Below are 144179 nucleotides of genomic sequence, written 5' to 3'. Positions count from 1 at the left end.
AGGGTGTTGATTTGATTCTTCTTTTCTGCTTCTTTGATGGTGGAGAAGAGGTTAGGAAGGTGGGCAATTTGATGGTGTCCCAATCAATTGGTTCCTCCTTGGGAATGATTGTTTCACCATGAATGTTTATGAAGGGGTCAGGAACAATGGGTTCAGGAATAGAGGGTAGTGGTTTGGATATTGATTGGGTTTCTTCAGTCTCATCTACCATCTTTCTCTTTGCATTGACCTTCTTTCTGTTCCCTTTCTGCCATTCTTCTCTTCCCTTACTTCTTTCCTCCATCTCAGTATCAACCATGTCCCCCATAGCTTCATCTTCAATTTTGTCTTCAATTTCTTTCTGTTCTTCAGCCTGACTTGACTTTAGCTGTTTTTCAAGCTTTGTTTGTGCTCTTTTGTCAGCCTTTAGCTGTTTGGCTTCTTCCTTCAACCTTCTGGTTTCTTCCCTCTTGGCTATTGAGAATTTGGGATGTCCTTGCATCACACATATGCTCTTTCCCTCTCTAAAGATAATAGCCATGTTCCTCCTTACAGCCACATCCATGGTCTCTTTGAGCTTTGAGATACTTCTACCCAAAAGTTTGTCCTTATCAGCCTTTGGAAGAGGAAAATCCACTTCTTTCAGAGGATTCTTTGTAGAGTCCTTATTGGATCTGTTATTGGGCTTGAGAACCATGGGTTTCAGATCCTTGGAAGAAATCTCTCCAACCTTATTCCTCCCTACTGGCTTGAGCTCCATAATAATTGATTCCACTTTTGTGCTATGCTTCACAGATTGTGATTGAGAAGTTGTAGAACCAAATATTTGTTGCATCTTTTCATCAATCTTCTTCCTTTGCTCTTTGACTTGCAATTCAGCTGCTGCTATCTGGATTAGATCAATTCCATCAAGCGTTCCTTTGATTTGAATAATTGGAGAAGTGGTGATGACAGGAACTAGCACTTGAGAAATTTGAACTGTTGTTGATGGCTCTCCTTCCCCTTTCCCTTTATTCTCCCCCTTTTTGTTATCATCAGGGGTAGGTGTAACACCCCCAAATCCGGGGTCGGGGATCCGGGTTGTCACGAGTTCCATTACCTTTAATAACACCCAATCTTAATAAACAATCAACTACTCTGTACTGTGACCCCACAATAAACACACACACCACAAGTTATAGTCTCAAAGATGAATATCCAACAATAATCCAAGTAATTTTATTCCACAATTATAAACCATTACACCTTAAAAGGGTTTCTGAATAAATTTACATTTCCTTTGCCATTATTACAATTCATAAATATACAATAGTTTGGTACATCAACAGTTGAAAGCCTAGCCTATTGGTAGATCCTACCTCAGCTATAGCGGCATCCACGCCTACAGGAAACTGCGGAATATTTCCTATCCGCCTGCGAATTGGGAGCTTAGTCCTGTTCATCTTTTCTATCTATTGTTGTGTGATGAAAGAAGAAAGCAAGGGTGAGCAGCAAGCCCACCAAAATAATATGTATAATGATTAATAATATATGAGCCTTCTCATAGTACTCATGAAAGTCTTGGTCAAAAGAAATGAACCAAGTTTGATATCTTAATGCGATGAAGTCGCAAAATATTCAGTATATATATATATATACTTTTCAAAATATGGGAAGTCCTCTTCCATGCATAATACACACAGAGTTCCAGTGTATAACTGTATAAAAATATCGTTGCAAGGTGATCTCATATATCTAACCTTGTCTCAACGTTTTTCTGAAAATCTTTGTCATGCATAAGATAATCATTTACTAGATATAAGTTTAAAAGATGAAGTTACAAGATACTCCAATATACTTATATCTTTTCCAAATACTACTTGAACTACCACCGTTCAAGTTATAATTAGTGTCAAAAGTTCATCACAATGATGAGACTACAAGATAAGACTTGAATAGATTCAATCTTTGAAATATTATTGAATGAAATAAAGTTACGAGATACTTTATTTAGTCCCGATATATATCCACATATATATCTCTTAAACATTTCCTGGAACCTCTGTTATGTAAAGTATGAACAGAGTTTGAAACATCCAATGAATTTTGGAAAGGAAAAGAATTTTGGCATAAACCAGATATCTTGCTGATGAGGCAAAGATACCAAATAAGTAAATTTTTCTACTAGTAGAGTGATGAATCCCCCACCGGTCATCACCCTGGCCACATAAGGACCTTGTGCTGGACCGCTACCCGGCCTCTTACGCGTTGATGGACTGCCACCCAGCCACTTACACTTTGATAGACCGTACCCCGGCCTGTCGCTTATGCCGACTCAATTAGATGGGCTTACTTCCCGAACATTGGGCAAGTAATCAATTCATTCATCAAAACAGCAACCTTGTTGCGAATATAAAATACACCACAGAGCCGGATCCCTTAGATTTTTGAGCGAGTATTCAAGTCCCCTTAAAATGGAAGATCTTGAATTAGAAAACAAGTTTTGGGATCCGCTCTACCTTTTAAATTCATTTTGAAGACTCGAAAACATTTTTAAGAATGTTTGGAGTAATACTGATTTATTAAAATAAATCAGTCCCGAAATGAAAGAAATATCTGAATATTATTATTTAAATAATATTCCCATAAGAATAATTGAGGTAGAAGTTGGAAAACTTATACTTGAATGAATAACAAATAATCAAAGATATACTTATACGAAAGTAATATCTTATTTGAATAATCAAAAATAAGTTTGATTATCGAAATATTATTCTTTAATAAAATAAAGAATATTATTAAATAATAAACGGAGTCATAAGCCCTCGAATGAATATTATAAATAATATTCATAAAATAAAACAAAGGAGTCATACATCCTCAAATGAATATTCAAATAATATTCATTAAATAATATAACTGAGTCATAAGCCCTCGAATAAATATTCGAAATAATCTTCAATTAATAAAATAAAAGGAGTCATAAGTCCTCGGATGAATATTCAAGTAATATTCATTAAATAATATAAAGTTATCGAATAAACTTTATTCGATTAATAGTTCTGAAAACTATAACCATATATATATAAATATATAAATATATAAAATTTACTCGGGATCCTCGACTCCCAGTTTTAGAAAACGTTTTCACCTTTGGGTCCCTATACTAAGGGTATATGCAAATTACCGCTATCCTCTAGCATAGGTATTATCAACTGAACCAACATATATATATGGCAAGAATACGAAACAGGCATGCATATATATACCATATCAGCATGCTTCAATATATTGCAACATTTGCTAATTAACCAACATGCATCTATCGCAAGATAATGCATATACAAATATACATCACAACAACAGTATAACGGGTAGAAAACTTGCCTGAGCGACTGAGGGTGATAAAAGGCTCGGGACGAGTCTGGTAACCTATAAACAACAAGTAAGTTGGAATTAAACCAAAGTCACTTGTAATTCTATACTCTAACCAAATTAGACTCTAACGCTCGCTTTGCGCTTACTGGTTCTCTTAAGTCACTCGAGTACCCTCGGCTCCACCATTTTTAATAAATTAACCATTATGAGTTTTAAGGCGATTCTTTCGCGAGTGTCTTACCAACTGCCTAACACACATACCATAATTGTTTCATACATTAATTAACCCTTTTTGGTCTTTAACCTATGTTTCAAAGTACGGCGAGGGGAAAAGTTTCGTTCGCGAAACGCCGTTACTTGAAATGGTCGTTTCTCCTAAACCGCGCATCGGAATCGAACGAACTACATATCAAAACGAAGCTCGTACATGAGCTATCTAAACATGGCAATGGTCAAAATCTAGCATCGGGTCCTAATGTTATGAACAAAAGCAGTCTAAAGTAAATCGGACATTACGACGACTATGTTTACGCGATTTCCCAAATTTAAACCATTCAAAAACCATCACAATTCAACCTCAACCCATTCATACAACCAAAGTCCATCCTTATCACATCATAACAGCCCCAATCAATTCAATATTAACATTTATACTTATGCCTAAGCTTGAATTTAACTATACTTAAGTTCTTTTAACCAAAACAACAAGATTCACCATTCCATTTCACTACCACTCCAACCCACACTCTAAACCACAAACATTAAGCTACTATATCACCATAATAATCAAAATCATCTTATTATACATAGGAATCTAGGGTTTGGAGATGATATACCTTCCTTGAAGTGGTGGGAGTATCTAGGAAGCCTTAAGAAGCTTTGAGAAGTCTTATGGATGCTTGGATCTTAAAGGAAAACAAGAAAAAATTCAAGTTAAAAACTTGAAAACACTATTCATTGTATTCTTCATTGATTTATTGAAGAAGATTGAGAAAGAATTGAAGGCTTAAACTCATGATATAGCCATAAGTATGCATAAGGATGATTAGGGAATTAACTCACCAATTTAGGAAGCTTGGATCTTGGATTTTGAAAATTCTTGCCTTTAAAAAGTGAAAAAGCCGAGAGCAAATGAAGAAATAATGCCTTGGTTCCTTTTTGTTTTGATGAAGAATGAATTATTTGGCTCGGTTGGTTGGTTTTGTTTTTGTTTTAGTTAATTACCTATTTAACCTTGGACTTTGTGTGGTTCTCATTCAACCACACCTCCTTCCTTCCCATGTCATGCTTGTGTCATGCTATGATGTCATCTTTCCCTCCTTGTCCTCTTCTCATTGGTTGGGTGACATCATCCCCACTAATCTCTTTGATTAACTTCCTAATTGTTTGCCTAATGACCGCTGATCTGTTATACGGTTCGCTTAACTTTCATTTTCGTTTATCATTTGAGGGATCATACCCGGTATCTTATTACTTAGGTTCCCTTAACCTTTCTCAATATATCATATTCCTTTTATGATCCTCTCTTATAATCCTTTAATTTAAATCCTTTTTATCCTATTACCTTATACTCAAATCTTTCCGTATCTAGTGGATTTTCGGGAAAAATCAAAGTGTTCGGAATTGGGTTCTGGCGATCTTTACATACACTTATATACCATATAGAGTACTAATAAAATCTCATAATATCCATAACAAAACCCCTACATAGTGTGACATGAAGAGTTTCTTATTCAGCATAGTCTGCAAAATCACTATTCATAAGGGTTTCAAAAATTCCAAAAATTGGGGTTATTACAGTGTCCCCTCCTTAAAAGGATTCCGTCCCGGAATCAGATAGAAATGAATAGGGATACTCTCTTAGCATTGCACTTTCTAACTCTCACATAATTTTCCCACATTGTGGTTCTACCATCAAACTCTAACTAGTTTGATAACCCTTCTCTTAAGCACTTGTTCTTTTTCGATCTATAACCTTTCCTGGTTATTCCATATAGGTTACGTCTGGTTGCATGTCTATGCGCTCATATGCCCCTATTTGTCTGGCATCCGAATTACACTTCCTTAATATTAATACGTGAATCACGTTATGACTTGCTACATGTTCGGGGGGTAGGGCTAGCTCATATGCTAACTTCCCAAAACGTCTTAATATATCCAAGGGTCCAACAAATTGTAGACTTAGCTTTCCTTTCCTTCCGAACCTCATCAATCCTTTCTAAGGGATACCTATAACATTACTAGGTCCCCTATTTCATACTCTTTATCCTTTCGAGTCAAATCAGCATACCTCTTATGTCCATCTTGGGTTACTACCAGCCGTCCTCTGATTAGATCTATTATATCCCTGGCCCTTTGGGCTACTGCGGGTCCGAGCATCTTGCGCTCTACAACTTCATCCTAACATAAGGGAGATCGACATTGTCTTCCCTCAAGGATCTCATAAGGCGATATCTCAATACTGACATATGATCTATTGTCATAAGAAAACTCAATCCGTGTTAAGTGATCATTCCAAATTCTTTCAAGTCTATTGCACAGACTCTTATTATAGCTTTTAGCATTAGAGCTTTTGCTTCTTAATACCCATTCTTTTCCAGTTCGTAATCGCTACTACCTTCCGTTCCTAATATTATACTGGTTATACTTTTGCTCGTTAGCATTCTATAACCTTTTAATAAATGTGTCAACCTTAGTATCACGAACGCGTTAGATTCAGAATACCACCGCACTGATACTACTCCTTCCTAGCTGTTTCTATCTTTGGAAGCTTGATCAATCATATAGAAGTAAAAGAATTCATTGAGAGATCACTATGATCATGAACACTTGTTTTATTGCATAGTTAGTACAGAAGGTGGCCAGCCTTTAGTACTTGACAAGCAATTAAACAACATGTGGTATCCTACTAGGCTTCTATCACACAGATAGATAGTCATTCGGCAATACCTCCCCTTCTGGAAGGGTTGTTCTTCTCAGCTTATACAAAATGAAAAGAAGAGAAAAGAACGAACTGAAGAGAATTGTATATATGTAAAAAATATTGCCATAAAATATCTGGCTTGGAATTTACCTCTGAACTATAGAGGTGTATCATAGGAGAACAAAACATATATGTATTTATATCAACATCAAGTATTATCGCATCGTATTTCACATGCCTAAATATTTTTGCTATTCCGTCCATCATTCTATGGACCCATGCTCTTCCTCAAGCTTATACACAATCACCTTTGAAACTCCCTCGATATCGAAAATTGAATCTGGGATCTCATTCTAGACATCATCGTTACTAGAATTCTATGCTTGCACCACAACCTTCCTCATATAGTAACACGGCTCCCTATTGATAAGAAGGAATAAATATTCAATAGGTAGATACTCTACTTAATTAGTCTATCAATGATAACTTATACACTACCACGACCCGATTAGTGGTACTTAATCTCAACATCCATTCCAATACAACTCTCATGGTTGTAATCAGTTCATTACTCGCAAAATCATTGCTGCCTTACTATGGTCCACCACTGACCTGCTGTCATCATTCACTTTCCATGAAATCTTAATATCTAACCATACGGAGTCCATATATGTCGTATAAAATTCTTCTAAGGAGGTAACCTAATCACCATTCATGATTCATGAAGAACACTCCTGATCCTGACATACATACATGACATGAAGTAGATAAAATTGTAGAAGAGTTTCAGTCAAAGCAATGATAGCAGGTGAATACCATTCTTAATCGTATGCGTTAAATAGAAGACTTAACTCAAGGTTCGTTTAGTCCCTTTTTTTTTTGAAATATGGTTCTGGATTATTCTCAAGATAGTATCTTCTGAGATAGATAGCCCGCTAATGGCGATTACACGAATTAAACCTTTACCAAACTACTATTACGGTTGGGTATTGCACAGTCATCAGAAGGAATGTCAATTCTCCAAACCGTAATACAACCTTTATAGCTTTAACCATCATCACTGTATTCCTTTGGCACAAGCGCCTATAATTATCCTCTTACCTTTAAAGTGTCGGCCACCTCTTTGGCCTTTCCTGATAGTAAAATTTCCTTACAGTCAATGTCATTTTAACCACCTCCAAATAAATTTTATACCTCATTTCAATCACAGCTTATGTGAAGATGTTTTCCTTAAAATCTGATGAGTAAAAAAAAATATCACCATTTTTCCATAAGTTATTGCCTCAGTCTTTAGAGGTTAATCACTGTCACGACTGACTCTCAATTATACTTAGAACATCTTTTATCTTAGGCTCTAATTGCCCTGAACAATTTCGACCTTTACTGGTTCGATCCATACTTTCTCGTGGTTTAACACGTGCCCCACTTGGCATCATTATAATTACGTCATATTCCCTTTATCAACATTTCTATTCATGAGAATTTTTGAATATTACCTTTCTCCTTGTAAAACCTCTAAGGTTATCCTTCAATCGTTCCTCCTGTATTCCCAAGATACAGGGCATATCAAAATACCATTTACTAATACTAAAACCATTGTCTATATACTTCTGAAAAATTTCTCCACTGATTCTTACTGGTTGTTATTACCTTAATCCTTTCCAATTCATACTGTCAAAACTCATACTATCCCTATTAAGGGTGAAATGCCAACCTTTATGCATTCCCCTAGGATTCATTTTAAGTTACCGATGTTCTATCCTTAATTCCACCTTTAAAAAAAGTACATGCATCCTTCCATGGATAAATCAAGTCATATATCCCTAATAAGGGTGTCTTATTCAATCATTCCCACCTCGATAGTATATGCCTAGTTTCATAATAACATCTGTATTCAAAATGAGGTCAATCGATATGGCCTCCAAAAGATAACAACGGTTATCCGCTTTTCTTGCCTAATTTGGTAATGATAACAAGGATGTTCTGGAAGATATTGGTCGTGTTCAACGTGAACCTCTTCTTAATAATTCCTTATTTACTTTTGTTGTTTATCTCAACAGTCACCTCAATGTTGGGATATCTTTCATACATGGTGTCTCCCTTTATGGGTATCAAGCCACCGGTCTTACACTTCACATTCTTGAAGGTCACTTCCTTCATCCATTTTTTCCTAATTTCTTACTTCCTTGTCTCCTCAGTCTATCTGCGTCTCATTATTTATCCTTCGAACTATCTCAAGGTTTCCTCGAATCCTCCCAACTTACAGGGGATAAAATATATGTATCTCTTATACCTTCAACCATCAATTTAACTCATGGTGAATCACCCTCATCCTGACGATTACATACTTTTCTATTTCTATTGCTTCGAGTCTTTAGGGTTTCCTCATACCCAACTCCTTTATCATTCCTCACACTCTACTGCCTTTATATTCCTTTCCACTTCAGTTTCTTTTTATTTTTCTTTCTCTTATCATTATTTCATGAACTAACATAACATAAGTATTGATTTCAAACATCCCGTCATTCTGGATTCGTGTCCTCAGAACGAATCTTGATAACTTTTACAACTTAGATTCATAATTTATCATACTCGTCTGCCTTTGTTCTGACTCTAAAGCTTTTACAGTATTTCCATAACCTTGGGAAGTACTTTCCCGAAAACAACTTACTGAACTTAAATCAGTTTATCATAACCTCTGGCTTTGTGCCTTCCTTGGCCTTTTACCAGCGGGTGGTCTCACTCTTAGGAGGGTAAGTGACAAAAACACTCTTTTGTGATTCGTCAATCATTTAGAATCTCAAATGATTCCTGTATTTCCTTTAGCCAGGCTCTTGCCTCGACTGGGTCAGCTTGTTCCTTGGAACTCTGAGAGCTTAGCAACTTAAAGGTCTTGAAAGAATTTCTCACCGCATTGTTTCCTCAGGGTGGTGGTTGGGGATAATAGTCTAAGTTCTGTCTAGAAAGGTCCATAAATTATCATATAGGAGTACCTCGGTTCTCCTTTCCTTACTCGACTTCTATTTCCTTAGTCTGAACGTTTCCTCCTCCTCCCCGTAATCGGGGTCATCCTTCATGTTTTAAATCCTCATTTTCCACTTCATTATGTTATGGGTTCTTTCTATCTTGATGGCGACCTCCCTGACTATCACGTTCAGGGTTTGCTCTAAATCTTATTCCTCAAACTAGCTTTCATCTAAGATCTCATCTTTAAGCTCTTGAACATTTGGAACCCAAATTCTGTAGGAATACCTCATTATTCCCTTATCATCTTTCTCGATATTAATCTTTTATCTAATTGTTGGCTCTCTGCCTTCGTTCATCACTTTTTCTCGCACAATATGTTCTTTTCCAATAATTTGAACTGTATTGCAATCTCAAACAGTTTTTCGGTACCGGCTCCGGTTACCTTCACTTCCATTTCCATTTTCTCAAAATCTCTTATAAACTCTCCCAAAGACATTATTATCTTGAGTCTCTCCTTTTTACTAAGGGCATCAGCCACCACATTGGCTTTCCCCGAATGATAAAGAATCTCCCAATCATAATTCTTAATTAGCTCTAACCGTCTCCTCTGGCGTATGTTGAGCTCTTTCTGCGTGAAAATGCACTAGAGCACTTATGGCTTGTGTAAATCTCGCACTTCTCTCCATACAAGTAGTGCCTCCAATCTTTAGGGCAAAACTATTGCCACGAGCCCAAGCTCATGGGTGAGGATATCGAATTTTATATTCCCTTAATTGTCTTGACGCGGACACGATTATCTTGCTGTGCTGTGTAAGAAGCACCCTAATTCCTTATGCGAAGCGTCACTACAAATCACAAAATCTCCTTTTCCATCCGGCAACGCCAACATAGGGGCCGCCACCAACCTTTGCTTTAGTTGTTAAAATCTTTTCTCATATTTCTCTGTCCATTCAAACTTCTTAGTCTTACGAGTAAGCCGCGTCAAAGGGGCTACTAGCTTTACAAACTTGAACGAACCTCCGGTAGTGACCGGCCAATCCTACCTCTGGTAGTCGCCCTAACCATGGTCATCAATTCCTCAGTGGTCCTTTATTCATTCTTGTTAGGATCCTCCACGAGATCCTCCTCAGCAACAATCCCATCTAGGACAACATCCTCAACCACTACATCCTCAATATGAACATCATCTGGTCCTGCGTTAGGACGCTCTATTGGATCCACAATCTGATCTCCAATAACTTAATAAAACATCATCGCGTTGTTGCTTCTCAACCTCAGGGTTCGGAGTCCCGCTACCATATATGATAACGAACTATGCTTCTATCACGATATTTATAAGGGTTCCCATAAGGGTTTTTAACTGTCAGTACTACGTTAGGTAGTCCGACTATGAACTTGGCAAGAGTTCTTATTATCTTAGTGAACTTATTATCTTAACGTCGCATCATCTCTGAGGTTTATAACGCTTAGCTCTGATACCATTTCTGTAATACCCCCAAATCCGGGGTCGGGGATCCGGGTTGTCACGAGTTCCATTACCTTTAATAACACCCAATCTTAATAAACAATCAACTACTCTGTACTGTGACCCCACAATAAACACACACACCACAAGTTATAGTCTCAGAGATGAATATCCAACAATAATCCAAGTAATTTTATTCCACAATTATAAACCATTACACCTTAAAAGGGTTTCTGAATAAATTTACATTTCCTTTGCCATTATTACAATTCATAAATGTACAATAGTTTGGTACATCAACAGTTGAAAGCCTAGCCTATTGGTAGATCCTACCTCAGCTATAGCGGCATCCACGCCTACAGGAAATTGCGGAATGTTTCCTATCCGCCTGCGAATTGGGAGCTTAGTCCTGTTCATCTTTTCTATCTGTTGTTGTGTGATGAAAGAAGAAAGCAAGGGTGAGCAGTAAGCCCACCAAAATAATATGTATAATGATTAATAATATATGAGCCTTCTCATAGTACTCATGAAAGTCTTGGTCAAAAGAATTGAACCAAGTTTGATATCTTAATGCGATGAAGTCGCAAAATATTCAGTATATATACATATATACTTTTCAAAATATGGGAAGTCCTCTTCCATGCATAATACACACAGAGTTCCAGTGTATAACTGTATAAAAATATCGTTGCAAGGTGATCTCATATATCTAACCTTGTCTCAACGTTTTTCTGAAAATCTTTGTCATGCATAAGATAATCATTTACTAGATATAAGTTTAAAAGATGAAGTTACAAGATACTCCAATATACTTATATCTTTTCCAAATACTACTTGAACTACCACCGTTCAAGTTATAATTAGTTTCAAAAGTTTATCACACTGATGAGACTACAAGATAAGACTTGAATAGATTCAATCTTTGAAATATTATTGAATGAAATAAAGTTACGAGATACTTTATTTAGTCCCGATATATATCCACATATATATCTCTTAAACATTTCCTGGAACCTCTGTTATGTAAAGTATGAACAGAGTTTGAAACATCCAATGAATTTTGGAAAGGAAAAGAATTTTGGCATAAACCAGATTTCTTGCTGATCAGGCAAAGATACCAATAAGTAACCTTTTCTACTAGTAGATGGATGAATCCCCCACCGGTCATCACCCTGGCCACATAAGGACCTTGTGCTGGACCGCCACCCGGCCCCTTACGCATTGATGGACTGCCACCCAGCCACTTACACTTTGATAGACCGTACCCCGGCCTGTCGCTTATGCCGACTCAATTATATGGGCTTACTTCCCGAACATTGGGCAAGTAATCAATTCATTTATCAAAACAGCAACCTTGTTGCGAATATAAAATACACCACAGAGCCGGATCCCTTAGATTTTTGAGCGAGTATTCAAGTCCCCTTAAAATGGAAGATCTTGAATTAGAAAACAAGTTTTGGGATCCGCTCTACCTTTTAAATTCATTTTGAAGACTCGAAAACATTTTTAAGAATGTTTGGAGTAATACTGATTTATTAAAATAAATCAGTCCCGATATGAAAGAAATATCTGAATATTATTATTTAAATAATATTCCCATAAAATAATTGAGGTAGAAGTTGGAAAACTTATACTTGAATGAATAGCAAATAATCAAAGATATACTTATACGAAAGTAATATCTTATTTGAATAATCAAAAATAAGTTTGATTATCGAAATATTATTCTTTAATAAAATAAAGAATATTATTAAATAATAAACGGAGTCATAAGTCCTCGAATGAATATTATAAATAATATTTATAAAATAAAACAAAGGAGTCATACATCCTCAAATGAAGATTCAAATAATATTCATTAAATAATATAACTGAGTCATAAGCCCTCGAATGAATATTCGAAATAATCTTCAATTAATAAAATAAAAGGAGTCATAAGTCCTCGGATGAATATTCAAGTAATATTCATTAAATAATATAAAGTTATCGAATAAACTTTATTCGATTAATAGTTGTGAAAACTATAACCATATATATATAAATATATAAATATATAAAATCTACTCGGGATCCTCGACTCCCGGTTTTAGAAAACGTTTTCACCTTTGGGTCCCTATACTAAGGGTATATGCAAATTACCGCTATCCTCTAGCATAGGTATTATCAACTGAACCAACAGATATATGGCAAGAATACGAAACAGGCATGCATATATATACCATATTAGCATGCTTCAATATATTGCAACATTTGCTAATTAACCAACATGCATCTATCGCAAGATAATGCATATACAAATATACATCACAACAACAGTATAACGGGTAGAAAACTTGCCTGAGCGACTGGGGGTGATAAAAGGCTCGGGACGAGTCTGGTAACCTATAAACAACAAGTAAGTTGGAATTAAACCAAAGTCACTTGTAATTCTATACTCTAACCAAATTAGACTCTAACGCTCGCTTTGCGCTTACTGGTTCTCTTAAGTCACTCGAGTACCCTCGGCTCCACCATTTTTAATAAATTAACCATTACGAGTTTTAAGGCGATTCTTTCGCGAGTGGCTTACCAACTGCCTAACACAATTACCATAATTGTTTCATACATTAATTAACCCTTTTTGGTCTTTAACCTATGTTTCAAAGTAAGGCGAGGGGAAAAGTTTCGTTCGCGAAACGCCGTTACTTGAAACGGTCGTTTCTCCTAAACCGTGCATCAGAATCGAACGAACTACATATCAAAATGAAGCTCGTACATGAGCTATCTAAACATGGCAATGGTCAAAATCTAGCATCGGGTCCTAATGTTATGAACAAAAGCAGTCTAAAGTAAATCGGACATTACGACGGCTATGTTTACGCGATTTCCCAAATTTAAACCATTCAAAAACCATCACAATTCAACCTCAACCCATTCATACAACCAAAGTCCATCCTTATCACATCATAACAGCCCCAATCAATTCAATATTAACATTTATACTTATGCCTAAGCTTGAATTTAACTATACTTAAGTTCTTTTAACCAAAACAACAAGATTCACCATTCCATTTCACTACCACTCCAACCCACACTCTAAACCACAAGCATTAAGCTACTATATCACCATAATAATCAAAATCATCTTATTATACATAGGAATCTAGGGTTTGGAGATGATATACCTTCCTTGAAGTGGTGGGAGTAGCTAGGAAGCCTTAAGAAGCTTTGAGAAGTCTTATGGATGCTTGGATCTTAAAGGAAAACAAGAAAAAATTCAAGTTAAAACCTTGAAAACACTATTCATTGTCTTCTTCATTGATTTATTGAAGAAGATTGAGAAAGAATTGAAGGCTTAAACTCGTGATATAGCCATAACTATGCATAAGGATGATTAGGGAATTAACTCACCAATTTAGGAAGCTTGGATCTTGGATTTTGAAAATTCTTGCCTTTAAAAAGTGAAAAAGCCGAGAGCAAATGAAGAAATAATGCCTTGGTTCCTTTTTGTTTTGATGAAGAATGAATTATTTGGCTTGGTTGGTTGGTTTTGTTTTTGTTTTAGTTAATTACCTATTTAACCTTGGACTTTGTGTGGTTCTCATTCAACCACACCTCCTTCATTCCCATGTCATGCTTGTGTCATGCTATGATATCATCTTTCCCTCCTTGTCCTCTTCTCATTGGTTGGGTGACATCATCCCCACTAATCTATTTGATTAACTTCCTAATTGTTTGCCTAATGACCGCTGATCTGTTATACGGTTCGCTTAACTTTCGTTTTCATTTATCGTTTGAGGGATCATACCCGGGATCTGATTACTTAGGTTCCCTTAACCTTTCTCAATATATCATATTCCTTTTATGATCATCTCTTATAATCCTTTAATTTAAATCCTTTTTATCCTGTTACCTTATACTCAAATCTTTCCGTATCTAGTGGATTTCCGGGAAAAATCAAAGTGTTCGGAATTGGGTTCTGGCGATCTTTACATACACTTATATACCATATAGAGTACTAATAAAATCTCAGAATATCCATAACAGAACCCCTACATAGTGTGACATGAAGAGTTTTTTATTGAGCATAGTCTGCAAAATCACTATTCATAAGGGTTTCAAAAATTCCAAAAATTGGGGTTATTACAGTAGGGGTCCAGCCTTGGGCATTTGCCAGCTGCATGAGTAGATTTGTTTGAGTTTGTTGATTCTGAAGAATAGTGACCATAGAGTCTTCAATGATCTGAACTCTGGTTTCCAATCTGGCCAGTCTCTTGTCAGCATCAGATTCTTTCCTCAGTCTCCCCAACAAATCTTGTATAGTACCATAAGGTATGACTGAATCCAACTTCTCAGCATTGTAGGATTTTAGATCAGCAATATCCTGCTTGAGCTCATCCACACTTAGATTCTGTTTCAAATGCTGCAACTGCAAGAGATGCAGAGATTCCAGATGAGCTTGAAGAATTGCCTTGGTACCAGCATCTGTAGTCTCCTGAAGGGCCTTCTGAATTGTCATGACTTGTCTGACCAAAGTGACACCAAACTCTCCTGGTGTTGATGCTTTTGCCCATGCCCATTCAGGAAGATCTGGAACAGAACTTGGGCCTGCTACTCCCCCTAAGTTCATGCTCTCATCCAAAGAATCAGAGTCATCATCATTAGAATTTACTCCAAATTCTTCATATGGCCCACCAGCTTGAGAAGGCAGCTTGTTAACAGCAGCTTTGTCTCTGAGAAGAGATTCTGAAGTGTGTACAATGTTTAATGTCTGTTCTGCCTCCACATTGCCCTGAGCAGCCAATAATTGATAGGCTGAAACAGGATGAGTAAAAGTGTCAGCATCCAAGGAAATGTTATCAATTACAGCTTTGTAATGTTGCTGAAATTGTCTTTCCTTTTCTGCATCATCCACTTTCATTGACTCACTAGCAATGGCTGAATCCACCCTTATAGCTTCTGTACCTGCCTTTCTCTCTTTTTCTCTATTTTCTTGTATCAGGGGCTCCCCTGGCTCACACACACCCTCACACCCTCACCCTCTAAGGTGGCACTCCCCTCTCTCACTTTTGCCATGCTGGAAGAAATAGCATGCATATGGTGACTCTCAACCTCTCCTTTTGCCTGGGAGCAACCCAGCCTCTCACTCAAAAGATCACTCCCTTCCCTCAAACCTAAAAGTGATTGTACAGTAGCCATGTCCTCTACAGTTGGAATTGTTTATGTTATGGGTGTAGAGACCATCAACGGATAGGGAGTATCCGTTGAAGTGGAAACTGATGGTATCAACGGATAACTGCTGTTAAGCTTATCCGTTGAAGAACAACCACTTGTCAACGGATGAGAGATATCCGTTGAAGAAGGAAAAGATGTAGATATAGAAAGTGACATAATTGTTGAGTCTGTATGAATTGATTTTAAGTGAGGTAACACAGATTCTTCAACTACATCTGAAAGAATTGGCTGATGATCCAACAAATCATCTAAAAGATGATGATCATCAGGTTTTGAGTGGGGCTCCTCCCTGAGTTTTAATGAGGGAGAATCAAGAATTGATGTGAATATCATATCCACATCCAGAGAGGGTGATGGAGAGTTTGATGATTGATGTGTTTCTATTATGAGAGAATGGGGCTGTGACTCCACATTTGCTGGAATCACATCAAGCTGAATTTGAGAAGGCTCAGATACAGGTGGATGTATATGTGCTGTGTGTGCCCCTTGTGTGGAAACTAGGGTCTTGGCCTTCTTCTTCCTTGAAAAGGCTTTAATTGGTGAATGTGTGGCTTCAGTGTCCCTCCCTCTTTTGGTCTGTGTCCCTGGTTGGGGACTATTTTCAATAGTTGCACCCTTTTGGGAGGATGCAACTAGGGATGTGTTAGACTCCTTTTGAACCACCACAGTCTTTTGAGAGACTGTGGCTTGGCTGGCTTGGGTACCACTCACCTCTCCCACCTTATCCTGGGGGGTTTCTTGATGTTCACCCCTCCCCTCACCACTCACACCCTGTTCACTCCCTTCAGGGTTTATGGTAGTTGTTACAACTGTTGTCTTTTGAGAAACAACAGAGGTAGTTTTCTTTGACTTGAGTTTTGAAACTTTAGTTTTGGTGGCTTTGGTAGAAACCTATTTGGGCAAAGACACAGATCCCATTGCCACACTGGAAGACAAAGAAACAATGGGGTTGGAGATAGTAGGAGTTATAGAAATGTTTACCTCACTTACCTGTGGTGCATTCATGATTGGCAAATATACCAATGGCACCTGGCTGTTGAGGTTCATTCTCAAAAGGTCTGCAAGGACCCTTTTCTCTTGTGCCCAGCATTTGAGTTTATTATTCTCATTTGATATAACCAATCCTTCAGCAACATGGTTAGCCAATAACATAAAGAATCTAGCATAGTAGATGTTATGTGGTCTATTAGCTTTGTTACCTAATCTGGAACCTAATTCTAGCATGACACAATTGCTAAAATTAAAGTACCTATCAGAAACTAGCATGTAGAGCATATTAACAAGAGATGAAGTTATGGCATCAAAATTGCTAATCTTCCCAGAGAAAACTTAATAAAGGCATCTCCAAGAAAACTCCATTCTTTCCTAAGGCCTTTCCTTCTAATGCTACCTAAACTAGCAGAATCAAAAGCATAGCCTATGGAATCTAACATAGCAGATACATCTTTATCAGTGTGTGGTGTTATGGCATTATTCTTAGGCAACTTAAAGCAAGACTGTATATCATCACAGTTAATGCAATAATCCTTACCTTTGAGAGAGAAGGCAATAGTCATATCTGTGGAGTCGAACTCTGCAGTTGTCCAAATCTCCTAAATCACCTCACAGTAGATGGTTGGGGCTTCCAGCATTGCATAGCTCAGTTTGTAGTGTTTGATAAAGTCCATCATCTTGTGATAATCAGAATGGGCTTCATTCTTTTCAACCAAGGCTACGAAATTATTCTTTTCATAAACAAATCATGTTTGAGACATAATTTTGAGTACTGGTGCCATTGTTGTGAGTAGAGGTTGCAGAGAAAAACTTGAGAATTTTGGGAGAGAAGGAGAATAAGAATTGCAAGAAAGCGTAAAGTGAAAATAAGAGTTCAATTGGGCTTTTATACTTTCTTGAATTAAAACGAAAATAAAATGATTAAATGATACTTTTAAATAAATTACAGCCGTTTAAGAGGAAAGAAAACTGTAGAAATTCTGAAAACTGCCTTTAACACAAATACATACAACAGTGTATATCTGTATCAACGGTTGAGTAAAAGAATCAACGGTTGTGACTCACTTATAGTAACTGATGTGACACTTCAACGGATAAGGTAAATAGTTGTCCGTTGATGATCAACACCATTTTATATCCGTTGATAATGTATTTGTCTTTCAACGGATAATGAACATCCGTTGATAGAACAATTTTGGCTTTCAACGGATAGGGAATATCCGTTGATATGATAAGTCTTACTTAAAGCCAACTTTGTTCTTGCAGCAAATTCATTTCAGGCTTCAAGGCAGATTACATAGATGACATAAATTATGAATAATTAAGCATACCTAGCTCACTTACTAATCTTGTGAATGTTGATTCATCAAGTGGCTTGGTAAATATGTCTGCAATCTGCTTTTCACTTGGAACAAAATGAAGTTCCACTATACCTTTCATCACATGTTCCCTAATGAAATGATACTTGATATCAATGTGCTTGGTTCTTGAGTGCTGCACTGGATTTTCAGTAATGGCAATGGCACTTGTGTTGTCACAGAATATTGGAATTTTGTCAACAGTCAAACAATAGTCAAATACTTGATTCCTCATCCATAGTATATGTGCACAGCAACTACCAGCAGCAATGTACTCAGCTTCAGCTGTTGATGTAGAAATAGAATTTTGCTTCTTGCTGAACCATGACACAAGCTTGTTCCCTAGAAATTGACAGGTGCCAGTTGTGCTTTCCTGTCTATTTTGCAGCCTGCATAATCTGCATCTGAGTAGCCAATTAGATCAAAACCAGATTCTCTAGGGTACCAAATTCCTAGATTTGGAGTCCCTTTGAGATATCTGAAAATTCTTTTAATAGCCACTAAGTGAGATTCATTAGGGTCAGCTTGAAATCTAGCACAGAGACATGTAGAAAACATTATATCAGGTCTACTAGTAGTTAAATATAAAAGTGAGCCAACCATGCCTCTATAACTTGAAATATCCACAGACTTTTCAGCCTTGTTTAATTCAAGCTTAGTGGCAGTGGCCATGGGAGTTTTTGCAGATGAGCAATCCATTAAGTCAAACTTCTTTAAAAGATCATAAATATATTTAGTTTGACTAATGAAAATTCCACCACTAACTTGTTTAACTTTTAAATCAAGAAAATAAGTTAGCTCTCCCATCATGCTCATTTCATATTTACTTTGCATTAACTTAGCAAACTTTTTACAAAGTTTATCATCTGTAGATCCAAATATAATATCATCTACATAAATTTGAACAAGTATCTTAGAGCCATTAACATTTCTAAAGAAGAGAGTTTTGACAACAGTACCTCTTGTGAAGTGATTATCTAGAAGGAATTTTGACAAAGTCTCATACCAGGCTCTAGGTGCTTGCTTTAGTCCATAGAGTGCTTTCAACAGATAATACACATAGTCTGGAAAGTTTGGATCTTCAAATCCTGGAGGTTGGCTTACATAAACTTCTTCCTCCAATTCCCCATTTATAAATGCACTCTTGACATCCATTTGATAGACTTTGAAATTGGCATGGGCTGCATAGGCTAAAAAGATTCTGATGGCCTCAAGTCTGGCAACTGGAGCAAATGTTTCATCAAAATCTATCCCTTCTTGTTGAGAATAGCCTTTAGCAACAAATCTGGCTTTATTCCTTATGACAATGCCATTTTCATCCATCTTGTTTCTGAATAACCATTTTGTGTCAATAGAACTCTTGTTCTTTGGCTTGGGTACCAGCTTCCATACTTTGTTCCTTTCAAATTGGTTTAGCTCCTCTTGCATTGCTAAAATCCAATCTGGATCCAATAGAGCTTCTTCCACTCTCTTAGGTTCCTCCTGTGATAGAAAGCTACTATACAGACATTCATCTTGAGTAGCCCTTCTAGTTTGCACTTTAGATGTAGCATCACCAATGATCAGTTCAAAAGGGTGATTCTTGGTCCATTTCCTTTGAGGTGGTAGATTAGCTCTAGATGAGGTTGCCTCAGTATTGTCATGATGTGAGATAGAATGTTGATTGGTTGAAACTCCCCCTGAGTTGCTGATCCTTTGAAAGGAATTGGGAGCTCTATCAACTGATGAAGTGAATTGATTATCCATTGACAGACTGTGATCAACGGATGCTTCATTATGAACTTCAACGGATGATGCACTTTGTCTTTCAACGGATGCTGTATTGCTTCTTTCAACGGAAGCTGAATTATGACTTTCAACGGATGCAGCATTCTGTGCATTATCCAAAGGCAGATTCTGAATTCTTCTTGAGATGCCTTCTTCATCATTCTCATCTTCACTATCATCACAATATATCTCAATGTTGTCAAATTTGAGTCCTTCATGATGTCCCTCTTCTGTTAGTCCATCAATCTTTTTATCATCAAACACAACATGCACAGATTCCATGATAATGTTTGTTCTTAGATTGTAGACCCTATAAGATTTTCCATCAGAATAACCAACAAATATTCCTTCATCAGCCTTTGCACCAAACTTCCCTTTGTGATCAGATTGATTCCTTAAGATGTAACATTTGTAGCCAAAGACATGCAGAAAGTTTAAAGTTGGTTTTCTTCTCTTGAATAGTTGATAGGGAGTCATGCCTTTTGCCTGATTGATTAGAGAAATATTCTGAGTGTAACATGCACAGTTAACAGCCTCAACCCAAAAGTAAGTTAGGAGTTTTGACTCTTCAAGCACTGTCCTTGCAGCTTCAATTAGTGATCTGTTCTTCCTTTCAACCACACCATTTTTTTGTGGAGTCCTTGGAGCTGAGTACTCGTGCATGATCCCATTTTCTTCACAGAACAACTTCATGGTTGAATTCTTGAACTCAGTTCCATTGTCACTCCTAATATTCCTTACATTGAAATCAGGATGATTGTTGACTTGCTTGATATGATTGATAATGATTTCACTAGCTTCATCCTTTGATCCAAGAAAATAGACCCATGAAAACTTTGAGAAATCATCTACAATCACTAGGCAATATCTTTTCCTTGAAATTGACAATACATTGACTGGTCCAAAAAGATCCATATGTAGCAGTTGTAATGGTTCATCAATTGCAGATTCAAGCTTCTTACTGAATGATACTTTCTTTTGCTTTCCTTTCTGACAAGCATCACACAGTCCATCCCTTATGAATTCCACTAGAGGCATTCCTCTAACTAAGTCCTTTTTGACTAGATCATTCATTGTCTTGAAATTCAAATGGGATAGCTTCTTGTGCCATAGCCAACTTTCAACTGCACTTGCTTCGCTGAAAAGACAAGTAATGGATTCTGCATCTGTAGAGTTGAAGTCAGCTAGGTACACATTTCCTTTTCTAACTCCAGTTAGAACCACTTTATTGTCCTTCTTACTTGTGACAATACAGGCTTCAGAATTAAAGGAAACAGTATTCCCTCTGTCACATAGTTGACTGATGCTCAATAAGTTGTGTTTCAGACCATCAACCAATGCAACTTCATCAATGATGACATTTTCTTTTGAAATCAAGCCATATCCCATAGTGAATCCTTTGCTGTCATCTCCAAAGGTTATGCTAGGGCCAGCTCTCTCCTTAAACTCTGTGAGCAAGGTGAAATCTCCTATAATGTGTCTTGAACAGCCACTGTCCAAGTACCATAGATTCCTTCTTTTTCCCTGCACACAATAAAATCAATCAAGTTGATTTTGGTACCCAAGTTTCCCTGGGTCCAGCCTTGTTAGTCTTTCTCCTAGACTTCATTCCTCCTGCATCTTTAGACTTAGGCAGCTTTGGGTCAACCTTGATCTCAGATGTGGTTGGTTGAAGTGTAGGGTTAGTCACAGAATCACTTAGCATATTTGATTGAATTTGATAAAGCATGGATTGTGCAAACATGTTATTCCACATAGACATATTGTATGGCATTTGAGGCATACTAAATGCAGTAAAATAAGGATTATTAATATATGGCATGTTTGTAAAATGTGCATGGAGATTCTGATGAGACATAACAGGCATGGTATGCAGAGGTGACATAGACATGTTAGACATGGAGGGATTTGAAGGCATGGGAGTATTTTTAACAGATTTGCAATTATCAGATAGGTGATTAACACTTTTACAATGCACACAGCTTTTTCTAGGAGCATACCTATCAGGTGTGTAATTGTTATGTTTATTAATCCCTACCTTCCCATTTTTTTTAGATTTTCTTTTAGTTTCCTTCTTATCCTCAACCAACTTAAGCCTATTTCTCAGCTGATCTAAAGTCATGTGTCCTATATTCACCTTACTGGCATCTTTGGATGTGCTAGCTCCTTCTTTGACAAAGTTCTTGAGAGTTGAATCATTCTTCTTATTAAGGTTTTTATTTCTAAATTTACTTGCCTGTTTTAATTGATGAGCCTTCAACGGATGCTCCTTTTCTTCCTTCAACGGATAACTTTCATCATCCGTTGATTCCACATTCGTTGACAATCCATCAATTAATTCTAACTCCTTTTTGTTTTTCTTCCAGGCATCCTCACAGAATGATTCAATTCCCTGAACCTTGGCAATTTGAACACTAACATCCCTAGATGTTTTCCAGGCCTTGATTACCTCTTGCTCACTTTCTAACTGTTTAGAAAGAATTTCTACTTTCTTAACAGCTTCTTCTAGTTCACTCTCTACAGTCAAGCATTTAAGTTTAATCTTTTCAAGCTCAATTACCTGATTCTCTAACACAGCATTCCTATCACTTAAAAACACATTATTCTCTTTGATCCTAGTGTTTTCTTTAGCTATTGATTTAAGGGAAACACACAAATGATATAATTCATTGGACATATCATTTATGGCTTCATTGCATTCATGTTTAGAATGCTGAGAGAGATCAGTAGTAATTACCTGGTTGCTTGATGAACTAGTTTCATTTTCATCAGAATTAGCCATCAGGGCTAGGTTGACATATTCCACATCATCATCTTCATTGACCCCATCTGCTGCCCAATCATCTTGAGTGAGAAAAGCTCTTTCCTTCTGTTTGAGCAAGTCAAAATACTTCTTTTTGTAATCAACTTGCTCAAATTTCTTTTTATCAGAGGTTGGCTTCCTACACTCACTTACAAAGTGTCCACTCATGCCACAGTTATAACATTTGAACTTGGATTTGTCCACCATGTTTTTGTTTGGCTTAGTGAATTTTGTATTTTTCTTGAACTTCATCTTTGCAAACCTCCTAGACAGAAAAGCCAGATGTTCATCAATATCATCAGAGTCATCCTGACTGGAATTGTCTTCATCCTCAGCTACTTGCTCTTTACCCTTGCTTGATTCTGATTTGCTTGTGCCAATTTTGAGACTTGGCATTGTCTTTTCTTCATTCCTGGCTTCAACCTTCTCAGTGTCAGCTACAAGTGCAACTGATCCTCCTTTTCTCTTTCCCTTTTCCAACAGCTCATCTTGCTCCATCTCAAGTTCATAAGTCTTCAAAATTCCATATAATCTTTCGAGTTTGAAGTCCTTATAATCTTGAGAATTTCTTAGAGAAACAGTCATGGGCTTCCATTCCTTAGGTAGAGACCTTAGAAATTTTAAATTGGAGTCCTTGACTTGGTACACTCTCCCATACAACTTCAATCCATTCAACAGTTTCTGAAATCTGTTGAAGGTATCATTCAATGATTCTCCTTCTTCAAAGTGAAAATATTCATACTGTTGAATGAGAAGCTGCATTTTGTTTTCTCTAACTTGCTCAATGCCTTCACAGATAAGCTGCACAGTATCCCAAATTTCCTTAGCAGTTTGGCTGTTGATGACATTGTCAAACATATCTTGATCCAGGCCGTTAAACAGAATGTTCATGGCTTTCTTGTCCTTGTGGACCTCTTCAATATCTTCAACAGTCCATTCTGCCTTTGGCTTGGGAATAGACTGTCCAACAGCAACTATTGCAGTAGCAGTTGTGGCCACCTTGTGTGGGATGTGAGGACCATTTTCAATGCAGTTGATGTAGCTTTCATCTTGAGAGAGAAGATGTAAATGCATCTTCACTTTCCAGTGATGATAGTTATCTCTTTCCAGGATTGGAATTTTTACACCAATATCCTTCTTACTCATGATGTTAGCAGAATAGATCTTTAAACTCTTTGAATGTTAAGAGCTTGCTCTGATACCAATTGTTATTCCCAGTGGACTAACAATGAGATTTACAGAAGGGGGGTTGAATGTAAATCTCAAAACTTTTTCAAGTTTTGAGTAGTTTCTAAGGCTAAGTGTTTAAGTGAACAAATGTGTGTGAATTGCTTGAAGCTGATACAGACAGATATATATTCAAACACAAATGTAAAGAACACAAAGAACTTAAAAACTTTTCTGGTGGATTTGTTGTTCCACCAGAGATGTGTTATTTCAGAAAATCTGTGATTCAAAGAATTAAATCACAGCTGCTTCCTAGTACAAACTAGATGATTTTCTCTCTGGATATTTCTAAACAGCTCAGAAAAATTCTTATCTAATTACTAGCTGCTACTTGGTTTATATATCACCAAGTTTACAAGTGAAGACAAAACTGTAAAATACAATTGAAAAGATTCTTCACATGTTTCTTCTTCATTTCTCTATCCAATGCAATCTAGGATAATCTGTGAATCTTTGAATTCTTCCTTGTTTGCATCAGAATTGAAATGCTGCATTTTCTTGATTCCTCCTAGAGGCTTCCACATTCCAGTTTGTCTCTGTCAACCCATGTGCCTCTGTCAGCTTGTGAATTGTCACTATCAACTGCTAATGAACTAAGCATCTGTTGAAGCTTTCATCCGTTGATGCCTTATCCGTTGAGGCTTTATCTGTTGAAGCTTTATCCGTTGATGCATTATCAGTTGAAGTCTTTATCTGTTGAAGCACTTATCCGTTGATGGATATTATCCGTTGAAGCTTTATTTCTTATCCGTTGAAGGTCTTCAATATCCGTTGATACTTCTTCACTTATACAAAATTACAAGGCATGAAATATTTACAATTAGCCCTCCTATTTGTATATCCATTAGTAGTCAACATGACTGATAATTTCCTACAACATCTAAGAATTACAACTTGAAACCAGAGAATGAAATGTGCTACAATACTAAACTTATTGCTAAGTAAAGCTACTCCTTCAACGGATAGCCAAGATGGTCTTATCCGTTGAGGCTACAAACACTAGATTTCTACTTAAGTGTTTTCTTTAACTTATCATCAAACTAATACACATATTCCTAACAGTTTACATATCAAGAATTCACTGAAATCAGAATATGATTGTAGCATGGTTAGTTGTGTGTAATTTCTTGACTTATATCAGTTAATGATATTTAGTTAAAAGTTTAACTATGAACTAATTGTGAAGTATTAGTATTTGTGACATTACTTAGAACTCCTCTAAGTAATCAATACTTATCTTCAGTCACTTATACTAATATAGAAAGTGTCGAAATTTTTCTTAAGTACAACTATGGTTAAAATGTTTGATTGCTTTATTAGAAGTAACCATTTGTTGTCAAGTTAGAATAATTTTATACTTATTTGCAAATTCCTAAAAACTTTGATAATAGATGCAATACTCAGTGGATCAAAGTATATGGAACTTAGAATATTTTTCTAAGATTGCAAACAAGTCAATGTTGGTTAATGTTGCTTTATTTATCGAACCAACACTGTTTGAGATATTACAGTTGTTAGGAGTTAACAATTGTATAGAATATGAAATTGAATGTTGATGTCTTTTTGATAGATAATTGGTATTTAATTCATTGATATCTTATTTTAATTTATTAAAATAGGATGCAACATAATTATTGGTATCTAAAGTACTTGACATGTAATATCCCATATTTTCAAATATTATTATTATAATTATTTGGAATTATTTATGTGAATTTTATGTGAATTTTGGTGAATTATCTGATAAGTGGAATTGATGTTTGGGTGTTTAGATGTGATATTATTTGAGTATTTTAATTTTTATATGTCCAGAATAAAATATAGGTAATTGTGATATTTTTCTGGTAATTTTTGGACTGTTAGATGATTTTATATTAATTTATAAATTATTAATTATTTTCTGAATAATTACCAAAATTATTTTATAAAGCCGGGAATCGTCCGACTTCAACCGTTTTTGCGTTTTTACAACCCGAAACTCTTCCGAAAACTCTTTTCTAACCTAATCTGGTAATTCCGGACATTTTCCGTGTTTTGACTTTTTCAATCCGGATTACGGTTTGACCCGTGCGCGGCCCGGCGCAAGATTTTCGATACGATAGTTATTTCGGTAATCAATAAAACCCGTATTCTCGAGAGACGGGATATTTTTACGTTATTTTCGTATATAGTGTTTTATAAAAAGCTCGGTTTTGATAATTATCCAATTCTGGTATTTAATTGTATCATTTTTATAGTTACTTAGCGGCTAAGTAATCTATTTTTGGATCATTTTGTAGTTACTTAGTGGCTAAGCAACTAATTTAACGATCCAAAACGATCCAGAATGATCCAATATTCCATAAATATAAATAGTCTAATTCTTATTTCGTTTATTCCATTTATTCATTTGCAACCAGTTAAATTACCGTAAATTCAGAGAAAACCCGAGAAAACCGATACGTTCCCGAGAATCAAACACACGAACGAAGGCGTTATTGAACTCCGATTCGGGCGTGCAGCATATCAAAACGAAGCTCTTGAAATCTTCTTTCTGAATCAATCATCAGTTTCTGCCCAGAAATCATGGTAATTTTCTTATTTATTTATTTATATTTGAATTATTTGATAATTAAATTATGAAAATTTGTTCTTGATGTTGTTGATGTGATTTGATGCTTCCATGTTGTAGAGCATGTTTTCTGGTCGATTTGGTATATTATACTTCAAAAATAGAGTTCAATATCATATAGAAATTAAGGTTTGATTTTCTGAAAATTTCTTGATTATGTGTTCTTGGTGTTCTTGAAGAGTTCTGAAAATCAAAGTCAATTTTAAAGGTGTTATTGAACACCAAATCACAAGTATGAATAATCAAAATGAATCACAGACCATTATCTATCATTTTATATCATCAAATCGTTCCAACAGTTGTTAAATTTTAAAATCGATTTTTAGGGTAATATTCGAATTTTTGGGGATTTATGATTTAGTGGGTTTTGATTGTGTGTGATGACCTGAGTTGATTGTAACCGTTCTTGGCATTATTTTGGCACTGGAATCATCGTATTTGGTTAAGGATTAAGTGAATTCGAGTTTTTGATCGGAAAACTCAAGGTCCCGCCGGTTTCCATGGTGAAATCGTCGGAGTCGACGATTCAATCGTCTACAGTGGTAGTAGTTTATTTATCTGAGATGCTGGGCTCGTTTTGAGTGGATTCGAATTAAAAGCGCAGTAAACGAGTGTTTAAAGGGGGGGTTGTGGTTGTCGCCGGAGATAGAGTCCGGTGGCCGGATTCTGGGAAGTTCCGGCCGACCCGGCTGTGTTCTTCCCCGACCCGTTCCTGACCCGTTTTCCAGAATTCCCAACCCGGTTTTGATTCAAAATGCCCCTTCTCTGTTTTCCCAAATCTGTTTGTGCATTTTCTGATTTATTAATAATTCAAAAATCCTATTTTAATTTCTAAAAATTCATTTTTGTTTTGAAAATTCATGAATTTAATTCTGAAAATTTATTTTTAATTCAAAATAAATCCAAATTATTTAGTTAATTAATTTTAGTTGATAATTAATTATTTAATTAGTCAATTAATTTAAATATTAATTGATTAATTAATTTAATTAGTTATTAATTATTTTTAATTGATTATTTAATTAGATTTAATTATTTATTATTAATTTAAAAATTCCGAAAAATAGTTTCGAGCTTTAAAATATTATTTTAAATTATTTTCCAAGCTCGATAAATCTTATAAAATTATTTTTAGGTGTTCGAGCCCTATTATTTAATTATTAAATGATTCGGAGACCCGTTTTAATTCCGAAAAATGTTCAAAAATTCATAATAAATCAACCGTTCGTCCGTTTAATACGAAACGAACGCGTACAGGCTCAGAAAAATATTCCGCTTTCAATAAAAATACTTTCGAGACCAAAATACTTTTTGTTTCGAAAGGTCGCTTGCTTTGTAAATCGATTCTGAGTCGCGTAGTGACTGAAAAATCATATTTTTGACCCGATTTCAGTTTTAAACATACCGAGTCGAACCTTTTGACGAATCGAGAAATGTATTATATGAATTATGTGATGCGTGAGTTATGTGTTTATGTGCTATGTGAATTATGTGCATATATGTGGATCAAGAGTCTTGTGTTTGTCTGTTAGATTTATTTGTGGGCTATCGTATGGGTAGACGATAGGATTTTGACGCGCAGTTCGTCGAGTGATTATCGTTTAGACAATTAAAGCTATATCTTTTAATTATAGATGCGGATCTCTCGAGTTAATCGGGACAAGACGTTGGATAAAGAATGAGATGGAATGGTATTGGATATTTGGCTTCTAGCAATCGCAGGAGCAGCATATCGATGATGTGTTGAAAAGAAAGACGGTGATATTTTAAGACAGAATGTCAGAATAGATGCGTCATTACGTGTGTGACTAACTGCTAAAACCCAAAGGCAAGTACTCCTGACTTCACTTATCGTTCAAGTGATGTTTATTTCGAATTAATTATGCAAGTACCCCTGACTTCACTTAACATTCAAGTGACGTTTATTTCGAATCATATTATGCAAGTATTTCTATCATCACTTATTGTTCAAGTGATATTTATTTTGAATCGTATCATGCAAGTATTGCTTTCCCTATTCTCAGTTTAGAATCGATAAATGTTTTACATATCGCTGAATTAAATAATTCTGTTTATGCAAGTACCCTCTGTTATTCTATGTTCAGAATAGATTTACAAATGTTTTGGGTTTTGAGAAAAATGATTTTGTTGCAAGTATTCCTGCCCAAGTGAATGGGGGAATAAAATTATTTCGGGTGTCGAGTATTATGACCCCTTTTCAATAAAAGGTTTTGAGATTTGATGGTTACTGATAGCATAAGAGGCCGAGGCACCGATCCAGCGTGAGCTATTATACAGAAGTGTAATACGGAAGTGTAATATCTTATAAGGCTTGTTATGCCTTTTCTGGCGCCCTATAGGTACCGTATGTCTTCGGGATACGGGTAGTACCTATATTAACGGTATGGCTGCGGGATACCGGTGTTGTTTCATGACTGATCATCAGGAACAGCATAGTGTATAATTTGGTTCCAATCGATATTATTATATTGTTTTTGATAATCTTATAAGGAATGATTTATCAACTGTTTCTGTTTTGGAATAATGGTAAAGTGCGGTTTTGATTCAGATTTTGATTTATGCTGATACTTACGTTGTTGTTAAATATCAAAGTGGTATTAATATAGATGAATGATGTTGTCTTCAGTATGGAATGTTGTGAGCATCAAAGTTCGTAGTGATATCTAATTTGATATGACAGTAAAATAAGTATTAATTTGAAGAGTTCGGTTTTGAATAAAGTTTATGATTCAATCCATAATCATTGTTTCATGTTATTGTGGTTTACGATATTTCCGTAAACACTGTTTTACGAGTTGATCCTCGTCAAGATTCAAAGTATTGCTGAAGCATTTCGCTCAAAAATATCAAAATGGTTTTGAATACAATTAGGGAATCAATTCTGGGATTCCTCAACTAAAATTTTATAATTCAGCAATTATGATTTTAAATGTTCTGCTCTAATGCAGATGTCGGTTTTATGTCAAAACAACCATATATATGTCATAATGAACTTGCTGAGCATTTCTTCCGCTCATACTTGCCTGTTTTCAAATTTAACCTCCAGTGAGGATTAGCTTGCTGTTTAGCTGCGTAATTCGAGGAAGCAAAGAAGAAGCTTTTGGAAGGTGGTTGATCCAGGGTTTGCGGGCTAGTGTAAGTTTTATTATGTAAAGTTGTTTATATTATATTATATTATAATTGTGTATTGTATTTGGGCCTAGTATACTTCTTTTCGAAGTTATACTAGCGGGTTAAGTTTTAAGGTTGAGAATTATTGAAAAGAGTTTTAAAAGAAAGAGAAAAAAATTATTTGTGGAATTTGGAATTCTTGTTTCTATAACTGTAACCTTAAAAGATCTTGGATTAGTTGGGGTCATTTATGCTAATTATCTTCCGCTGGCATTTATTTATTGATTAAACAGGTTATTTTGGATTGAGGTTTTATAGTGACGACCAAATCCTCTGACCCCGGATTTGGGGGCGTTACAGGTTGGTATCAGAGCTGAGGTTATAGTAAACTAGAAACGAGAGTGTGTAGGAGTGTGTATAGCTATGTGAGGACGTTTGAGCTCATATCGAGTTCCTGTTGGACTATTGGATATAATACCAACGAATAAGTTAAGATAGGCGCATTCGTTTGAGATGGTTGTGCTGAGCTGGATGGAACTCCAAGAAGCTGCAAATTCTATTGTGGAATCTTCCGAGACTATGAATCGACGATGATGAAGATTATCGATATCCCTGGAATATGAAGAAGTGTCAACAGAAGAATTCAAACAGAAGATAAGTATTAAGACTTTGGCAATACCTTCTCTTTCTATAATTTCTTTTGACCTCTCTCAATAGAGGTACCTATTAGAGGATATATTCTCTAACACTCATTTAATCATTTTGTTATAGAATCTTGTTTTCTGGATTTCATTTTTCTCCAGAAATATCAGCTTTGAATTCTTTTCAGTTTTATTCATTTAATTTTGAATTCCTCTGATATTCTTTAATTTTGACTGAGATGAACAACCCTAATTATAGGGGACACAAGGTATACCTGTCTGTGTGATAGGAGTTGGATGGGACGCCATCACTTGTGTGTGTTGTGAATACATGAAGGTTAACAACCTTTAGTAGTGTCTTAATTTGGGCACGCAATACCAAGTTCATTTGATCACATTGATCTCTCACTTATTCTTTTATTTCAACAATACTTTTTCTCAAATTCAGATTTTGGTCCTGTTATGACATGAAATTCTTTTCTCTTTGAAATTTTATGATTTTATCATCTCAAATATTCAAAGGTATGCCAATCAAGTTAAGCTGAGTTATCCTGGTCAAGTCAAAACAGGGTTATGTGATAGGATTACTAAGGGCAATAGTGGAATGCAATGTGATTAAAATATCAGTGGCATATACCGAAGTCGGTCTGTTTCTTTAATTTTCTCTCTCTATCTATCTCTCTCTTTCTTTTCTTTCTCTTTCTCTCTGTTCTTCTTTCTCGCGATCAATAAAAGTGATTCTATTGAGGAATTGGTCAAAGGGTGTGAATGGAACAAGGTGCACGGTGAATCTCCTGTAAAAGTTTTATTATACAAGGAATACAAGATTTGTTTGAGATTATGGAAAATTGAGATTATTTGGAAATGGAAAATTTGTGATAAGATCCTTAGTGCTCTCTTCTGCTGATTCCGAGAACGGAATCCTTATAAGGGGGGTAGATTGTAATATCCCGTATTTTCAAATATTATTATTATAATTATTTGGAATTATTTATGTGAATTTTATGTGAATTTTGGTGAATTATCTGATAAGTGGAATTGATGTTTGGGTGTTTAGATGTGATATTATTTAAGTATTTTAATTTTTATATGTCCAGAATAAAATATAGGTAATTGTGATATTTTTCTGGTAATTTTTGGACTGTTAGATGATTTTATATTAATTTATGAATTATTAATTATTTTCTGAATAATTACCAAAATTATTTTATAAAGCCGGAAATCGTCCGACTTCAACCGTTTTTGCGTTTTTACAACCCGAAACTCTTCCGAAAACTCCTTTCTGACCTAATCTGGTAATTCCGGACATTTTCCGTGTTTTGACTTTTTCAATCCGGATTACGGTTTGACCCGTGTGCGGCCCGGCGCAAGATTTTCGATACGATAGTTATTTCGGTAATCAATAAAACCCGTATTCTCGAGAGACGGGATATTTTTACGTTATTTTCGTATATAGTGTTTTATAAAAAGCTCGGTTTTGATAATTATCCAATTCTGGTATTTAATTGTATCGTTTTTATAGTTACTTAGCGGCTAAGTAATCTATTTTTGGATCATTTTGTAGTTACTTAGTGGCTAAGCAACTAATTTAACGATCCAAAACGATCCAGAACGATCCAATATTCCATAAATATAAATAGTGTAATTCTTATTTCGTTTATTCCGTTTATTCATTTTCAACCAGTTAAAATACCGTAAATTCAGAGAAAACCCGAGAAAACCGATACGTTCCCGAGAATCAAACACACGAACGAAGGCGTTATCGAACTCCGATTCGGGCGTGCAGCATATCAAAACGAAGCTCTCGAAATCTTCTTTCTGAATCAATCATCAGTTTCTGCCCAGAAATCATGGTAATTTTCTTATTTATTTATTTATATTCGAATTATTTGATAATTAAATTATGAAAATTTGTTCTTGATGTTGTTGATGTGATTTGATGCTTCCATGTTGTAGAGCATGTTTTTCTGGTCGATTTGGTATATTATACTTCAAAAATAGAGTTCAATATCATATAGAAATTAAGGTTTGATTTTCTGAAAATTTCTTGATTATGTGTTCTTGGTGTTCTTGAAGAGTTCTAAAAATCAAAGTCAATTTTAAAGGTGTTATTGAACACCAAATCACAAGTATGAATAACCAAAATGAATCACAGACCATTATCTATCATTTTATATCATCAAATCGTTCCAACAGTTGTTAAATTTTAAAATCGATTTTTAGGGTAATATTCGAATTTTTGGGGATTTATGATTTAGTGGGTTTTGATTGTGTGTGATGACCTGAGTTGATTGTAACCGTTCTTGGCATTATTTTGGCACTGGAATCATCGTATTTGGTTAAGGATTAAGTGAATTCGAGTTTTTGATCGGAAAACTCAAGGTCCCACCGGTTTCCATGGTGAAATCGTCGGAGTCGACGATTCAATCGTCTTCAGTGGTAGTAGTTTATTTATCTGAGATGCTGGGCTCGTTCTGAGTGGATTCGAATTAAAAGCGCAGTAAACGAGTGTTTAAAGGGGGGGCTGTGGTTATCGCCGGAGATAGAGTCTGGTGGCCGGATTCTGGGAAGTTCCGACCGACCCGGCTGTGTTCTTCCCCGACCCGTTCCTGACCCGTTTTCCAGAATTCCCAACCCGGTTTTGATTCAAAATGCCCCTTCTCTGTTTTCCCAAATCTGTTTGTGCATTTTCTGATTTATTAATAATTCAAAAATCCTATTTTAATTTCTAAAAATTCATTTTTATTTTGAAAATTCATGATTTTAATTCTGAAAATTTATTTTTAATTCAAAATAAATCCAAATTATTTAGTTAATTAATTTTAGTTGATAATTAATTATTTAATTAGTCAATTAATTTAAATATTAATTGATTAATTAATTTAATTAGTTATTAATTAATTTTAATTGATTATTTAATTAGATTTAATTATTTATTATTAATTTAAAAATTCCGAAAAATAGTTTCGAGCTTTAAAATATTATTTTAAATTATTTTCCAGGCTCGATAAATCTTATAAAATTATTTTTAGGTGTTCGAGCCCTATTATTTAATTATTAAATGATTCGGAGACCCGTTTTAATTCCGAAAAATGTTCAAAAATTCATAATAAATCAACCGTTCGTCCGTTTAATACGAAACGAACGCGTACAGGCTCAGAAAAATATTCCGCTTTCAATAAAAATACTTTCGAGACCAAAATCCTTTTTGTTTCGAAAGGTCGCTTGCTTTGTAAATCGATTCTGAGTCGCGTAGTGACTGAAAAATCATATTTTTGACCCGATTTCAGTTTTAAACATACCGAGTCGAACCTTTTGACGAACCGATAAATGTATTATATGAATTATGTGATGCGTGAGTTATGTGTTTATGTGCTATGTGAATTATGTGCATATATGTGGATCAAGAGTCTTGTGTTTGTCTGTTAGATTTATGTGTGGGCTATCGTATGGGTAGACGATATGATTTTGACGCGCAGTTCGTCGAGTGATTATTGTTTAGACAATTAAAGCTATATCTTTTAATTATAGACTCGGATCTCTCGAGTTGATCGGGACAAGACGTTGGATAAAGAATGAGATGGAATGGTATTGGATATTTGGCTTCTAGCAATCGCAGGAGCAGCATATCGGTGAAGTGTTAAAAAGAAAGACGGTGATATTTTAAGACAGAATATCAGAATAGATGCGTCATTGCGAGTGTGACTAACTGCTAAAACCCAAAGGCAAGTACTCCTGACTTCACTTATCGTTCAAGTGATGTTTATTTCGAATTAATTATGCAAGTACCCCTGACTTCACTTATCGTTCAAGTGACGTTTATTTCGAATCATATTATGCAAGTATTTCTATCATCACTTATTATTCAAGTGATATTTATTTTGAATCGTATCATGCAAGTATTGCTTTCCCTATTCTCAGTTTAGAATCGATAAATGTTTTACATATCGCTGAATTAAATAATTCTGTTTATGCAAGTACCCTCTGTTATTCTATGTTCAGAATAGATTTACAAATGTTTTGGGTTTTGAGAAAAATGATTTTGTTGCAAGTATTCTTGCCCAAGTGAATGGGGGAATAAAATTATTTCGGGTGTCGAGTATTATGACCCCTTTTCAATAAAAGGTTTTGAGATTTGATGGTTACTGGTAGCGTAAGAGGCCGAGGCACCGGTCCAGCGTGAGCTATTATACAGAAGTGTAATACAGAAGTGTAATATCTTATAAGGCTTGTTATGCCTTTTCTGGCGCCCTATAGGTACCGTATGTCTTCGGGATACGGGTAGTACCTATATTAACGGTATGGCTGCGGGATACCGGTGTTGTTTCATGACTGATCATCAGGAACAGCATAGTGCATAATTTGGTTCCAATCAATATTATTATATTGTTTTTGATAATCTTATAAGGAATGATTTATCAACTGTTTCTGTTTTGGAATAATGGTAAAGTGCGGTTTTGATTCAGATTTTGATTTATGCTGATACTTACGTTGTTGTTAAATATCAAAGGTGGTATTAATATAGATGAATGATGTTGACTTCAGTATGGAATGTTGTGAGCATCAAAGTTCGTAGTGATATCTAATTTGATATGACAGCAAAATAAGTATTAATTTGAAGAGTTCAGTTTTGAATAAAGTTTATGATTCAATCCATAATCATTGTTTCATGTTATTGTGGTTTACGATATTTCCGTAAACATTGTTTTACGAGTTGATCCTCGTCAAGATTCAAAGTATTGCTGAAGCATTTCGCTCAAAAATATCAAAATGGTTTTGAATACAATTAGGGAATCAATTCTGGGATTCCTCAACTAAAATTTTATAATTCAGCAATTATGATTTTAAATGTTCTGCTCTAATGCAGATGTCGGTTTTATGTCAAAACAACCATATATATGTCATAATGAACTTGCTGAGCATTTCTTCCGCTCATACTTGCCTGTTTTCAAATTTAACCTCCAGTGAGGATTAGCTTGTTGTTTAGCTGCGTAATTCGAGGAAGCAAAGAAGAAGCTTTTGGAAGGTGGTTGATCCAGGGTTTGCGGGCTAGTGTAAGTTTTATTATGTAAAGTTGTTTATATTATATTATATTATAATTGTGTATTGTATTTGGGCCTAGTATACTTCTTTTTGAAGTTATACTAGCGGGTTAAGTTTTAAGGTTGAGAATTATTGAAAAGAGTTTTAAAAGAAAGAGAAAAAAATTATTTATGGAATTTGGAATTCTTGTTTCTAGAACTGTAATCTTAAAAGATCTTGGATTAGTTGGGGTCATTTATGCTAATTATCTTCCGCTGGCATTTATTTATTGATTAAACGGGTTATTTTGGATTGAGGTTTTATAGTGACGACCAAATCCTCTGACCCCGGATTTGGGGGCGTTACATGACAAGTATCAGTCAATGATATATTGCTAATATTTTATTACAGATAATTATGAGATTTTAAGTCCTAGTGTATATGAGCTGCTATATCTGACAAATTCACTAAAATTTGAAATCAGCAGCATAGTCATTCTTATTAATATTATTTATCAATAAACAATGTTGTTGGTAATAGTTTTATAAAGATAGATTATGAAGCTTTTGATATGAATGAGAATTGCTTAGACTTTACCCTAAGTGATCAATGTTTTTCTAAAAACTCATTCATATTGAAGACAAAATCATTCTTTCTCTTTTTAATACTGCTAAATCATCAGTCTGTGTCTTACAGAATCATTTATCTTTTTAGGCATAAAAACAGACTTGTGCACTCGAACAGTTTTAGGAGAAAATCAAACTTCTTTTTATAGTGGTGATTTCTTATTTTATTAAAATCTTTTAAAATCACTATTGTACATCATTTCTCTCAAAAGATTAAATGCATAATTTTCATTCAATATAGGTCTTAAGTGCATTTCATCTCTATATTGCCATATGTTCTGTGATACAGGTTCAGCCTCCAATGGCCTTCTTTCATTTGATAGTCATGAGGTTGAAAACCCACAACTTCTATCCTAAACTATAAAGACAAACACAAAAATAGAATCAACCAACACTCTCTTACCACTAAAATGAAGTATGAATGAGCGTGAGGGAGAAAGTGCCTTAGTGCACCACATAAGGAAGGTTCTGAAGTCAACCCAGCAGCTCTGTCTCCTACAAAGTGGAGATATATTTAAACAGAGACAACTGCTAGCCCCCATACATCTTCTCAAAAAGATGTAATGGCTAAAAGGGCATAAAAACAGTTACTAGATTCATCCTCTCAACAGGGTGCGTATATTAAAATTCTCCTGTCGGTCGGGGTATCCGATGTAGTGTCACCACCTCAAACATAAGCAATTCTTGATGCACAAGGAAATGTTACACACACAAAGGATGAGTTGACGAAAATAAGAGTTTCGACCATTTTATGGTCAGATTCGATTGTTCAAGGTTCTTTAATGGACCAACTGCCTTTACAGGTGTTAGAAGAGAATAATGATCCAATAGCCATATATCAGTGGTCAGTGTCTACCTCCCCAGGACTAATAAACCTGGATGCATCTGCGGATAGTGGATCTGACATAGGTGCAGATCGGCAACTTGTTGACAATGATTCAGATATTACCTGATGAGTCATAAGGAAATGTCTTCACAGACATTAGAAGGAAACTTTGATCTTTTTGCTAAATTCTTGGGATCATTGTTTACCTTTACAGAGTTCAAATCTGGAACCCTAAAAGGGAAACTAACAACTTGTAGATTATGACTCAGATTCATCTGACGAGTCTAACAAGGATGGGGATTTGCGAACTCCCATTGCACCACCTGTGACCTCCTTAAGGATGGCTAAGGTGATTTTTCTTGCAGGTACAACTGAATTTTGGAGCTATGAGAGGAGTGATACACTTGTGAGAATAAGTGTAAACACGAGTGGAGAGAAAAGTGAAACACTTGTGAGGTACATGAAACAGAATCACACACTCACAGTAAGAAAGAAAGACAGAAACACCATATCCCATTCCCTATCCCTAAACATGGTTCTTGATACTTCGACTCTCAAATCTGTTTATGATTGGAACCTAACTCTTAGGGACCTAACATTTACAGCTTGGATTAGAATACTTCAGGATCTAACAAGTTGGGAGCTAACAATTGGTAACAATTGGTGATCTCACATTTGGGAGGTATAAGGAGTTGGGAAGATTGGTGAACATGATGATAAACAGTGAAGTCATTCTTGCAGCATTTAACGGGACATGGTTGATCAGACTCTGATTTGTTATTTCTTTTCCAACCAAGTAAAATATGATAACTCCTTCAGACAACATCATACATTCCTTCTCTAAGGGGGAGATAAAAGCTTATATTATAGTTTGGAGGATTCCTCAACTAAGGGGGAGAAATAGCAGGGAGGAAAAAAAAGGTAAAGCATATGTACACTACACCGCACCATTGTAGTTTGTAACTACGGATCCTATTGTACGGGAGAGGTGGTAAACACAAGTTGATTTCCTAGTAATTAGAAGAAGTAGTTTGGTTCATCACTATTCTTCATAAGGGGAGAAGTTGTTTTCCAAAAGGGGAGTACCATTAGTTTTTTTCTTCGGATCCTATTGTATGGGAGAGGTGGTAAACGAAAGTGATCTCCTTTAAGCAATTGATTCTCATAGAGGGATAAGCAAGAGAGATATGCGCTTCTCAACAGGAAATGTGGTTGTACAAAAAAAGCTGCTGATGATTAATTCAAGACCGAGAAGTGTTATCTGGCAGAGATTTGAAGAACCAAGGAAATGAAGATGAAACTACTTGAAGATCAGTTCAGTGCTAGAGGAACAAACATCTTTCATTTCAGTTACTCAAGAAATCTGGAAATGCAGTATTTGATCCAGAAAACTAGTAGCATTATTTACAAGTCCTGGTAAATTACTTATTCTAGTTGTTAGTTGAGTTATCCTCTCTATTTAATTTGTTTGTTTGGTATAACAATCAAATAGGGGGAGATTGTTGGTGAGACTGCATAGCTGTATGAACAGTTGCGTGATAACTCAACTCGATAACAACACTATAACATGACAGGTTAATAATACTACGTCTACACATGAAATCAGGAAGGATGAAGACAATGCAAATACAAAGAATCAGAAGATTAGGAGAAGGCCTGAAGTCTGTCTACATGTTACTGAAAGAAGTTCATTAATATGATCATGCCTCAACGAAGAACAAAGGTTAAAGACTTTCAGGGTTTCATAAATATTGAAGATTCAGTATACAATTGATACCAGAAGATTTCAGTGTATTGGCATTGATTGAAGATAGACAGTGTTCGAAGCATAGGAATCTGAAGAATTGAAGACAGGGTATAGACAGAGGATAATGAAGACGTTGTCCAATGTACCATAAAGGATTCCAGTCAAAGTACAGTTGTTTATTGACAGTCAGTGTCTGAAGCGATAAAGTTGTTGCAAGCTTAACAATTTAATCAAGGCCATAATACGAAGACCTGAATCGGGGTTAGTCGTCTGTGAACCAGACCAGTTGTACTAGGCGTTAACAGCTCGTGAAAGGAATCTGAGTATTATTTATAGAAGGATTGTTAAGTTGAGGAACGTACTTGGATTGAACATTTATATGTTAAAGTACGAGAAGAGGTGCGCGAGGTATACAACTAAACAGCTCAGGGGATTGGCGAAGCTCAAAGTTTAATTGGTAAATTAAATAAATTAATTTAGTGGACTTTAATATAATTTATTTAATAAACTTAAAATGATTTATTTTATAAACTTTAAATAAATTTATTTTATAAATCTAAATTAGTTTATTTATATAAGTTATATTTAAGTTTATTTTATAAATTAACTTAGTTACAATTTAAACTTAAAGAAAAGAAAAAAAAGAAAAGGAAAAAAAAGGAAAACCAGAAAAGGAAAAAATAAAAAAAGAAAAAGAAAAAGAAAACAAAAAAAGGAAGAAAAGAAAAACAAAACGAAAAAGCAAAAAGAAAAATAAAAAGGAATAAACAAAAGAAAGTAACATGTGTGTTTGTTTTTATTTTGGTGGTTAACAACTACTAATATACCAGTGTAGTTGTCGTCATTGGTTCCCTTCCCCCTTGTCGCCATAGCAATTATTACTCCCTGCATACATGCAGTGGTCGCCATAGGATTTGTGATCAAATAAGCTAAGGCAAATATACTACCTTGGTCGCCAAAGAGAAGCTAAAGGTTGTCGCCACTCAATTCTCAGCCACACAATTTTATTTGATAAAAAGACTACACTTTGCAGCAGAAGATTCAGCCATTCATTTTGGATTAATTTCTGTTCATCTTCTCTCCCAAGAGAGTAGTGAAAATGGCAGCAAAGATTTATAGAGAAGCTCAAGCTTTTTGTATATCCGTTTAACTTCTCACCGGAGTAACGTTATAATACCCGATTTAACTCTTGTATATTCATAGGGGCATTATAATCGTTACCCGGTAATTAAATTCTAGTACAAACAAAAGCTAGATCATTGTATAGGATTTGATTTGTAAATCTTTGTAGTAGCTAGGAACTTTGTTGTTCTTAGATTGGAGCCGGTTAATTTATTTACCGGAGTGTAGCAACACCCTCGAGGATTTATATACGAATATATATTTTCACAAATATCTTGTGTTCCTTGTTTTTATCGTTCCAAACACTATTCCTCTCAAGAATACGAAACCACTAACCGAGCACTAAATATTTAATCTGCTAAAGATTTGAAAGAATTTTTAATTTAGTGATTATCGTATTCCACCCCCCTTCTACGATAATTCGGGACCTAACATTCATTCTCATAGCTCATTCAAAACCGGAATCTTGACATTAATACTCATTTTGCTGTCATATCAAATTAGATATCAATACAAACTTTGATGCTCACAACATCCCATTTGGAAGTAAACATCAATTATCTATATTAATATCACTTTCGATATTTAACAATAACCTAAGTATCAACATGGATCAGAAACTGAATTAAAACTGTATCTCATCTTTTATCCAAAACAGAAATACTTGGTAAATCATTTATTGTATGATTATCAAAACAATTTAGAAACACGATGTCCTTCAATAAAACTTTATTGCAGATGATAAAAATCTCTTTGATTGTCTAATAAAATCCGTATTGGTGTAGTTGTTAATCTCTTCTTTATTCCACCTTCCTTCTTCCTTTCCTTCCTTCCTTCTCTTTGCTCTATCTTCAATCTTTAGTTCTTGAAAACAATTTTTCTCACTTGTCCATACAAATAACTTTTTATTTCTTTTATCTTGTACAAAGGCATATACATCCAAGTAAAGCCTCATGCACTTGCAGCAACTTCTAAATTCTACCGGTGTCCATACCTTCTCCAAATTCCTCATTGCTTTGATTTCGAATTTGGAGGTCACATCAAACTTTGACTTAATCTAATTGGAATCAATTTCCATCTAACTGACCATTAATTGGTAAAATTAACCAATTATCTTACTTAATTGATCAATTGCACCGAGTGATGACTAGCTAAATGAAATCAAAGACCAATTATATATAGTCAGATTGGCTGTAACAACCTCTTTTAAGAACCGAGATCACAATCATTTGGAGTATTGACATGAATATCAATAACACAAGGAAGTATATTCTCTATCTTTAAGAGTAGGGTATCTTCCAAAAATTTGGGCAACATCTCCTTTATATTATTGACTACCAGTCAGACTCAAGCCGATACCAACAATCAATCAAACAACCAACAATCAACCTAGAAGTAGACAAATCAACTTCCACCTTCTAAACTTACCATTTCACCACCATACATAATACTAATCAGTATAACTCATATCTTTAGTTCAATTTAAGATTATAGTGAACAATTCTTATTATACCATACTTTTTTTTTATCTTCTGATTATAACAGAATATTATTAATGAATACCATTACAACTTATTCTAGAATTCTTCTAGTTCATGTTTCAATTCAAGCTTTCTAAGTATCAGTTTAGCCATCTTTGAAAACATACAATTATTCTTATTAGTCAACTTGTTCAACTTCTGATAGCCAGCACGTGGTCTTAACCAACACTATTATAATCTTCTGAATGAATTCATTTGGCTTTAAAGCATCACATCTTAAAAATTGTTACAGTCAAACCACCATACCTTTATCTCCCCTTATGTCTTTCGATATTGAACCTTCTTTGTTGACCCAGCTATAAGCATCAATTTTACCACAACTCACTTACTTGAATGGGAAAGCCTAACCATCCCTTGATGAACACACTTAAAGTTTCTTCATAACTAGCATTTATTTGATCTTGAATCTTCATGACAAATATCTCCCACCCGATTGAGGTATGCTTCATCTTCACAACGTATTAATCGAGTATCTGGGTATTATTAAGTATTTCTTCATTCGCTTCCGTTGTCCAATCAATCATGTGCCTTATCCGATATACGCAGCTTTACTTTTTTATTCCTCTAGTTAATTTACTACATACGGTTCGCTTACTACTCCAATTCACGCTAAAATAACATTTTTGAAATGTATCATGTACACAGATTTCCGCCTCGGATTTGATGTCCTCATAACAACCACGTTTTTGGCATAATAGTTCTTCTCTGCACGTATATGTCCACCATTTATTGGCTTGCAATTATCCATACTCATCATATAACTCCATCTATTACACGAGTTCATTTTACTTCCTTTTAAGATATTCAAAAAATAGATCTTACACAAAAATGAATTTGTGTATATGATTCTGATTGGAAACTTTTTGTAAGGGATAAGAGTATAAGGAAACAATTGGAAGGATTCATGAATCAAGAAATCATTATTGAAGAGGAAAGAATGAATGATGATTTGGATATGAGTAAGACAACCATATTTGTACTCAAGATGGCCAGTCTTTCATACTATATGGCATACATCACATGATAAGGTGGCATCCCACCAGACTCTTTGTCATTTCGATAAAGCGTCACACCATAACACTGCTTGTCTCAATCATAAAACAATATTTTGAAGGAGAAATGATTTGAAAGAGATTCAACAATTTTCTTACCGCCTTATAAAGCTGATCATGAAAGAAGTTCATACTTTACTCAAGATTCATAAGAATATATAGGATTATAGGAAAGAATGATATCATTGGTTGCTATCTACATTTCATCTGTTTACAGCTTCAATGCTTATCCAATTAATAGATCACATTCTGATTCATATATTAACTTTTAAAAGTTCTCTGAAATGCTTTCTTAAATCGATCGTTAGAATGAATTCTCATTTATTAGGTCTTGTATCTTCAGCGTCGCGCTTCCATGTTCAATATATCCACAATTCGACCCTATTTACACTCTTACGAGATTTACAATCATAACTTCAAATTTCGCTTATGTTGCTGATCATTCAACATATCGCCTCTTTTGTTAAGACCGTACTTCCTTTAGAAAAGTTTAGAAAATTTCTCAATCTTCTTTGATCATAGTTGGCTTCTTGTAAATCGACGTACTCTTTGAACTCTAATAGTCTCAAAAATTGGATGAATAGTTTCTCCTTACATTGGTTATGTCGCTAAACTTATCAGACAATATTTGCATTCTTCTGCTAGGAACAATCAAATCTTCTCCGTAATAGCGAGTCCACCTAGCCTTCTAAATAAACCACACTGGCTTCTAGAACAAGCATTCTTCTGGATAATATGAATCTTATAACAAACGAGAAACTCAAGTATTAGTTTAACAACCACATTTTCAAAACTTTTTTTGTTCCAAGGAATTTTAGAAAAATTTTGTGAAAAAAAATCTCTTTTGAAAACTGTTTAAAATTTTGAAAATCATACACCTGGTCGTCATTACTATATGAGTTGGTTGTGGTTGTCCTTTATTAATAATTTCAAGGTATCAAATCAGGGAAGCAATCAGATAAGACCCCATTCATTTCCATATATCTTTTACCCCTTATTGGGTCCATTTTTCCTTCACTGGTCAACAAAACTCCAGTTACCGTTGAATATTATCTTATTCGTAACTTCACTTCTAGTCTTCCATACTGGTAACATTCCCATCATCATCTCTTACGATTACTAAATATAAAAAATTAATCCAGTAATCATCAGATTTATTTTATAACACAAGGTCAATTTATATCACATTACTTCTATACGTATCATGTTTGATCATAACATCATCATCTAATTTTCAAGAAACTCTCGATTTCCAATCCTCTCCAATTTCTTTAAAGATCCATCTAGCTCACTCCACAAGATAATCGTGGGTGGCATACTCATTAGTAGCTCCATATAACCTGGTAGCAGCTATCCTTTGGAATAACTAAATTATCTCTCTAGGTTCCTTCCCACCTTTCTTAATATCTCGTATAATCACCATATATTGTACCTCTTGAATCCATCCTCAAAGGTTTTGTTACTTCATAAGACGAGTTTTAAACGGATGTTATAGAATAGGGTGTAGAGTAGACAGAAAAGATGCACCCACAGTTGAGTATCTGGTAGAAACAGAATCAGCATGTGGGAGATTCTCGAATAGGTAGTCTCGTATCAGGAGATGAGATATTATCATGAAAAGGTGCAATCGCTGCAAAAGGATGTGATATGGCTAACACCGGTGGAAGAGCAGGGTGTGAATCAGATGATAGTCTTCCGACTAAAGGCTCCGAATTTGATCAGACGATCCAGGGATAAAAAAATCTTCCATCGCCGCCATCTGGAAATCGCGTCGCTAGATAAGGATCTCGAATCTCATCACTGATTGCACAAAAATCTACTATTTGGTCGCACTCAGCCTCTCGATGTTCTATTTTTTTCTATTTTCTAATTCTAATATTACCCTCTAACCATTTCCGACAATCTAGGCTTGTTTCAGTGACTTATAACCTGTAGCTCTGATACTAACCTGTGACGCCCTCCAAACCCGGGTCAGAAGTCTGGGGCTCACAACATACATACCACAATATATAAACCTGTATATAAAATATTATATGCATTGACCTTTCATTACACGACCACGGATCGCAACAGGTTAAAGTATGAAAATAAGCCACAACCTTAACTTTTATTACATCGTACCAAGTCCCAACTAGTTCAACTTACAATTGCTAATGATATCGTTCTTACAAACTTGCATAACTCATCTACAATAAAAAGCTCATGCTAACTCGATCCAACTTAACCTGGAATCCTAGCTCGCACATTGGACTGGGAATCCTCATTACCTATAATTCTCCTTTTCAACTGTTGAAAACATAAGAAGGTTTGCAAGAGTGAGCTAACTAGCTCAGGAAGTCATAATAGAAACAACTGAGGTTAAATAATAATCAATTGAAATGATTCAGAAGAATCAAGTTTCTGAATAAGAAATGATTAGAATTGGATATTCACTTTTCATTTTAAAAACTAAGGTTAGGCTGCTGATCAGTCACACACTAACCCCGAGCAAGGCTCCCATCTTTGCTCAATATACCGAATCCAAGGCACGCATTGGCCTATGATGACCACGAATCTGGTCCACATTTATAAAACCATCCAGTTTTAAAATAATTCAAAATGATAACCAAGTTAAATAAATAAGCTGAATCATAAACAACATTTATTTTGAAACATAGGGTGATTCACAATACCATGAAGGTATAACAAGGAATTCAAAAAGACTGTCTTTCAATCAAGGAAAAAATCAGAAAGTAGAAGACCAAGGGTTCAAGGGTTCCGAGGATTGGTATTCTGTTAAACAAGGAATAAGGGTTGGTATGTCAAGCATTTTAATATCAGGAATCAATATGTGGTAGATATGTATTTATGGAGTAGTATTGTATGTGTCTGGCTCGTATCTGAGAATTCAACAATCAATGGTTTATGAAGAATAAGGATTATGGCTCAAGTTTAATAAGAATCAGGGTTCAAGGTTGAACAGTTTAAAGCGCTTGTAAGATAAAACAGGATTTATTTTGACTACTAGCAACATGTTATGAGAAAGTTTGAAAATATTTGCAATATATCTTGAAGAAGGTTCAGAAGTACTTTCCTTGACACAGATGATTTCCAACTTTACTTGAATAAATCTATCAGTTTTACTTTTTAATCACTTTTCTTCTTATCCTATGCCTTGCTTCCATTCATCAATCACTTTCCTTCTCTTTCTACACTTCAATTATATTTACGGATCACTGACTTTCTTTTTCTATGCATCGCTTACTCTTCTAGGCATCACAAGTATTTATCAATACTCAATCTTATATCATTCTAATCGACACATAGATGTCATAAGCTTTTGTTTACCCTTCGTTTCACCCAAATCCGATTTACGGATTGAAAGTTATGACGAAAACAGTCAAACAATAACCACATAGCCATATAACATATCAATCAGATAACACATATCACATAGAATGCAAGATATTCGGTCAAAATGATTTTCCAAGTATTTAATACGAATTTTTTGAACATTTTTCAGAATTAAAATGGACATCCGAATCATTTTATAATTAAATAATAGGGTACGAACACCCGAATCTGACTTTAAAATATTTTTATAATAATTATCGAGCCTTGAAAGTAATTTAAAATATTATTTTAAAGCTCGAATCTATTTTTCGGAATTTTTAAACCCCAACAAATAATTAAATCCAATTAAATAATCAATTAAAATTAATTAATAACTAATTAAATTAATTAATCAATTAATATTTAAATTAATTGACTAATTAAATAATTAATTACCAATTAAAATTAATTAATTAAATAATTAAATAATTAGGATTTATTTTTAACTTCAAAATAATTTTAAGAAAATAAATAATGAATTTTTGAATTTTAAAATAAATAAAAATCAATTTTTAAAAATATTATAAAAAGAAAATATAATTTTTGAAAAGAAGTTAAACAGAAATCTGATATTTGAAACTTTTGTAAACAGAAATCCAGGTTTTGTAAATTTGGCAAAATACAAGGACTTATTTGCATTTTATCCCCGTCCCGCTCACTGGTTGCCGCCGATCGCCATTAACGGCAATCCCGAGCTTTTCCAGTGACACAAAACCAACCCAGAATCACACGAAAATCTCAGGGGATCATCTTCCAACTCCCAGAAGCACAAATATGCAATCAAATCATGCAACCAAACAGTGAAATGACCAGAATCGTGGCCTGAAAGTCCCGCCGCCGCCTGGTTCGATTTTTCGGCCAACATCAACCAGGAATCGTCTGTTAAAACAAGTGGTACCATTCGATTCGTCTTTCGACGATATACAACATGATGTAATTAATTTAACACAATAACCCCTATAATAAAAGCGCCCATTTTTCAATCAATAACACTCAAACACATAAACACTAATTTCAATTTCCAGAATCAAACATCATTTTCTCTATGTTATTGAACTCTATTTTTGACATATAATGTACCAAATTGACCAGAAAAATATTATCTACACGATGAAATCATCAAATCGTATCAACAACATCAAGAACAAAATTTCATAATTTAATCTTTAATAAATTCAAAATAAAATAATTAAATAAGAAAAATACCTTGATTTCTGCATCAAAATAGATGGTGGATTTAGAAAGTGGTTTTCGAGAGCTTCGTTTTGATATATTGCATGACCGAATCGGAGTTCGATAACGTCTCCTTTTGTACGATTGATTTTCAAGAACGCGGTATTAATTCGATGTTTTCTCTATATTTTTCGGGATTTTACTGACTGATTATGATTATACGAATAAAATGAAATAATAAAAGGGCTATATATATTTATGGAATACTGGATCGTGTTGGATCATTTTGGATCGATAAACTAGTTGCTTAGCCGCTAAGTAACTGCAAAAATGATCCGATTTGGTACCCGTATTGGATAATTATCCAAACCGGGCTTTTTATAAAACACTTTATATGAAAATAATGTAATAATATCCCGTCTTTCGAGAAAACGGGTTTTGATGATTCACTGAAATGATTAACGTATTGAAAATCTTGCGCCAGGCCGCGCACGGGTCAAACTGTAATCCAGTTTGAAAAAGTTAAAATACATAAAATGTCCGGAATTACCATATTAGGTTAGGAAAGAGTTTTCGGAAGAGTTTTGGGTTGTAAAAATTTAAAAACGGTTGTAGTCGGACGATTCCCGGCTTTATAAAATAGTCTTGTAATTATTCAGAAAATAATTAATAACTTCATAAATTAATATAAAATCGTATAACAGTCCAAAAATTACCAGAAAAATACCTTAATTATCTAAATTTTATTCTGGACATAATATAATTAACATACTTATACTTTACCACATATCACCATCCACATAACAACACCAATCGTCAAATAATTCACCAAAAATCACATAATAATCACATAAAAAACATTTATCGATAAAATAATTACCCGCAATATCCCGGATATTACAATGCTCTAGGTGCTTGCTTTAATCCATAAACATCCTTTAGAAGTTGGTAGACAAACTCTGGAAATTCAGGATCTTCAAAGCCAGGTGGTTATTGCAAATAAACTTCTTCTTCCAACTCACCATTTAGGAATGCACTCTTTATATCCATTTGATACACCTTAAAGTTTGAATGTGCAGAAAATGCAAGAAAGATTCTTATTGCTTCACGTCTTGCAATTGGAGCAAAAGTTTCATCATAATCAATTACTTCTTCTTGTGAGTAGCCTTTGCAACCAACCTTGCTTTGTTTCTTGTCACAATCCCATTTTCATCCATTTTGTTCTTGAACACCCATTTTGTTCCAATTACACTTTTATTCTTTGGTGCAAGAACCAACTTCCAAATTTTGTTCCTTTCAAACTGATTTAGCTCCTCTTGCATAGCAGATATCAAATCAGGATCAAGTAGGGCTTCCTCAATTTCATTAGGCTCAACTTGTGGTAGAAATCATGCATGTAGACATTCATTTGCAGTTGTACTTCTATTCCTCACTCAGCATTTAGATCACAAATAAATGCTTCTCTTATGTGACTCCTATTCCATTTGCTGGTGTGAGTTTGTTGACTTGAGTTATCTGCATCTTTTTCATCATTGGCATGACTTGCAGAACATTCTCCTCTTTCTCCCCCTGAGTTTGTGCTATCAAATTCAGGTGTTTGAGCTGAGCTTCCATTCTTATGATTCACTTGTTTAATTGACTCTTCATCCATTTTGTTGCTTGTGTTGACTTCAGCTTCATCTTTAGAATCACAATCAATATTGATATTTTCAAAATTAAGGGCCTTGGCTTTATTTTCATCAAGGCATTCCAAGCTTGGACCCTTGTCATCATCAAAAGTCACATCTATGCTTTCCATAATTTTCTTTTATTCAAGCACGTAGACTTTGTGGGCAGTTTTCTCCAATGAATATCCCAGAAAAATTGTTTTAAAAACTTAAAGTCAAATTTTCCCACATATTTAGAGTTGTCTTTTAAAATATAGCACCTGCTTCCAAACACATGAAGATGCTTCACAGTAGGCTTCCATTTAGATAAGATTGAATAAGTTGATTTGCCAAGATTTTTATTAATGAGATATCTGTTTTGAGTATAGCATGCAGTGTTGACAGCTTCTTTCCAAAAACTAGTTGGCAGTTTGGCATCCTGCAACATTGTTCTAGCAGCCTCTACTAGTGTTCAATTCTTTCTCTCAACTAGCCCATTTTCCGGAGGTGTTCTAGCAGCTGAGAATTCTTGAACAATGCCCTTGTCTTTGCAGAATTCAGTTAAAGTTACATTTCTGAATTTAGTGCCATTGTCACTCCTCAATCTTTTCACACAATTCTGATCTTCAGCCTGCTTCTCAATCTTCTTGATGTGTTCAGTTATGATGTGTGGAGTCTCATCCTTAGAATGCATAAATTATCCCCATTTGTAAATTTAGTAGTCATCCACCATCACAAGTGCATATTTCTTCCTTGAAATTGATAAGACATTAACTGGTCCAAATAAGTCCACATGAATAAGTTGCAAAGGTGCACTTGTGAAATTCATAGTTTTACTCTTATGACTTGACTTCTTCATTTTGCCTTTTTCACAAGCCTCACAAACTTCATTTTGAGCAAACTCTAGATTTGGCAGATCTCTCACTAACTCCTTTTTTCACTAGATTGTTGATTGCCTTGCAATTCAGGTGAGATAGCTTTTTATGCCACAGATTGCTTTGCTCTACAGATGTCTTGGTGTAGAACCGTGTGAATCTGCAACAAACAGGCTTCCCTTTCTTACGCCATTCAGAGCAACTTCACAAGTCTTTTTGCTGATGATTAAGCATTCTCCTTTGTCAGATGTAACATTGAATCCTCTATTTGTGAATTGACTAACACTTAGGAGATTCACTTCCAAACCAGCAACCAGTGCTAAATCTTCATTGATAATATTTCCAAAATTTAATTTTCCATATCCCATTGGGAAACCTTTGTTGTTGTCTTAAAAAGTCACTAATGGGCGAACCATCTCCTCAAACTGTGATAGTAGGGCCTTATCATATGTCTTATGTCTTGAGCATCCACTGTCTATGATCCATATGACTTCCTTCATTTTGCCTTGCACACAATGAGGATTAAGTGTGTTTAGCTACCCAAGCAGTGTTGGGTACTTTTTTCTTGTTAGCAGAATTTGCAGAATTAGAATGAGTTGATTCAGAAAGAATGGAGTTCATTGATTGATTTGCATGTTCCCTTTTAGCTACAGACCCAATATTGACTTCTTTGAGGTCTACTCTTAGCTTGTGGCAACTTGTCATCACTTTCATGTTGTAAGGGATGTAATCAAACTTATCACAAAAGGAATAGGGATCTTCAGTCTTTGCTTCATTATATTTGCATGCTCCCAATCTTGACTCACTAATAGCCTTTTTGCAAAGATGAGTTAGATAATTTGTAGAGCCACATTTCTGACATTGTTTCCTAGGAGCATTTACAACAAATTTAAAGTTATTGCTCTTGTTTATCCCAATCTTCCCATTTCTATTTTTCTTCTTCTTTCGTGCATTCTCAGTCTCAACCTCCTTGATTAGCTTCTTGGGGGTTTGATCCACCATGGGCTTCTTCTTAGTTTTAGAAGGTGGAGTTTTTTCTTTGTATTTCTTTTCATTGTCCTCATCAGTAAGTTCTTGATTTATGATCAACTTCTCTTTACAAAATATTACTTCACATGCTTTGAACAGAGGTGAATCAACCTTTCCCAGCATAGCTAGGACATCTTCATTTACAGTTGCTTTTCCCCTGTCACCTTCAACTTTCCTGTTGATGTTCAATGCATCATAATCCAATCCAATAGCTATGTTAGCACATGGCTTGTTCTTCTCATGGTACTGACCAACTAGTTGAGATGCAGTTTAGAATGATTTCAGTTTTACCTCATTCTTCTCTAGCTTCTCCCTCAATACAACTTTTATCTCATTAGCACACTTTAGCTTATTATTTAGATATTTATTTTCTTGCTTTACAGTTTCAATCTCAACAAGCTCCAGTTCCAAATTTTGTTTCTCAATCTAATGATTCTAATTTACTTTTGACAGCTTACTCACTTCCTCAGTAGTTGCCACCATACTTGTGTGTATGTGAATCATCTCTACACTCATCTTTTCAACAATCTCCTTATATTGACTAGCATTTAAATAAATAATGGTAAGAGTTGGTACTTCTGTTTTTGATGAGGATGACTCTCCTTGCTCCAAGGTCTTGAGTGCATAGTTTCCAAACTCCTCATTTTCATCATTATCAGAGTCATCCCAACTTTTTCCTTCTATAATGTAAGCTTTTCCAAGCTGTTTCTTCAAGAGGGCTTCATACTTAGCCTCCAACTCCAAATATGTCTTGTCCTTTTTCACTTTCATTAGCTTTCTACATTCTGTGGCAAAGTGGCCCAATTCATCACAACTAAAGAATCTTATTTTTGATCTATCAACAGATCCAGTTTTGTAGCCAATTTTGCCACCAGAGTTGTACTGAGCTTTTCCTTTCCAGATGTTGTTCTTGTTAAATGTCTGTCCTTTATTCTTGAAGAACTTTGGCTTATTCACTCTAATATTAGAAAATTTCCTTGCTAGATAAACCACCAATTGATCCAACTCATCCAGTTCATCTAAGGTAAAGAACTCATCTTCTTCAAGTTCCAGAATGACTTTCTCATGTGGCTCCTTGTTCTTTTGCTCAATACTTAAGACAGTTGGAGTTTGGATTTCTTGTTCATTATTAGATGAATTACAATCACTAATAACTAGGTCACTTGAACCATCAAAAATGTGCCCTTGACCAGCTCTTAAAGATTTTCTTTGAATCATTTCGAGTTTATAGGTTTTTAAAATACCATATAAAACCTCCAAAGTCATTATGATCAAGTCTCTCCCTTTTTTATATCTGAAATTTTCTATTGAATATGGTCTAGAAGGGTGAGCAAAAATTCAAGTTAACCTCCTCAGCTTCATAGTACCTGTCATGAAGCTGCAAGTCATTTATCAACTTATTGAATCTTTCAAAAACTTTAGTTATGCTCTCCTTTGGTTTAGCCATAAAACCCTCATATTGAGACACCAGTATTCTCCTTTGGTTGGATCTAACTTCCTCTGTACCTTCACACATAACTTATATTTTCTCTTAGATTTGTTTAGCTGTGTCACAGTTGACAATATTAATGTACATGACATTGTCAAGAGACTCTATTAGAATTAATTGCAGACCACTATCAAGGGAAACCTTTTCTTTCTCCGTTCTGTATATTTTGAAGGATCTTTAGGACCATAATGAGCTGGGATGACCATATCTCCATCTGTAGATTCTTCAATTCTTTCCATAGAACTGAAAGGTCCATTCTTCAGAATCTGGATGTACAAGGGATTTTCCATCCTTAGAAACAACATCATCTTCTCCTTCCATAATGTGTAGTTAGTCTTATCAAAGGCTGGTATCTTTACACTGCTTATCTTTTTGTATTCATTCTTCCAAGATTTTAATCTGTTTACTTTCAGATTTTGCTCTGATACCACTTGTTAGATTTTAAAAAACACAAAGGGGGGTGTGAATGTGTTTTGGATATTTTTAAGTGTTTTTACAACTCTTTGGAACGGTGAAAAAAGCTGTCTAATTTGTAGAGATATTGTGTTTAACAGAATAAACAAATCATTCACAATAAACACAGTATTTTCAAAACTCACTTAACTTTGTATTAAAAGAAGCTTCTTTCTTGAGAGAGTAACAAGAAAATCTAGAACTGTTTGTTATGACTAAAACAAAGGACCAGTGTTTACTTTATAGATTAGTAAACACAGGTTTACACAGCATGCAATAAGATGTACTAAACCCTACTTTAAGTTATCTCTAAAGCTTTCCATTTATGGCTTAGTGAACCTTTGCAAATCGTGTAGGTCTATGTCTTTCCTTTTTCAGTTAATCTTGGCCTTTGATCTTGCACTCTTCAAGATGCTTTTGTATACTTTTTAATCTAAGTGATTAGATCATTTGTTGATTGATAATCTTGAATATTTAACTTATCTGCATTCTGTACTTGAGGTTCATATTGAGATCTCCAGTTTGTTGAATAGAGAACTGACATCTCGATAAGTATAATGGCTTATCGAGATCTCTGGGTTCTCTATAACTATTTTGACTTGTCGAGGTCTCTGAGTTCTCTATAAGTGAATTTGGCTTGTCGAGGTCTCTGAGTTCTCTATAAGTATCTTTGAATTGTCGATATCTCTGAGATCTCTATAAGTGAACTTGTTTTGTCGAGGTCTCCAAATCTCTACATGTAGAAATGACCTGTCGATATCTCTGAGATCCTTAAATGCATTTTGACTTGTCGATATCTCTGAGATCTCTAATGAGAAATTGACTTGTCGATATCTCCAATATTCATATCTTCATTTTCCTTGTCGATATCTCTTAGTTCTCTATATGCAAAAATGACTTGTCGATATCTCCAATCTTCATATCTTTATTTGACTTGTTGATATCTCTGAGACTCCCCTATAAGCCATTTGGACTTCTCGATAAGTCATTCTGGAGTTCTCGAATGACTTCTCTATATGACTTGATCTCTGACTTGTAGATATCTTGACTTAAAACATTTTTCCTAAAACAAATTAATTAAACTCCAAGCTTCTTTACCTTTTCTCCGAGGAATGATCTTGTTGATCTTCTTCTAGAGTTTATTCTTAGGCTTGAGACTATTTATAGAAAAATACTCCAGTCTAATTTTTAACATTTTTACAACTCAAGTAATATAATACAAAATACAGATTTAGAATATCATACAATTAAATCTTAAGGTTGTCAATATGACTTAGTCTTGTTATAGTACATGCATGTCTTGCACAACAGAGAAAGATGCTGAGATTCTTGGTTTACAATCAGAAAATGTGCGTCTTGAATACCCAAGTCATATTCATGGAGAAAGCTGTTGACCAAGTCATTGCCTTTAACTTCACAATGCAAAAGGACTTAGATGTCCTCAATGATAACATGTTACTTTGCTGGAAAGTAAAGAAAAAACTGGTGAGGGATGCTGGATTCGCAGCTGGGTTTGAGGAATGGTGTTCTGGTTTCATTGCAAATGATCCAGAATAGAAATTCTCAAAGTTTGATGAGGAAACCCAGATAGGTAAGTGATTTTAGAGTGAGAGCTTCTGATTCAATTAAAAATAAGAGGAGTGCTCTAGGCTTGGAGGAAGCTGAAGAGGAAAAAGCCGCATCTCCACCTCCTTCACCACTTTAAACTCAACCTCATCGTTCTCCACCCAAAGATGGAAATCAGGATGGCAACTAGGGCAAAAGCCAGGACGCGCCCCCATCTTACGATACATCATCTTCTATGGCCTTTGAACTCTCATAAACGATTATGAGTGCAGGTCCCTTTAAGCCTTTTAATTCGTAAACTATGGTTTTATTTGATGTTCTGGATGATAACTCTTCAAGGCCTTTATGCCTTTAATTATTTTATGCATTGGTTTTATTTACCATTCATTTTTATTGTATTCTTGCATAAGTGCATATCGTAGAACAGGGCGCGCCTTTAAACTACGGCGTGTCATCCTTTTCTCACAAAAACCATCCACATGAAATAACTTATGTTATTTCCCTTACTTATATTCGTGTATTATTGATTTTATATCATAAAAGGACGTGTCTTCCCATAGAAAACTTCCTTATCTCCATATAGGAAAATTCTTACATGTTTTCTTGATGTTTCAACATGACTGTTTCAACACTCAAGTTGAGTAATGTACCATAAGGGCGCGTCTTGTAAATAAGGCGCGTCTTCCTCCTTGTAAAAGATAGGGCACTATAATGTAATTCCAAGTATTCATAAAACTTTTCCGTGCATATGGGGCGGGTCCTCTATGCAGGACATGTCATGACCTTATATGAATTTTGACCTATTACTTACATATTTCTCCAAACTTCTGCATATAACTATGTATTTCAAGTTAATGCATCACGAGAACGCTCCTTATATGCATGCACAGAAGTAAGCAGGTAAAAATTAACAACACATGAGAAATTTTTCCAAGTATTTACAAAAAAATGCGCTTCAGTGTTGAAATTACACCGGTCCCATTGCTACTAAGCTCTATGGGGAAATTATTCAAAAATACGATCATTTAACAAGTTCTAAGGAAAAGTAGCACATGCACTATCCTCCTAGGATAGGGGGAATTTTATTGCTTCTAATCTACTATTCAAGCATAGCCCCACTTAAAGCAACTGGAAATATAGATAATAATAGGTAAGGGGTCGTACCTGCTCCTTACTGATAATACTTTCAAAGGTATTCCACATTTCATACTCGCACAACAAGCTTTCCTTCCAAGTCTTCAAGATGATAAGTTCATTCCCACAGTATTGCTTTGATCTTGTATGGTCCTTCCTAATTGGCTCCAAACACACCATGATGAAAATTTTATGTATTTGGCATCGCTTTGATTCTATAATGGTAGTCGAATATATTGATGCATATGAAACAGCCAATAAGACTATTTGGGCATGTGCTTAGGTGGTATCATCTTATTAATGAGATTAATGATCAAGGAGATATATATATAAACTGCATACTAAAGATAATGTTGCAGACCAACTGACTAAAGCTTTGTCGCAGCAGAAGCACGATGGTTATACTAGTTCAATGAGTATTAGATACATGGGTGATTGGATCTAGTGCAAGTGGTAGATTGTTAGCATTTGTGCCCTATGAGAAAATACTATAATGTTTAGTTTAAGAGATTTGGATTATTAATGTATATGTTTTATCAATTATTCCCTTTATAATTTATTATGTCTTAATTTACTCTGATATAAATATTAGATTAATAAATTATTAAATGGATTATCCATAATAGATATAGCACTAGTATTGTCACACATAATTGGAATTTTGTGTAACACTACACCATAATCCATTAGCTGATTTCTAATCCAAAATACTTGAGCACAACAACTTCCAGCATCTATGTATCAATCTTAGCTATTGAAGTTGACACAAATTGTTGTTTCTTGCTATACCAGGATACAAGTCTTTGTCCAAGAAATTGACAGCTTCCACTAGTGCTCTTTCTGTCAATCCTGCATCCAGTAAAATCTGCATCTGTGTATCCAACAACTTCAAAACTTTTCCCCTTAGGATACCATAATCCCAAGTTTGGAGTCCCTTTTAAGTATCTGAAAATTCTCTTCATAGCCATCAAATGTGATTCTTTTGGATTAGCTTGAAATCTTGCACACAGATATGTTGCAAACATATTGTCTCGTCTACTAGCAGTCAAATATAGCAAATATCCAATCATTTCTTTGTAACCTGAAATGTCTATACTTTTTCCTTTCTTTTCTTCATCCAACTTAGTAGCTGTAGACATAGGTGTGGATGCTGGTGAATAATAAACCATACCAAATTTCTTTAATAAATCTTTAACATACTTGGTTTGGCTGATGAAGATTCCATCACTTTTTTGACTAACTTGAAGTCCAAGAAAGTAACTTAACTCTCCCATCGTACTCATTTTAGATTCACTATGCATGAGTTCTGAGAATCTTTGACATAGCTTTTCATTACTAGAGCCAAAAATGATATCATCCACATAGATCTGAACTTTGATCATAGCACCACCATGTTTCTTGTAGAAAAGAGTCTTATCAATAGTTCCTCTAGTGAATCCATGTTTATTCAGAAATTCTGATAGTGTGTCCTACCATGCTCTAGGTGCTTGCTATAATCCAAAAAGAACCTTTAGAAGTTGGTAGACAAACTCTGGAAATTCAGGATCTTCAAAGCCAGGTAATTGTTGCACATAAACTTCTTTTTCCAACTCACCATTTAGGAATGCACCCTCTACATCCATTTGATACACCTTAAAGTTTAAATGTGCAGAAAATACAAGAAAGATTCTTATGCAACTGGAGCAAAAGTTTCACATTAATCAATTCCTTCTTCTTGTGAGTAGCCCTTGCAACCAACCTTTCTTTTTTTGTCACAATCCCATTTTCATCCATTTTGTTCCTGAACACCCACTTTGTTCCAATTACACTTTTATTCTTTGGTGCATGAACCAACTTCCAAACTTTGTTCCTTTTAAACTGATTTAGCTCCTCTTGCACAACATATATCCAATCAGGATCAAGTAGAGCTTCCTCAGTTTTCTTAGGCTCAACTTGTGACAGAAGCATGCATGTAGACATTCATTTACAAATGTACTTCTATTCCTCACTCCAGCATTTAGATCACCAATAATTGCTTCTCTTATGTGACTCATGTCCCATTTGTTGGTGTGAGTTTGTTGACTTATGTTCTCTGCATCTTTTTTATCATTGGCATGACTTGCAGAACTTTCTCCTCTTTCTCCCCCTGAGTTTGTACTATAATACTCAGGTGTTTGAGATGAGCTTCCATTCTTATGATTCACTTGTTCAGTTGACTCTTCATTCATTCTGTTGCTTGTGTTGACTTCAGCTTCATCTTCAGAATCACAATCAATATTGATATTTTCAAAATTAAGGGCCTCGACTTTATTTTCATCAAGGCATTCCAAGCCTGGATGCTTGTCATCATCAAAACTCACATCTATGCTTTCCATAATTTTCTTTTATTCAAGCACACTTTATGGGCAATTTTCTATAATGAATATCCCAGAAAAATTGCTTCAAAAACTCAGAGTCATATTTTCCCACATATTTAGAGTTGTCTTTTAAAACATAGCACTTGCTTCCAAATACATGAAGATGCTTCACATTAGGTTTTCTTTTAGATAAAATTGAGTTGGGTGATTTTCCAAGATTCTTGTCAATGAGATATCTATTTTTAGTATAACATGCAGTTTTCCCAAATACTTATTGGCAGTTTGGCATCCTGCAACATTGTTCTAGCAGCCTATACTAGTGTTCTGTTCTTTCTCTCAACTACCCCAGTTTGCTGAGGTGTTGTAGTAGCTGATAATTCTTGAACAATGCCCTTATCTTTGCAGAATTCAGTTAAATTTGCATTTTTGAATTCTGTGTCATTGCCACTCATCAATCTTTTACACAATTCTGATCATCAGCCTGCTTCTCAATCTTCTTGATGTGTTCAGTTATAATGTGTGGAGTCTCATCCTTAGAATTCATAAATTCTACCCATTTGTAAATTGAGTAGTCATCCACCATCACAAGTGCTTATTTCTTCCTTGAAATTTATAAGACATTAACTGGTCCAAATAAGTCCACGTGAATAAGTTGCACAGGTGCACTTGTGGAATTCACAGTTTTACACTTATGACTTGACTTCTTCATTTTGCCTTTTTCACAAGCCTCAAAATCTTCATTTTGAGCAAACTCCAGATTTAGCATATCTTTCACTAACTCCCTTTTCACCAGGGTGTTGATTGCCTTGTAATTCAGGTGAGAGAGCTTTTTGTGCCACCGACTGCTTTGCTCTACAGATGCCTTGGTGTAGAAATAAAAAAAAATTTCCTTATTTGTTGAGTGTGAATCTGTAACAAACAGGCTTCCCTTTCTTACTCCTTTTAGAGCAACTTCACTAGTCTTTTGCTGATGGTTAATCATTCTCCTTTTTCAAATGTATCATTGAATCCTCTATTTATGAATTGACTAACACTTAGGAGATTTACTTATAAACCAGCAACAAGTGCTAAAACTTCATTGACAATATTTCCAAAAATTAATTTTCCATATCCTATTGTGAAACCTTTGTTGTTGTCTTCAAAAGTCACTAATGGGCCAGACATCTCCTCAAACTGTGATAGCAGGGCCTTATCACATGTCATATGTCTTGAGCATCCACTGTCTATGATCCATATGACTTTCTTCATTTTGCCCTGCACACAATGAGGATTAAGTGTGTTTAGCAACCCAAGCAGTGTTGGGTACTTTTTTCTTGTTAAGAGAATTTGCAGAATTTTAATGAGTTGATTCAGAAATAATGGAGTTCATTGATTGATTTGCATGTTCCCTTTTAGCTACAGACCCAATATTGACTTCTTTGAGGTCTACTCTCAGCTTGTGGAAACTTGTCATCAAATTCATGTTGTAAGGGATGCAATCAAACTTATCACAGAAGGAATAAGGATCTTCAGTCTTTGCTTCATTATATTTTCATTCTCCCAATCTTGACTCACTAGCAGCCTTTTTGCAAAGGTTAGTTAGATAATTTGTAGAGCCACATTTCTGACATTGTTTCCTAGGAGCATTTGCAACAAATTCAAAGTTATTGCTCTTGTTTATCCCAATCTTCGCATTTCTATTTTTCTTCTTCTTTCGTGCATTCTCAGTCTTAACCTCCTTGATTAGCTTCTTGGGGGTTTGAACCACCATGGGCTTCTTCTCAGTTTTAGCAGGTGGAGTTGTTTCTGTGTATTTCTTTTCATTATCCACATCAGTAAGTTCTTTCTTTATGATCAACTTCTCTTTACAGAAATTTTCTTCACATTCTTTGAATAGAAGTGAATCAACCTTTCTCAGCATAGTTATGACATATTTACTTACAGTTGCTTTTTCCTTGTCACCTTCAACTTTTATGTTGATGTTCAATGCATCATAACCCAAGACAATAGCTATGTTAGCACATGGCTTGTTCTTCTCATGGTACTAACCAACAAGCTGAGATGCCTTTTAGAATGATTTCAGTTTTACCAAATTCTTCTCTGACTTCTCCCTTAACACAGCTTCTATCTCAGTAGCACATTTTAGACTATTCTTTAGATATTTATTTTCTTGCTTTACAGTTTCAAGCTCAACAAGCTCCAGTTCCAGATTTTGTTTCTCAATCTCAAGATTCTCATTTACTTTTGACGGCCTACTCACTTCCTCGGTAGCTGTTACCATGCTTGTGTGTATGTGAAACATCTCTACACTCATATTTTCAATAGTCTCCTTATATTGACTAGCATTTAAATCAATAATGGTAAGAGTTGGTACCTCTGTTTTTGATGAGGATGACTCTCCTTGCTCCAAGGCCATGAGGGCATACTTTCTAAACTCCTCATCTTCATCATTATCAGAGTCATCCCAACTTTTTCCTTCTACAATGTAAGCTTTTCCAGATTGTTTCTTCAAGAGAGCTTCATACTTAGCCTCCAACTCGAAATATGCCTTGTCCTTTTTCACTTTCATTGGCTTTCTACATTATATGGCAAAGTGGCCCAATTCATCACAACTGTAGCATTTTATTTTTGATCTGTCAACAGATCCAGTTTTGTAGCCACTTTTGCCACCAGATTTGTACTCAGCTTTTCCTTTCCAGATGTTGTCCTTGTTGAATGTCTTTCCTTCATTCTTGAAGAACTTTGGCTTATTCACTCTAATATTAGAGAATTTCCTTGCTAGGTAAGCCATTAATTGATCCAACTCATCCAGTTCATCCAAGGTATAGAACTCATCTTCTTCAAGCTCCAGAATGACTTGTTTCTGTGGCTCCTTGTTCTTTTTCTCAACACTTAAGACAGTTGAAGTCTGGATTTCTTGTTCATAATCAGATGAATCATAATCATTAATAACAAGTTCACTTAAAATATCAACAATATGCTTTTGACCATCTCTTAAAGATTTTCTTTTAATTATTTCATGTTTATAGGTTTTTAAAATACCTTATAAAACCTCCAAAGTCATTCTGCTCAAGTCTCTCCCTTCTTTTATAGCTGAAATTTTCTGTTTAAGATGGTCTGGAAGGGTGAGCAAAAATTTCAAGTTAACCTCCTCAGCTTCATAGTACTTGTCATGAAGCTGCAAGTCATTTATCATCTTATTGAATCTTTCAAAAACATAAGTTATGCTCTCCTTTGGTTTAACCATGAAACCCTGATATTGAAACACCAGTATTCTCATTTGGTTGGATCTAACTTCCTCTGTACCTTCACACATAATTTCTATTTTCTCCTAGATTTGTTTAGCTGTGTCACAGTTGACAATATTGTTGTACATGACATTGTCAAGAGACTCTTTTAGTATTAATTATAGACCACTATCAAGGGAAACCTTTTCTTTCTCTGTTTTGTGTATTTTGAAGGATCTTTAGGACCATAATGAGTCGTGTTGACCAGATCTCCATCTGTATATTCTTCAATTCTTTCCATAGGAGTGAAATGTTCATTCTTCAGAATCTGGATGTACAAGGTATTGGCCATCCTTAGAAACATCATCATCTTCTTCTTCCATAATATGTAGTTAGTCCTATCAAAGGCTGGTATCTTTATAATGCTTAATTTTTGTGTATTCATTCTTCCAAGATCTTGATCTGTTTACTTTCAGATTTTTCTCTGATATCACTTGTTAGATATTGAATACAACACGGGGGGTGAATGTGTTTTGGATATTTTTAAGTCTTTTTAAAACTGTTTGGAATGGTGAACAAAGCTGTCTAATTTGTAGATATATTGTGTTTAACAGAATAAACAAAGCATGCACAATAAACACGGTACTTTCAGAACTCACTTAACTTTGTATTAAAATTAAGTATATCTTGCTACAATCTTGTGTTCCTTGTAAGTAAAGAATTCAGCTTCTTTCTTGAGAGAGTCATAAGGAAATCTAGATATGTTTGTTATAAATAAAACAAAAGACCAGTGTTTACTTTATAGATTAGTAAACACAGGTTTACACAGCATGCAATAAGATGTACTAAAGTTATCTCTAAAGCTTTCCATTTATGACTTAGTGAACCTTTGCAAATCGTGTAGGTCTGTGACTTTCCTTTTTCAGTTAATCTTGGCCTTTGATCTTGCACTTTTCAAGATTCTTTTGTAGACTTTTCAATCTAAGTGGTTAGATCATTTGTTGATTGATAATATTGAATATTTAACTTGTTTGCATTATGTATTGGAGCTTCGTATCGAGATCTCCAGTTTGTTGTATATAGAACTAACATCTCGATCAGTATAATGGCTATAAGTATTTTGACTTGTCGAGGTCTTTGAGTTCTCTATAAGTGAATTTGGCTTGTCGAGGTCTCTGAGTTCTCTATAAGTATCTTTGACTTATCGAGATCTCTGAGTTCTCTATAAGTGAACTTGGCTTATCGAGGTCTCCAAATCTCTGCATGTAGAAATGACTTGTCGATATCTCGGAGATCTCTAAATGTATTTTGACTTGTCGATATCTCTGAGATCTCTAATGAGAAATTGACTTGTCGATATCTCCAATATTCATATCTTCATTTGTCTTGTCGATATCTCTTAGTTCTCTATATGCGAAACTGACTTGTCGATATCTCCAATCTTCATATCTTTATTTGATTTTTCGATATCTCTGAGACTTCCCTATACGCCATTTGGACTTTTCGGTAAGTCATTCTGGAGTTCTCGAATGACTTCTCTATATGACTTGATCTGTGACTTGTAGATATCTCGACTTAGAACATTTTTCCTAAAACAGATTAAATAAACTCCAAGCTTCTTCACCTTTTCTCCGAGGCATGATCTTTTTGATCTTCTTCTAGAGTTTATTCTTAGGCTTGAGACTGTTTATAGAAATATATTCCAGTCTGATCTTTAACATTTTTACAAACTCAAGTAATACAATATAAAATACAGATTTAGACTATCATACAATTAAATCTTAGGGTTGTTAATGTGACTTAGTCTTGTTATAGTACATGCATGTCTTGCACAAGAGAGAAAGATGCTAAGATTTTTGGTTTACAATCCGAAAATGCGCATCTTGAATGCCCAAGTCACATTCATGGAGAAAGCTGTTGACGAAGTCATTTCCTTTAACTTCATAATTCAAATGGGCTTAGATGTCCTCAATGATGACAAGTTACTTTTCTGGAAAGTAAAGAAAACATTGGTGAGGGAAGCTTGATTCACAACTGGGTTTGAGGAATGGTGTTCTGGTTTTATTGCAAATAATCCAGAATAGACATTCTCAAAGTTTGATCAGGAAACCCAGATGGGTAAGTGATTTTAGAGTGAGAGCTTTTGATTCAATTAAAAATAAGAGTGCTCTAGGCTTGGAGGAAGCTGAAGAGGAGGAGGCCGTGTCTCCACCTCCTTCACCACTTTAAACTCAACCTCATCGTTCTCCACCCAAAGATGGAAATCAGGATGGCAACTAGGGCAAAATCCAGGACACTCCCTCATCTCATGACACATCATCTTCTATGGCCTTTGAACTCTCTTAAATGATTATGGGTGCAGGTCCCTTTAAGCCTTGCAATTCATAAACTATGGTTTTATTTGATGTTCTGGATAATAACTTTTCAAGGCCTTTGTGCCTTGAATTATTTTATGCATTGGTTCTATTTCCCATTCATTTTTATTTTGTTCTTGCATAAGTTCATATCGCAGAACAGGGCGCGCCTTTAAACTAGGGCGCGTCATCCTTTTGTCACAAAAACCATCCACATGAATCTGGAAGCGTCTTCCATTTCCTTCAATCATCCACTATCTTTTCGGATCACGAATCTTGTTAAAATTTTTAATAATTTCATGAATTGGGTAAATAATGTTTTAACATGTTGATTTAATTATTGATATTATTAAACAAATTTTACATTCATCTTTCACGGGAAAACTTTAAACTTTCCTCCTAATGGTGGGTCTACTTGGTCCTCCAAACTAACAACACTGAGTCTAGATCCATCATTCCTTTAGGTCATTTTTTACTTATAATAACAAGAACTTAAGTAGTTATTCGACAACCACATTGCGAAACTCATTTTACGCAAAGATCTTCTGAAAGTTGATTAAAAAAATTTTGAAATCTCATTTTAAAATTTTTAAAATCAAATATTTGGTCGTCATTACTATATAAGTTACTTGCTATTCTTATAATTCGCTAATGAAATATCTAATTAAAAGAATGCCCATATAAGGGTCTCTCCACTTTGGTATATTTTCTATTTCTCCTTGGATTCTTTTCGCATCTATTGATCGATGAAACTTCAATTTATCATTGTATACCATTTGATTCGTAACTCTAACCCAATATTGATGTCTACTACTACCTTTGATATTCTCTTCATTTTCCTTGATGTTATTCTTACAACCAACTAATACAATCCGATGTTCTGTCTATAAATAAGGTCGCACCTTCTTGCTGATCTTAAGTATACCTAATATGGTAAAGCTCATTCCTTGCGCAGCGCCCAATAAGTGATAAGAATCTGCTCGCAACAGTGGTGCCTTTGAATCTTGTACTTTGGCTCTTCATCAGCTTCCATCAACTCGTTGCCTCCAGTGTGGAGCTCGTCCTACTACCTTATTCTAAGTTAAATCATACTAAAACTCACCTAGCTTTCCTTACACGAAGTTCTCACAAGAATCAATTGCATTTTTCTTTAAAACTACCTGAAAAGTAGGGTAACATACCCAGTCTCCGTTGAGCTATCAATCCTTCACAACTAAAATATCTAGGAACTTAATATATCTATAGCGTTGCTATATTTGCCTTACACTTTTCTCAACAATATCATATCTTACTAATTCCATATCGGATTTGTTAACCCTAATTCACACTCAACTCAAATTTAAAATGAGTATGCCTAGGTCTTCCCTATCTTATATGGCCTATCACTCCTATCTTACTCTCACTATTTTTATTCCAGGGACCAATAACCTGTTGCTCTGATGCCAACTTGTAACAGCCCAAATCCGGGTCAAGATTTGGTGTCACCAAACCATCTTTACATAACTCAAAATAATATACAAATGATCCCTTAAATCCGGATCGTTTATAGGTTATGCTATGAAACAAGAATCTAACCTTCTACAATTCACATCAAGTAAAATACAAGTTTAAATACCTTTATACTAAGTCCCCTGTCTCATTTTTCTATCCTCTTCAACCTCGTGCAGCGGAGATTTTTCTAACTTTCGCTGTCTATTAAAAGCTACTCAGTATTATCCTCATTTGTTTCTGAAAGAAATAAGAATTTACAAAGTAATAGTGAGCCAAGAATGCCCAGCAAGTATATAGTTGAGTTCCAAGCATCAAATTCAAAGGAAAGTTTTCGAACAAAATCTTAAAATAATTTTAGACAATTCTATTTATTTGAGGGAGTTGTGCAAATAAACATTGGCAGTTACCAGCCCTTAATTATAAATCAAAAGTGACAACCAATCCCCAGATTCATCTCCTGAATCAGGGTTTTATCCGGTTTTAGAATCATAAAACCTTTCGAGAGAAAATGCTGTTAATGGCGATCAACAAAAAATTAGACTGGACACCAGTTCACACTCATTCTCTGCTGATCATTCAGGATATAGTGAAGATCTATACCCACTCGTATAGATCCATTCGGGTACCCAGGCACTATGGCCTAAGGGTCCGGTCCATCCCCGGCCCATAGGATCCAGCTCCTCACTAGCCCTCACAGTAACCATCCAGCCCGTAGAGTATTTTGATGTCATATCATTTTGATTTAAAAACATCCCAATTCAGGGTTCGCAAATAACCCGGAAGAATAGGTATTTGCTCGAGAGATCAATCAATAATATAGGAACAATAATGAAAAGAACTTGCATAATTATGAGTAATTGCAGCAAAATATAAAATAGTTAACTATTCTAAACTTAGAATAAGAATGAAGTATTTGCAGTATATTATGAGAAAAGTTAGGAATACTTGCATTGATAAGCTTTAACCACTATTACTGGTTGACTTTGATTCGACGTGAACGTTCGATTTTATCGTCAAACCACTAGCCTATTCTGGATACAATTCTATCCCTTATATCCTTCAATTGAAATCTTGTTGAGCTTGTGTTAGGAATATATTGTGAACTTGATGATAAGTTAAACTCAACACCTTAGTAGATTTAACTTAGTAAAATTTGTAGCTCTCGACGGATGATCTAATATAGTCTCGGTGGATGAACTTTATAGTCCCGACGGATGACAATTTGACATCCATCGAGTGTGTAGCTTATGTAACAAATAAGTATTGTAGCACATTTCTGCAAACAACATGTTTTAGTCTGATAGGTTGTGTAGGGTTCTCTAAGTCATATTGACTACTAGATTGATATGCAGAATAGGTTGACTAATTGTAAATATGAGATGTCTTGTAATTCTATATAAGTGAAATAGAGTCAAGTGACAGATAGACTCCCGACGGATGATCTACAAGACTCTCGACGGATGATCAACAAAGTTCCCGATGGATGATCAACATAGTCTCGACGGATGATCAAATTTAAAATAGCTGTTGACAGTGATAACACAGTCACATGCATTGGGTGTTTGCAAAAGGAATGTGGCAGCCTGTTAAGCAGGATTTTGAGAACAAAGAAGCATTACCATTTCCATGCAAATGTGAAGATATTCAAAGATAATGGAATAGAGTAGTGAAACAGCATAGAGTTAGGCTAGATATGTTTTGTTTTATTATCTTGTCTTACTATCGTGTAACTTGGTGATATATAAACCAAGTGTAGCAAGTAGAACAAAAGAACAACTAAGCAAGTTTAGTCTCAGAGAAACATATCAAGCTGTATTCTGCAAGAATTTCTCTGTAGTTTGTTTGTTCAACTTGTAAAGCAACTGTGAGTTATTCAAAATTAAGAGAAGAAGCTGGAATTATATTCAACCCTCCCTTCTGTAATTCTTGTTGTATTGTTAGGGAATAACAATTGGTATCAGAGGGAGCTCTTAAAGTACAAAGAGTTTAAAGATCACAACAAACAACAAGATGAACAAAAAGGATGTTGGAGTTAAAATTCCATTTTTGGATAAAGACAACTACCACCACTGAAAGGTGAAGATGCGCCTACATCTTCTTTCTCAAGATGAGGCATATATGGACTGCATAGAGAGAGGTCCTCATGTACCAATGAGAGCTACGACTGGCAATGAACCCTCTATTCCAAAACCTAGACATGAATGGTGAGATCCTGATATTGAGCAATTCAGGAAGGATAAGAAATCCATGAACATATTGTTCAATGGAGTTGATGGTGATATGTTTGATAACATCATTAACTGTAAAACAGCCAAAGAGGTTTGGGACACAATCCAGATTATTTGTGATGGTACTAAGCAAGTAAGGGAAAACAAGATGCAACTCCTGATTCAGCAATATGAGCATTTCCACTGGAAAGAAAGTGAGTCACTCACTGATATATTTAGTAGATTTTAAAAGCTTCTAAATGCTCTAAAGCTGCATGGAAGAGTCTATCAAACAAAAGACTCTAACCTCAAGTTCCTTAGATCTCTCCCAAAGGAGTGGAAGATAATGACAGTCTTATTGAGAAATTCACAAGATTACAAGGAGTTCACCTTGGAGAGACTGTATGACATCCTGAAAACTTATGAGCTTGAAATAGAGAAAGATGAAAGGATGGAGAAGGGAAGGAAGAAAGGAGGATCCATAGCACTGATTGCTGAGTTGGAAAAGGAGAAAGAGATGAAGGTGGAAGTTGTTGAGTCTACATCAAAAGTCTGTGAAAGCAAGGGTAAAGGGCTGGTAGCTGAGAATAAAGATCAATTGAGCCAAGATGACATGGATGATATTGATGAACATCTAGCATTTTTATCCAGGAGATTTGCCAAGCTCAAATTCAAGAAGAATTTTGGAGCAGCCAAGCCAAACAGAGACATGGTTGATAAGTCAAAATTCAAGTGTTTCAAATGTGGCTTGGTGGGTCATTTTGCCAATAAATGTAGAAAGTCTGATTCCAGCAAAAAAAAGTTTGAGCTTGTTGATTATAAACAGAAATACCTTGAGTTGCTCAAGCAAAAGGAAAGGGCATTCATTATACAGGAGAATGACTGGGTTGTAGATGGAATGGATGAAGATGAAGATACAAGTTATGTCAACCTAGCCTTGATGGCAAAATCAGATGAAACAGAGACCGGTTCTTCAAGCAATCAGGTAATCACCATTAACCTAGCACATTTATATAAAGCTGAGTGTAATGATGCAATAAATGACATGTATACAATATTATATCACCTGCATGTTACACTTAAGTTCATCACTAAGGAAAAATGCTAAAATTAAAGAAAACAATCCATTTTTAAGTGAGAGGAATAATGTGCTAGAGTCTCAGTTCATTGAATTTGAATAATTGAGAATTGAGTGTAAGATTGCTAAGGATGAATTAACTGAGTCCTTGAAGAAAGAAGAAATTTTAAAGAAGCGGCTTGAACGAGAACATGAAGTGATTAAGGCATGGAAATCATCTAGAGATGTTCATGCTCAAATCACTAAAGTTCAAGGTATTGAGTCCTTTTGTGATGCAGCCTGGAAGAAGAGTAAAGAGAAGCTTGAGTCCAATTTGGTTGAAGGATTGTTGACAGATGTGGACTCGACGGATGATGAAAATCATCTGTCAGATAATCAAAAGGATTATCCTTTGAGAGACAAGGAGCCACATCCGTCGGTTGTGAGTAAACCAGTTAGAAAAGCTAAGCTAGATAAGTTAAATGAGAAATAGGGATCAGTTTCTAAAAACTTTATTCCAGGAAAATCGAGTCAAGTTAGAAAAGAAAAAAGAGTTAATGTTGGGCATCTGTCTATCAAGCAATTGAATGACAGATTAGAAAAGATTGAGGTTAAAACAGAAGCTAAAAAGAAAAACAATAGAAATGGGAAAGTAAGAATTAACAAACATAACAACTACACACCTGATAAATATGCACCAAGAAAAATATGTGTTAAGTGTGGTAGTGTTAATCATCTGTCTGTTATTTGCAAGCTTGTCATGCCTACTCCCACGTCTGCATCCTCTTCTTTTTCCATCATTACTGCCATGCCTATGAATGCTATGTCTACTCAGAATATGAATGCACAATTTGCTAATATGCCATTTGCACCTAATCCTTATTATGCTGCATTTAGTATGCCTCAAATGCCATTTAGCATACCTTACTGGAATAACATATTTGTAAATAGCAAACTTTTCATGTAAACCAAAATATGCATGATAATTCTGTTTTAATGTCTCGTTTCAAAGGTTCAACTCAAATGACTAAGGATGAATCTGAAATTCTCAAGTCAAATGAGATCAAACCTAAGAAACTAAAGATGAAAGCTAACAAGGCAGGACCCAAGGACACTTGGTTACCAAAATCAACTTGATTTAATTATGATGTGTGTAGAGAAACATAAAGAATCTCTATCTGGATAGTGGTTGCTCAAGGCACATGACTGGAGATTCTACCCTGCTCACTGAGTTCAAGGAAAGGGCTGGCCCAAGTATTACTTTTGGAGATGACAACAAGGGTTATACTGTGGGATATGGCTTGATTTCAAAGGATAATGTCATCATTGAAGAGGTTGCTCTAGTGGATGGTCTCAAGCATAATTTGTTGAGTATCAGCCAGCTTTGTGAAAAGGGCAACTCAGTTACCTTCAATTCAGAAGCCTGTGTTGTGACAAATAAAAAGAGCAACAAAGTGGTTATCACTGGAGTGAGGAAAGGAAATGTGTACCTAGCTGACTTCAACTCATCAAATGCAGAATCAGTCACTTGTCTTCTCTGTAAAGCAAGTCATGATGAAAGTTGGCTATGGCACAAGAAGCTATCCCATCTAAACTTCAAGACCATGAATGAGCTTGTCAAGAAAGAATTGGTTAGAGGTATTCCTCAAGTAGATTTTGCTAAGGATGGATTGTGTGATGCATGCCAGAAAGGAAGGCAGATTAAAGCATCATTCAGAAAGAAGCTTGATTCAATAATTGAAGAACCTTTGCAACTATTGCACATGGATTTGTTTGGACCAGCCAACGTGTTGTCCATCTCAAGGAAAAGATATTGCCTAGTAATTGTAGATGATTTCTCAAAGTTCTATTGGACATATTTTCTAAAGTCTAAAGATGAAGCTAGTGAAATCATCATCAATCACATAAGGCAAGTCAACAATCATCCTAACTTCAAAGTGAGAAGAATTAGGAGTGACAATGGAACTGAGTTCAAAAACTATGTGATGAGATTATTTTGTGAATAGAATGGAATTATGCATGAGTTTTCTGCAGCTAGAACTCCTCAACAAAATAGAGTTGTGGAAAGGAAAAACAGATCTCTAATTGAAGCTGCAAGGACAATGCTTGTAGAATCAAAGTTACCAACATATTTTTGGGCTGAAGCTGTGAATACTGCATGCTACACTCAGAATATTTCAAGATTAGGAAGCCAACTCTAAATTTTCTTCATTTCTTTGGTTACAAATGTTATATCTTAAGGAATCAAACTGATCAACATGGGAAATTTGATGCCAAAGCAGATAAAGGAATTTTTGTTAGATATGCTGTTGGAAAGGCATATAGAGTCTAGAATCTAAGAACCAACATTGTTATGGAATCAGTACATGTTGTGTTTGATTAAAAAAAGATTTAAGGACTGCAAGATGGAGATTTCCATGAAAGCTTCAAGTTTGATAATGTTGAGATGGTTAGTGATGATAGTGATCAAGAAATAGTGGCTATGGATAATGCAGAAAAGTCTAGAACTAATGGATTACACATCTGCAAAAACTCCCATGCCCACTGCAAACTAAACTTGAGTTAAACACTACTGAAAAGTCTGTGGATATTTCAAGCTATAGGGGCATGGTTGGTTCACTTCTATACTTAACAGCTAGTAGGCCAGATATAATGTTTGCTACCTGTCTTTGTGCTAGATTTCAGGCTAATCCTAGAGAATCTCATTTACTAGTTATTAAGAGAATTTTTAGGTATCTCAAGGGAACACCAAAACTTGGCATTTGGTACCCTAGAGATTCTGGTTTTGATCTAACTGGTTATTCAGATGCAGATTATGCAGGTTATAAAATTGATAGAAAAAGTACAACATGAACCTGTCAATTCTTAGGAAACAAGCTTGTGTCCTAGTTAAGTAAAAAGCGAAATTCAGATCTACTTCTACAGCTGAATCTGAATATATTGCTGCTCGTAGTTGCTGTGCACAAATTTTATGGATGAAAAACCAATTATTGGACTATGGTCTATAAGTGGACATAATTCCTATATTCTGTGATAACACAAGTGTAATTGTCATCACTGAAAATCCAATACAACATTCAAGAACAAAGCACATAGACATCAAGTACCACTTTATTAGGGAACATGTGATGAATGTTACTGTGGAACTTTATTTTGTTCCAAGTGAAAAGCAGCTAGCAGATATCTTTACCAAGCCACTTGATGAATCCACCTTTTCCAGATTGGTAAGTGAGTTAGGTATGCTTAATAACTCTTAAATCATTACAGATATTTTTGCAAGTTGTAATGCAGCCATAAATTTAATTAATTTTTCTATTTTAGATGAAATTTTGGCTAAGTCAAAATTTACATCCGGGCGGATGCTCATTATCCATCGAGTTTGATAATCCATCGGAATAGAATAGCTTAATAAAAATCAATTACTTTTCTGGATCATTTTATACCCGACGGATAACTGTTTTATTCTCATCCGTCGAATTGCTTTCATCATGGCCGTCGGAACTCTGAACATTATCCATCGAATATACTTACAGTCTGTAAGTATATCACGACGGATAATTGACAGAATTTTGACTGTTTATTTATTTTAAACGGCTATTTTGGGCTATTTAGATTGGTTACTTTATTTCACTTTATTACTTGACAGTTTAATTCTAAGATAGTATAAAAGCAATATCCATCTTTATTCTTTTCTTTTACCATTCTCAAATCAATTGCTCTAACTATCTTCTTCTCCAAAGCAAATACTCTCTTTCTCTCTACAAATTCTCTTACTCTAACAATGTCACCAGTAGTCAAAATCATGTCTCAATCTGGATTTATCTATGAGAAGAACAACTTTGTAGCTCTTGTGAACAAGGAAATTCCGACGGCTGAAGATTTTCACAAAATGATGGATTTTGTGAAAAGTTGCAAACTCAGTTATGCGATGCTGGAATCACCCATAATCTACTGTGAAGTTGTGGACGAGATATGGACAACTGTTGTGTACCAGTCTACAAATAAAACCATAACTTTCACACTCAAAGGTAAGAAATGTTGCATTAATAGTGACACAATTCAAGCATGCTTTTAGATTCCTGAAAACACTACTACTGTTCCATATGCAAATGCTAATTTAGTTACCATGCTTAATTCTATTGGCTATGAACTTACTACCTCTAAGTTAAGTGAGATTAGAAGGCTAGGTCTTGAAAAGGAATGGAGTTATTTGTGTGATGTAGTTACCAAGGTATTTTCTGGAAAAATAAGTAATTTTGATTCTGTCAATACTGTGATGCTTAACATGCTTTATATGCTAGTTACTGATAATTATCATAATTTCAGTGACATGCTTATGTTTGAATTAGGCTATAAGTTAGGGGAAGTAAATAAGAGAGGTAAAAGTGTCTATTATGCTAGATTCTTTATAATTCTTGCTAACCATCTTATTGAGAATATTGATATTGAGAACGCAACCAAAAAACTGGATTGTTGGGTTCAAGAAAGGAAAATAATTGCAGATCTGAACAGAGCAAGTCACCAAAAAGAGGTGTCCCTCTTCTACTTTCCAATCATGGAGGGCTCTCACGTAAGTGAGGTAAGCACCACTGTCACTACTCTTCCAACCTCACAAATTTCTTTGCCTTTAAATGTAGCTATGGAATCTGTGTCAATGACCCAACAGATACCTACCCAAGCTACCAAAACTAAAACTTCAAAATCCAAATCAAAGAAAGCCCCCTCTGGTTTCTCTCAAAAGAAACCAGTTGCAAAATCTACCAAACCTAAAGAGGGGAGTGTGAAGGGTGGTAAGATAGGTGAGGGACAGGGTGAAAATCAAAGAAACCCTAAGGATAAGATTGGTGAGGTAAGTGTACCCAAGCCTAGCCACACCTCAGTTTCCCAACAAACTGTGGTAGTTAATAAGGAAATCAACACATCTCTAGTTTCATCCTCTCAAAAGGATGTTACTATTGAAACAAGCTCCCAACTAGGAGCACAAGCCAAAAGGATAAGAGACACTAGTTCACCTCAAACCTATGCCAAAAAGAAGAGATCTAAGACCTATGGGGATGCACAGGGAACACATACAGTGCAAACTGAAGCTAAAGTCTCAGTCACCGCACCATCTCAAAGTCAGTTTGATGTGGCTCCAATAAATGTGGAGTCACAACCAAAATCTTTAGTAATAGAAGCACCACAAACACCAAACTCTGTAATATCCGGGAAAATTATGTGAATATTATGTGTTAAATAAATAAATATTATGTGTTTTATAAATTTAAAGTGATCATTGCCATGATATTAGATGATACAGTTGTTATGTGTATTTCTGTGCGGGCCAGAAAATTTTTCGATTGATTAATATACATTTAAACTGTAATTATATGACTTTATCTGTAATTGGGACGCGTATTTATTAGCGTCGTTATTAAGATATCTCTTTTATTTCAAGTTATGTGCGTTTGAGTGTATTTTAGGTATTTTCGAGTTTATTTGGTAATTTAGGGATCATTTTTGTTTTTAAAAAATTAACGGATCGGGACCCCACCGGGACGTCAAACCCCACAAAATCAGTGTTTTCATTTTTATAAAATTATTCGTATTTCAAATACCCTTTATTTTCATATTTTTGAATTATTCGCAATTTTTGGGGAATTTTGACATTAATTTTGTATTTTATCGTTTTTAAAATTATTCCCCGTAATTATTATTTTGAGGCCCTAATTAATATAATTAGGGGATAAAAACACCCTTAATTTATTTTGGGATATTAATTTATGAACATATATAATAGCTGATCAGATTAACAGATTTATTTTATTTTTATAAAAATTCAGAAAATATATATATATATAATAAAAAGAAAATCAAGAACAAGTGGGGGTGTTTTTGAGGGCAGAGATTAAAACCAATAGTTGAAGGTGATTCCGGGATCCATTTGGGACGCTCAAATAGTCGATTTGAAGCTCTCTTCAAGCTCCATCTATTGATAAAAACATCATTAACTGAGGTTGATTCTTCTGTAACTTCGTTTTTTTTTTATTTTTTTGTTATTTAAATTCGGTTTTGATTTTAGAAGGATTGTTTGATGTTTTGGTTGCTTGATTGATGTTCCTGGGATCCTATGGATCGATTTGGTATATTGATTCATTAATTTTGATTAAAATTTCATTAAAATCGAGTTCTGGTTTTATAGTTTTTTTTTAATTTGATTTATTTATAAATCTTGGATTGGTGATGGAGTTTGATGATACAGATAGATTGTAAATGCTTAGAGGATTGATTTAAGCTATAAACCGCGTTGGTTGGTTCAAGAACGAGCGAATTCATTTTTTTTTCCGATTAGTTCATCGGAGAACTCAAGTTTTGATCGGAGATTACAACTCCGATGATGGTTGTTGATTCTGGGTTGGTGAAATGGTGTGGAGAATGGTTTGGGATCGATTCAGTAAGAGAACCGATTGAAACGGAGTCGAATGGGGGTTGTCCGGACGTCGCCGGAAAACGGGGAAGTCGCCGGTTTCTGGGGACGAACCCAGATTCCGGTCGACCTTTGACCGGTTTCCGGTCATCTTCCTCAACCTCACCGCCCTCAGATCTTTCCCAGACTTTTTCCGGTTTACAAACATGTTTCTGTTATTTTCTTTTTTGTTTATTTCAAAATTCATTTCTTTTTCTTTTAAAAATCATTTAATTTAATTTCAAAATTCATTTAATCATTATCTCAAATTCTAAAAATTATTTCCTTAATTATTTTAAATTCCTAAATTTATTTTTTTTTATTATTTCAGAAACCCATTTTGATTTAATTATTTATAATTTAGTTTTAGTTAATTATTTATGAATTTAATTAATTGATTAATTTATTTAATCAATTAATTTTATTTATAAATAGTTAAATAAATATAAATTATTTATAATTAATTCAAATAACTTCTAAAAATCATGTTTTAAAACTTTTAAAAATTATATTTTGATATTTAAAAGTCAATTAATATTATTATTAATTGCTTTAAATCTATTTATTTCTTGTTTTATTCATAATAATTAAACAGTTCGTCCGTTTAATACGAAACGAACGCGTATAGACTCAGAAAAAAGTTACGCTTCTAATAAAAATACTTTTGAGTCCTAATTTATTTTGTATTGCAATGTCCTTTGATTTGTGTATCAGTTTAAGTCGGTATTTGATCGGTAAATGCTAATATTGACCTGATTTTCATTCTGAACACACTAAGACATATCTTTCAATGATCTGACTTATGTGTTACATGAAATATGTGATTACGTGTTATATGAATACCATGCTTACATGCTAGGTGATATGCATGCTATATGTTTATAGATTTAAAATGCCATGCTTAGTTATAAGCGATCGAGTAGATATCAAGACGTATAGTTACGTCGATTGAGTTTGGTTCTGTCAATTAAGATAATCCTTTTGTTTATAGAATCAAGTAGCAAGGAGTATGGTCAAGTGTTATACGGAGATAGTAGCCGGCAGCTATAACCAGAGTTATAGTAAGAGATTGTCGAGCATACCAGGCAAGTACCCCTAACTTCACTTATTGTTCAAGTGACGTTTATTTCGAATCATGTTATGCAAGTACTTATATCTTTATTTATCATTCAATTGATATTGACTCTGGACTTTATTCTTTCAATATCCATACTATTCTAAGTTCAGAATAGTTAAACGTTTTATATTTCGCTATAAATTACTCTATACAGTGAAGCTTTAAATTGAGATTAGCGAATAACTAATTGTTCTGGTTATTTCGCCATTGGTTGTTGAGATAACTCCGAACCATGAGAAATGGGGAGTTATGTGGTTAAGGATGTCATTTGATTCGACTCCTTTGACGGAAAATTATTTTTATGGGTTGGATGGTTGCGTAAGAAGTCGTGGCGACGGTCCAGTGTGAGCTATGTGTTATACAGGATATAACACCTTTCTAGGCTGATATGTGCCTTGGGTACCTTTTGTTTAGTTGTATATGCTTCGGCATACCGGTGTTGCTCCGCGGCTGATCACCGGCGGCAACACACCGTCGTTCGAGGATTCCAATCCCAAAACAAAATATATTACAAATGTTGTTTGTTATCAAATATATATATATATATCAGTTTTTGATACTGTTCATGTATTGTGGTTTGGTTTTGTTCATCAGATATATTATCATTGTTGTTCTAAATCATAAGCTATTTACTGCTTGCTGAGCATTTCTTTCGCTCATACTTGTTTCATATCCTGATTTTTTTCAGCTAGGCCAGGGCAAGCTTAAGTTCCAGGTCTGACCAGAGGTTGTGTGCTAGTAGATAGTTTGGTGTGTTTTCCAGGTAGACAGTTTGGGACGCTGAACTAGTCTTGAGGTTTGTAATAAAATTTGAATAAATTGTAAAACTAATTAGACTTAAGGTTTATAATAACAGTTAATTTATATTAGTCCTGTTCCATACTATAACCTGTGATCAATCCAGTTGCATGCAAGGGGTCATATTTATTATATTATTCCGCTGTGATTATTTTATTTTGGTTTATTGGCTAGTGACCCCCAAATCTAGACCTCGGGTTTGGAGGGCGTCACAGGTTGGTATCAGAGCTACAGGTTATGGTCACTGAAACAGGGTTAGGATTGTCATAGGTGAGTCATAGGAAGATCACATAAGATAGGTGCGTGTAGTTTAGCTCTTATAGGGTTAAATTTAGGTTATTAGGCTGGGTTATAGTTAAGTTTTTTAGGTTCCCTATTTTGCGTTTAGCCTTAGGTCTTGTGTCATTGCCCTGCTATTTTGTTGGTTTAGTCGAGATTTCAAGCAAGGATTTAAAAGGTTTGGATAATTCTGAGTAAATTTTCTTTGTGTTATTATTCTCAAGATAATAAGTAGGTTTATGTAATAATCATGTCACTTGTGTTAATATGGTAGCAAGTTTATGATATTTTGAGAAGAGATAATGTTTGCGAATTTTGATATATTAAGGAATTGCTACATATTTGACACAATGCTTGATAGATTATTATATATGTTTCTTGTTTTCTTACCAGAATAATGGCACCAAAGAGAAGGAATAATTCAGGAGAGGATCGTACCGAGGGTCGGACAGATCCAGCGATTGTCCAGATGTTGGGACTGATGCAGCAGCAGATGTTGCATCTTACGCAGCAGCAACAGCAACAGCAGCAGCAAGCAGCAGCACCACCTGCAGTGACTTTTAAGTAGTTTCAAGCAGTGAAGCCACCTGAGTTCAAGGGAAGTGCTGATCCTATGGAAGCCAATTCATGGCTCAAGGAAATGGAAAAGGATTTTGAATTAGTTGGAGAAGGGACTGAGTAGAAAACCTAGTTTGCAAGCTACTTTCTGAAGGGCGAGGTGAACTATTGGTGGGAATCCACGCGAGCATTGGAAGGAGGTGAGTTTATAACTTGGGAAAGGTTTACCGAGCTTTTTCTGGAGAAGTATTTCCCGAGGTATATGAAGAACCAAATGGAGATCCAGTTCTTGAACGTGACCCAGGGTGATCTTACTATAGCTGAGTACGAGGCTAAGTTTACTGAGTTAGCGAGGTTCGTGCCAGATCAGGTTGATACAGATGAAAAGAAAGCAAGAAGGTTTGAACAGGGATTGAGAATTTGGATTCAGAATAGGGTGGCCATGTTTGAATTGACTTCATATGTGGAAGTAGTGCAGAAAGTGATGGTGATTGAAAGTAAGAGTGATATGTATCAGAAAGGAAAGGATGGGAAGAAAAGGAAAATAGAAACCTCAGGAGGAGGCCAGCAACAAGGTAACTTCCAAGGCCGTTTCAATAAAAGGACAGAGTTTCAGGATAATAAGAGTGTGGGATTTAAGAAACCACAACCAAAGAATGGGTACCGTTTCTAGAATTCAAATCAGCAGAGGCCCAATCGTCCACCAGTACCAGACTGTAAGTTTTGTGGTAGAAGGCATTTTGGGATTTGTAAGGCTAATGTGTTGTGTTACAAGTGCAATCATAAGGGACACTATGCTAATGAGTGTCGAAGTCAGACTACAACTCAGAAATTAGGGACAGTGTGCTTTAAATGTGGAAAGATGGGGCATATTGCCAGGGACTTCCAGACAACTGAACCAGCAGCTAATGTGCCAAGGATTGAAGCACCACTAGCAAAGGACCAGCCCAAGGCCAGGACATTCAATATGACTATGAAGGATGTTGTTCAGAGTTCAGACGTGGTTGCAGGTACGCTTCCAGTCAACTCCGTAGATGCTAAAGTTTTATTTGATTCTGGAGCTACAAGGTCATTTATTTCTCAAGATTTTGTCGATAAACTACATTACGAAGTTAAGTTGTTAGAACGAGCATTAGTGATAGAATTAGAGAATCAAGTTTTCGTCGACCGAGTGTGCCCGAAATATGATATTGAGATAGGAGGACATCACTTCTATGCCAACTTGATACCTTTTAATTTGGGAGAATTTGATGTTATTTTAGGAATAGATTGGTTGTCAGAAAATAACGCTCAGATTGATTGTGAAAATAGGAAAGTAAGACATCAGACATTGGGTAGTAAGAAGAAGGTGGTATTTCAAGGAAATAAGCAAGAGAAGAAGTTCTTAACGATAGCTCAAGTGAAGAAGTTATTGCATCAGAATTGCGAAGCGTATTTGGCCCATTTGATAGACACTAGCAAGGAAGTTCCAGCACTAGAAGCGATTCCAGTTGTCAACAAATTTCCAGATGTCTTTCCAGTTGATCTACCAGGATTACCTCCTGATAGAGAAATTGAATTTGCGATTGATCTAGCACCCGGAACAGAACCAGTTTCTAAAGCTCCGTACTGGATGACACCTGTGGAGATGAAAGAATTGGCAACACAGCTGCAAGATCTTTTGGAGAAAGGAGTTATAAGACCCAGTGTATCCTCATGGAGCGCACCAGTACTGTTTGTCAAGAAAAAGGATGAGAGTATGCGACTGTGTATTGACTATCGAGAACTGAATAAGCTGACTATTAAGAACAAGTACCCATTATCGAGGATCGATGATTTGTTTTACCAATTGAGAGGCGCTGTATGGTTTTCTAAAATAGATTTAAGATCTGGATATCATCAATTGAAGATCAAGCCTGAAGACATTCCGAAAACCGTATTCAGAACCAGATATGGGCATTATGAGTTTCTGATGATGGCATTTGGATTAACCAACACACCAGCAGCTTTTATGGATCTGATGAATCGAGTATTTAAGAAGTATTTGGATAAATTCATGATCGTGTTCATAGACGACATCTTGATCTATACTAAAATAGAAGAGGAGCACGTAGAGCATTTGAGGATAGTTTTGGAGATACTGCAACATGAGAAATTGTATGCAAAGTTTTCCAAGTGTTAATTTTGGTTAAAAGAAGTACGATTTCTTGGGCACGTGATTAGCAATAAAGGAGTGGAAGTGGATCCAGCAAAGATTGAAGCCATAATCAACTGGGAGAGGCCAAAAACACCAACAGAAGTATGAAGTTTCATGGGATTAGCAGGTTACTACAGAAGATTCGTGCAAGATTTTGCAAAGATAGCTACGCCATTGACAAAGCTCACCAGGAAGAACCAGAAATTTGAATGGGACGAGAAGTGCGAGGAGAGTTTCCAAGAAATAAAGAATAGATTAGTATCTTCTCCAGTGCTAGTCTTGCCAGATGATCAAGGAAATTTTGTGATCTACAGTGACGCGTCATACAAAGGATTGGGATGTGTTTTAATGCAGCATGACAAAGTGATAGCCTATGCTTCAAGACAGTTGAAACCACATGAAGAGGAGTATCCAACACATGATCTAGAATTGGCAGCTATAATATTTGCATTGAAGATTTGGAGGCATTATCTTTATGGAGAAAAGTGCGAGATCTACACGGACCACAAGAGTTTCAAGTATATCTTCACCCAGAAGGAATTGAACATGAGGCAGAGAAGATGGTTAGAACTAATCAAGGATTACGAATGTACTATCAACTATCATCCAGGAAAAGCAAATGTGGTGGCCGACGCTCTGAGCAGAAAAGAAAGGTTAAACATGATAATTTCATCCGAGGAATTGATCAAGGAATTTTAGAAGCTTGAAATAGAGGTCAGTACCCCAAGTATGTCTACAAAGGTATTTTGTGCAATGTCTTTTCAACCAGAGCTATTAGAGAAAATAAGAAGATGTCAGGAAGAAGTAATGAGCCATGAACGAGACAGTTTGATAGAAGAAGAGATAGGGAGTCAAAAGGATGATAAAGGAATATTAAGATTTTCTTTCAGAATATGGATACCCAACGTAGCCGAGCTGAAAGACAAAATTCTTCGAGATGCTCACAACTCTAGATATTCAATTCATCCCGGGAGTACAAAGATGTACAGAGACTTAAGAGAAAAATTTTGGTGGCCAAGCATGAAGAAGGAAATTGCAGAATGGCTAAATAAGTGCTACATTTTCCAGCGAGTCAAAGCGGAACATCAAAGGCCCAGTGGATTAATAGAACCATTGGATATTCCAGAATGGAAGTGGGAGCATATCGCGATGGATTTTGTAGTTGGATTACCGAGGACCAGGGCAAATCATGATGCTATTTGGGTTATTATTGACAGATTGACGAAGTCAGCGCATTTTCTTCCTATCAACGAGAGATTCTCAATGGATAAATTGGTGCGGTTATATCTTAAGGAAATTGTGACCCAACATGGAATTCTAGTATCCATAATTTCAGACAGAGATCCTCGATTTAATTCAAAATTTTGGAAAAGTTTTCAAGATTGTCTCGGAACGAAGCTGAACATGAGTACCGCGTATCATCCGCAGACAGACGGTCAAAGTGAAAGGACGATTCAGACTATTGAGGATATGTTAAGGGTATGTGCACTAGATTTTGAAGAGAGTTGGGATGAGCATTTTCCATTGGTTGAATTCTCCTACAACAACAACTATCATACCAGTATCGGGATGCCGCCTTACGAAGCTTTGTACGGGAGAAGATGCAGATCTCCAATATGTTGGGAAGAAGTCGGTGAGAGAAAGATTTTGGGTCCAGAATTGATCCAGCAGACGAAAGAGAAAATTGAAATCATTCGGAAAAGATTAATAGGACCTCAAGATCGTCAACGCAAATATGTTGATCCTGCCAGAAAGGATATGGAATTTGAAGTTGGTGAAGCAGTGCTATTAAAGGTTTCGCCTTGGAAAGGTTTATCAAGATTTGGAAAGAAAGGAAAGCTGAGTCCGCGTTATGTTGGCCCTTTTGAGATTTTGAAGCGTGTGGGAAAGGTTGCTTACGAGTTAGCATTACCACCTCACCTGCAGCATATCCACAACGTGTTCCACGTGTCAATATTGAAGCGTTATTTGCCTGATTCAAACCATATGATAGAATATAAGCCAATCGAGATTCAGCCAGATTTATCTTTTATAGAAAAACTAGTGCAGATTTTATATAGGAAAGAAAGAGTGTTGAGGAATAAGTCTGTGTCGTTAGTACGAGTTTTATGGAGGAATCCCAAGGTTGAAGAGTCGACTTGGGAGTTGGAAAGTGAAATACGATCCAAGTATCCTCATTTGTTTTCTTAGGCTGATTCTGAGGACAGAATCCTGTTAAGGGGGAAGGATGTAACATCCGGGAAAATTATGTGAATATTATGTGTTAAATAAATAAATAATTTGTGTTTTATAAATTTATAGTGATCATTGCCATGATATTAGATGATACAGTTGTTATGTGTGTTTATGTGCTGGCCAAAAAAAAATTTGATTGATTAATATACATTTAAACTGCAATTATATGACTTTATCTGTAATCGGGACGCGTATTTATTAGCGTCTTTATTAAGATATCTGTTTTATTTCAAGTTATGTGCGTTTGAGTGTATTTTAGGTATTTTTGGGTTTATTTGGTAATTTAGGGATCGTTTTTGTTTTTCAAAAATTAACGGACCGGGACCCCACCGGGACGTCAAACCCCACAAAATCCGTGTTTTTATTTTTATAAAATTATTCGTATTTCAAATACCCTTTATTTTCGTATTTTTGAATTATTCACAATTTTTGGAGAATTTTGACATTAATTTTGTATTTGATCGTTTTTAAAATTATTCCCCGCAATTATTATTTTTTTGAGGCCCTAATTAATATAATTAGGGGATAAAAACACCCTTAATTTATTTTGGGATATTAATTTATGTACATATATAATAGCTGATCAGATTACCAGAATTATTTTATTTTTATAAAAATTCAGAAAATATATATATATATATATATAATAAAAAGAAAATCAAGAACAAATGGGGGTGTTCTTGATGGCAGAGATTAAAATCAATAGTTGAAGGTGATTCCGGGATCCATTTGGGACGCTCAAATAGTCGATTTGAAGCTCTCTTCAAGCTCCATCTATTGATATAAACATCATTAACTGAGGTTGATTCTTCTGTAACTTCGTTTTTCTCATTTTTTTTGTTATTTAAATTAGGTTTTGATTTTAGAAGGATTGTTTGATGTTTTGGTTGCTTGATTGATGTTCCTGGGATCCTAAGGATCGATTTGTTATATTGATTCATTAATTTTGATTAAGATTTCAATAAAATCGAGTTCTTGGTTTTATAGTTTTTTTTTAATTTGATTTTTTGATTAATCTTGGATTGGTGATGGAGTTTGATGATACAGATAGATTGTCAATGCTTAGAGGATTGATTTAAGCTATAAACCGCGTTGGTTAGTTCAGGAACGAGCGAATTCGTTTTTTTTTCTGATTAGTTCATCGGAGAACTCAAGTTTTGATCGGAGATTACAACTCCGATGATGGTTGTTGATTCTGGGTTGGTGAAATGGTGTGGAGAATGGTTTGGGATCGATTCAGTAAGAGAATCGGTTGAAACGGAGTCGAATGGGGGCTGTCCGGACGTTGCCGGAAAACGGCAAAGTCGCCGGTTTTTGGGGACGAACCCAGATTTCGGTCGACCTTCGACCGGTTTCCGGTCATCTTCCTCAACCCCACCGCGCTCAGATCTTTCCCAGACTTTTTCCGGTTTACAAACATGTTTCTGTTATTTTCTTTTTTGTTTATTTCAAAATTCATTTCTTTTTCTTTTAAAAATCATTTAATTTAATTTCAAAATTCATTTTATCATTATCTCAAATTCTAAAAATTATTTCCTTAATTATTTAAATTCCTAAATTTATTTTCTTTTATTATTTCAGATTCCCAATTTGATTTAATTATTTATAATTTAGTTTTACTTAATTATTTATGAATTTAATTAATTGATTAATTTATTTAATCAATTAATTTTATTTATAAATAGTTAAATAAAAATAAATTATTTATAATTAATTTAAATAATTTCTAAAAATCATTTTTTTAAACTTTTAAAAATTATATTTTGATATTTAAAAGTCAATTAATATTATTATTAATTGATTTAAATCTATTTATTTCTTGTTTTATTCATAATAATTAAACCATTCGTCCATTTAATACGAAACGAACGTGTACAGACTCAGAAAAATGTTACTCTTATAATAAAAATACTTTTGAGTCCTAATTTATTTTGTATTGCAATGTCATTTGATTTGTGTATCAGTTTAGTCAGTATTTGATCGGTAAATGCTAATATTGACCTGATTTTCATTCTGAACGCACTAAGACATATCTTTCAATGATCTGACTTATGTGTTACATGAAATATCTGATTACGTGTTATATGAATACCATGATTACATGCTAGGTGATATGCATGCTATATGTTTAAGATTTAAAATGCCATGCTTAGTTATAAACGATCGAGTAGATGTCAAGACGTATAGTTACATCGATTGAGTTTGATTCTGTCAATTAAGATAATCCTTTTTATTTATAGAATCAATTAGCAAGGAGTGTGGTCAAGTGTTAGACGGAGATAGTAGCCGAAAGCTATAACCAGAGTTATAGTAAGAGATTATCGAGCATACCAGGCAAGTACCCCTAACTTCACTTATTGTTCAAGTGACATTTATTTTGAATCATGTTATGCAAGTACTTATATCTTTATTTATCATTCAATTGATATTGACTCTGGACTTTATTCTTTCAATATCCATACTATTTTAAGTTCAGAATAGTTAAACGTTTTATATTTCTCTATAAATTACTCTATACAGTGAAGCTTTGAATTGAGATTAGCGAATAACTAATTGTTCTGGTTATTTCACCATTGGTTGTTGAGATAACTCCGGACCATGAGAAATGGGGAGTTATGTGGTTAAGGATGTCATTTGATTTGACTCCTTTGACGAAAAATTGTTTTTATGGGTTGGATGGTTGCATAAGAGGCCGTGGCGGCGGTCCTGTGTGAGCTATATGTTATACAGGATATAACACCTTGCTAGGCCGATATGTGCCTTGGGTACCTTTTGTTTAGTTGGATATGCTTCGGCATACCGGTGTTGCTCCGCGGCTGATCACCGGTGGCAACACACCGTTGTTCGAGGATTCCAATCCCAAAACAAAATATATTGCAAATGTTGTTTGTTATCAAATATATATATATATATATATATATCAGTTTTTGATACTGTTCAGGTATTGTGGTTTGGTTTTGTTCATCAGATATATTGTCATTGTTGTTCTACATCATAAGCTATTTACTGCTTGCTGAGCATTTCTTTCGCTCATATTTGTTTCATATCCTATTTTTTTCAGCTAGGCTAGGGCAAGCTTAAGTTCCAGGTCTGACCAGAGGTTATGTGCTTGTAAATAGTTTGGTGTGTTTTCCAGGTAGACAGTTTGGGACGCTTAACTAGTCTAGAGGTTTGTAATAAAATTTGAATAAATTGTAAAACTAATTAGACTTATGGTTTGTAATAACAGTTATATATATTAGTGCATGTTCCATACTATAACCTGTGATCGATCCAGTTGCATGTAAGGGGTCATATTTATTATATTATTCCGCTGTGATTATTTTATTTTGGTTTATTGGCTAGTGACCCCCAAATCTAGACCCCGGGTTTGGAGGGCGTCATAAACTCTCCCACAAATTCTCTGGATGTGGACATGATCAGCACATCAATTCCTGATTCCACTTCTTTAACTCTGTTGGGGAAGCCAAAATCTAGTACAAGTGAGCATCATCTTTTGGATGATTTGTTGGCTCACTTTCCAATTCTTTCAGGAACTGTTGAAATATCTGTGCCAAAATTTTCATCAATCTACACAGAGTCCACAATAGTTTCCACTCCAAAATCATTGATTTCTTCTATTCCGATGGATAGTATTCATCCGTTGGTTCATGATTGTATCCCGACGGATGTGCCTAACAGCAGTCATCCGTCGGCTATCCTAACTACTATCCCGATGGATGTTTCTCATACATCGGTAGTCTCTACACACACTGAAATTTCAACAATTGTTACAAGTGTAGATGAGTTAGTAGTTGTACTATAACTCTTAGGACTGAGGGAAGGGAGTGAAATGAGTGAGAGGCTGGGTTGCTCCCAAGCAAAAGGAGAGGACAAGAGTGAACTTATGCAGGCTATTTCTTCCAACCTAGAAAAAGAGAGTGAGAGGAGTCCCACCTTAGAAGGTGAAGGTAAGGGTGTGAGGGTGGTGAGCCAAGGGGAGCTCTTGATGCAACAAAAGATAGAAAATGAGAGAAATGCATGTACAGGATTTATAAGGATGGAAACCATTGTTAGTGAGTCAATGATTGTCAGTGATGCAGAAAGGGATAGACTATTTCAGCAAGAATATCAAGCTATCATAGATTTTATCTCCCTGGATGCTGAGACATTTATTCATCCTGTTCCATCTTATCAAACTCTAGCTGGACAGGGCAATAAGGATGTTGAAAGGATGCTGAATCTAGTGCATACAACTGCTTCTCTATAAAGGGCAAAGGATGCAATCAATGATATGCCATCTACAACTGGCAGTGATCTTGAAATGGCTGAAGTCTCTTTTGGGGATGATGGTGAAGATGTGGAGGATGACAACATGAGCATAGGGGGAGATGCAAATATTCCTTCCTGGATGCTGACTAAAGAATGTTCATATTCACATTTCCAATCCACCTTATTCAAGCTAATTCATGACACCCAAACAACAATTCAGGCATCCATAATTTCCAACACTAAAAGCTTACTCACAACACATCTTGAAGCTCTACAACCGCACAAGATTCAAGCTCTCCAATACAGTCAAAGTGTGGATGAAATGAAGCAAGAAATTTTTAAAGTCAAACAAGATTTTATGGAAAGGTTGGATGCCAGACTTCCAGGAACCACCATGACTGAGATAGCTCAAAAGCTCAGGAAAGAAGCTGATCTAAACAGAAAAGTTGAGGCCATGGACTCTAGGCTGTCTAATATGGAGAAGTCAGTGGCCAACATACTTGCAAATCAGGAAGCTCAGACTGCTATGCTCCAACAGTTGGTGGATGCACAACTCCCTTCTTCTCAACAACTTGACGCTAACAAAAAGGAGGAGAAAGGTTCATCAAGTGAGGGGGAGAAATAACTCAACATTCAAGTCAGCAAAGTAATTGTGCCAACAATTGCTTTCACTAAGCCACCAGCTATGGATAACATTGATCTCATCAATCTAGCAGCAGCAAAACTGAAATCAAATGACAAACTGACAAAGATTGATGTAGCAGCAGCAGCTGAGAAGGAGCTAGATGATAAATGGAAGAAGATTGATGCGGGCATTCAAAAGAAATTTGGTCAGATACAGAACCAGACAAGACTTTTCATCATCACTCACAACTCACATAAATCCCAGTGAATGAAATGAGTCTTGATAGCTTGGAAAACGCCAAACTTCATGCATCAAATCTCCAAAAGCCAATCTAATTCTGAAGCCTAAAAGGAACTATTCAAGGTTCTCAGACAAAAACCCTGTGGATCTTATGTTTGAGACACCTAGGCCAGATGAGAAGAATTTGTTGGCTAGGTTAATTGCATTTTACAAAGATCCATCTGATTCAGTTCAAAAGAAGAGAATTGCCAAAATTTACGAGAATGGAAAAGAGATCTGTTTGGTGGTTGGACACCCTCTGTTTGTAGAAGCTAAGAAGGAAGAAAAAGAAAGGATCAAGCAAGAAAAGAAGCAGGCTACTTTAGATACTAAGAAGCTCAAACAAAAGAAGGAGCAAGCTGCTATCTTGGCCAAACTTCAAGCTGTCAAATCTACAACTGAGATTTCTGAAAAACCACCTGTGATTACTGAAGCTCAAGATCAACAAATGCAAAATGAACCTCCACAGAAAAGAAAATTCAAATACAAGCTTCACTCCAAAAGAAAATTGGACTTTAGTGATGAGGAAATGGAGGACTACATTCCTAAAAAGTCTACAACATCAACTTAAACATCCATGCCCTCAGTGGTACATAAGGAATTCAAGGTAGATCCAACAAAGAACTTTCATGGTGAACCTATAATTCCCAAGGATGAGCCAATAGACTGGGAAAGCTTGCCAATTCCTGAATTCAATTTACCTATCTTCAATAATCCAAAGAAGACAGATTAAAGCAACCAAGAAAGTGAATCCTGTGACTTTCAGGTCTAAAACCCTAACCAAATCTCAACCTACAGTCAACAAGAGAGATCTCTTATATATCTGTGACATCAAGGAGTTTTCTGAAATAAACCTCTACTTAGATGAATTGGAAGAAGTAAGAGGAATTGATGCTCATAGACATCTTCCTGAAAGACTGGTTTTCAAGTACAATGGAGGGAAAGAAATCATATGGCCACTTCACAGGATTCTTTAAGAAAGCCAATCTGTACTGATAAAGGTCTACTCATCCTTGCAGACGAACTTTGGATTCATTGTGACTGCAAGGAGATTAGTCTTAAAGAAAATAGAAGATTTAAGGAGCAATAGAGCCAAAGATGTACTCCCAAAAACTCTATCAATTCTGTTCACAAGAGAGAGAGAGTGTATTTGAGGCCTTATTGGCTGATGGATATCATGGACGATAAGGGTGTTAGAAGATTCTTCAGATTGGATGACCAATTGAGTATCTCTAGTAATGAGACTCTATTGGAAATGCAAGAAATGTTGAATCTATCTGAAGCTGATGAACTTGAATTCCACAGACAACTCCAGAATCAAATAGAAGAAAATAACAGAAAGCTTGGGAAGAAATCCAGACAATCAAGGAAATAGTATCATCTTCTCAGACTAGAGGAACACCTTAATTATGATGGTGAGAACTCTTTGTACACTTTGCTTAGCTCAATTTTCAATAAATTTGTAGCACTTATCAGTTTTAACTACAATTTTTTTTAATCTGTATTTTTAGGGTATTTGTTATCATCAAGTTTCCCTTAATTTATGGCTACAATTCTAGTAGACATAAATTGGGGAGATTGTTAGGAATATGTTATGAACTTGTTAATAAGTTAAACGAAACACCATAGTAGATTTAACTTAGTGAAATTTATAGCTCTCGATGGATGATCTAATATAGTCCTAATGGATGAACTTTATAGTCCCGACGGATGACAATTTGACATCCATCGAGAGTGTAGCTTATGTAAAAAATAAGTTTTGTAGCACATTTCTGCAAATAACATATTTTAGTCTGATAGGTTGTGTAGGGTTCTCTAAGTCATATGGACTACTAGATTGATATGCAGAATAGGTTGACTAATTGTAAATATGAGATGTCTTGTAATTTTGTATAAGTGAAATAGAGTCAAGTGACAGATAGACTCCCGACGGATGATCTACAAGTCTCCTGATGGATAATCAACTAAGTTCCCGACGGATGATCAACATAGTCCCGACGGATAATCAAATTCAAAATAGCTGTTGACAGTGACAACACAGTTTCATGCGTTGGGTGTTTGCAAAAGGACTCTCATTTATCACAGTCAAAGGTGCCTACTTTCTCTTCTTTTTACTCACTTCACCCTTTTGAGAGGATGAAGAGGTTGATTTCCTAGCTTCTATTGCTAAACAAAGAGGGGTCTCAGTTTGGGAAGGCCCCTGTTGGTGTTCTTATGTTTGTGCTTCCACAGGTACATGAGCCATAATTGTACTAATTGTTATTGTAGACCTCATGTCAGGCACTGGGTAAGGGTAATTCCTGAATCTCTCCAACATAAATGGAGTGATTCTAAGACTTACATGTACCTTGTTCTTTGTAATGAGTGAGCCAAATAGAACTTTGGACACTTGTTTACAGTTGCCTAGTTTAGTTCTATCTATAGTATTAAGCATATGAATATTATGCACTTTATGATTTAAAAGCAGACATTATAAATCTAGGAAGAAAAATTTCCTTACCTCTTGATGTTAAAGGCATAGTTATCCTGGTGCTGAGCTCTTCCATTATCAGGTGTCCTACATTGAGGTGTCTGTTGTGAGCCATAGAAAACACCAACTTCTGAACAACACTTGAGATGCTGTCATATATTGTCTTCCTACAGGTGAATGCCCTCACAATTGAATCAAACAGGAAAGACCATTTCCTCCTCGGGTACTTCTTGTTCAGGCTAGCCAAGTTGATTCTTTCACTGTAGTTGATGAAGTCCATGAACTCGGCTAGCTCCTCTTGTGTTGGAACCTCCACTAAATTATCAGTAGGGATGCCCAAAGCCACATTGACATCATCTTCAGAAAACTCCACTTATTGGCCTTGAATGCAGCAATTAACCACCATGGACATAGCTTGGTTATCATGCACCATTGTCCCTATCATAGTTGTGTTCCAGAAATCCTTAAGAACATCCAAGCATAGTATTGGATTTATAGTTAGAGCACCTACAAAGTATGTTTCAGAAAGAAACTTCACAAAGAGCTTGAAGATATCAAGAGCTTGATTTGTATTTGTAAACGCAAGATAGTTGGTTCCTTTTTTGGGGATAAAAGGTGTATGTGTGTTTGACACCATTTGAAGTGTTTAAATTTGAGTGGGTAAGAAAAATTAGAGAGAAAGAGCTTGAAATGAGAGTAAACGGTTTGGATTTGGAAAAATTAGGTCACTTAGAGATCTCGAAGGCGTAAAGAGGTATATATAGAGATGTCTAGGTATTTATAGTAAAAGGTAAATGACTTATCGAGAACTCAAAATTAACGTTTGGGATTTTCTTATCGAGAAGTCATATTGAGAGAATAAATACATATCGATATGTCATTTTCCTGACTCTTTTCGAGAACTAGAAAATGATTTATCGAGATGTCAAATAAATATTCAGTTTGTCCTGAATGAACTGAATTTTTCCAATTTTTATTTGAATAAATCAAAATAAAATCAGAATGATTTTATCAAAAGTATTTTACCAAAATAATTTATTAAATTAAATTATTTCAGTTCTAAGTTATAGATAAGTCTAAAATTCATACTTGTAGAGAATTGTGTGGATTTTCGCTTATCGAGATCTCTACAATGACTTATCGAGAAGTCATAATAAAAATTATCGAGAAGTACTTTGAGAAGTCAGAAAAATGACTTATCGAGATCTCACTCGAGAAGTCTCAAAATGACTTGTCAAGAAGTTAATTAGACTTATCGAGAACTATGTTCTCTATATACTTTTGTTCTTTTTGATTTTGTCTTGTGCTAATTTCATATATTAAAAGTGTGAATTAACATTTAGATAGTTTTCTTAGAATTGAAAATTTTCAAGATAAATTTTGAATTTCGAAAAAAAATATACAGAGAATTCTGAAATATTTATAACTCATCTTTTAGTTAATTTCCAATTAAATCAAATTAATTTTGATTTATTAGAAATCAGTCTACTGCAAAATATTAGCTGAGTTCTTGCCTTCAGGATGAAAAATTTAGCATTCCAATTTTACCTACAAGTCTAGTAAAAGTTGTTTCATCCAAAGGTTTAGTAAAAATGTCAGCTAACAGTTTTTCTGTTGGAACAAAAATGAGCTCAATGGTACCATTTGTAGCATGTTCTCTAATAAAATGGTACTTTACATCAATGTGATTTGTTCTAGAATGATTAACTGGATTATCCACAATAGATATAACACTAATATTATCACACATAATTGGAATTTTGTGGAACACTAGACCATAATCCATTAGTTGATTTCTAATCCTAAGCACTTGAGCACGGCAACTTCAAGCAGCTATGTATTCAGCCTCAGTTATGGAAGTTGACACAGATTGTTGTTTATTTTTATACAAGGATACAAGTCTTTGTCCAAGAAATTGACAGCTTTCACCAATGCTCTTTTTGTCAACCCTGCATCCAGCAAAATCTGCATCTGTGTATCCAACAGCTTCAAAATCTGTCCCCTTAGGATACCATAATCCCAAGTTTGGAGTCCCCTTTAAGTATCTAAAAATTCTCTTCACAGCCATCAAATGTGATTCTTTTGGATTGGCTTGAAATCTTGCACACAGACATGTTGCAAATATAATGTCTGGTCTACTAGTAGTCAAATATAACAAATATCCAATTATTCCTATTTAACCTGAAATGTCTACACTTTTTCCCTTCTTATCTTCATCCAACTTAGTAACTGTAGACATAAGTGTAGATGCAAGTGAACAATCAACCATACCAAATTTCTTCTATAAATCTTTAACATACTTGGTTTGGATGATGAAGATTCCATCACTTCTTTGACTAACTTGAAGTCCAAGAAAGTAACTTAACTCTCCCATCATACTCATTTCATATCCACTTTGCATGAGGTCTGAGAATCTTGGACATAGATTTTCATTAGTAGAGCCAAAAATGATATCATCCACATAGATCTGAACTAGGATCATATCACCACCATGTTGCTTCTATAAAAGAGTCTTATCAATAGTTTCTTTAGGGAATCCATGTTTAATCAGAAATTTTGACAGTGTGTCATACCATGCTTGTGATGCCCTCCAAACCCGGGTCAAAAGTCTGGGGTTAAAAACACACATACCACAATATATAAACCTGTATATAAAATATTATATGCATTGACCCTTCATTACACAACCACGGATCGCAACAGGTTAAAGTATGAAAAAAGCCACAACCTTAACTTTTCTTACATCATACCAAGTCCCCACTAGTTCAACTTAAAATTGATAATGATATCGTTCTTACAAACTTGTATAACTCATCTATAATAAAAATCTACTGCTAGCTCGATCCAACTTAACCTGGAATCCTAGCTCGCACATTGGACTGGGAATCCTCGTTACAAATAATTCTCATTTTCAAATGTTGAAAATATAAAAAGGTTTGCAAGAGTGAGATAACTAGCTCAGCAAGTCACAATAGCAACAACTGATGTTAAACAATAATCAATTGAAATGATTCAGGAGAATCAAGTTTCTGAATAAGCAATGATTAGAATTGGATATTCACTTTTCATTTTAAAAACCAAGGTTAGTCTGCTGATCAGTCACGCACTAACCTCGAGCAAGGCTCCCAGCTTCGCTCCATATACTGGATCCAAGGCACGCATTGGCCTACTGTGACCATAAATCTGGTCCGACCACGAATCTGGTCCATATTTATAAAACCATCCAGTTCTAAAATAATTCAAAATGATAACCAAGTTAAATCAATAAGCTGAATCATAAACAACATTTATCTTGAATCATAGGGTGATTCACAATATCATGAAGGTATAACAAAGAATTCAAAAAGATTGGCTTTCAATCAAGGAAAGAATCAGAAAGTAGAAGACCAAGGATTCAAGGGTTCCGAGGATTGGTCTTCTGTTAAACAAGGAATAAGGGTTGGTATGTCAAGCATTTTAATATCAGGAATCAATATGTGGTAGATATGTATTTGTGGAGTAGTATCGTATGTGTCTGGATCGTATTTGAGAATTCAACAATCAATGGTTTATGAAGAATCAGGCTTATGGCTTAAGATCAATAAGAATCAGGGTTCAAGGTTGAACAGTTTAAAGCGCTTGCAAGATAAAACATGATTTATTTTGAATACTAACAACATTTTATGAGAAAGTTTGAAAATATTTGCAATATATCTTGAAGAAGGTTCAGAAGTACTTGCCTTGACACAGATGAGTTCCAACTTTACTTATACGCATCTATCAGTTTTACTTTTTAATCACTTTCCTTCTTTTCCTCTACTTTGCTTCCATTCATCAATCATTTTCCTTCTCTTTCTACGCTTCAATTCTATTTACGGATCACTGATTTTCTTTTTCTATGCCTCACTTACTCTGCTAGGCATCACAAGTATTTATCAATACTCAATCTCATATCATTCTAATCGATACATAGATGTCATAAGCTTTTGTCTACCCTTTGTTTCACCCAAATCCGATTTACGGATTGAAAGTTATGACTAAAATAGTAAAACAATAACCACATAGGCATATAACATATCAATCAGATAGCACATAGCACACAATATATTCGGTCAAAATAATTTTTCAAAAAAGATTCGGGGTCAAAATGTTTTTCCAGGTATTTAATACGAATTTTTTGAACATTTTTCGGAATTAAAATAGGCTTCCGAATCATTTTATAATTAAATAATAGGGTTCGAAAACCCGAATCTAACTTTAAAATAATTTTATAATATTTATTAATCCTTGAAAGTAATTTAAAATAATATTTTTAAGCTCGAATCTATTTTTCAGAATTTTTTAAACCCCAACAAATAATTAATTCTAATTTAATGATCAATTAAAATTAATTAATAACTAATAAATTAATTAATCAATTAATATTTAAATTAATTGACTACTTAAATAATTGATTACCAACTAAAATTAATTAATTAAATAATTAGGATTTATTTTTAACTTAAAAATAATTTTCAGAAAATAAATAATGAATTTTTGAATTTTAAAATAAATAAAAATCAATTTTTGAAAATATTATAAAAAGAAAATATAATTTTTGAAAAGAAGTTAAACAAAAATCTAATATTTGAAACTTTTATAAACAAAAATCTAGGTTTTGTAAATTTGGTAAAATACAGGGACTTATTTGCATTTTATCCCCGTCCCCGTCACCGGTCGCCGCCGATCGCCATTAACGGCGATCCCGAGCTTTTTCGGTGACACAAAACCAGCCCAGAATCACACGAAAATCTCAGGGGATGATCTTCCAACTCCCAGAAGCACAAAAATGCAATCAAATCATGCAACCAAACAGTCAAAATGGCCAGAATCGTGGCCTGAAAGTCCCGCCGCCGCCTGGGTCGATTTTCCGGCCAACATCAACGAGGAATCGTCTGTTAAAACAAGTGATACCAATCGATTCATCTTTCGACGATCTACAACATGATGTAATCAATTTAACACAATAACTCCTATAGCAAAGCGCCCATTTTCCAATCAAGAACATTCAAACATATAAACCCTGATTTCAATTTCCAAAATCAGACATCATTTTCTCTATGTTATTGAACTCTATTTTTGACATCTAATATACCAAATTGACCAGAAAAATATTATCTACACAATGGAATCATCAAATCGTATCAACAACATCAAGAACAAATTTTCATAATTTAATATTTAATAAATTCAAAATACAATAACTAATTAAGAAAAATACCTTGATTTCTGCATCAAAATAGATGGTGGATTCAGAAAGAGGTTTTTGAGAGCTTCGTTTTGATATATTGCATGACCAAATCGGAGTTTGATTACGTCTCCGTTTGTACGATTGATTTTCAAGAACGCGGTATTAATTCGATATTTTCTCTGTATTTTACGGGATTTTACTGACTGGTTATGATTATACGAATAAAATGAAATAATAAAAGGGCTATATATATTTATGGAATAATGGATCATGTTGGATCATTTTGGATCGATAAACTAGTTGCTTAGCCGCTAAGTAACTACAAAAATGATCCGATTTGATACCCGTATTGGATAATTATCCAAACTGTGCTTTTTATAAAACACTTTATACGAAAATAATGTAATAATATCTCGTCTTTCGAGAATACGGGTTTGTTGATTCACCGAAATGATTATCATATCGAAAATCTTGCGCCAGGCCGCTCACGGGTCAAACCGTAATCCGGTTTGAAAAAGGTAATATACGGAAAATGTCAGGAATTACCAGATTAGGTTAGGAAGGAGTTTTCGGAAGAGTTTCGGGTTGTAAAAATGTAAAAACGGTTGTAGTCGGACGATTCCCGACTTTATAAAATAGTTTTGTAATTATTCAGAAAATAATTAATAAATTCATAAATTAATATAAAATCGTGTAACAGTCCAAAAATTACCAGAAAAATAGCTTAATTATCTAAATTTTACTCTGGACATAATAAAATTAACATACTTATACTTTACCACATATCAACATCCACATAACAACACCAATCGTCAAATAATTCACTAAAAATCATATAATAGTCACATAATAATCATTTATCAATAAAATAATTACCTGCAATATCCCGGATATTACAATCCTCTAGGTGCTTGCTTGAATCCATAAATAGCCTTTAGAAGTGTTAGACACACTCTGGAAATTCAGGATCTTCAAAGCCAGGTGGTTATTGCACATAAACTTCTTCTTCCAACTCACCATATTGGAATGCACTCTTTACATCCATTTGATACACCTTAAAATTTGAATGTGCAGAAAATGCAAGAAAGATTCTTATTGCTTCACGTCTTGCAACTGGAGCAAAAGTTTCACATTAATCAATTCCTTATTCTTGTGAGTAGCCCTTGCAACCAACCTTGCTTTGTTTCTTGTCATAATCCTATTTTCATCCATTTTGTTCCGGAACACCCACTTTGTTCAAATTACACTTTTATTCTTTGGTGCAAGAACCAACTTCCAAACTTTGTTCCTTTCAAACTGATTTAGCTCCTCTTGCACAACAGATATCGAATCAGGACCAAGTAGGGCTTCCTCAGTTTTCTTAGGCTCAACTTGTGACAGAAAGCATGCATGTAGACATTCATTTGCAGTTGTACTTCTAGTCCTCACTCCAGCATTTAGATCACCAATAATTGCTTCTCTTGTGTGACTCCTGTTCCATTTGCTGGTGTGAGTTTGTTGACTTGAGTTCTCTGCATCTTCTTCATCATTGGCATGTCTTGCAGAACATTCTCCTCTTTCTCCCCCTGAGTTTGTGCTATCAAATTCAGGTGTTTGAAATGAGCTTCCATTCTTATGATTCACTTATTCAGTTGACTCTTCATTCATTCTGTTGCTTGTGTTGACTTCAGCTTCATCTTCAGAATCATAATCAATATTGATATTTTCAAAATTAAGGGCCTCGGCTTTATTTTCATCAAGGCATTCCAAGCCTGGACCCTTGTCATTATCAAAATTCACATCTATGCTTTCCGTAATTTTCTTGTATTCAAGCACATAGACTTTGTGGGCAGTTTTCTCCAATGAATATCCCAGAAAAATCGCTTCAAAAACTCAGAGTCAAATTTTCCCACATATTTAGAGTTTTCTTTTAAAACATATCACTTGCTTCCAAACACATGAAGATGCTTCACATTAGGTTTCCTTTTAGATAAAATTGAGTAAGGTGATTTGCCAAGATTCTTGTTAATGAGATATCTGTTTTTAGTATAACATCCAGTTTTCCCAAAAACTTGTTGGCAGTTTGGCATCCTGCAACATTGTTCTAACAACCTCTACTAGTGTTCTATTCTTTCTCTCACCTACCCCATTTTGCTGAGGTGTTCTAGCAGCTGAGAATTCTTGAACAATGCCCTTATCTTTGCAGAATTCAGTTAAAGTTGTATTTCTGAATTCTGTGTTATTTCCACTCATCAATCTTTTATACAATTCTGATCTTCAGCCTGCTTCTCAATCTTTTTTATGTGTTCAGTTATGATGTGTGGAGTCTCATTCTTAGAATGCATAAATTCTACCCATTTGTAAATTGATTAGTCATCCACCATCACAAGTGCATATTTCTTCCTTGAAATTGATAAGACATTAACTGGTCCAAATAAGTCCACATAAATAAGTTACAAAGGTGCACTTGTGGAATTCACAGTTTTACACTTATGACTTGACTTCTTCATTTTGCCTTTTTCACAAGCCTCAAAATCTTCATTTTGAGCAAACTCCAGATTTGGCATATCTCTCACTAACTCCCTTTTCACCAGGGTGTTGATTGCCTTGTAATTCAGGTGAGAGAGCTTTTTGTGCCACCAATTGCTTTGTTTTACAGATCCCTTGGTGTAGAATCAACAATTTCTTTCCTTATTTGCTGAGTGTAAATCTGCAACAAACAGGCTTCCCTTTCTTACTCCTTTCAGAGCAACTTCATTAGTCTTTTTCCTGATGGTTAAGCATTCTCCTTTTTCAAATGTAACATTGAATCCTCTATTTGTGAATTGACTAGCACTTAGGAGATTCACTTCCAAACCAGCAACAAGTGCTAAATCTTCATTGACAATATTTCCAAAAATTAAATTTCCATATCCTATTGTGAAACATTTTTTTTTAAAAAAAAATTCACTAATGGGTCAGGCATCTCCTCAAACTGTGATAGCAGGGCCTTATCACATGTCATATGTCTTAATCATCCACTGTCTATGATCCATATGACTTTCTTTATTTTTCCCTGCACACAATGAGGATTAAGTGTGTTTAGCTACCCAAGCAGTGTTGGGTACTTTTTTCTTGTTAACAGAATATGCAAAATTAGAATGAGTTGATTCAGAAAGAATGGAGTTTATTGATTGATTTGCATGTTCCCTTTTAGCTGCAGACCCAATATTGACTTCTTTGAGGTCTACTCTCAGCTTGTGGCAACTTGTCATCACATTCATGTTGTAAGGGATGTAATCAAACTTATCATAGAAGGAATAGGGATCTTCAGTCTTTGCTTCATTATATTTTCATGCTCCCAATCTTGACTCACTAACAACCTTTTTGCAAAGGTGAGTTAGATAATTTGTAGAGCCACATTTCTAACATTATTTCCTAAGAGCATTTGCAACAAATTCAAAGTTACTGCTCTTGTTTATCCCAATCTTCCCATTTCTATTTTTCTTCTTCTTTCGTGCATTCTCAGTCTTAACCTCCTTGATTAGCTTCTTAGGAGTTTGAACCACCATGGGCTTCTTCTCAGTTTTAGCAGGTGGAGTTGTTTCTGTGTATTTCTTTTCATTATCCACATTAGTAAGTTCTTGCTTTATGATCAACTTCTCTTTACAGAAATTTACTTCACATGCTTTGAACAGAGGTGAATCAACCTTTCTCAGCATAACTAGGACATCTTTACTTACAGTTGTTTTTCCCTTGTCACCTTTAACTTTCCTGTTGATGTTCAATGCATCATAACCCAAGACAATAGCTATGTTAGCACATGGCTTGTTCTTCTCATGGTACTGACCAACTAGCTGAGATGCATTTTAGAATGATTTCAGTTTTACCAAATTCTTCTCTAGCTTCTCCCTTAACATAGCTTCTATCTCATTAGCACATTTTAGATTGTTCTTTAGATATTTATTTTATTGATTTACAGTTTCAAACTCAACAAGCTCCAGTTCCAGATTTTGTTTCTCAATCTCAAGATTCTCATTTACTTTTGACGGCCTACTCACTTCCTCAGTAGCTGCCACCATGCTTGTGTGTATGTGAAACATCTCTACACTCATCTTTTCAACAGTCTCCTTATATTGACTAGCATTTAAATCAATAATGGTAAGAGTTGGTACTCTGTTTTTGATGAGGATGACTCTCCTTGCTCCAAGGTCTTGAGTGCATAGTTTCCAAACTCCTCATCTTCATCATTATCAGAGTCATCCCAACTTTTTCCATCTACAATGTAAGCTTTTCCAAGCTGTTTCTTCAAGAGAGCTTCATACTTAGCCTTCAACTCCAAGTATGCCTTGTCCTTTTTCACTTTCATTGGCTTTCTACATTATGTGGCAAAGTGGCCCAATTCATCACAACTGTAGCATTTTATTTTTGATCTGTCAACAAATCCAGTTTTGTAGCCACTTTTGCCACCAGAGTTGTACTGAGCTTTTCCTTTCCAGATGTTGTCCTTGTTGAATGTATTTCCTTTATTCTTGAAGAACTTTGGCTTATTCTGTAACACCCCCAAATCCGGGGTCGGGGATCCGGGTTGTCACGAGTTCCATTACCCTTAATAACACCCAATCTTAATAAATAATCAACTACTCTGTACTGTGACCCCACAATAAACACACACACCACAAGTTATAGTCTCAGAGATGAATATCCAAAAATAACATGAGTCATTTTATTCCAAAATTATATGCCATTACACCTTAAAAAGGGTTTCTGAATAGATTTACATTTCTTTGCCATTATTATAATTGATAAAGATACATAAGTCTGGTACATCAAAAGTTGAAAGCCTAGCCTATTGGTAGTTCCTACCTCAGATACAGCGACATCAACGCCTATAGGAAACTGCAGAACGTTTCCTATCCGCTCGCGAATTGGGAGCTTGGTCCTGTTCATCTTTTCTATCTGTTGTTGTGTGATGAAGGAAGAAAGCAAGGGTGAGCAACAAGCCCACCAAAATAATATGTATAATAATTAACAATATATGAGCATTCTCATAGTACTTAAGAAAGTCTTGGTTAAGAAGAAATGAACCAAGTTGATATCTTAACGCGACCAAATCGCAAAATATTCAGTATATATGTATATATATATACTTTTCAAAATCTTGGAAGTCCTCTTCCATGCATAATATACACAGAGTTCCAGTTTATAACTGTATAAAAATATCGTTGCAAGTTGATCTCATATATCTAACCTTGTCTCAACGTTTTTGGGAAAATCTTTATCATACATAAGATAATCATTAACCAGATATAAGTTGAAAAGATGAAGTTACAAGATACTCCAATATACATATATCTTTTCCGAATACTACTTGAACTACCACCGTTCAAGTTATAATAAGTTTCAAAAGTTCATCACACTGATGAGACCACAAGATAAGACTTGAATAGATTCAATCTTTGAAATATCATTATAAATAATGAAGTTACGAGATACTTCATTAAGTCCTGATATATATATACACACCTATATATATATACATTTCATACACTCCTTGAAAACCTCTGTTATGAAAATTATAAACAGAGTTGCAATATCCAATGAATTTGGAAAGGAGAAAACCTTGGCATAAACCTGATATCTTGCTAATCAGGCAAAGATACCAATAAGTAACCTTTTCTACTAGTAGATGGACGAATTCCCCACTGGTCATCACCCTGGCCGCAATAGGACCTTATGATGGACTGCCACTCAGCCACTTACGCATTTGATGGACTCCCACTGAGCCACTTACACTTTCATGGACGCCCACTGAGCCCATGTTGCTTATGCAGACTCAATAGATGGACTTACTTCCCGAACGTTGGGTAAGTAATCAATTCATTTATCAAAACAGCAACCTCGTTGCGAATGTAAAATATACCACTGAGCCGGATCCCTCAAGTTTTGAGCGAGTATTTAAATCCCCTTCGAAAGGAAGATCTTAACTATACAAATGAGTTTTGGGATCCGCCCAAACTTTTAAAATCATTTTGAAGACTCGACAACATTTTTAAGAATGTTTGGAGTAATGCTGATTTAATGAAATAAATCAGTCCCGATATATTAGAAAATATATGAATATTATTATTTAAATAATATTCCCATAAAGAAATCTTTATAAAAATAATTGAAGTAGAAGTTGTAAAACTTATACTTGAAATGAATATTAAATAACCAAAGATATACTTATACGAAAGTAATATCTTTATTTGAGTAATCAAAAGTGAGTTTGATTATCGACACATTATTCTTTAATAAAATAAAGAATATTAATTAGTAAATTATCGGAGTCATAAGTCCTCGAATGAATATTCAAAATAATATTCATTAATAAAATAAACGGAGTCATAAGCCTTCGAATGAATATTCAAAATAATATTCATTAAATAGAATAAACAGAGTCATAAGTCCTCGAATGAATATTCAAAGTAATATTCATTAAATAAAATAAACCGAGTTATAAGTCCTCGAATGAATATTCAAAGTAATATTCATTAATAAAATAAACGGAGTCATAATCCCCGAATGAATATTCGAAATAATATTCATTAAATAATATAAACTGAGTCATAAGTCCTCGAATGAATATTCAAGTAATATTCATTAAATAAAATAAAGTTATCGAATAAACCTTATTCGATTAATAGTTTTGAAAACTATATCAATATATATATATAACTATATATATATCATATACTCGGGAACATCTACTCCCGGTTTTAGAAAAGGGTTCACCTTTGGGTCCCCTATCCTCAGGGTATACGCAACTACTGCTTATCTCTAGCATAGGTATTATGCAACTAATAAGCATTTGTACCAACAGATATATAAATCAAGAATACGAAACAGGCATGCATATATACCATATCACATGCTACAATATATCGCAAGAATTTGCTAATAACAAACATGCATTTATCACAAGATCATGCATATACACATATACATCACAACAACAGTTATACGGGTAGAAAACTTGCCTGAGTGCTCCCGGATAGACTTAAGCTTAGAGTGGGTCCGACAACCTTTGAACAACAACATAAGTCGGAATTAAACCCCGGTCGCTTAAGAAACTAGACTTTAACCAATTAGACTCTAACGCTTGCTTTTGCGCTTAACGATTCACTTACGTCGCTCGAGTACCCTCGGCTCCACCATTTTTAATAAATTAACCATTAAGAATTTTATAGTGATTCTTTCGCGAGTACCTTACCAACTGCCTAATACACTTAACATAATTGTTTCATACCCCAATTAGTCATTTAAAGTCCTTAACCAAGGTTTCAAATTAAGGCGAGGGGTAATGGTTCGGTCGTGAAACGTCGTTACTTAAAACGGTCGTTTCTCCTAAACCGTACATCGGATTCAAACGAACCACATATCAAAACGAAGCTCGTAACATGAACTATCTAATCATGGCAATGGTCAAAACCTAACAGTGAGTTCACGGGTCCTGATTGTTAAGAACAAAACAGTCTTAAAGTAAATCGGACATTACGACGGCTATGTTTACGCGATTATCAAATTTTAAACTACTCCAATCAACCACAAATCAACCCATAACCACCAATACCACCAAACTTCATCCAAACCTTACTAACTCAGTCCATAACCTCATGATTTTTCCAACTTATTCAATTTCAAACAAGAGCTACTAATTATACTAAAGGTTCATCAACCAACAACCAAGATTTATAACCCAAAATCATTATAATTCCATCCAAACTCTAAACATACAAGAATCATGCTCTCATGAACTATAACAAACAAAACCAAACCTAAAACTCAAAGTAAAGTTAGGGTTTGGAGGGGTTATACCTTCCTTGGAGAGTGGAGAATCACTTAGGAAGCCTTAAATAACCACTAACTATCGTTACTAAGCTTGGATCATGAAGAAAACATAAGAAAACACAAAGTTAGTTTCTTGAAAACACTATTCACCAAGAACTTTGATGAATTGATTAGCTATGTTAAACATGGAATCTTGAGCTTAAACTTATGGCTCATCTTAGTTATGAATTATGGAAGCTAAAGAAACAAACCTCTTGAATTATGAAGGTGTGTAGCTTGATTTTTCAAAATTTCTCCTTTGCTTTTCATAGAAAAGCCGAGAGCAAAGAGTGGGGGAAGAAGAAAATGTTTTTGTTTTGGTTGCTTTTGATTTTTGTGTTTGTTTTGCTTGTTAATTAGGTTGTTACCATGGTAAATATTGTGTGGCTCACAATCATCCAACAACACACTTACTTGGTCATGCTTATGTCACCATGTGATGTCAGCCTCCCTCCTTTGTCCTCTTCTCATTGGTTTGATGACATCATCCCCACTAATCTCTTTGATTAGCTTTTAATTATTTGGCTAATGACCGCTGATCTGTTATACGGTTCGCTTAACTTTCGTTTTCGTTTATCGTTTGAGGGATCATACCCGGGATCTTATTACTTAGGTTTCCTTAACCTTTCTCAAAACATTATATTCCTTTTTATGATCCCCTCTTAAAATCCTTGAATTTAAATCCTATTTATCCTGTTACCTTATACTCACTTCTTTCTGTATCTGGTGGATTTCCGGGAAAAATCAAAGTGTTCGGAATTGGATTCTGACGATCTTTACATACACGTATATACCATATAGAGTACTAATAAAATCTCAGAATATCAATAACAGAACCCCTACATAGTGTGGCATGAAAAGTTTTCTTATTCAGCATAATCTGCAAAATCACTATTCATAAGGGTTTCAAAAATTTCCAAAAATTGGGGTTATTACATATTCACTCTGATATTAGAGAATTTCCTTGCTAGGTAAGCCATGAATTGATCCAACTCATCTAGTTCATCTAAGGTATAGAACTCATCTTCTTCAAGTTCCAGAATGACTTGCTTCTGTGGCTCCTTGTTCTTTTGCTCAACACTTAAGACAATTGGTGTGACGGCCTCAACCCCGGGGTCTAGAGTTGACGTCATCAACAATCACCAAAAGATAAACAATTCAATAATAGGATATAATTATGACCCCGTTACCAAGATCTTTGTCAGGTTTTAAGTATGATTTAGGTTACAACTAACACAAACCAACTTACAACAATTATTTCGATGCAGCTAACTTAACACAGCAACTCAACAGACCACCCTTGGTCCAACACAACCAGCTCAAAGGAGTCTGACACAAAGGGAACTGGAACCCTGCCCTGACTACCACGGAAGAATCTTCTAGGCATCTGCAATATATATAAAACATTCTGCAAGGGTGAGCAATTGCTTGCTCAGTAGTACCGCTATATGAATAACAATAAGACAGTTTACAATAAAACAGTGATGTGAACAGAGATTATAGCTCGCTTACAAAACATGTAAAACATGCATAAACTGGATACTCAAAACTAGCATGCTTTCAACAAAACAAACGTAGTAGTGTGCTGTGTACAAATACCAGAGTTTAATTCTAGCATGCCATTTTCATTTCCAAATCCACTATATAACTTACTTGTTCCGTTATGAGAATCACAAAGCCAAATCAGATACTTACGGATATGTGAAGACAGCTGATCAGGCTATCAATACTGGACGGCTCTCACTGCCATCCTATATACCTGTTCCGGAACTCAGAGACTAGCTAGGTCTCTGACCTACTTGACTAATCGGTTATATAGTGCGCGCAACCGAATTAGCCTCTTACGCCACCTCAATAGGCCTACTCTGGCCCCAATGTATCACATATCTGACCGTTTTATCCAGTTTTCAAAACACTTGTACCTATCTCATTTTCAAAATCATTTATTTAACCAACACACATTTAAAATCCATTTCGCAAATCATTTCATTCGAGATAGGTACCTTGCGAAGTTACTTTTCCCCAAAACAATTTGAAAAAAGTGGTTTATAACTACCGGGGATACGTAACTTAAAACGTTTCTGTTCCATTATGAAAATAAAGCATTCAGCTATCCATATGCACTGAACCATAAAAGAATGGTCAGGGGTACTTGCCTTGCAGAGCGTTACAACTATCTCTGATTGACCTTGAACCGATTCGGGACACTCAGCTTTATCGCTTTACTATTTGACTGTCCTGGATCCGATTCAACGCCCAGGTCCTTCGATTGGGAACCTCGCTGCGCTCGTTGACTGATCACTAGGTTATCTTAGTTCGATATCAATCCTTGAGTCCTTCGACTAGAAACTATAGAGCCGAAATACCCTACGTTAGACGTCTAGGTATGCTTGACATATCCTCGCTAGACACTTTACCCAGATGATAACGATTCCGGACTCGTAATTATATATATTATAACAACACACACAACAATTAGGGTTCATGTTCTCGAAAATCGGTTCGGTGCTCGTTTTCAGAAAATACGTATATTCGTCATTTATGAAATTAGGGTTACTGGTTTTGGCAAAATATTTCATCACAACATACAATCAGATTTTGTATAAAGCATATATATATGTTTATATATACTCATTCGACAGCCGATAATTACTGGATACGCTCCCGTATTTCCATAGTTTGATTCCTCGGAAATCGGGCAGCACTTCCTTTATTTATCGGCTAACTCGTCGAAGCAATTCGACGTCAATCACAACAACCAAACAACCAGACAGTTAACACAACAATCAGCATTTAACTTCAGAAATCCCAACCATAATTCAACTCAACTAATTATTATTAACTGATTATTTACATCTCGAAAATAATGTACGAACTACATTAATATTTTAAAATTTTAGGACTCAGATAACGATCATCACGGTCCACCGTCGGCTCGCCGAGGCTCATTGCCGACGGCGGTAAAATTCGCGGGTACCCGTCCAATTCGGGTTTCCAACGCGTATTCTACCGATAAATAATTATTTCCCGTACGTACCAAAATTTTTCTCATCAAATAATCAATAAAATATTGTTGAATTAATTAAAAGAAATTAACATCGGGATCGATTAAACAAACAGGATCAGCCCATACGCATACATCGCAACACAAGGCTGCCTCACCGGAAAAACTCCGGCGGCAACCGAAAATCCGAAGGAACAGGGGTGACAAGCAGAAACACCGCACACATAGTAACCACACAACATAGAGAATATATGTATACAAACATATGCATAGACGCACCAATACAGGAGCAAACCGGAGCAATACCGATAAAATGATCGGAGATAACAGGCGGCGGAAATAATTCCACCGAAGAACAAAAGTAGCAGGGGAAATGGGAACATGGAAGCTATGGAACAGGGAAGCAATGGAAGAAAAAGGAGCCGATGAAGTAAACAAAACAGGGGAGGGGTGAACACAGGCTCAATTGGGTCTGTGTTTATCTTTTTTTTTTTTGCAAACCAACAGCTACCACGTGTCTGCAAATTAACAGAATTATAACACGTAGCAATAAGGATTGACACGAACTTCCCGCGACCCGGTTTTTGTCCCCAAATTCGAAATTAACGGAATAAGGTGCGAATAAAACAGCCTCCGAAAATTACGAAAATAGCTTTAAAATATTAAAAATATCCTGAAGTAAATAAAAACATAACTTTCGAAATTTTAAACCAATTTCTAAAATGCACTTTATACCCGCTTTTATTAATTAAACGAATCGACGAGCAGGTGAAACTTACTCCGAAAATTCCCAAAATAATTTTAAAATTCTCAAAATATTCCAAACTTAAGTAAATATGAGTTTCATAATTTTTGAAGAATTCTAGAATTAAATACGGATTTTACAAATAAAGGCACTCAGAAAATCATACAGGGCTAAATAATTGATGAAATATTAATTTCTAAATTTTATAAAATCCCAAAAATAATTATTGTAATTATGAAACCATAAAAATAATTTTAGAGACATTCCAAATATTTATGTAAATAAATTTGCACTAAATTCACTTTTAAAAGTGAAAACGATCCAATACAACTCAATAGTTAATTACACAAACAACCCGGTACACCCTAATTCACACAGAGATCATAATAAAACAACACATCGCGATCGAAACCAATACACATATTTTATTTAACTACTTATTTAATAATTACACTTTTAAATAATATAAAAGTATACGAGTCGTTATATCCTTCCCCCCTTAAAAAGATTCTGTCCTCGGAATCTGACTTAACTAAATAAATGAGGATATTTGCCAAGCATATCTGACTCTAACTTCCAGGTAGACTCTTCTATTCGAGGATTTATTCATCGCATACCCACTATAGACATAAACTCATTACTAATGACTCGCGCTTAACGATCTAGGATTTGGATTGATCATTCCACGCAGAATAATTTTGGATAAGAGCACATTGGCTCCTAATCAATAACTTGGTTTGAATCAGATACATATCACCTTAATATTGATATGCAAGACACATTATATATATACTACAACTGCAGCATCCACGTCAACTCATGGCAACTATACCTATATTTATCAATACCTCGAATAACTTACTATATTGAGGACTCAACTTGTCCCTTCTGTTCAAACTTAACCAATCTCTTTCAGGGTAAAACTTCCATCTATACCCCGATCCTCATTCTATATATTCATATCCTTTCGACGCAAATCCGCTTTCTTTCTTTGTCTATCCCGAGTTGTTTCAACTCTCTTCCGAACCAACTCCACTACACTCTTGAGGTACTGAGTTAATTCAGGATTTAGCAATATCTCTACTCCCACTTTTTCTCAATAGAGTGAGGACCCACGCTTATGTCCATACAAGACTTCGCAAAATAGCATTCTCTTACTGACATGATACTATTAGCATAGAAAACTCAATTCACAGTAGGTAATTACTCCAGTTTCCTTTATAAATTCCAAAATATATACTCTTAATATAGCTTATATTGTTTGAATCGTCTTTTCACTTTTACCATTTGTCTGGGATGGTAAGTGGTACTTATATTTCACTCAATCCCTCAAGCATTCCTGGAACTTCGTCCAAAACCTCAAGTAAATCCTCAGATTTTAATCAGTCACAATAAAAATAGGGACTTCATACTTTGTCATAATTTTATTCAAATACAACTCTGTTAGCTTAACCAAGGGTACCTTTCATTGATTGGGAGAAAACATGCAGACTTCGTCGATTTATCAACAATTGCCCAAAAGTTCCTTGTCATGTCTTGGTACGCCCGAATGCTTCCAGATAAATAGGATTCTAGAAGTGTGGGCTTCTCTTTATATTTTACTCTTCAGCTTAGTCATATTGAAATTTATACTCTAGCGGAAAAATCCAAACATACCTCTACTGTCCTTTTGGGTGCAACTTTCCTTTCCTTTTAAACTATCCACTTCTTGATTCATAACTTCTTCTTAACACTTCTTGATTCCTCTCATTCCTTCTGACTGAAAAGTGATCTGATACAATTACTCCCCATTACCTCCAGGCACTTGAATCTTTAATTTCTAACTTCTTCCATTCTTCCGCTAACACTTCAATAATCTTAATAATATTAAAATTTCTTTTCTACTCAAGACATCTATCCCTGAATGGACCCTTCTTGATGGGTAGTCACTTAAACAACCATGACTCGTACTCAATTTTGATCAAATTTTCATACTTTTGAAGCTTAGTATTCAATTGCTACTTCTCAACCTTTTGCAGACATTTCTTCAAGTATTCAACTTAGCCTTCCTTAGCCCTTAGATAGGTGAGGATGTTATCAATAAATACAATGTGCTTTTCCAAGTACTCCTTATACACCATGTTCTCTAAATCTTTATAGACGACTCATACACTTGTCACTCCATATGATATCATCAACCTTGCAACGCTCTAACTCATCCTAATCGCAATCCTTGACATGCCCTCATGCGGTACCTTAAATCAATCTCGTAGAAATCACACAGTCCTTGAATTAGGTCACATAAGTAACCAATTCTTTATAGAGGTTACCTATTCTTATTTATCATTTTGTTAAATTCCCGATAATCAGTGTATAATCTCATAATTTCATTCCTCTTTCCAGCAACATCACTGATGCATCCCATGGATCTCTATCCAGTATACTTACTTCCCTTCCAATCACTTTCACAATCATCGCACTAATTATTTCGTTCCACTGACCTCTAGAGATTCCAAGGCATTTATTTATTACTCCAACTTTTTCTTCTTCGTATCTTTACAAATAGTGGATTTACCTTATATTCTTAGCTTATTACTCCTTTCCCAGTATGATTGGAAGAACTTCTTATTTTGCTTCTGCATTCAGAAACTTACCTTATTATTAGCTTATGTACACTTTACACTTAGCTTCTTCTAAAACCACTCTTTGCCATAATACAGGACAACCAACCCGATCCTAAAATTACACCGAACTCTTCTAGCCCGAAGGGTGTCAGATCAGCTGCATTAGGTCTGAATTCTAAACGCTTGATCTTTTGGTCCTTTTGAAAGTTCTGCCTCTAGTTGTGCGGAATGTTGGCTGTTGAGACATTGTATCTTGAGTAACCGTTCTACAACTCCTGGAAATATGCCCACTCTTTCCATAATTATGATACATAACTCCTTGATTTTCTGGATTACATTCCGATGCATAATGACCCATATGTCTACGCCTAAAACATCGTACATTCTTTCTGCACGAACCACTGTGTATCATGTCATAGGACTTACAATCCACTGCTCACTTGACTGACTGGGCTGGAGTGGAAACAACTAACGTAGCACTAGACCTAGCCTGAGAAAAACTCTATCTCCGGAACCTCTTACTCCTACTTCGGCCAAACTGACTATGCAATTCTTGACTAAATTCTTCTTGATCTGCCTTGCCCCTAGCACCACCAGACTTTCTTTTCTTATCATTCTCTTCCTTAACAGCCAACTTCTTGCTACTTTCCATTACCAGGGCGGCCTGGACCATAAAGGAGTATGTCTTGGGTTGCAATGCCATAACTCCTCTGCGAATTTTAAGCTTCAGCCCTTATTGGAACCTCCTTACTTTCTGTATCTCCACACTTACATACTCAGGAACTAATCGGGCCAATTTTGTAAATTTGGCTTCATATTCCAACACACTTCTTTCACCTTGCTTCAGTTCTAGAAACTCAATTTTCATTTGACTTCGCATACAATCTAGGAAATACCTTTCCAAAAACAACTCAGTAAATCTAGCCCATGAAACAAGGCCTTCTCCTTCTAACGCTCTGGTTGACTCCCACCCATAATTCGCTTTATTCTTCAAAAAATAACTTACATAATTGATCTTAAGATTACCACTTACTTGCACGAGATTGAAAATTTCCTCCATTTCTTTTAACCATGCTCCAGCAGCTACTAGATTAGGTTCACCTTAAACTCAGGAGGGCTAACGTTCTAAAAAGATTTGAAATACACACTTGGGTTCACTCCTTGTTGTTGCTACTGCAACAATAGTTATCGCTGCTGAACCTGTTAGATTAACTGCAACTATTGTTGCTACTGCTGGCGTAATAAATCTAGAATTTCATTTATAGTTGGACCCCCCGCAAAATACTACTATTTTCATTAAACTGGGTAACTTTCTTAGGTGACATTGTCCTGGGACATATATAAATGAGTTTATTCAACATATAACAAAATGTATAACAAAATATCACCGTTTAAATGGTGCACCTATATCAGGAAAATGTTTCCTAATAAAATACCCATGTCCTTAATATCGGGGTCCATTTACAAAAAAAATCCAGATTAATAGCACTAGTAATTATAACAACAATGACAGTAGCAGAATCAATAACAGTTCAGGTAACTAAAATACAAAGATACTAAATACCGTGGTATGGCTCCTCATTATAACAACACTAACTAATTTCCCATCACTACTCAATTACCACACTCACCTTAATATACTTACAAGACTTGGCTGGCTATAATAGCCACCACTTACACAGAGCCAGCTAGTAATTCAAGTCAAGCTTAAAGAATGCTGGACTCCTCTAGTCACCATAGTCCACATTTCAATCAACCTTTTTCTCCAGGGATGATTTCTTATCACCCTCAAGTGATTCATCAATCACTAAATTACCTTTCCTTCCCAAAGGACTTCTCATCTCCTACCACTAACCTATCTTCCATAGGGTTAACCTTTCTAGAACCGCAACCTTTAATATCGAACCATGAATTCCCTCTGTTATCTTTATCTGTAAAGTAGCAACCAGACATAAAACTTCTATTTCCCCTGACAGTCAACCTTTATTTCCTTGCAACAACCAAGACTGTGTAACTACAAAGGTCACTGGCAAACTCATTGCCATGAAATATCAAATAGGATTTCAAAATTCAGGAGTAAATCATGAAATAAAAGTGAAGAAAAATGTGGATGTGGCTGGGAGCAACCATACAAGTACATAAGATGGCCAGTCTCAGTACCGCACAGTTCACAGCGCATAACTCAGTGGCGTCCCATCAGACCCTTTTGCCACACAGACAAACAGTCAACTCATATGCATTGTTTGCCCCAATCAACCAAAAGAGTCACCAAGGAAAGAAACAATGTTTAAATAGAAAATTCGCAAATAAGGAGGGAGAAATCCTGATTCAAATGGAATCAACAGAATCCTAAGTTGCTTATTCCGAGTTCTCAACTTTCTCACAAGACACTTAAGATAATTGGTGTGATGGCCTCAACCCCGGGGCCTAGAGTTGAAGTCATAAACAATCACCAAAAGATAAACAATTCAATAATAGGATATAATTACGACCCCGTTACCAAGATCTTTGTCAGGTTTAAGTATGATTTAGGTTACAACTAACACAAACCAACTTACAACAATCATTTCGATGTAGCTAACTTAACACAGCAACTCAACAGACCACCCTTGGTCCAACACAACCAGCTCAGAGGAGTCTGACACAAAGGGAACTGGAACCCTGCCCTGACTACCACGGAAGAATCTTCTAGGCATCTGCAATATATATAAAATATTCTGCAAGGGTGAGCAATTGCTTGCTCAGCAGTACCGCTATATGAATAACAATAAAACAGTTTACAATAAAACAGTGATGGGAACAGAGATTATAGCTCGCTTACAAAACATGTAAAACATGCATAAACTGGATACTCAAAACTAGCATGCTTTCAACAAAACAAACGTAGTAGTATGTTGTGTATAAATACCAGAGTTTAATTCTAACATGCCATTTTCATTTCCAAATCCACTATATAACTTACTTGTTCCTTTACGAGAATCATAAAGCCAAATCAGATACTTACGGATATATGAAGACAGCTGATCAGGCTATCAACACTGGACGGATCTCACTGCCATCCTATATACCTGTTCCGGAACTCAGAGACTAGCTAGGTCTCTGACCTGCTGGACGAATCGGTTATATAGTGCGCGTAACCGAATTAGCCTCTTACGCCACCTCAATAGGCCTACTCTGGCCCCAATATACATATCTGACTGTTTTATCCAGTTTTCAAAACACTTGTACCTATCTCATTTTCAAAATCATTTATTTAACCAACACACATTTAAAATCCATTTCGCAAATCATTTCATTCAAGATAGGTACCTTGCGAAGTTACTTTTCCCCAAAACAATTTGAAAAAAGTGGTTTATAACTACCGGGGATACGTAACTTAAAACGTTTCTGTTCCATTATGAAAATAAAGCATTCAGCTATCCATATGCACTGAACCATAAAAGAATGGTCAGGGTTACTTGCCTTGCAGAGCGTTACAACTATCTCTGATTGACCTTGAACCGATTCGGGACACTCAGCTTTATCGCTTTACTATTTGACTGTCCTGGATCCGACTTAAACGCCCAGGTCCTTCGATTGGGAATCTTGCTGCGCTCGTCAACTGATCACTAGGTTATCTTAGTTCAATATCAATCCTTGAGTCCTTTGACTAGAACCTACAGAACCGAAATACCCTACGTTAGACGTCTAGGTATGCTTGACATATCCTCGCTAGACATTTTACCCAGATGATAACGATTCCCGACTCGTAATTATATATATTATACTAACACACACAACAATTAGGGTTCACGTTCTCGAAAATCGGTTTGATGCTCGTTTTCAGAAAATACGTATATTCGTCGTTTATGAAATTAGGGTTATGGGTTTTGGCAAAATATTTCATCACAACATACAATCAGATTTTGTATAAAGCATATATATATGTTTATATATACTCATTCGACAGCCGATAACTACTGGATATGCTCCTGTATTTCCGTAGTTCGATTCCTCGAAAATCGGGCAGCACTTCCTTTATTTATCGGCTAACCCGTCGAAGCAATTCGACGTCAATCACAACAACCAAACAACCAGACAGTTAACACAGCAATCACCATTTAACTTCAGAAATCCCAACCACAATTCAACTCAACTAATTATTATTAACCGATTATTTACATCTCAAAAATAATGTACGAACTACATTAATATTTTAAAATTTTAGGACTCAGATAACGATCATCACGGTCCACCGTCGGCTCGCCGAGTCTCATTGCCGACGGCGGTAAAATTCGCGGGTACCCGACCAATTCGGGTTTCCAACGCGTATTCTACCGATAAATAATTATTTCCCGAATGAACCATAATTTATCTCATCAAATAATCAATAAAATATTGTTGAATTAATTAAAAGAAATTAACATCGGGATCGATTGAACAAACAGGATCAGCCCATACGCATACATCGCAACACAAGGCCGCCTCACCGGAAAAACTCTGGCGGCAACCGAAAATCCGAAGGAACAAGGGCGACAAGCAGAAACACCGCACACATAGTAACCACACAACATAGCGAATATATGTATACAACCATATGCATATACACGTACCAATACGGGAGCAAACCGGAGCAATACCGACAAAATGATCGGAGATAACAGGCGGCGAAAATAATTCCACCGAAGAACAAAAGTAACAGGGGAAATGCGAACAAGGAAGCTATGGAACATAGAAGCAATGGAAGAAAAAGGAGTCGAGGAAGTAAACAAAATAGGGGAGGGGTGAACACAGGCTCAATTGGGTCTGTGTTTATCTTTTTTTTTTGTTTGTTTGTTTTGCAAACCAACAGCTACCACGTGTCTGCAAATTAACATAATTATAACGCGTAGCAATAAGGATTGACACGAACTTCCCGCGACCCGGTTTTTGTCCCGAAATTCGAAATTAACGGAATAAGGTGCGAATAAAACAGCCTCCAAAAATTACGAAAATATCTTTAAAATATTACAATTATCCCGAAGTAAATAAAAACGTAACTTTTGATATTTTAAACCAATTTCTAAAACACACTTTATACCCGCTTTTATTAATTAAACGAATCGACGCGCGGGTGAAACTTACTCCGAAAATTCCCAAAATAATTTTAAAAATTTCAAAATATTCCAAACTTAAATAAATATGACTTTCATAATTTTTGAAGAATTCCAGAATTAAATACGGATTTTACAAATAAAGGCACTCAGAAAATCATACAGGGCTAAATAATTGATGAAATATTAATTTCTAAATTTTATAAAATCCCAAAAATAATTATTGTAATTATGAAACCATAAAAACAATTTTAGAGATATTCCAAATATTTTTGTAAATAAATTTGCACTAAATTCACTTTTAAAAGTGAAAACGATCCAATACAACTCAATAGTTAATTACACAAAGAACCCGGTACACCCTAATTCACACAGAGATCATAATAAAATAACACATCGCGATCGAAACCAATACACATATTTCATTTAACTACTTATTTAATAATTACACTTTTAAATAATATAAAAGTATACGAGTCGTTATAATTGGAGTCTGGATTTCTTGTTCATAATCAGATGAATCACAATCATTAACAACTAGTTCACTTGAACCATCAACAATGTGCCATTGACCATCTCTTAAAGATTTTCTTTGAATCATTTCAAGTTTATAGGTTTTTAAAATACCATATAAAACCTCCCAAGTCATTCTGCTCAAGTCTCTCCCTTCTTTTATAGCTGAAAATTTTCTGTTTAAGATGGTCTGGAAGGGTGAGCAAAAATTTCAAGTTAACCTCCTCAGCTTCATAGTACTTATCATGAAGCTGCACGTCATTTATCAGCTTATTGAATCTTTCAAAAACTTCAGTTATGCTCTCCTTTGGTTTAGCCATGAAACCCTCATATTGAGATACCATTATTCTCTTTTGGTTGGATCTAACTTCCTCTGTACCTTCACACATAATTTCTATTTTCTCATAGATTTGTTTAGCTGTGTCACAGTTGACAATATTATTGTACATGACATTATCAAGAGACTCTATTAGAATTAATTGCAGACCACTATCAAGGGAAACCTTTTCTTTCTCTGTTCTGTGTATTTTGAAGGATCTTTAGGACCATAATGAGCTGTGATGACCATATCTCCATCTATAGATTCTTTAATTCTTTCCATAGGAGTGAAAGGTTCATTCTTCAGAATCTGGATGTACAAGGGATTGGCCATCCTTAGAAACAACATCATCTTCTTCTTCCATAATGTGTAGTTAGTCTTATCAAAGGCTGGTATCTTTATACTGCTTAATTTTTGTGTATTCATTCTTCCAAGATCTTGATCTGTTTACTTTCAGATTTAGCTCTGATATCACTTGTTAGATATTGAATACAACACGGGGGGTGAATGTGTTTTGGATATTTTTAAGTCTTTTTACAACTATTTGGAATGGTGAACAAAGTTGTCTAATTTGTAGATATATTGTGTTTAACTGAATAAACAAAGCATGCACAATAAACACGGTACTTTCAGAACTCACTTAACTTTGTATTAAAATTAAGTATGTCTTGCTACAATCCTGGGTTCTTTGTAAGTAAAGAATTCAGCTTCTTTCTTGAGAGAGTTACAAGGAAATCTAGATATGTTTGTTACAAATAAAACAAAGGACCAATGTTTACTTTATACACTAGTAAACACAGGTTTACAGTACAGCATGCAATAAGATGTACTAAAACCTACTTAAGTTATCTCTAAAGCTTTCCATTTATGGCTTAGTGAACCTTCGCAAATCGTGTAGGTTTGTGACTTTCCTTTTTCAGTTAATCTTGGCCTTTAATCTTGCACTCTTCAAGATTCTTTTGTAGACTTTTCAATCTAAATGATTAGATCATTTGTTGATTGATAATATTGAATATTTAACTTGTCTGCATTATGTACTGGAGCTTTATATCGAGATCTCCAGTTTGTTGTATAGAGAACTAACATCTCGATCAGTATAATGGCTTATCGAGATCTCTGGGTTCTCTATAAGTATTTTGACTTGTCAAAGTCTTTGAGTTCTCTATAAGTGAATTTGGCTTATGGAGGTCTCTGATTTCTCTATAAGTATCTTTGACTTGTCGAGATCTCTGAGTTCTCTATAAGTGAACTTGGCTTGTCGAGGTCTCCAAATCTCTGCATGTAGAAATGACTTGTCGATATCTCTGAGATCTCTAAATGCATTTTGACTTGTCGATATCTCTGAGATCTCTAATGAGAAATTGACTTGTCGATATCTCCAGTATTCATATCTTCATTTGTCTTGTCGATATCTCTTAGTTCTCTATATGCGAAAATGACTTGTCGATATCTCCAATCTTCATATCTTTATTTGACCTGTCGATATCTCTGAGACTTCCCTATACGCCATTTGGATTTCTCGGTAAGTCATTCTGGAGTTCTCGAATGACTTCTTTATATGACTTGATCTGTGACTTGTAGATATCTCGATTTAGAACATTTTTCCTAAAATAGATTAAATAAACTCCAAGCTTCTTCACCTTTTCTCTGAGGCATGATCTTGTTGATCTTCTTCTAGAGTTTATTCTTAGGCTTGAGACTGTTTATAGAAAAATACTCCAGTCAGATCTTTAACCATTTTACAGACTCAAGTAATACAATATAAAATACAGATTTAGACTATCATACAATTAAATCTTAGGATTGTCAATGTGACTTAGTCTTGTTATAGTACAGGCATGTCTTGCACAAGAGAGAAAGATGCTGAGATTTTTGGTTTGAAATCACAAAATGCGCATCTTGAATGCCCAAGTCACATTCATGGAGAAAGCTGTTGACCAAGTCATTTCCTTTAACTTTACAATACAAATGGGCTTAGATGTCCTCAATGATGACAAGTTACTTTGCTGGAAAGTAAAGAAAAAACTGGTGAGGGAAGCTTGATTCGCGGCTGGGTTTGAGGAATGGTGTTCTGGTTTCATTGCAAATGATCCAAAATAGACATTCTCAAAGTTTGATAAGGAAACCCAGATGGGTAAGTGATTTTAGAGTGAGAGCTTCTGATTCAATTAAAAATAAGAGGAGTGCTCTAGGCTTGGAGGAAGCTGAAGAGGAGGAGGCCGTTTCTCCACCTCCTTCACCACTTTAAACTCAACCTCATCGTTCTCCACCCAAAGATGGAGATCAGGATAGCAACTAGGGCAAAATCCAGGACGCGCCCTCATCTTACGACACATCATCTTCTATGGCCTTTGAACTCTCTTAAACGATTATGGGTGCAGGTCCCTTTAAGCCTTGTAATTCGTAAACTATGGTTTAATTTGATGTTCTGGATGATAACTCTTCAAGGCCTTTGTGCCTTGAATTATTTTATGCATTGGTTCTATTTTCCATTCATTTTTATTTTATTCTTTCATAAGTTCATATCGCATAATAGGGCACGCATTTAAACTAGGGCGCGTCATCCTTTTGTCAAAAAAACCATCCACATGAATCTGGAAGAGTCTTCCATTTCCTTCAATCATCCACTATTTTTTTGAATCACGAATCTTGTTAAATTTTTAATAGTTTCATGAATTGGGTAAATAATGTTTTAACATGGTGATTCAATTATTCATATTATTAAACATATTTTACATTCATCTTTTACGGGAAAACTTTAAACCTTCCTCCTAATGGTGGGGCTACTTGGTCCTCCGAACTAACAACACTGAGTCTAGATCCATCAGGGAAACATATCCAGATGTATTCTGCAAGAATTTCTCTGTAGTTTGTTTGTTCAACTTGTAAAGCAACTGTGAGTTATTCAAAGCTTCACAGAGTTCTCATTTGGATATATATATATATATGGTGAATACATTCAAATCTACCAGAAAGTTTTAAAGCCTTGTGTTTTATTTCTTAGTGTTTTGATTTCAATTATCTTTCTATTCCGCACTTTAGCAAATCAAACACTGTTATATGTATTGAGTTAGAACATTTTTAAAATTAAGAGAAGAAGCCAGAATTACATTCAACCCTCCCTTCTATAATTCTTGTTGTATTGTTAGGGAATAATAATTGGTATCAGAGCGAGCTCTTGAAGTACAAAGAGTTTAAAGATCACAACAAACAACAAGATGAACAAAAAGGATGTTGGAGTTAAAATTCCATTTCTGGATAAAGACAACTATCACCACTGGAAGGTAAAGATGCACCTATATCTTATTTCTCAAGATGAGGCATATGTGGACTGCATAGAGAGAGGTCCTCATGTACCAATGAGAGCTACAACTGGAAATGAACCATCTATTCCAAAACCTAGGCATGAATGGTCAGATCCTGATATTGAGCAAGTCAGGAAGGATAAGAAAGCCATGAACATATTGTTCAATGGAGTTAATAGTGATATGTTTGATAACATCATTAACTGTAAAATAGCCAAAGATGTTTGGGACACAATCCAGATTATTTGTGATGGTACTGAGCAAGTAAGGGAAAACAAAATGCAGCTCCTGATTCAGCAATATGAGCATTTCCACTTTGAAGAAAGTGAGTCACTCACTGATATATTTAGTAGATTTCAAAAGCTACTAAATGCTCTGAAGCTGCATGGAAGAGTCTATAAAAAAAAGACTCCAACCTCAAGTTCCTTAGATCTCTCCCAAAGGAGTGGAAGACAATGACAGTCTTATTGAGAAATTCACAAGATTATAAGGAGTTCACCTTGGAGAGACTGTATGGCATCCCGAAAACTTATGAGATTGAAATAGAGCAAAATGAAAGGATGGAGAAGGGAAGGAAGAAAGGAGGATCCATAGCACTGATTGCTGAGTTGGAAAAGGAGAAAGAGATGAAGGTGGAAGCTGTTGAGTCTACATCAAAAGTCTGTGAAAGCAAGGGTAAAGGGCTGGTAGCTGAGAGTGAAGATCAATTGAGCCAAGATGACATGGATGATATTGATGAACATCTAGCATTTTTATCCAGGAGATTTTCCAAGCTCAGATTCAAGAAGAATTTTGGAGTAGCCAAGCCAAACAGAAACATGGTTGATAAGTCAAAATTCAAGTGTTTCAAATGTGGCTTGGTGGGTCATTTTGCCAATGAATGTAGAAATTTTGATTCCAGCAAAAAGAAGTTTTAGCCTGTTGATTATAAATAGAAATACCTTGAGTTGCTCAAGCAAAAGGAAAGGGCTTTCATTACACAGGAGAATGACTGGGTTGTAGATGGAATGGATGAATATACAAGCTATGGCAACCTAGCCCTGATGGAAAAATAAGATGAAACAGAGACCAGTTCTTCAAGCAATTAGGTAATCGCCACTAATCTAGCACATTTATCTAAAGCTGAGTGTAATGATGCAATAAATGACATGTCTACAGAATTGTATCCCCTGCGTGTTACACTTAAGTCCATCACTAAGGAAAATGCTAAAATTAAAGAAAACAATCTATTTTTAGGTGAGAGGAATAATGTGTTAGAGTCTCAGTTCATTGAATTTGAATAATTGAGAATTGAATGTAAGATTGCTAAGGATGAATTAACTGAGTCCTTGAAGAAAGAAGAGATTTTAAAGAAGCGGCTTGAACAAGAACAGGAAGTGATTAAGGCATGGAAATTATCTAGAGATGTTCATGCTCAAATCACTAAAGTTCAAGGTATTAAGTCCTTTTGTGATGCATCCTGGAAGAAGAGTAAAGAGAAGCTTGAGTCCAATTTGGTTGAAGGATTGTTGACAGATGTGGACTCGACGGATGATGAAAATCATCTGTCGGATAATCAAAAGGATTATCCGTCGAGAGACAAGGAGCCACATCCGTCGGTTGTGAGTAAACCAGTTAGAAAAGCTACGCTAGCTAAGTTAAATGAGAAAAATGGATCAGTTTCTAAAAACTTTATTCCAGGAGAATCGAGTCAAGTTAGAAAAGAAAAGAGAGTTAATGTTGGGCATCCGTCTATCAAGCAATTGAATGACAGGTTAGAAAAGATTGAGGTTAAAACAGAAGCTAAAAAGAAAAACAATAGAAATGGGAAAGTAGGAATTAACAAATATAATAACTACACACCTGATAAATATGCACCAAGAAAAATTTGTAATAAGTGTGGTAGTGTTAATCATCTGTCTGTTAATTGCAAGCTTGCCATGCCTACTCCCACGTCTGCATCCTCTTCTTTTCTCATCATTACTGCCATGCCTACCATGCCTATGAATGTTATGTCTGCTCAGAATATGAATGCACAATTTGCTAATATGCCATTTTCACCTAATCCTTATTATGCTGCATTTAGTATGCCATAAATTCCATTTAGCATACCTTATTGGAATAACATGTTTGCAAATAGCATGTCTTTTCATGTAAACTAAAATGTGCATGATAATTTTGTTTCAATGACTGGTTTCAAAGGTCCAACTCAAATGACTAAGGATGAATCTCAAATTCTCAAGTCAAATGAGATCAAACCTAAGAAACCAAAGATGAAAGCTAACAAGGCAGGACCCAAGGAAACTTAGGTACCAAAATCAACTTGATTTGATTTTGATGTATGCAGGAAAACAGAAAGAATCTCTGGTATCTGGATAGTGCTTGCTAAAGGCACATGACTGGGGATTCTACCCTGCTCACTGAGTACAAGCAAAGAGATGGCCCAAGTATTACTTTTGGAGATGACAACAAGGGTTATACTGTGGGATATGGCTTGATTTCAAAGGATAATGTCATCATTGAAGAGGTTTCTCTAGTGGATGGTCTCAAGCATAATTTGTTGAGTATCAGTCAGCTTTGTGATAAGGGCAACTCAGTTACCTTTAATTCAGAAGCCTATGTTGTGACAAACAAAAGGAGCAACAAAGTGGTTCTCACTGGAGTGAGAAAAGGAAGTGTGTTAGATATATTTGATAATTTCATGGCTAATATGTTTTATGTTTAGCTTTCAGATCTTACTTGAACAGGATAAATCAGTACTTAACTGTTGATCAGTACTTATACTGAAAGTCAGGACTTAAGGATATCAGTACATATGTTATCAGGAGATAATCGTCAGAAGATAGATATCAGAACTTAAGTGCTGAAGGACAATCAGACAAGGACAGTAGCTGATTAAAGGAAAGAAGATCAAGATAAACATAAGAAGAGATATGCATGAAGAAGGAATTCTGTAAAGAATGGAATAATTGGAAGAAAAGATATCTGATTGATATATTTTAGGAAGCAGAATTATATTCCATATCAATTAGCGATTATCTTGTAACTGTGTAGTATATAAACACAGATATAGGGTTTACACTATAAGTGTTATCATTATTACAAAAGATTATTCATTGTAACCCTAGCAGCTCTCGTGATATTTGTTCATCACTGAGAGGTAACAGTTCCATACTATAACAGAGTTTATTGTTTCAATAAAGTTTGTTTTCTGTTACTTAAGTTCTTAAAGTTCGATTTGAGTGTACTATACACTATATTCACCCCCTCTACAGTGTGTGTGTGACCTAACAATTGGTATCAGAGCCTATCTGTTAACATACATACAGTTAAAGATCCAAACACAATCATGTCGGACACAGAAACTCCAACTAAGCCTACCAAAACTGAGGAACCACCAAAGACACAAATTCAGAGTCGGTATGAGACCATCAGAGTTCCCATACTGAGACCATCTGAATATCCCATATGGAAGGTAAGGATGACCATGTTCCTGGAAGCAACAGATCCAGAATACCTTGATAGAATCAAGGAAGGCCCTCACAAACCAACCAAACTCGCTGTTGCAGTTGCAGGTGAAGCAGCAAAGACCGTACCAAAGGAGAAGAGTGATTATACTGCTGAAGACATAACATCAATTGCTAAGGATGCTAAGGTACGACACTTACTGCATAGTGCCATTGATAATGTAATGTCAAACAGGGTAATCAACTGCAAGACTGCTAAGGAGATATGGGATGCTCTGGAAACAAGGTGTCAGGGAACTGACACAATTAAGAAGAACAGGAAGACAATACTCACTCAAGAGTATGAACACTTTGACTCAAAGACTAATGAGTCATTGAATGATTTATATGATAGATTTGTCAAACTTTTGAATGATTTGTCATTGGTTGATAAAGAGTATGATCTTGAAGATTCAAACCTTAAGTTCCTGTTAGCTCTTCCTGAATGCTGGGATTTGAAGGCAACGACAATAAGAGACAACTACACTCTTGATGAAACAACTCTTGACGAAATCTATGGAATGCTCAAGACTCATGAGCTGGAGATGGAACAAAGAAGCAAGAGGAAAGGAGGAAAGTCAAGGACAGTTGCTCTTAAGGCTGAAGAAGAATTCCCCAAAGCAGCTTCCTCAAAGAAAGACAAGGTTAAAGCTCTTTTCGTAAAGTCTGATACTGAGTCATCAAGTTCTGAGAGTGATGATGACTCAGATTCTGAAAGCTTGCCTGAGACTGATGCTGATGAGGAGATGATGAAGCTGTGTGCTCTTACGGTGAAAGGAATCACAAAGATTGTATATAGGAAGTTCAGGAAGGGAAAGAAGTTTTCCAGGAAAGGCATAAGTTCTGATAAAAAGAATTTCAGAAGATCTGAAGGCAGAGGAGGAAAGTCTGATAGAGGAGATTACACCAATGTTAAATGCTATAACTGTGGTGAGAAAGGCCACATATCTCCTGACTGCAAGAAGGTAAAGGGTGACAAAGGCAAGGCTCTTGTCACAAAACAGAAAAGCTGGACAGACACCTCAGACTCTGAAAGTGAGGAAAACTATGCATTGATGGCAAATGCTGATAAAGAAAGTGCTGAGAGCAGTTCTGAAGCTGCTGAAACAAAGGTACCTCAGACTACTTATGCTTTTCATACTGATGATATTAATGAGTTGAGAAGATATCTTAAAACCATGTTTGTTAGCTATAGAGATCAAACATTAACATGTGAAAGATTAACTTCTGAAAATCTTGCATTTAAGAAAAGAAATGATTTCTTAGAAAAAGAGTTAGTCATGTTCCATCAAACTCAGAAGGATAGAGATGATGCTTTTTATGTTAGGAATGAAGTGCTAAAATTAAATGAATCTCTAAAAACTGAGTTAGAAAAGGAAAGAGAGATTATCAGGACTTGGACTAACTCTGGCAAAACAACTCAAAATTTGCTAAGTAGTGGAAACTGGAAAGAGGGCTTAGGTTATGGAGAAGATAAGAAAGATAAAGGAACTGAAGAAATTAAGTCTGTTGATAAACCAAAGCCAAAGTTAAAACCTGTTAAGTTTGTAACTGTAAAGTCTGAAAATGAAAAATCAGAAGTTACAAAGAAATTAACTTCTGATAAACTAAAACAGGAAAAGACAGCTGAAGTGAACATAGGCTTAATGACAAAGAAGCAGCTTAAGCATAAGCTGAAAGATGTCAAAAATGCAAACAAGGTAAAATCACCTAAGAAAAATAGGAATGGAAAGGAAGGTGTGAATAAAAGCAATGATTATAAACCTGTTCCTGATGCTCCTAGGAAAACATGTCATAACTGTGGAAGTTCTAACCATCTGGCTTCTTTTTGCAGGAAGAATAAGAATATTAACTCCTTACCTTCAAAATCAGGAGTTAAGAATCAGTCTGTTAGATACAAACCACAAAATCCTTGTTTTCATTGTGGTAGTTTATGGCATTCCATTTATACTTGTAAAGAATATCATAGTTTGTACTATGATTATTATCAAATAAAACCTTCTTTGAAGAAAGTTTCCATTGTTCCTTCTAGTGTAAATTCTGATTCAAAGTCTGATAGTGTAAGTTCTGATAAGAAAAATGTTAACATAAACTCTGATGCTAAATCTGCTGCAAATGTTAACAAACTTAATAAGGCCAAAGGATCCAAGCAAGTCTGGGTCCTTAAAATTAATAATTAGTGGTCTTTGTGATTGCAGGGCAACAGGAAAAATATTCTAGTTCTGGACAGTGGATGTTCAGGACATATGACTGGAAATAAGGCCCTGCTATCAGACTTTGTGGAGAAAGCTGGCCCAAGTGTTTCTTATGGAGATGGCAACATTGGAAAAACATTGGGATATGGCAATATCAATCTTGGAAATGTCATAATTAAAGAAGTAGCTCTAGTCTCAGGACTTAAACACAACCTACTGAGTATAAGTCAAATCTGTGACAGAGGTTATCATGTTGATTTCTTTGAAGAACACTGTGAAATTGTGAGTAAATCTAAAGGCAAAGTTGTTCTGAAAGGATACAGGCGTGGTAACATTTATGAAGTTAAGCTTTCAACAAGTATTGATGGTTCTGCAATCTGTCTAATGAGTAGAGCATCAATTGAAGAAAGCTGGAATTGGCATAAGAAACTCTCTCATTTAAATTTCAACAATATAAATGAACTGGTCAAGAAAGATCTTGTGAGAGGATTGCCAAACACAGTATTTGCTCCTGATGGTCTTTGTGATTCATGTCAGAAAGCCAAACAAAGAAAATCTTCATTCAAGAGCAAGACTGAATCATCAATTCTTGAGCCTTATCATCTAATACATGTTGATCTATTTGGTCCAGTAAATGTCATGTCTATTGCAAAGAAGAAGTATGCGTTGGTCATAGTGGATGAGTTCACCAGATACACATGGGTGTATTTCTTGCATATAAAAAGTGAAACTGCATCAACCTTGATTGATCATATCAAACATCTGGATAAAATGGTCAAAGATTCTGTGAAAGTTTTAAGGAGTGATAATGGCACTGAGTTCAAGAATTTGATAATGGAAGAGTTCTGCAAAAGCCATTGAATAAAGCAGGAATTTTCTGCTCCTGGAACTCCACAGCAAAATGGAGTTGTTGAAAGGAAGAATAGAACTCTCATTGAAGCTGCACGTACAATGCTTGAAGAAGCAAAGCTTCCAACCTATTTCTGGGTTGAAGCTGTGCAGACTGCTTGTTTTACTCAAAATGCAACACTCATTAACAAGCATGGAAAAACACCATATGAGATGGTGAAGAAAAAGAAGCCAAATCTGAAATATTTTCATGTATTTGGATGCAAGTGTTTTGTTCTCAAGACTCACCCTGAACAGCTATCAAAGTTTGATCTAAAAGTTGATGAAGGAATCTTTGTTGGATATCCACTTTCCACAAAAGCCTTCAGAGTCTATAATTTGAGAACAAAAGTGGTCATGGAATCTATCAATGTCTCTTTTGATGACAAAAAGATTACTGGTCTTGAAGATTTCATTGACCATGATCAGCTGAGATTTGAAAATGAAGACTTAAATTCTGATACTGAAACTCCTGACAGTCTAAGTCCTGATACTGTAAACTCTGATGGAATAAACTCTGATGTTATTGAAACTGTGGTGGCTATGCCAAGGGAAGATGCACCTATGCAGGGGGAGCATACTCAAGATCCTACCATAGCTCAAGAAACATCAGAACATACATCTGGCTCTTCAAGTTCTGATTCGTCAAGTTCTGATAAGCCAAGTTCTGATAGTGCTGAAAATCTAAATACTGAAGAATCCAACTCAGAGAGCATAGTTTCAGGGGGAACATCAGAAAATGAAGATAGCATGGATCATGGGGGAGCATCCAGTTCTAGAGAAAACCTTCCATCTGCAAGGAAGTGGACAAAATCACATACACCTGATTTGATAATTGGAAATCCTGATGCAGGTGTCAGAACTAGAACAGGTACTTCAAATGAATGTCTCTACAATTCTTTTCTCTCTCAGACTGAGCCAAAGAAAGTGGAAGAAGCTCTTCAAGATGCTGATTGGGTGCAAGCAATGCAGGAAGAGTTGAATGAATTTGAAAGAAACAAAGTCTGGACCCTAGTGCCAAGACCAAAGAATAGATCTGTTGTTGGTACAAAGTGGGTATTCAGAAACAAAACTGACAGTGATGGCATAATTACAAGGAATAAGGCAAGACTGGTTGCAAAAGGATATTCTCAACAGGAAGGAATTGATTATGATGAGACATTTGCACCAGTTTCTAGGTTAGAAGCCATAAGGATATTTTTGGCTTATGCTGCTCACAAAAAGTTTACTGTATTTCAAATGGATGTGAAAAGTGCTTTTCTCAATGGAGAATTGGAGGAGGAGGTATATGTCGAACAACCTCCAGGCTTTGTAGATACCAAACATCCAGATTATGTCTACAGGCTTGATAAAGCACTTTATGGACTTAAGCAAGCTCCTAGAGCATGGTATGAGACTTTAGCTCAGTTTCTTCTGGAAAGTGGATTCAACAGAGGAACAATAGACAAAACACTTTTCTATCTCAACCATGGAAAGGACTTACTTCTTCTCCAGATTTATGTTGATGATATCATTTTTGGATCTACAAATGACAAACTTTGCAAAAAGTTTGCCAAACTAATGCAGTCAAGATATCAGATGAGTATGATGGGGGAACTTAGCTATTTTCTGGGCCTTCAAGTCAAGCAAAATGAGGAAGGTAGATGAGTATGATAAGGGAACTTAGCTATTTTCTGGGCCTTCAAGTCAAGCAGAATGAGGAAGGCACTTTTATTTGTCAAACCAAGTACACCAGAAACTTGCTGAAGAAATTTGGAATGCAAGATTGTTCAAGTGCATCCACTCCAATGGCCACTGCGACAAAACTGGATAAGGATACCGGTAAATCAGTAGATATTACTGACTACAGAGGTATGATTGGCTCTCTACTCTATCTAACTGCTAGTAGACCTGATATCATGTATGCTACCTGTCTTTGTGCAAGATTTCAAGCAGATCCAAGAGAACCTCACTTAACAGCTGTAAAAAGAATCTTTAAGTATCTTAAAGGAACAGCTGCTCTGGGATTATGATATCCTAGAGAATCAGATTTTAAACTAATAGGTTACTCAGATGCAGATTTTGCAGGTTGCAAAATTGACAGGAAAAGCACAAGTGGAAGCTGCCAATTTCTTGGAGGCAGATTAGTTTCTTGGTACAACAAGAAACAAAAGTCAATTTCCACATCAACTGCAGAAGCAGAGTATATTACTGCAGGAAGCTGTTGTGCACAGATTCTTTGGATGAAGAATTAGTTACTGGATTATGGGTTAACATATTAAAATCCCTATTTACTGTGATAATCAAAGTGCTATTGCTATGACAGGTAATCCAGTTCAACACTCAATGACAAAGCACATCAGCATCAGGTACCACTTCATCAGGGAACATGTGGATGAAGGTACAGTGGAATTGCATTTTGTTCCCACAGATCAACAACTAGCAATTATCTTCACAAAACCACTGTGTGAAGCTACTTTTACAAGATTGGTAAATGAACTTGGAATGGTTTCAGGTTCTTTCTCTAAATCTGCTTAGTCTTGTTCTGTGTTATCAGACTTTATGCTCAGTATTTACAGAATTAATCTCATTGTGTATTCTGTGCTTAATTGATAAATGTCTTTAAGTACTGACTGTTGTCTGATATATGTTTCTAAACTCTGATAAGTGATATGTCTGTTCAAGTACCTATTCAATCCTATGAGGATAACTGTGCTAGATACTGACCTAGTAGTCTTCAATAAACAAATGACTCCATGTAAGAAGTAATTATTTCAGTGGAAACCCTATGACACTGGCAAATTCTGATAATTGAGCTTAGTTAAGTTTACTTTGTATATCTTATTACTAAGTCACAAATTAGAATAATGCTACTCATCTGTTAAGTTCTGATACTAGTAAAACTGTTGAATGTACTAAGTGCTGATAAACCTCACTTATCAAAAGAAAAGCAAAAAGATCAAAGAATAAAATCAGGTACTCCTTTGAGATCTAGAGTAAAAATGTGGAAGGGACGACCCAAGTGCATTGCTGGTATTAAGTAGATATGCATTAGAAAAGTAAAATATTTTCTTGGTGACTTTTCACACTCTATAATTACTGGAGAAATACTCTGATAATAGCATAAATTCTGATACACAGTTGTGACTCACTTACACTGAGAAGCCACTATAAAATAGAATTTCAAAAGATGCATAAAATTAGCACAAAACAGTTGAGGTGGACTCAAGCATGAACTCATTCTTCAGTAGGTTTCAGGACAATGACAGCTCTTTAGCAAAATTTTAGTTATGCCTTATTTCTAAGATGTACTGAAGTGAATCAGACTTTACTCTTTGTCTGTTATTTAGCTGAATGCACACACTAATCACTCCATCTGAATGATGAAAATTTCTGTGGTGGTCTATGTTATTTTAGATAAACAGTCATTGTGTCATTATTGCACAAATTCTGAGGACAAGCTCTGGTTTCATATTCTGATGATTAAGTTCTGAAGAGTATAACTCAGAACTTGTATGAGGATTTACTAAGATGGGCATTCCTTTTTCGAGTTAAGAAATTATGTTCTGATGACTGTTAAGTTCTGGTATAGGTCTAAGTTCTGATTTCTCAGTCTAATTCTTTACTTGGCTTATCTGTGAATAAAATTTGATAACAGTCTCAGTTCGAACTAGAATATGTTGAAGTGGAAAATTAATAGTCACTATGATTAGGATTAATGGTATTCGTACTAGAACAGTCCACTGTTTCTTATTTCTTGTGCGGTTTAAACCATGATTCCTCTTTCCAATGAATGTTATTCTTTTTCAAAGTCTAGGGAGAAGAGGTAGAATTAATTCTACCTGTCAGCATTCAATTTCTTTGCATCTCCTGGCATTCTCTTGCCTATATAAGCAGCCACTTCACATCAGTCTTTCCATCAAATTCTTCTCACACACTTATCTTCATATTTCTTCTTTCAAAAACACAATGGTCAGATACAACATGTTTTTGAACTACCAAAACTTCAATATGGAGCTAAGTTGTGCCGAGTGGCAGCAGGAATGGCATGTCACAGCCATTCCTGAGGAGATATGGGACTCTGTCCCACAGGAGGTACTGACACACCTTCTGTTCTTCTATATGGACTACCATCGCCATCTGGAACGATTGGAGGAGGAACGGCTGGAAGCTCTCCGCCAGCAAGAGCGAATCATCCGACTCGCCATTCTGTATGTCGAGAGTAGGAAGAAGAAGATGACTTAATCTCGTCTTCTTCCTGTTTTTCTTCATCATCAGCTTTATCAGGCTTCTTAGCTAGGACTAAGGCTGTTGATGTTAGGATTAGAAGCTTAGGGAAAATCTTGTATAAGTATTGATGTAATTTCCATTTCATAAATGTATTGTCTTGATATATTAATGAAAGTTGTTTTTCCTTCAAGATTTTGTCTCTGAGTCCTTTTATCTTGTGTTGATAAATCCTGATTGATATTCTGATGACCATAAAAATTTTGTTTTATATTAAGTTCTGATTCATTTTCAGCACTTACTTATCTAATTTATCTTGGTCATTTTCATGTGATGTATTTTCAGAATATCAATGATGCAGTGAAAAATAATTCAATCAGTGCTAACGGTTTAAATTTTGAATTAAAACTGTTTCTCTTGATAAATGGAACGGTTTTTCCTTGAAACTAGGCAACTGGGTAAGTAATGATTCCTGTTTTCTCGAGCCCAGTAACTGTCCGTTATTACTGCATGTCTGACAGGTGTCCAACGGTAACATTTTTGTTCAGAGTATAAGTACAACAGAGAGAGGATTTCTTTAATCTTTTATTTCCTTCATATTTTTTCTCTCTACTTACTTTTACTCTCTTTCTTCTCACGTTTTTTTTTCATACAGACATTTTATCAAACACCTAACAGGCACTTTTGAATCTCAATTTTTCACATGGCACCTAAGGATTTAATCATTGATGGAGCTAAGTTTGTTCCAAACAACTATGCTGCAATTCTTGATCATGCTGAAGCTCCATCTGAATTGCATTTTGTGCAAGATCTTCTTGCACATAGTGAGGTTGGGTATGCATTAACACAGCCTGAAGTCTTTTCGAGTCAACAAGTTCTGACGTTTTGGCGGACTGGGCACTTTGATGATGGTGGTAAATATGGCACTCCCAGTATTGTTTTTGAAGTGGGTGATTCATCTTATGTAGTCACTCCTGGTACAATACGCAAAGCTCTACATCTCCCAGAAAATTGTACTTTTCCAACTCCAGAGGAATCAGCACTTCAGGAGTTAATGGCTGATTTGGGATATGAAAAGAGTTTGGCAAAGCTTGGGCAGTTAAAAGGGCTAATATCAGGAGAGAATGGAGTTTCTTCTTTGACTACATCACCAAAGCTTTTGAGAACAAATATTCGAATTTTGATGCTATCCCAATTCTGAGTCAGCACATAGGGTATGCTATTATTCATCAAACTCATTTTGATTTTACAACTGGAATAATTGGTTTTATTGGGGATAGGATGACAGAGGATAGAAATATTGTCTATTTTGCTAGATTCTGTCAACTTCTATATACTTTTTGTACTGATGAACCTCAATTAGTCAGTTCCTCAACCCCACCTTTTAGAGTTGCAAAATGATATTTTAATGATCTGGTAAATGCTGATACTAAGAAAAAAGTGGTTAGACCATTACAGATTCCTCAGTCTGTAAAACAGATCCTAGTAAATCTTGATCCTGATACTTATAGATCTGTTTACTTTGATGTCCAACCAACCACAAACACCCAAAAACCATCATCCTCAGCACCTACCACTCATTCTACTCAACCTACCCTCAGGACTTATCTCAAATCCTATCTCTCAACTTCACAGACTGCTCGACCTTCATCTTCAGCACCTACTGTGAAATCTTCATCTTCCAAGCCAAAGAGGACAAAGAATGTTCCTCAAACATCTCAAAAGAGAAGGAGGATTGTATTGAGAGATGAATCTGATTCTGAGGAACAGGTTCCTGCTAGAGAACCTGCTGTTTCTGAAGCTGAGAAAGAGGTTTCTCAGAAGGATTCTAAAATTGGGGGTTCTAGGCTTCTCAAGAGGCTTAGACGAATGATAGTTCCTGAAACTCCCAAGAAATCCAAATCAATAAGGAAGTACAAGAAACAGAGGGCACAAAGGCCAGTTTCAGATGATGAAGAGGAAGCAGCTAAGGAAGGGGATCAGGAATCTCTGATCTCACAAGATAAGGAATTTGCTCCAGTCACTTCTTCTCCATCAACTCCATCTCAGGAAGCTGTATCTGACAAGGCTAACTCACCATCTGTGTCTCTTGTTGATCCAGGCACAAGTGCTGATATTGATGTTCAACACTTGGTTGTGTCTGAAGTATTTCTCTTAGAAGCTCCAACAGCAAATAATCCTTCCACAACACCTGTTACTGATGCTGTTAAAATCCAGAGTTATCAACAACACTTTCTCTGCATCAAGATGCTGATGATCAGACCTTAGGTGAGCATCAGGATATGATTGTTGATCAGAACTTAGTATCAGATCAGCAATTAGAGGATGCTGAAGCCTCCATTGCTACTCACACTGTTGTCTTATCAGAAGATACTGATTCTTTAAGTTCTGATGCGGCAAATGCTGGAGATACTGGTGAAGCTGCGCCAACTGTAGATGCTGATGAAGCAGGTCCTTCAGGACATACTCCTCAACAGACTCTTCCTAAGTCTGAACTGGTAAAGGAGTTTATTATCGGGGATGCACCAGTACCTTGGAGTGAAACTCCTGCAGGTCAGGAGTGGACTAAGGAATGGAACTCAGTTTCATGTGTTCCAACTGCAATACATCTTGCTGAGCACTTGACTAAAGCTGATGAAATGTTAAATTCTGATGATTTAAAAACCCAGCTTAGAGTCACTGCATTGAGTATTAAACATCTACAAGGTCTTCATTCAACTACTCATGCAGAGCTACACAAGATTCAGGAGAACTTTATCAAACAAGAACAAGTTTGGAAAATTGATAAGAAAAAGTTCTTTCAACCTACCATTGACAGGATTGCTTATATTGAGAAAACTCAAGAGAAACAACAAGCTCAGATTGATGACATTCTGAAAAATCAAGCTTCTCAGCAATCGCAACTTACTGAAATCCAATCCTCAGTGGAATTACTTATCTCTCTTTTACTACCTGCTGATGCCAAAAAGAGGGAGAAGGTAATTAAGTCCAAATGCAACACTAACAAGACAATGCAAGGAAAGGATGATGAAAATGATGATCAAGGATACTCTGGAATGGGTAGCGGTCATAGTCAAGGTAGAAGGTTTACATCAAGACAAGCTAGTCACAGGACTTAGTGATTGTTTTGTGGATCTTAAACTGTTTGTGTATCAACAGCAAAGTCTGATACCAATTGTTATGCCTTTAATCAACTGTATAGGGGGTGAATACAGTTAAACAATCAAATATAAATAACAGACACAACTGAATCAATAGTTTTTATTATTGATGTATAAAAACTAATTATAATACTCTCTCAAAGTATGAAAAAATATACTTGAGAGATGCTAGGTTATTTGAATGATATAACAATTCGTAACACATAAAGTGTAAACCTAATCTATGCTTATATACTGCACAGTTACACAATCAATAAGGAATCATATTACAATACAATATGAAATCCTATAACATATCCATCTATTGATTGCTACAGTAAGTAAGTCCTACACCAACATATATTCTGCAAATATTTCCTCCTTTGATATCTCCTGGTTTTCAGCTTGACAGATACTGATGTGAATAAATCCTGATGACAAAAGCTGATCAGCAAATACTGATGGTAAATGATGATGACGTCATCTCTTTCAAATACTAATATCAAATGTTGATCAACAAACTCTGATAGTTTAAATACTGATATCATCAATTTCTTCTAACAACAGAGACTCTATAGATATGATTACTTATTATAACCGTATCAAACTGAACAATTTAAAATTTAAGATTTGTTTCACAAATATTTGAATAAAATGTATTTTTAATCAAATAATGCAATAAATAAACTATATTTTTTATGAAGAAGTGTTAGGTCCCAATGTGTTTGTAGAAGGGGGGGTTGAATACAAACAGTACCGAATAATCGAATTAAATGCGGAATAAAAAATGTGAAACAAAATTCAAGTTAAATAAAACTTTTATTAAACTTGAAAGGTGTTACAACAACTGTATCGATTACAAGGAATTAATCTCAAATTAATTATCACAAATCTAGAATAAATTCGACATGAACTTTTTCTATTTTTGTAATAAAAAGATTCAAATGCTAAACGCAATTTGAGATTAAGTTCTAGGGATTTTGATCCGCTAGATTGTTACACAAGAACAAGAGAATGATTTCTAGTTGATTGGATTTAACATTACAAACTAGAAATTGTGATCTTGAATTAGCAGATAAGATGAAATATTTGGCTGCTTTTTCTCTCTGTATGTTCTTGACTTCTTTTCTGTTGGATTGTTAATTCTTGAATGGCTGCTTCTGTCTTTTTAATCAATCAACAGAATGGAATGAACTGGAATGACAATCCCATAGCTGGTAGGACTTTCGGTGAGACTATCCTTTGAACTAGCAAAACAATCTCAACAGCTAGCAAGACTTTCGGTATGACAATCAAATGAACTAGCAAGACTATCGGAATGAACTAGCAAGACAATCTCCTCCCAGTGTAACTTTCGGTGAGACTATTGAAAATGGCCTGGCATGACAATCGGTATGACAATCCTGATTGTCATGCTAGTTCATTTTCAATTGTCTTGCTGATTTAATGCAGATTTTAATCCAATTAAAATTTTGAAAAACCTTAATATTAATTCAGAATTAATTAATCAATTAATTCAATTAATCAATAAATTAATCTTTGCAGATATAATTTATTTTCTTAATTAAATTATATGACTTAATTAATTAATAGAGAATTAATACTAATCTTGAGCAGCAACCATTCTTCTGAAAATCTTCTAAAAATCACTGTCAATTATGAATCAATTCCACCACTTCAATGTTGACACTCGATGTACTGTCTGGTTCATGAGTGACTAACTTCCGTGACGTTTCTTCATGTCTTGACTTTGACACTTTGATTTTCTTCAGATTAAATCCTTGTAATTAATGATAATCTGACGAGATCTCTGTCACTTGATTAAATCCACAATCTTGATTCACTTTGATTTTCTTCAGATTAAATCCTTGTAATTAATGATAATCTGACGAGATCTCTGTCACTTGATTAAATCCACAATCTTGATTTGCATCACTGAGGCTTGATCAATTTCTCGAGCTTCTTCCAGTGAATTAACTCCTCAAGTCTGTAGATGAACCTTGTTTCTGAATCCTCTGACAGATGTTACTTTGCGAGATCTCTCTGACGGTAGATCCACTATTTACTTATTACATTCTTATTTGAGTTGAGTTGAATCCTCGAATATACAAATAGGCTATGACATATGACTTATAATCTCCCCCTATTTGTTTGTTAGACAATAACACACAAATATCTAGAGGATAACTCAACTAACAAATAAGAAAAAGATATAAAAAGAAATGCAAAGTAAATAGTAGAAAAGTTCTGGACTAGATTTAACATTTTCCAGATTCCAAGTAGATGTTCCTCTAGACTAAACATATCTTCAAGTAGTTTCATTTTCATTTGTACAACCACATTTCCTGTTGAGAAGCCCATATCTCTCTTGCTTCTCCCCCTATGAGAATCAACTGATTAAAGAAGATCACCTTCGTTTACCACCTCTCCCGTACAATAGGATCCGCAGATAAAAACCAATGGTACTCCCCTTTTAAAAACAGCTTCTTCCCTTACTAGAAAATCACCTTGTGTTTACCACCTCTCCCGTACAATAGGATCCGTAGTTATAAACAACAATGGTGTGGTGTAGTGTACATGTAGGATCTTTTTCTTACTCCCTGCTATTTCTCCCCCTTAGTTGAGGAATCCTCCAAACTATTATTTAAGCTTTTATCTCCCCCTTAAAGAAGGAATGTATGCCGTCGTCTGAAGGAGCTCTCATATATCACTTGGTTGGAAAAGAAATAATAAGAAGTTTCTCTTTCTTCCTCACTGTGAGTGTGTGATTCTGTTCAGTGTACCTCACATGTGTTTCACTCTTCTCTCCACTCGTGTTTACACTCATTCTCACAAGTGTATCACTCTTCTCTCATAGCTCCATAATCCAGCTGTACCTGCAAGGAAAATCACCTTAGCCATCCTTAAGGAGGTCACAGGTGGTGCAATGGGAGTTCGCAAATCCCCATCCTTGTTAAACTCGTCAGATGAATCTGAGTCATAATCTACAAGTTGCTAGTTTCCCTTTTAAGGTTCCAGATTTGAATTCTGGGAAGGTAAACAATGATCCAAAGAATTTAGCATAAAGATCAAAGTTCCCTTCTAATGTCTCTGAAGACATTTCCTTGTGACTCATCAGGTAATATCTGAATCATTGTCAACAAGTTGTCGATCTGCACCTATGTCAGATCCTCTATCCGCAGATGCATCCAGGGGATTTAAGCCTGGAGAGGTAGACACTTACCACTGACATATGGCTTTTGGATCAGTATCCTCTCCTAACACCTGTAAAGGCAATTGGTCCATTAACGAACCTTGAACAATCGAATCTGACCTTAAAATGGTCAAAACTCTTGTTTCCGTCAACTCATCCTTTGTGTGTGTAACCTTTCCTTGTGCATCAAGAATTGTTTATATTTGAGATGGTGACACTACATCGGATACCCTGACCGATAGGCAAATTTCAATAGATGCACCATGTTGAGAGAATGAATCCAGTAACTGTTTAAACAATTCTTGATGCACAAGGAAAGGTTACACACACAAAGGATGAGTTGACGGACAGGCAAATTTCAATAGATGCACCATGTTGAGAGAATGAATCCAGTAACTGTTTTTGTGCCTTTTCAGCCATTACATCTTTTTGAGAAGATGTATGGGGGTTAGCAGTTGTCTCGGTTTAAATACTACTCATCTTTGTAGGAGACAGAGCTACTGGGTTGACTACAGAACCTTCCTTATGTGGTGCACTAAGGCACTATCTCCCTCACGCTTATTCATACTACATTTAGTGGTAAGAGAGTGTTGGTTGGTTCTATTTTTGTGTTTGTCTTTACAGTCTGGGATAGACGTTGTGGGTTTTCAACCTCATGACTGTCAATAAAAGAAAGTCATTGGAGACTGAACCTGTAACAAAGAATATATGGCACTATAGAGATAAAATGTATTTAAGATTTATATTGAATGAAAATTATACATTTAATCTTTTGAGAGTAATGATGTACAATAGTGATTTCAAAGGATTTTACATGAAATAAGAAATCACTAATGTAGAAAGAAGTTTGATTTTGTTTTTTTTTTAATATGAATGAGTTTTTGATAAAACATTGATCACTTAGGGTAAAGTCTAAGTAATTCTCATTCATGTCAAAAGCTTACAAATATCTGCAACATAATGTTAACAACATATCATTGACCGATACTTGTCAAGTACTTTAGATACTAATTGTTATGTTGCATAATATTTAAAAAAAATAAAAAAAATAAAAAAAAATAAATAAATAATACAATACAAATAATAATAATAAAAACAAATATCTATCAACAAGATATCAACATTCAATTTCATATATCATACAATATTTACAATTATAGAAAATACAAATAAAAACTTATATAAATATAGCAAAAATATAGAAACTATTTACAAGTTCAATGATAACATTACCAGCTTGCAAACCGCCATATCCCTCGGATAAACCTTTGTTGTTATCTCCAAAGGTAACCAGTGGGCCAGCTTTCTCAATCCACATTTGATAGCAGGGCTCTATCTCCGGTCATATGTCTTGATGATCCACTGTCAAGAATCCACACTACCGGTTACACCTGTTTAATGCCCTGCACTACAAATGGATTAGACCTTCTTCGGAACCCAAACTTGGTTGGGCCCGGCATACTTGTAGAATTGTCCTTTGTCAGGAAAAACAACATTTTTAATTTTAATTGTCTCAACTTTCTCAATGACTGAATATTTGACCTTGTAAACAGCCTTAACAACTTTCTGTTTAAGCTTAGGCACAAATGTCTCCTTTCTAGCCTTAGAAGGACTGACAGTCTTAGACCTATCATGCTTCTTGTTATTCACATGCTGACGAGGAGTAGTCTTATCATTAGAAACATGCTTACCATTAAAATAAGCATACATCATATTAAAAGCACAAGACATACAATTAGAAACACCACATGCTTTATGAGAGTGATTAACAGCAGGCAATTTATGCATGGTAGACATGGCATTTTTGTTATCCAACTCATGTGTGTCTGAGTTAGTCTCAGTTGCTTTCACAACTTTGACTGGAACTTTCGACACACTTGACTTGGAAACAACCTTCTCATTAGCAAGATCTTCAGCACGTATTTCTTCTTGAATAACAGAAGAGGTCGCATCAAATGGTTCAGCAATTGATGGTTTATAGAGGGGTTCATCAACACCCTTAAGCACATGTGGTACTTCCCTCCCTTTAGCACAGACACGAGGAGGGGAGTTTATGCATAATTCTCCAATAGCAACATTGTAATCATAACCTATTCCAGATGTTTGATTAACAGATTGCTTACTGTAGAACTCTTTAGCCTTCGAACAAGAATTGAAGTAGGCTCTAACCTTAGTCTCAAGACCGGTGATCTTGTCTTTGAGAATAGTTTCGAGTTTTCTATAACAGTTGTAACACCCCCAGATCCGGGGTCGGGGATCCGGGTTGTCACGGTCTTTCTTTCCACAATATCACTTCACTTAATTAATAATAAATAACCTCATGCTGTGACCCCACCCTAACACACACCACAACCCGTTATAGTCTCAGAGATGAAATTGAAATAAGTACAAGTCTTTGAATCCACAATTTAAAAGTTATTACAACCCAAAATGATTACTTGATAAATTTACAGTTAATTGCCATTATCTGCCACAAGTTATAATTATACATAATTGATTCTCAAAAGTAGATGGTCTGGTCTACAATAGATCTACCTCTGCAGCTATAGCAGCTACAACATCAACGGGAAGACGCGGGACGCTTCCCACGCGCTTGCGCTGGGTCTGCTGGAGTCTGGCCATCTTTCCTAACTGTTGTTGTGTGATGAAGAAATAAAGCAAGGGTGAGCAGCAAGCCCACCAAAATAATATGTATAATGATTTACAATATATGAGCCTACTCATAATACTCATGAAAGTCTTGGTCAAAAGAAATGAACCAAGTTTGATATCTTAATGCGATGAAGTCGCAAAATATTCAGTATATATACATATATACTTTTCAAAATATTGGAAGTCCTCTTCCATGCATAATATACACAAAGTCCCAGTGTATAACTGTATAAAAAATATCGTTGCAAGGTGATCTCATATATCTAACCTTGTCTCAACGTTTTTTCTGAAAAATCTTTGTCATTCATAAGACAATTATTAATTAGATATAAGTTTAAAAGATGAGGTTACCAAATACCCCAATATACTTATATCTTTCCCAATACTACTTGAACTACCACCGTTCAAGTTATAATCAGTTTCAAAAGTTCATCACATAGATGAGACTACAAGACAAGATTTGAATAGATTCAATCTTTGAAATATTATTGAATGAAAAAGTTATGAGATACTTTATTTAGTTCCGATATATATATATCCACATATATATATCTCTAAAACATTTCCTGGAACCTCTGTTATGTAAAGTATGAACAGAGTTGCAATATCCAATGAATTTGGAAGGAAAAAAAAAACCTTTGGCATAAACCAGATATCTTGCTGATCAGGCAAAGATACCCATAAGTAACCTTTTCTACTAGTAGATGGACGAATTCCCCACTGGTCATCACCCTGGCCGCATTAGGACCTATGCTGGACTGCCACTCAGCCACTTATGCATTTGATGGACTCCCACTGAGCCACTTACACTATCATGGACGCCCACTGAGCCCATGTTGCTTATGCCGACTCAATAGATGGACTTACTTCCCGAACGATGGGCAAGTAATCAAGATGTTTTCTCAAAACAGCAACCTCGTTGCGAATATAAAATACACCACTGAGCCGGATCCCTCAAGTTTTGAACGAGTATTTAAATCCCCTTTAAAAGGAAGATCTTAAATATAAAAATGAGTTTTGGGATCCGCTCTATCTTTTAAAAATCATTTTGAAGACTCGAAAACACTTTATAGAGTGTTTGGAGTAAAGCTGATTTAATGAAGTAAATCAGTCCCCAGAATATTTAGAAAATGACTGAATATTATTAATTAAATAATATTCCCATAAAGAATAATCTTTATAAAAATAATTGAAGTAGAAGTATTGGAATTTATACTTGAAACGAGTATTAAATAACCAAAGATATACTTATATAAAAGTATTATCTTTATTTGAATAATCGAAAATAAGTTTGATTATTTACACCTTATTCTTTAATAAAATAAAGAATATATTTCAGCAAATAATCGGAGTCATAGATCCTCAAATGAATATTCAAAAATATTCATTAAATAATATAAACTGAGTCATAAGCCCTCGAATGAATATTCAAAATAATATTCAAATAAATAAATAAAGGAGTCATAAGTCCTCGAATGAATATTTAAAATAATATTCAGATAAATAAATAAAAGGAGTCATACGCCTTCGAATAATATTCAAAATAATATTCATTAATAAAGTAAAAGGAGTCATAAGTCCTCGAATGAATATTCAAAATAATATTCAATAATAAAATAAAGTTAAAGTTATCGAATAAACCTTATTCGATTAATAGTTTTAAAAACTATATCCATATATATATATATATAAATAAATATATATATATATAATATACTCGGGAACATCGACTCCCGGTTTAGAAATATGTTCACCTTTTATCCCCTATACTAAGGGTATACGCAACTACTTGCTTATTTCTAGCATAGGTATTATGCAACTATAAGCATTGAAATCAACAGATAGGTAACCAGATTACGAAACAGACATGCATATATACCATATTAGCATGCTCCAATATATCGCAAAATTTGCTAATAACAATCATGCAATATCACAAGATAATGCATATACATATATTTACATCACAGCAACAGTATAACGGGTAGAAAACTTGCCTGAGCGACTGGGGTTACGAATGGCTCGGGACGAGTCTGGTAACCTATAAACAACAAGTAAGTTGGAATTAAACCAAAGTCACTTGTAAATCTATACTTTAACTAACTTAGACTCTAACGCTTGTTTTGCGCTCACTGATTCGCTTAAGTCACTCGGGTACCCTCGGCTCCACCATTTTTAATAATTTAACCTTTACGAGTTTTAAAGCGATTCCTTCGCGAATGTCTTACCAACTGCCTAACACACTTACCATAAATGTTTCATACATTAATTAACCCTTTTTGGTCTTTAACCTACATTTCAAAGTAAGGCGAGGGAAAAAGTTTCGTTCGCGAAACGCCGTTACTTGAAACGGTCGTTTCTCCTAAACCGTGCATCGGAATCGAACGAACTACATATCAAAACGAAGCTCGTAACATGAGCTATCTAAACATGGCAGTGGTCATAATCTAGCAGGGGGGTCCTCGGGTCCTAATGTTATGCACAAAACAGTCTAAAGAAAATCGGACGTTACGACGGCTATGTTTACGCGATTACCAATATTTATACCACTCCAATTCTTTACCGATTCACTACAAACCACCCAACCATCATCAATACCTCAAACACAACTTATATCAAGGCAAAGTCAGTCCATAATCTCAAGGTTTTCCAACTTATTCAACCACAAACATGATCTACTAACCATAACTTAAGATTCATTAACCATTAACCAAGATTCATATCCAAAATCACCACAAATCCAACCAAACTATCTAACATACATGGATCTTTCTATATATACATTAATCCATCCATGAACTCATCAAAACTCAAAGTTCAAACTATAAGTTAAAGGTGAAAGTTGTTTATACCTCCTTGAAGCTTCCTAACACAACCCAAGAGCTTTGAATGCCTAAAAGAACCTTGATCCTTGCTTGTATAACCTTAATCTTTCATAAAAATTCAAGAAAACTAAAGTTATTTCTTGAAGGTTACTATTCACCATCTTCTTCCTTGATTTATTGGAAGAGATTGTGAAGGAATTAGGAGCTTAAACTTATAGCATAACCATATCTATGTACAAGGAAGCTTAGATAATTACCTTGTGATTTAACAATGCTTGGAACTTGATTTTTGAAATTCTTGCCCTTGAAAAAGATGAAAAGCCGAGAGCAAGATGATGAGAATGAAATGATTTTGTGTTTTTTGATTTGTTTGGCTTAGCTTGGTTGTTTTTTGTTTTGTTTTTGGTTAATTACCTTAATAACCTTATATTTGTGTGGTTATAAACCAACCACACCTCCTCCTTCCCTATGTCATGCTTACATCACATTGCTATGTCATCCTCCCTTCCTTGTCCTCTTCTCATTGGTTGGGTGACATCACTTCCTCTAATCCCTTTGCTTAACTTCCTAATTGTTTGCCTAATGACCGCTGATCTGTTATACGGTTCGCTTAACTTTCGTTTTCGTTTATCGTTTGAGGGATCATACCCGGGATCTTATTACTTAGGTTCCCTTAACCTTACTCAATATATTATATTCCTTTTATGATCCTCTCCTATAATCCTTTAATTTAAATCCTTTTTATCCTGTTACCTTATACTCAATTCTCTCCGTATCTAGTGGATTTCCGGGAAAAATCAAAGTGTTCGGATTTGGATTCTGACGATCTTTACATACACTTATATCCCATATAAAGTACTAATAAAATCTCAGAATATCCATATCAGAACCCCTACATAGTGTGGCATGAAAAGTTTTCTCATTCAGCAAAAACACTATTCATAAGGGTTTCAAAAATTTTCCAAAAATTGGGGTTATTACAACAGTCAACTCTATTCTCTAGAAAAGATACTTGTTCTTTTAATTTGTCTTGATTAATATGCACAAGTCTTAAGTCATTGACCTCTTTCTCAAGGTCTGTGATCTGTAAACTTAACAGTTCATTATCACGACGTGCACAATCTAAGTTACCTCTTAGATGATAAACCATTTCAGCATCAGAAAGTTTTACCTCTATTCTTGACGATGAAGCTTTTCCATCAATAGCCATAAGAGCAAGATTTCCTTCATCTTCATCTTCACTGTCAGTATCATCCCAGCTTCTTCCCTTTGCCAGATAAGCCCTTTCAGAGTTCTTTCTTACTTGCTTTGGCTTCCTACATTCTGTGGCAAAGTGTCCCAACTCATTGCAGTTATAGCATCTAGTGGTGCTCCGATCAACCATCCATGTTTTGTATCCACCACTGCTGGTGTTAGAGGATGAAGATCCACCTTTCTGGAATTTGTTGTAGTTGGACTTGTACTTAAGCTTGGGATTCCTCTTGAATCTGACATGGGAGAATCTCTTGACAATTTGGGCCATTGACTCGTCTTCCAATTGCTCCAGCTCTTCCAAGGAATAAAAATCATCACTTGATTGATTTGTAGTAGGAGGATCATATTCTGCTACTAACATATTTTCCTCGGCCTTGGAACACTGTACCATTCTCTCCAATTATTGAGATTGCTGTTGTTGTTGACCTTCAGCTACAAGTACAGTAGATGTGCTGACCATTCTATCCTTCCCGTAGACTTCCTTCTGTTGAATCTGCTCCAACTCATAGATTTTTAACACTCCATAGAGCCTGTCCAAAAACATCTCACTCAGATCTCTAGCTTCTCTAATGGCAGTGATTCTTTGTTCAAGATGAGTTGGTAGTGTTAAAAGGAACTTTTTGTTGACCTCCCTGATTGAATAAAATTTTCCATTGATGTTCAGGTTGTTGATCAACGCATTGTACCTCTCAAACACTTCAGTAATTCCTTCTCCTGGATTTGATTTGAAATGTTCATACTCAGACGTTAGGATCTCCAACTTGTTCTCCCTAACTTCCTCTGTGCCTTCATTGATCACCTCAATAGTTTCCCACATGTGTTTGGAATTTTTACAGTTCATCACATGTATGTTCATCAAGGGATCAAGGGAATCAATTAAAATTAACTGAAGGCTGGCATCCAAGGAGGCTTCATCTTTTTCAGCAGGAGAAAAATCCTCAAGATCTTTAGGATAGGTTCTGGCTTTGGTGATCACAACATCATCTACTATCACCTCAGGTTCAATAACCATCGGAGTTCTTATCCCCTTCTTTAACAAGTTTGAATATTTGGGATTTGCCACTTGTAAAAATAAGAGCATCTTCTTCTTCCACATAATATAATTCTCTTTATCAAATTGTGGAATTTTAACGGTTCCAACTTTTTGTGAAGTCATTATGAATTTTTGAATGAATAAAAATTCAAGGAGTTGAAAAATCACAAAAGTCTAGGATCTTGATTTGTTCGTTAATCAGAAGGATCTGATACCAATTGTTAGGTCCCAATGTGTTTGTAGAAGGGGGGGTTGAATACAAACAGTACCGAATAATCGAATTAAATGCGGAATAAAAAATGTGAAACAAAATTCAAGTTAAATAAAACTTTTATTAAACTTGAAAGGTGTTACAACAACTGTATCGATTACAAGGAATTAATCTCAAATTAATTATCACAAATCTAGAATAAATTCGACATGAACTTTTTCTATTTTTGTAATAAAAAGATTCAAATGCTAAACGTAATTTGAGATTAAGTTCTAGGGATTTTGATCCGCTAGATTGTTACACAAGAACAAGAGAATGATTTCTAGTTGATTGGATTTAACATTACAAACTAGAAATTGTGATCTTGAATTAGCAGATAAGATGAAATATTTGGCTGCTTTTTCTCTCTGTATGTTCTTGACTTCTTTTCTGTTGGATTGTTAATTCTTGAATGGCTGCTTCTGTCTTTTTAATTAATCAACGAAATGGAATGAACTGGAATGACAATCCCATAGCTGGTAGGACTTTCGGTGAGACTATCCTTTGAACTAGCAAGACAATCTCAACAGCTAGCAAGACTTTCGGTATGACAATCAAATGAACTAGCAAGACTATCGGAATAAACTAACAAGACAATCTCCTCCCAGTGTAACTTTCGGTGAGACTATTGAAAATGGCCTGGCATGACAATCGGTATGACAATCCTGATTGTCATGCTAGTTCATTTTTAATTGTCTTGCTGATTTAATGCAGATTTTAATCCAATTAAAATTCTGAAAAACCTTAATATTAATTCAGAATTAATTAATCAATTAATTCAATTAATAAATAAATTAATCTTTGCAGATATAATTTATTTTCTTAATTAAATTATATGACTTAATTAATTAATAGAGAATTAATACTAATCTTGAGCAGCAACCATTCTTCTGAAAATCTTCTGAAAATCACTGTCAATTATGAATCAATTCCACCACTTCAATGTTGACACTCGATGTACTGTCTGGTTCATGAGTGACTAACTTCCGTGACGTTTCTTCATGTCTTGACTTTGACACTTTGATTTTCTTCAGATTAAATCCTTGTAATTAATGATAATCTGACGAGAACTCTGTCACTTGATTAAATCCACAATCTTGATTTGCATCACTGAGGCTTGATCAATTTCTTGAGCTTCTTCCAGTGAATTAACTCCTCAAGTCTGTAGATGAACCTTGTTTCTGAATCCTCTGACAGATGTTACTTTGAGAGATCTCTCTGACGGTAGATCCACTATTTACTTATTACATTCTTATTTGAGTTGAGTTGAATCCTCGAATATACAAATAGGTTATGACATATGACTTACAAGAAGCATCAAATGTCTTACCATTTTTCAAATAACATATTAATGAAAATTCTAAATTTTAATTTATACTTGTAATTTAATGTTTTTCTAAAGATAATGAAAAAAGTAGGACTTTGGAATTATCTCTTTACAAATTCACCATCATTGAATAATAT

Source organism: Apium graveolens, chromosome 8, assembly GCF_009905375.1.
Source record: "Apium graveolens cultivar Ventura chromosome 8, ASM990537v1, whole genome shotgun sequence".
Taxonomy (NCBI): Eukaryota; Viridiplantae; Streptophyta; class Magnoliopsida; order Apiales; family Apiaceae; genus Apium; species Apium graveolens.
Note: the sequence above shows the minus strand (reverse complement) of the source record.